At 51.6% G+C, this 141,413-nt stretch overlaps 3 protein-coding genes across 7 annotated transcripts; all 3 read left to right on the forward strand.

The window, feature by feature from the left end:
* The first annotated feature begins 16,204 nt into the window (after window positions 1-16,204).
* Window positions 16,205-88,099, forward strand: PLEKHM2 (pleckstrin homology and RUN domain containing M2). 5 transcript variants are annotated; one of them, XR_013348353.1, is made up of 21 exons: window positions 16,205-16,379; window positions 51,256-51,362; window positions 51,968-52,077; window positions 53,589-53,688; window positions 55,112-55,199; window positions 59,132-59,318; window positions 60,385-60,444; window positions 66,206-66,440; window positions 69,805-70,569; window positions 71,338-71,407; window positions 74,026-74,116; window positions 74,581-74,645; window positions 75,090-75,178; window positions 76,250-76,382; window positions 76,950-77,140; window positions 77,982-78,047; window positions 79,957-80,116; window positions 85,028-85,207; window positions 85,299-85,415; window positions 86,321-86,951; window positions 88,025-88,099. XR_013348353.1 is itself a non-coding variant. In XM_077837204.1 (20 exons), exons 1-20 carry the CDS (start codon window positions 16,320-16,322, stop codon window positions 86,456-86,458), a joined length of 3,012 nt encoding a protein of 1,003 aa, XP_077693330.1. In that variant the 5' UTR covers window positions 16,205-16,319; the 3' UTR covers window positions 86,459-88,099. The 5 variants fall into 5 exon arrangements, 3 of the variants coding, with proteins under 3 accessions (XP_077693330.1, XP_077693333.1, XP_077693332.1); XR_013348354.1 differs by having other exon boundaries at window positions 86,321-86,765; XM_077837204.1 differs by having other exon boundaries at window positions 86,321-88,099.
* An 8,477-nt stretch (window positions 88,100-96,576) lies between these two features.
* Window positions 96,577-109,721, forward strand: SLC25A34 (solute carrier family 25 member 34). The gene is made up of 5 exons (XM_077837468.1): window positions 96,577-96,978; window positions 101,432-101,497; window positions 103,487-103,639; window positions 106,418-106,552; window positions 109,539-109,721. Exons 1-5 carry the CDS (start codon window positions 96,577-96,579, stop codon window positions 109,719-109,721), a joined length of 939 nt encoding a protein of 312 aa, XP_077693594.1.
* A 7,944-nt stretch (window positions 109,722-117,665) lies between these two features.
* TMEM82 (transmembrane protein 82) lies at window positions 117,666-128,896 on the forward strand. Its single transcript, XM_077837510.1, has 6 exons — window positions 117,666-117,744; window positions 117,828-117,900; window positions 120,460-120,634; window positions 122,455-122,863; window positions 127,602-127,789; window positions 128,768-128,896. The coding sequence occupies exons 1-6, from the start codon at window positions 117,666-117,668 to the stop codon at window positions 128,894-128,896; spliced, it is 1,053 nt and encodes a 350-aa protein (XP_077693636.1).
* The last annotated feature ends 12,517 nt before the right edge of the window (window positions 128,897-141,413 follow it).

Here is a 141,413-nt window from a genome sequence, read left to right on the forward strand (position 1 = left end):
ACGCAGTCCCATGAATGTGGCTTTCCTCCTCCGAAAATTCTGAAGCCACTGCTCATCATCCCAGACGTGCATGACGATGTGATCCCACCACTCAGTGCTTGTTTCCCGAGCCCAAAAGAGGCGTTCCACTGTGGTCAGCACCTCCATGAATGCCACAAGCAATCTCATGTCATAGCTACGATGCGTGGCGAGATCGATGTCACACTCCTCTTGCCTTTGTAGTTCAAGGAATAACTCCACTGGCACTCGTGACGTGTTCGTGAGAGTGAGCAGCATACTGGTCAGCAGTGCGGGATCCATTCCTGCAGGCCGAAGAGGCAGGACGCGCAGTACACAAACCGTTGAAAGATGGCGCCAAATGCAGACGGAAGCACGGATTGCTGGGATGCGAAGCAATGCATCACGGGGCATTGGGACAGGACCCAGGATGCCCCACAACCCCCTCCGCCTTCCCACAACTCTTAGTGGCAGAAGAGGAAGAGATGCTCTGTGGGATAGCTGCCCAGAGTGCACTGCTCCGAATGCTGCTGCAAGTGTGAACTCGCTATTGCACAGGCAGCTGACAGTGTGAACACACAACTGCGGTTTCCCTTCAGTGCTCTGAGCGGCGCTGTAACTGCCGGCATAGACATACCCTAACTTTCGTTGGCTGTTTTGGGGGGTTTGCTGCCCTATGACATGACAAGCTCCTATTTGATTTGCCATCCGCTCTCATCTCTAGGTTACTGTTTTCCTGTTGGGCAATATAATATTTTGTATTGTAGTAGTGTGTAGCAGCCGCAGTTAGGGGTCAGGACCCCATTGTGCTAGGCACTGACAAACCCAGAACAAACACAATCCCTGACGTAAACAACTTATAGTCTGAATATAAAACAAGACAGTAGCTGGCTACAGATGGGGGAGCACAAGAAAACGATGAGATAATATCATCCCCGGAGCTGCTTTACCGAGTGACAACTGCCTCTGAATTCTAGGAGAAGGTGTCTTTCTGTAAATGTATAATTGTGTGTGTATTGTACATTGTCACTTCTTTGTATCTTAATGGTTATGGCTTACTCAGGTTGTGCCACTTCACCTGGAGACCTGCTAATGCTACATCTGCCAGTCGCATTGTAAGGGGCTTCAAGAGACGTGGATTGAAGGGGGTGACAGTCTAACTACGGTCTAGTTCCTGAGTGTATTTTTGATAGGTTGTGCAATGCATTTAGGCTGAGTGCTTGTTCCTAGCCCATGTTACCTTGCCGATGAGGCACGCCTGTTCCTATTACTCTACATTCCCGCCCACCCACTTTTTTTTAAACTAGGTAAGAGCCATCTGCAACATGTAGCGTTGACGAGACCTCCCCTATATGCCTGCAGCCCAGGGGTGCAATGCAGGGGCCGGAGGGCCTGACCATCGATGGCAGAGGCAGCCTGTTGGTATGTGTGGGGTGCAAGGTAGGGAGTCTCCCCTGGGGTGCTGGAGCTGCTGTGAGGCCCACCCTCCTCCACCCAGGCTGCCAGAGACTGGGCCCCCCACACCCTACTCCAGGAATCATGGCCTTGGGCTTAAGAGCTCCTGAGCAGCATGGGGCAGGGGTAGCTCAGCCTCCCCCTGGGGCTGTGATTCAGGGAGCTGGGCTGCTTGGGTCCCGGCGGGTCCTGCAGCAGATGCAGCCAGGCTTGCAGTCCTGGGGGAGACCCCCTGCCCTGCACCCTGGCACCCAGGCCCACTCCTCGTGTTGTGCTTGGCTGTGATGTGCCAAGGGGCCACCATTTCCAGGGATGGCAGAACCAGTCAGGATGGGGTCTAGTGCCCCCACAATGGAAATTTAGTTATGGGGGTGATCTCATTTCCACCCCAATGTGCTGTTCTCTGTGAATGGTGCACGAATGGGACAGAAGCAAAAGGAGGACCTGGAGGGGCAACAGCAACACCTGGGCCCCCAAAGGAACATGGCACTTTAGTAAAATTCTGGTTCAGTCCCTGCTGCATCCCCACCCGCATCTTTGCAGCAGCGGGCTGATCAATTTAATGGACACGCTGCCTGGGAGAAGGCGATGGGCAAAGAAGCCTCAGCTTATAACCTCTCCCTATCAACGTGCTGGGGGCAAAGGAGAATGAAAGACATAAGGCAGCCTTAACAAAAGGGGTGGGGGCTAAAGTAGAAACCTAGAGAGATCAAGGGACAGATGCGAGGAGCCCAAAGGGCTGAGGGCAAAATATGAGGGAACACACTCTGGTGCTAAGGAGTATGTAGCTGGAGCAGGCTCCAGGCTTGAAGCAAATTCGTGGTTGTATACTGTCTACGTGCAGTTGGGGATCAAACTAGAAAGAATGCAAGCGGATGCATTTAGTGTTGGCCAGTGGTGCAGAACCTTCATTTGCTATGCAGTTTAATCCCAAAATACATCGTTAAACAAGACCAGTGTTCTACATGTGACCTGTCAAATCCCTTGAAAGGGAATATTTCAATGTTCAACGTTCAAATTACGATCACTGTTCTGTCATTTCCTAACTCCTCCTTCCTGAGGTCATAGGGGCTAGTGGATAGGGCACTGGACGTGGACCTAGGGCAGCTAGGTTCTAATCCTGCCTCTGTCAGTGATGTTCTATGTGCCTTGGGTAAGTCCCGTCCCCCGTCTGTGCCCCAGATTCCCTTCCCACCGGTTGTCTTTCTTGGCTAGTTAGACTGGAAGTGTTTAGGGAGATACAGTGCCAAGCCCGGGGGCCCTTATCTTCAGTGGGGTCTCTGGATAGAACAATAATAACATTTCTGATATTTCTACTGCAGTAGTAGTTGGGAACGAAAATGACTGTATTTTTTGGCTCCAGCCCTGTTCTACCCAGTGTGCTTATAAGCTTCTTTCCCAACACACTTGCTCCCCAAGAGGTTCTCCCACAGTCTCAGCAAAGTTGCAAAACTGGCTTGGCTAACTCTGCAATTGCATTACGCTGGTGGAGTTTACCACAAAAAGCTGGCAAGCGCTCAGTGCTCCATGCTGGAGCATCAGCCAGCTCACTGCAGAGCCCTGCCAGGGAATTATGTACCAGGTTCGGGAAACAGTGCAAATTAAACACATTTTTCTTGTTACTTAATGTGGAGGTGAAACTAAAATCAGCCATCAGTCCCCACAATCGTTTGAACATTGTGTTCAGTAGCGTCAGCTCCTGGAGTTCAGAAATCCTGACTCAAAACCCCCCAAAATCGTGAGACTGGCCTGAAAATTGAGATTTTAAACCAAGAATAAATCTAGTTTGTCTTGGAGTTTATGAACTCCCCTGCCCCACCCCAATATGGGATAATTACAGCTTGAAAATCCAACCTTAAATATACACAATGTGCAAATATAGAGACACCACCTCTCCGATTCCTCTCCCTCTCCTGGCTCCCCTGGTTCAATTCCGGCAGGCCTCCAAATCCCCAAGCAGGCAGGGTCCTGCAGCTGTCCCTAGTTCCAGCTTGCAAAGGAAGAGGCTTCCCTGAGGCTCTTACACCCAGTCTTTTCATTCCTCCAGTCACTGTGTATGGGGAGGGCTGTCAGGCAGCTGCTGTCAAGGCTGGAGTGGGGCAGTTGCGCTCCAAAGCTCTGTCTGGCACAGGGGTGCCTGGCTCTGCGGACAGCAGCTACGTCTGCCCTCTGCACAGAAGCCTTTAGTGGCTGGATAGGGGAACTGCTGGTGGCTCAGGCCAAATTCCTGAGCTGCCTGTTTTATATCATGGTATTTCCCCACCCCCACCAAAAGGGGCCAAAATCATTTTAAAAGATTTTCCTGCCCTATATCAAATGAGTTTTGGTCCCTATTATTTTCCAAAACAAACTTCAATTATATTTTTCTTTATAAGAACAACTAGCACTAGCCCAGAAGTTCCTAAGCAGCCCCCTCCCTGATCTCTCGTGTGTGTCATTGCATTTTACTGTGTTTTAAGGAAATTACTTCTGGGTTTGAACAGGTCATTATTATACAAGCAGAATGGGGGAAATCGACTTGCTGCAGATTGGTAATGGGATCCCGTCATTTTTACCTCCCGGTCCATAGTTCAGAATCTCCGCAGGTCTGTAAGAGCTTGGTCCCATGAGGTACTGAGTGCTTCTGACTCCCATCAGAGTAGATAAAAGTTGAGGGTGTCCAGAACCTAGCAGGATTGGACCCTAACTGACAGAAAAGTGGTTGGTTGGCTCAGGCCAATTGTTAGTGGACAAGAATCCGTGTCTCTCAAATGACTGTGACAGATGGCACCAAGTGGCTCCCCTGTTTACAGTCCTAGCAGAGAGGCTACAAGTTAAACAGACAGAACTCCTTTCTCCCTCTCAGAGGTAGCTCTAAGGTGGGTTGAGGCATGACAGCTGGGGAGGAAGCCAGCCCTGCCATTAACTTGCACCATCCCTGCTCTGAGAATAAGAGGGCATTGGTCATCTAGTAGCACGTCCTGCGTAGCGCAGGCCAGAGAACCTCACCCAGTAATTTCTGCGTAAAGCCTCTAATTTCTGTTTGAGTTACAGCATATTGTTTGCAAAGACATCCTAATCTTGATTTAAAGACTGCAAGTGACAGAGAAGCCATCAGAGCTGCAGGTAGATTGTCACAATGGTTAATTACCCTCACTTCATTTATTTCTAGTCTGGATATGTCTAGCTTCAGCTTCCTACCACTGGATCTCATGCTGCCTTCTGCTAGTGAAAACGTCATCTTAGATTCATAGATCCCAAGGCCAGAAGGGACCTTTGTGATCATCTAGCCTGACCCCTTGTATAACACAGGCCAGGGAACTGCCCCAAGATAATTCCTAAAGCAGCTCTAGTAGAAAAACATCAAATCTCGAGTTAAAAATGGTCAGTGATGGAGAATCCACCACAATCTTGGGTAAATTGTTCCAGTACTTAATTATGTTCACTGTTAAAAATGTATGCCTTATTTCCAGTCTGAATTTGTATAGCTTCAACTTCTAGCCATTTGGTCGTGTTACAGCTTTCTCTGCTTGATTGAAGAGCCCATTATTAAATATTTTCCCCCATGTAGGTACTTATAGACTGAGCTGCCGTAGTTCAATATGCTAGAAGTCTCAAGCTGTGAGTACTAAAACATCCCCTGGAATTTTTTAAACATTATAGATTACAATTTCCTAACTCTAAAAGTGTTTTAAACCAGGATGGGAGAATTCTAAATTAGATTTAGTCTTGACAGATAAAGAGGAATTGATCACAGAGTTAAAGATTAATGGTAGCCAAGGTACAAGTGATCATGACTTGATCACATTTGTAATGTGCAAACAGAATAAAGTCCAAACCAGTAATATGTATACTTTGTAAATATGTACTTTGTATATATGTTGTGACAAAGTTCCTCCTCTACCTTGGTGGGTCCTGCTCTTATTGGCAGATTTGCTCGCCTTGGAGCTTCACAGCAGCCCTTAGTATGGCCGTTTTCATGAACCCACAGTCCAGATCAACTCCTCCTGTGTCTGAGCAGGAGTTGGGAGGTTTGGGGGGAACCCGGGCCCACCCTCTACTCCGGGTTCCAGCCCAGGGCCCTGTGGAATGCAGCTGTCTAGAGTGCCTCCTGGAACAGCTGTGCAACAGCTACAACTCCCTGGGCTACTTCCCCATGGCCTCCTCCCCGCCCCTTCTTTATCTTCACCACAGGACCTTCCTCCTGGTGTCTGATAATGCTTGTACTCCTCAGTCCGCCAACAGTCCACACTCTCACTCCTAGCACCTCTTGCTCCCAGCTCCTTGCACACACTGAAATGAGCTCCTTTTTAAACCCAGGTGCCCTGATTAGCCTGCCTTAATTGATTCTAGCAGCTTCTTGATTGGCTGCAGGTGTTCTAATCAGCCTGTCTGTCTTAATTGTCTCCAGAAGGTTCCTGATTGTTCTGAAACCTTCCCTGTTACCTTCCCCGGGGAAAAAGGACCTATTTAGCCTACTCTCCTGCTGCTGCCCTCTGGCCTGGGCTTTCCTTGCTTTTGCCCCTGCTTTCGGCTTCCCCCTTGACTGGGCCAGATGCTCTCCCCCCTTTCTTTTCTTTTCTTTCTGTTGTTGTTGTGTTTTTTTCTTTCGCCGCTGTTGCTAGAGTGCCGGCCAGCTGTTAGGCGCCCCCCCCCCCCCCCCCCGCCCACCCTTGGACGCTGCTGCCGCTCCAGCTGAAACCCCCGCCCTCTGAGAGAGGGGGGATCTGCCGGCCTGCTTCCCCGGGCGGGGGAGTGGAAGGACCCAGACCCCAGACCCAGCCGCTTGCTGTTTGTCTGCGGACCTGTCTCCAGCTGAGAGAATTTCTTACCATCCGCTCCGGCATCCCTGGAATGTGAAAAAGAAAGCCCGGAACAGACAAAGAAACAGCCGTCTATTGGAGGAACACCGCACAGGAAATCTACAAATCGCCATGGAGGGGGCCCAAGACTGAGTAACTTTCGAACTGTGCTCTTGTGTGGGGGGAGGCCTTGACTGTGTCGTGACTGTGTTTGTAGGGACACAGGGGGTGTGGCACAGAGCTGCCCCCCGATTCATCTGTGTCCTCCCAACCCACAAACTACTATCCTCATCACTGCCCCCTCCATCGTCATTGCTGGCTGTTTAACATCTGCCTCTGGACTTAGCTGCTCGCCCTGATTCCACTGTGTGGGCCAGAAGCACCAGCCAACCAAACAGGACTCTCTGGACAAGCGTACGGTGGTTCATGGCCTCCCCCCCCGAACTGCCCATCCCAGGGCCTGTCCCTTTTTACCTGACCCCAACTCCTGTTAACCACCTGTCACCACTCCCGCTGGGGCATTGGCAGTGGAGGGCACCGGGGTGACCTCCGCCGCTACCATGCCCACTGCTTCCCCAGACTCTAGGGGAGCCCCCCCAGCTGGCAGGAAAGGCCAGGGCAAGAAGAAAGGGAAGGGCCCCGCTAAAATCACCAGGCCCTCCGTGGCAGGGGCTACCCCCACTGCTGCGGCCCCACCACCGACCACGGCATCCCTCCCCGCTGCCCCCTCCATCGGCTCTGCGGGTGTCCCTCCCTCACCCCCCAGGATGTATGCCCGGGCGGTGGCAGCCCCCCCCGCCTGTCGCTTCATCATCTCTCCCGCCCACCGCCTCTGCCACCATCAACACCGGCTGGGGCCCCTTCCCCACCATGACCAGGAAGCACGGTGTCCAATGCCTCCTGGTGCCCGCCTTGCCCCACATGGAGACCTACGTGCGGGCGTTGGCGAGGGTCGTGGGGCCCTCGGCCATTGTGGCAGCCTCCAAAATGTATGGGAAGGTCGTCTTCTTCTTAGCATCGGAGGCTGCTGCTCAGGAGGCGGTGGAGAGGGGCCTGGCAGTGGGGGGGTGTTTGTCCCCCTAGAGCCGCTGGAGGACCTGGGCGTCCGCCTGGTCCTGACCTCTGTCCCTCGTTTTCTTCCCAATGCTGCCCTCTTACCCGCCCTTTCCACGCTGGGGAAACCTGTTTCTGTTATCAGCCCTCTCCTGTTGGGCTGCAAGGACCCCACCCTCCGTCACATCTTTTCCTTCCGCCAGCAAATGCAGCTCCTACTGGCATCGGCGGCACGTGACGGAGAGACGCTCGAGGGGTCCTTCCTAGTCCCCCACCAGGGGGCCTGTTACCGGGTGTATTTCTCCACGGGGGAAGTCTGGTGCTACCTCTGCCGGGCGTCAGGGCATGTCCGGAGGGACTGCCCCTTAGCCTGGCAAGGAGAGGCACCTGGGATCCCCGAGACCCGGCAGGACATCGGCCCCATCATTGCCGACGCCCCTGGCTGCCCGATACCCGAACCCGCCCCCCCTCCTCTTCGGACCACCACTTCTCCCACTCAGGCCCAAGGGGCACCTCCCCTACAACGCCCAGACGAGTGGGAGAGCCCCGCCCTTGCTGCTGACAATCTGGCAGGGCCTATGGAGGAGGGTGTGGCAGAGATACCACCAGGCCTGCCCCAGGAAGAATCCTCCCTCCCTTATGCCACCCCCACCGTCCCAAGTCCCGGAGCCATCGCCTTTACCCCCTGACACGACCCCTGCTAACCAGCCCCCAGATGATGCCATGGAGGGCTGGGCCCTAGTCCAGGGGAAGCGAGGCAAGCGGAAGGCTCGAGCTCCACCTCATCTACCCGAGGCGGAGGCCCCCCGGAAGACCAGGAAGGGGGGCACCGATGCCGAACCTTCCGCTTTGCCCATGAGAGCGTCCCATCCACCGGTGTCAGTCGGGAAAGACGTGGTAGCACCGGAAGGTAGTGTCTCCCCTCCACGGGAGACCCTCCCCTCCGAGACCCTCGAGGAAGCCCCTTCTGTCCTGACACTACCCGAAGCCCCCGTGAAGCCCGAGGCAACCGTCATGGCGGGTGCCAGCGGGGAGAACCCCGGGGTGATGGAAAGTGACCTCTCCTCCACGTTCAAGGAGATCGAGGCCCTAGATCTGACCCTGGTCGCCCAGGGGGAGGACGACCTTCTGCCAGCAAACCTCGATTTGGGCAACCTCACTCCACCCCTCTTTTCCCCATGCTCCCTCCCCCTAACTGCTGCTTCTGCTCCCACCTCTGAGGAGCCCCTGGACTCCTCCATCGACCCGGCCACTGACGGCAACCCCGCTGACGACCACTGAGCCTGCTCAGATGACAGCCGGCGCCACGCGGCTGGGACACGAGCCGCCAGGGGCACCCCCTGTTGGTGCGGAGCAATCGACTTCCTTCCCGGGCGGGGGCCCTACAGAAGATAATCCACCTCCTGATACTGTAGCCGCTAAATCCACCAAAGAGCCCGTGCCCGGTATCACTGAGAGCTCCCTCCCCACCCCATTAACCCTTGAGCCTGATCGGGAGGCGCCACCATCCAGCTGCTTGCCTCCCGAAACCCAGAACCTCGCCTCTGCCCCTGCCCCTGCCTCTACCCCTATCCAGTCTACCTCCTGCGATGTTATCGCCGCCCCCGGGGCAGTCTCCTTCCCTTTTCCAACCAATGACCCCCAGGGAGCGGCCTTTGCATTCTCCTGCCCCGACCCATTAGGGGCTGTTATTTTCCCTCCACCGTCCCCTATCGCCCCAGGGCTTGAGGCGGGCCTAGAAGCTCCAGCCCATCAGGCACCTTGTCGGGGGTCCGCACCCTGCTTGCCCGTTTTAGTGGGCCACGGGGCTGCACCAAGGGCCCCGCCAGGGAACAACCGGGAAACCGTAACCCCACCCCCCCATGAGCTGCGAGGAGAGCTGCGGAAGTTTTTAGAGGATGTCCGTGGCTCCCGCAACAAGGTACAGCTTGCTCTCCAGCGATGGGGGGATTTTTTTCAAATCCTCCAGGCCACAAGGGCCCTCATGGGGGAAGGTAAAGGGACGGGGAAGCAGGATGCCACGGCCTACTGGTGGGTCCGCATCTTCCGTGACCAATTACCTACGGGATGGGTCAAGGACTGTTGTGCGGCCCGCTGGGGGATGCGAGCGTCCCTGCCAGGGAGGAACCCCCAGCCCTCCCCATGACACCTCTCACCATCGCAACGTTAAACACCTGGGGCTGTAGGATGGCTCTCCGCAGGTCCCAGGTGCTCTCCTTCCTTTGGGAGGGAGGGTACTCTGTGATTTTCCTGCAGAAGACCCATACGGATCCAACCGCCGAAGACAGCTGGCGGCTGGAGTGGGGGGACAGGGTCTACTTTAGCCATTCCACGGTTCGACAGGCTAGAGTGGCGACCCTGTTTTCCCCCGACCTACGGCCCGAGGTGCTAAGAGTCGCCGAGGCTGTGCCGGGTCGCCTGCTGCGTCTCCGGGTCCGTATAGAGGGGCTCGTGGTTAACCTCATTAACGTCTATGCCCCGACATCTGGCCTGGAGCAGCTGCAATTCTATCAGCAGGCGTCCGCCTTCCTCGGCACCTTAGATTCGCACGAGTGCCTGGTCCTGGGAGGGGATTTTAATACCACCCTCGAGGAGCGAGACTGCTCGGAGACCGAGCAGTGCCCAGCCGCCGCGGACACCCTCCGGGAGATAGTTAAACATCACTCCCTAGTGGACATCTGGCGTGACCACTACCTGGATGACACTTCCACCTTCACCTTTGTCCGGGTGGAAGCCCATCGGTCGAGCCACTCCCGGTTGGACTGCATTTATTTATCACACTTCCATCTCTCACGAGCCCACTCCTCCAGCATTCGGCTGGCCCCATTTTCTGACCATCACCTAGCCACCATGACAGCCTCCCTCTGTGTGGAAAGGCTGGAGCCGGCCTATTGGCATTTTAACAACAGCTTGTTGGAGGATGAGGGCTTTGTGACGTCCTTCCGGGAGTTCTGGCTGGCCTGGTGAGGGCAGCGGCGTGCCCTTCCCTCGGTGCGGCGATGGTGGGACCTGGGGAAGGTGTGCGCCCGGCTTTTCTGCCGTGACTACACCCGGGGCGCCAGCCGACGGAGAAATGCGGCGATAGAGCAATTGGAACGGGAGGTCTTAGAGCTGGAGAGGCATCTGGCCGCCAGCCCTGAAGACCCGCTCCTCTGCGGAGCGTGCCAGGAGAAGCAGGCGGAGCTCCGGGCCCTCAAGGACCATGGGGCCCGGGGCGCCTTTGTTCGATCCCGCATCCGCCTCCTTCGGGAGATGGATCGTGGCTCCTGCTTCTTCTAGGCCCTGGAGAAAATGAGGGGGGCCAAGAAACACATCACCTGCCTCCTGGCAGAAGACTGCACCCCCCTCACGGAACTGGTGGAGATGTGTGGGAGGGCCCGAGCCTTCTACGCAAGTCTTTTCTCCCTGGATCCGACTGACCCTAGCGCTTGCAGAGTGCTTAGGGAGGAGCTCCCTACAGTCAGCGCGAGCAACCGAGACCGGCTAGAGTTGCCTCTCACTCTGGCCGAGTTCTCGGAAGCCCTCTGTCGTATGCCCACTAATAAGTCTCCAGGCATGGACGGGCTGACCGTGGAGTTCTACCACGTGTTTTGGGATGTCCTCAGCCCAGACTTAGTCACCGTCTGGGCCGAGTCCCTGCAGAGCAGGGTCCTCCCTCTTTCGTGCAGGCGAGCTGTGCTCGCCTTATTGCCGAAGAAGGGGGACCTCCGCGATTTACAAAATTGGTGTCCCGTCTCGCTCCTCAGCACGGACTACAAAATCCGTTGCAAGAGCAATCTCGCTGCGGCTAGGGTCTGTGCTGGCGGATGTGATCCACCCAGACCAGACCTACACCATCCTGGACCGCAGTATCTTTGATAACCTATTTATGGTTCAGGTCCTTTTGGAACTTGGGCGTAGAGACGGTCTGTTGTTCGCCCTCCTGTTCCTAGATCAGGAGAAGGCGTTCGATAGGATGGACCACGGGTACCTCCTGAGCACTCTGCAGGCATTTGGCTTCGGACCCCAGTTTGTGGGTTTTCTCTGGGTGCTGTACGCTTCCGCAGAGTGCCTGGTTAAGCTCAACTGGACCCTGACCGAACCGGTCAGCTTCGGGCGAGGAATACGGCAGGGGTGCCCCCTCTTGGGCCAGCTGTACGCTCTGGCGATCAAGCCCTTCCTCTGTCTCCTCCGCAGGAGGTTGACGGGGTTGTTGCTGTGGGAGCCGGAGTTGCAGCTGGTCCTGTTGGTGTATGCTGATGATGTGCTCCTCGTGATCCAGGACCCCAGCAACTTGGCGAGGGTGGAGGCTTGCCAGGCCATCTATTCGGCAGCCTCCTCCACCCGGGTCAACTGGGTCAAGAGCTCTGGCTTGGTGGTAGGAGGCTGGCAGCAGACAAGCTCCCTCCCACCCGCGCTTCAGACCATCCGGTGGAGCGTGGGTCCGCTGCTCTACCTCGGCGTTTACCTTTCTGCCACGTATCCCTCTCCGCCGGAGAACTGGGAAAACTTAGAGGGCGGGGTGATAGAGCGGCTCCGGAAATGGATGGGACTACTCTGATGTCTCTCCCTCCGAGGGAGAGCGCTGGTGCTTAATCAACTAGTCCTATCCATGCTCTGGTACCGGCTCAACACCCTCGTCCCGGCCCCAGGTTTCCTGACCAACCTCTGGACATCGATTCTGGGGTTCTTTTGGTCAGGAACGCACTGGGCCCCTGTTGGGGTTCTTCATCTACCCCTGAAGGAAGGAGGACAGGGTCTGAAGTGTCTGCACACTCAGATCTGCGTCTTCTGCCTCCAGGCCCTACAGAGGCTCCTCTATGGTGCAGGCAGTTCGGCGTGGAGCACACTGGCGCACGCCATCCTGCGCCGCATCCGAGGGCTCCGATATGACCGGCAGCTCTTTTATCTCCGTCCGGGAGGTCTTCCGCGAGACCTCTCCGGGCTGCCAGTCTTCTACCAGGACCTCCTCCAGACTTGGAAACTGTTTTTAATGACCAGGTCTGTGGTGGCTACCGAGGGGGCAGATCTCCTCGCGGAGCGCCTGCTACACAACCCCCAGCTCCATGTGCAGGTGGCGGAGTCCCGCTCGGTGCGCCAGAGCTTGATCCTGGCAGAAGTCACGAGAGTCGGAGACCTCCTGGACTACGACCGGGGAGACTGGCTGGATCCCCTGACAGTCGCCCGGCGCATGGGGCTCTCCAGACCTTGCACCCCCCGGCCCGTACTTCAGGAGGTGAAGGCTGCTTTGCCGCCTGCTGCTCGAGCTTACCTCGACCGGGTCCTGCTCGAGGGCATGCCCTGCCCACCCTCTACCCCAGGCCCGCCGGACCTTTTAATTGGACCTCTGCCCCACAGACCCACTCGACCCCCTCACCCCTTTACTGCGAGCCGGCTGCATGAACTGCAGCTGGTATGCTTCTAAACTGCACCAAGGAAACATCTATACATGCTCATGCTCCACACCCTTCACGCCCTCACCCTGGTGTCCTGCCCCGACACAAGTGGCAAGACCTTCTGCCACCTTTGGAGGGTGAGCAGCCCCGGTGGGCCAGCCTATATTCCACCTTGGTTCTGGGGCCCGTTGGGGACATCAGTTGGCGGCTCCTTCATGGAGCTGTGAGCACGGGCACGTACTTGGCGCGGTTCACCCCCGTCCCAGATACTTGTCCCTTTTGTGGTGTGAGGGAAAACCCTGGTGCACGTATATTTGGAGTGTGCCAGGCTGCAGCCCCTGTTCCAGCTCCTCACAAATCTCCTATTACGTTTTTGGTTGCATTTTTTCCCCTCACCTTTTTATTTATGCACTCCCCATCCGTGGCGTCACAAAGTCGCGGGATCTCCTAGTTAACCTCCTCCTGGCCCTGGCTAAAACGGCCATCTATAAAACCAGAGAGAGGAGGTTGGCCGATGGAGTTTCCTGTGACTGTGGGGCCGTTTTCCAATCCTCGGTCCGTTCACGTAGCCGGGCGGAGTTCCTCTGGGCGGCATCCACCAACTCCCTTGATGCTTTTGAGGAGCGGTGGACGCTGTCCGAGGTTCTCTGCTCGGTATCCCCGTCCGGGTCCCTTTGTCTGACCCTTTGATTGGGGGAGAGAGTAAGGGACCCCAACCCCAGCTGCTGCGGACACCACCACCTTAGAGGGGTCCTTTCACACGTGGTTGCATGTTCCCCCCCCCCCCCAGACTGTCCACCCCACAGCCTGCCCCTCTTGTTGGGTGCTTTCAGAGGATGGAATTGTTGGTGACACTCGGGCGTGGCGCCAGGTAACTCGAAGGGGTGGAAGACCGTGAGAGTCGAGGAAGCCCCCCGCTCTGGGCCCGTGCAAGCTTGAACACTTCCCTCCCCTGAAGCTAATGAGAAAACAATTGTGATTGGTTGCTGTGTTACACATTGCATATGCTGCTGTTTTTACTTCATAAGCGTGTTATGCAAATAAAAATAGCTTTTGCTTCCAAAAAAAAAAAAAAAATTACTCTCCTGTCGCCATCTGGCCCGACCCTGTCACAATGTATACTTTGTGCTTTCAAAAAGCTGAAAACAGATATCAGCCAAATCAGCTGGGAGGAAAAAAGTAATCAGAAAAATGTGAATGATAATTCGGAATTGTTTTTAAGAACATTTTACTAAATGCCTCAAAAGCCACAATCAAGGAAGAAGGCCTTATTGGTTTAGAGGGGAGTGAAAGCATATATAAAAAAATTAAAAAATAACAAATGGAAGAAAGGGGAAGTTGAAAGTAATAAATATATTTCAGAAGCTAGAAGTTGTAGAAAATTGATAAGGGAAGCAAAGGAACACAACGAGAAATCTATGGTCGGCACAGTTAAAGACAATAAGAAGGAGTTTTTAAAGTATATTAGGAACAAAAAAGAATCCTGGCAATGGTGTTGGTCCATTACCAGATGGAAATGGTAGATTTATCAATAACAATGCAGAAAAGGCAGAGGTGTCCAATAAATCGTAATGTTCTGTATTTTGGGAGGAAATGGATTATGTAGTCTATCATATAATGATAATAACGCTCTTTGCATTCCACTGGTATCTCAGGAGGTTGTTAAACAGCAACCACTAAAGTTAAACATTTAAAATCTGCAGGTCCAGATAACTTGCATCTAAGAGTTTTAAAAGAGCTGTCTGAGGCGCCCACTGAGCCATTACTGTTGATTTTAAATAAGTCTTGGAACACGGGGGAAGTTCCAGAAGACTAGATGAAAGCAAATGCTGTGTCCATATTTAAAAATGATAAATGGGATGACCCATATAGGCCTATCAGTCTTACAAGGCTCCTGCTCAAGATAATGTAGCGGCTAATATGGGACTCAATTAATAAAGAATTAGAGGAGGGTAATTAATTAATGCCCCATCAACATGGGTTTATGGAAAATAGAACCTGCCAAACTAACTTGATTTTTTTATGAGATTACAAATTTGGTAACGCGTTTGCCTTGGTACTGCATGACATTTTTATTTAAAAAAACCAGAATGATATAAAATTAACATTAAATGGATTGAAAGGTAACTACCTGAAACGTCTCAAAATGTAACTGACAATTGGGAATCATCAGCAAGCAGGTGGGTTTCTCAAAGAGTCCAGCAAGGATCTATTCTTGGCTCTATGCTATTTAACATTCAATGTCCTGGATGAAAACACAAAATCATCACTAATAAAATTTGTAACTGACCCAAAAATTGGGGAATAGTAAATAATGAAGAGCACAGATCACTAAAACAATAATAAACTGGGTGCAAGCAAACAATATGCATTTTAATATAGCTAAATGTAAATGTATACAACTAGGGAGCAAGAATGTCAGCCACACTTACAGGATGGGGGACTCTGGGAAGCCATGATTCTGAAAGAGTTGGGGATCATGGTAGATAATCAGCTGAACATGAGCTCCCAGTGCCCAAAAGGGCTAAGGTTACCCTTGGATATATAAACAAGGGAATCTGAAGTAGAGGTAGAGAAGTTATTTTACCTCTGCATTTGGCACTGGTGCGACCACTGCTGGAATATTGTGTCCCGTTCTGGTGTCCGCAATTCAAGGAGGATGTTGATAAATGGGAAAAGTTTCAGAGACGAGCCACAATAATTATTGAAGGGTTAGAACATATGCCTCATAGTTAAGGCTAAGATTTTTCACGGTTCTTTTTAATAAAAGTCACAAACAGGTCATGCGCAATAAACAAAAATTCAGGGAGCCCCTGACTTGTCTGTTACGTTACTAAAAACGCGGCCCCCCACCGATCCCGGGACCACACCGGCCCGGGGTGCGCGGCCCCCACCAAGCCCGGGGTGCAGCGGGGACGGGTCGCACGGCCCCGGCTGCAGCCCCCGGGGAAGCCGAAAGGCCTGGTTCTGCCCCCCAGTTGCAGGGCAGGGGGGCACAGTCCTGCCTCCTGCTGAAGCCCTAGAAATCAGGAAATCTGCGAGCCCCGTGACTAAACCGCAGCCATCCGGCGGCTGAGCTCCCGGAGTCGCTCTCTTTAGAGAGCAAAGGCGGGCAGGCCCCGCGCACTGCAGGCCCCCTGACCCTAGCGGGGGTTCGCGGCTAGGTGTGTGAGGAGCCGGCCCGGGCCCCCCGGGGCGCGATCGGGTGGCCGGGGGGAACATGGGCCTCGCCAGGCGGAGGATAACGCCAAGCGCAGGCCCGCCGGGCCAGGGAAGCGGGGCCCGTCCCGGGGGGGACGCCCGGAGCCCGGGGGCAGCAGGGGGCTGAGGCCAGGCCGGGGGCTCCCAGCTCCTCGGCAGGGGGCTGGCTCCGGCTCTGGCTAGGAGAAGCCGCCGCCTCCCGCGCCGCGTCTCCCCGCCCGCCTGCCCGCCCCCGTCACGAGTGCGGCCGCGGCGCTGCGCCGCCTCCCCTGCGCCGGCCGGGCTCCCGGCACAGGGCGGCGGGGCCGGGGCGCAGCGGAGGGCCGGGCGGGGAGCGGGGCAGGGCCCCCGAGCCAGCAGGACGGAGCCCCCGGGCGCCTGGCGGGCGGGCGGCGGCGATCGGCTGAGGCCGCCGGGCCGGCGCGGGAGGAAGCGAGCGGCCGCCGGAGGCAGCGCCATGGAGCCCGGGGAGGTGAAGGACCGGATCCTGGAGAACATCTCCCTGTCCGTCAAAAAGGTGAGAGCAGCCGGGCCGGGCCTCGTCTCCCCCGGCACCCCGGGCCGCTGGCCCCCGGCCTGCGCCGCCCTGCCCGGGGTCCCTGTCCCCGCCCTGCCTGGCGTCCCCGGGGCCCTGCCCCCTGCCAGTGCCGTCTGCAGGCCCAGCTGGGCTACAGCACAGAGTCTGGTGGGTCAGCTTCGCCCACCCATGGCTGCCCCTCACCATCCCCAAGCCGTTTTCTCCATATCTAGCTGTTGTTTACATTGGGGCTGGGTTGGTCTTTTCCAGATTTCCCCAGTGTGCAGCTGCATCATTGGTACCCGCTGTGGGCAAGCTGGTGTAGGCATGACTTCCCCAGTCATCCGTGGTGGTAACGTCCTGCTCTGCGCAGGTGGAGATGTTGTTAAACGCAGACAAGCGCACTAGGACTCCCGCCTGTGGTGTTGACCACAGTGGAAATAATTTCCAAACCAACACCCCGTGTCAACCCAGCCTTGACGTGTGCAAGTTCTAACAAACCAGCCACAATCAAATAGCAAAAGTCCCAACTTGGGCTACAACTCAGCCCTCTAGCCACTGCATATGGAGCTCTAGTTCCTCCAAGGCATCACTCTCCTCTAGTTACTGGGTAGCTATTTTTACAGAGCTTCCTGAATTCACTGGTGTCTGACTTGGGCCCTCAGTCTCCAGCCTCCTTATTTACTCCACAGTGTACATTAGTGCGAGATCAGAACAGCTAATTAATTCCCTGCCTGCTGGAAATCAGGTAGCACCCTTCTAGACCCTGACAAAGCCCACACAGAGATCTGAAAATTCACCTTAAGCCTGACCTCCATCATCCTCTGCTCTTCCAGTCCTGGTCTTTCCTGAACAAGGCTGCTAATCATTCTGAATTGTCATGCTGTGTAGAATGGGTTTTAATATCTGTAAGAGAGTATTGGATCTCTGGTTTCAAAACCACTCTGAGCCCTCTAGCCGCACAGAAAGCTTATTTTAATATTTGCCACCAGTTTGATTTACACAAAATAGCCAGGACTACACCAAACACGCAAAGGCTGAAACAAATGATGAGTAGGAGGGAGGGAAAGCACCAGTGAAGTCTAGGGCCAATAGCGCCAATGCCTGTTGCTGCTGCTCCTCATAATTTCCTAAGCAACAACTGGAAATTGACCTGATGCGTCTTAGTTTTACTGCTTCCTACAGATTCTGAATAGCAACAATGAATCGTGACCAGATTTTTGTCAGCTTCATGTTGCTTCACATTGGGAAACCATGGGACAAGGGCAGAGACACTGGAGATCCTGTGCTGCTGACTGGGACATCCTGCATCAGGGCACATTCAGTGTGTTACCTTCACAACCATAAGGGCTAGAAAAATAGGGCTTGATTCAGATTTAATACTAGTGTTACTTCCTTGCCTTCAATGGACTTTTGAGTTTCTCTGGTATGAGATCAGAACCAGCCCCTCGGGCTTTTTCAGGATGAAAGTAGCCAGTAAATTGTACAGAAATTGGTATTGGAGGCCTGTTCATTTACCTGGGAGAGTATCCCACTGGCAAGTGGATTTGTCAAGCCCTGGAAAGGAGGCAAGGATACTTCCTTATTCCCCGCCCTCTCAATGAAGTAATTAATGATCATGTGCCAGAGTATAATCAGTAGGTGAAAAATGTAAGGGAGTCAGCTTGACTGGAAAGAATGATTTAAAAAGTTACAGATCATTTAAGAAAAGTGACAGAAAATAGACCAGTGGATCACAAGAAGGACCTTGTTAAACTACCTTTTGAAAATCCTGGTGGAAGAAGGTTAATTTTCCAAGAGTTGTTGTGTATTTTAGGTATGTAAAATGAGGGGGGAAATACCACAATGACACAATACCACACTTGTTTGAATAATCAAGCATGGCAATTGTTGGAGTATTTCGCCTGCCAATTCTGCATCATTAAAGGCCATGAGAGTTTTACTGTTGACTGCAATGGCACAGGCTCGAGCCCCAAACGTACAGAAGGATGGGCAGAAATTCAGAGTTAAAGAAATCTAAATTGTCGGCTTCATCCTGAGGGGTGCCAAGTGCCATTAACTCCCACTGACTGCATTAAGAGTTGAGAGGGCTCAGCACTGGCAGAATAGGCCCCCACTTGCTGTAACTGGAGCAAAACTGCTGTATGTATGACCTTTCTCCTTAATCAGCTCTGTACAGGTATTGCCTTTGGGAGTATAGAATTGTCTGCTGTTTCAAATCAAATATCGGGGGGAATTGTGAGTGATGGGTTGATTTACTGTCTGTAGTTTGTCAGCTCTGTCTTCCCTATTAGATACCAGTTCATTCAAAGGAAGATAGGTTAGCTTTTCTGGAGATTATTTGCACAGCTTAGTGATATGGATTTCATTATTTCTCTTTAGCTGCTCCTGCTTCTCTCCCTAACACCTGGCCAGAAGGCATGTGCACCCCACTTCCAGCTTAGAGGGCCGTGCTCAAAAAAGGAATTATGTTAATTGTGGCAATTTATGGATGATTGTTTTTTAAAATGAATATAAGGCTTGCCAAAGGCACAAGACCGTCACTGCTGGGATCTGAAGATCTCTGCACAGCCATGTGCAGTCAGTGACACCATAAGCTTCCACACTAGGTTCATTAACCCTGGGATAAGTGGGGCACTTTTAAAGGTGACAGAGCAGATCAGTCTTTGGTTTCTCTGTAGAAATTACCACTCTGCCATGGTAATCATATGTACCGCTGTTGGCTGGGGGCACTAGATGGAGATCACCAATTAGGTACACACAGTACAGTAACAAATGAACACAGTATAAATGCATAGATTTCATATATGCTCCTGACCAATCCTCAGCTGGTAGCACGTGCAATCAGTGATGGCCTTGGTCACATTCAAACTAGTGACCCAAATGTGTCCCATTATCAGACTTCTGTGCCATCCGGGTAGCTGCAGGCTCCATTGCAAAGGAGGAATTTGTTATCTGCCTGGCTCAAACTCGGTGCCAGGATGTGGATTCCCAGTGCTGCCAATTTCAAAAGTTAAAAAATCCTGAGCAAGGCCCCAAATCGTGGTTTTTGTTCATCTCCAGGCGTGTGTGACAATGGCAGGGTTGCCTACTCTTGCCAATTCATAACGTGGCTCTGGCCTCTGCTGCAGGAGCTCTCACTGAAAGACCCACCTGAGATCAGATCACACCACTTTATACAAAGTGCTGCCTGATGGTGCAGGGGGCTTCCCGCTGCTCTCCAAGCTCCCAAACTGCCCATTTTTAATTCTGTCCCCTCCAGCCCTCTGTCAATTCTCTGCCCCTCAGCCCCACATCAGTTGAGTCTCTGCCACACATCTGCCCCAGACCTACATTGACTCAGCACCCCCTCCAAGCCTCACATCTACCCCTTCCCCCCAGCAGTCCTGCTCCTCCTGCAGCTGTGGAGGCTTTTCACCCTCAGGGCTTGGGAGAAGGGTGAGCGGGGAGGAAGAAGAGCAGCTTCAGTGGTTCTTCACCCCTCCACCAGGCTTTGGGACCAGCTCCCGTGTGTTGTTCTCCTTCTCCCAGACCTGGTGTTCTTCGGTGTGTTGTTCTCCTTCTCCCAGGTCTGGTGTTGAAGGGACAGAGAGGAGGAGGAAAGATCAGCTGACTCATTTTTCACAAGAGGGGAGTGGGGAGGTGGTAGCAGATCTTCCTTCCTCTGCTGGAATCTCCCCCGACCCCCATCCTGTGGACATGGTATCTGCTGCTCCCTCTCCTTCCTCTGCCCCTACAGGGTGAGCTTTGCCTGGCTCCTGCAGCTGCTCTGATTGCCTGTTCTTCCCCAGGAGAGAAGTGGTGAAGGCAGCTGTTCAGAGTGGATTTCCCCCTTGGCAGGCTGATACTGCAGCTTCTGGCTTCACTGGGAGGCTGCCTGCAGCAGCAGCCCAAGTCCGGTTACGCTCAGTGATATCATGAGAACTGGAAGGGAGGGCAGCGGAGTGAGATGGCTTGGCGTGCCAGCCTCCATTGCTTATGCTCTCCTTTCTGCAGGGCCCGTTCTAGCACAGACTGATTCCTCCCGGTTATATGACGGATGATTGATTTCACTGACCAAATGTCCCATACCATTTAAAGGTTAATGACTGTCTGGAATCTGCCTAGAATTGACATTGTTCATCACCTGTATTTTGACAAATGCTGTCTCAGGAGCGGGTGGGGGAGGTTCTGTGGCCTGCAGGGTGCAGGAGGTCAGACTAGGCCAGTGGTTTTCAAAGTGCGGGTCGCAACCCAGTACCGGGTTGCAGAATGGAAGGCCCTGAGTCACGGCAGCTCTGGTCAGCACTGCTGACCAGGCCGTTAAAAGGCCCATCGGCGGTGGTGCCTGGCTAAGGCAGGCTAGTCCCTACCTGTTCTGACACTGCACTGCGCCCTGGAAGCAGCCAGCAGCAGGTCCGGTTCCTAGGCTGGGGGGCCATGGGGCCAGCTAATGGGAGCTGGGGGGCGGTGCCTGCAGGCAAGAGCCGCACGGAGCCGCTTGCGTGCCTTGGTCTAGGAGCCAGACCAGCTGCTGGCTGCTTCTGTGGCACAGCGCAGTCTGCGGTGCCAGGACAGGCAGGAAGCCTGCCTTAGCACCATCGCTGTGTGCCACTGACCGGGAGCCACCTGAGGTAAGCCTGCACCCCAATCCCCGGCCCCAGCCCAAAGCCTGCACGCAGAGCCCTGACCCCCTCCCGCGCCCCAGCAGAGAGCCCCCTGCACCCCCACCCTCTGCCACACCCCAGACCCCTCATCCCCAGCTCCATTGCGTCACGGACATCAACACTTTTCTTCAACTGGGTCGCCAGCAAAACAGTTTGAAAATCCCTGGACTCGATGATTGTGATGGTCCCTTCTGACCTTAAAGTCTGTGAGTCTATGAATCCTCAGCACTTGCTATGCATTTGCCTTTGTACTGGCCACAGTGCAACTTTGCTGTGGCTTTTACTAGCCCTGCATATGCCGAACAGCCTCGGCAGCCCCATGTGTGATTCGTGCCTCTGACAGGCCAGCTCAAAAAGAGCTGGGGCTTTTTAAAACCTCTTCAGTTGATACATTTTGTTGTCTTACGGTAATGATCTACGGATAGCAAAGCAAATGTCACAAACCAAGCGCTCTGATCCCTTCCGCTCATGCTGTTGACCTTGGGAACTAGTATTTTTCTGTATTATACCAAGAATCCTCTACAATACTAACAAGAGTCATTGAGAGTGATTTACACCTCGTTATGATGCAAATGCTTTCTTCAGCCATTTTTGTGTTCCCCTGATCCTGCACCAGCTGTGTGTTGGCCCAGTCCCCTTAGTGAGAACACCTGGAGGGGTTGCTAATTGTGCCGTCTGAAGGGAGTGTAAATAGGACCACATCCCCTCTCCTCCGGTACTGTCCCCTATGCTGGCTGCTAAACCAGCTATATGTCACCAGAGGATCCTGCTGCACTGGGGTGATACTCTCATGGCAAGATACACAGCCATTTTGTGCCAGTGGAGTGGTGTGCAACAGCTGAAACACAGCTAAGGAATGGGGCCTCTGAGTCCTTCATCAAGGATAACTTCTGATGTATATAGTCATTAATGTTATTAACGTGTCTATCCAGCTAACCGTGATTAATGTTGGAAAACAAATAAAAAATAACACGTGGTTCCCATCATTCTCAATAGGTGTTGTGGAAGGAGAAATATTCCAGGAGAACCTCTTAGTACAAGTATAACCCAGGGGTTCTCAAGCTTTCTGAAGCCAAAGGCAGCTTGTTAAAAAAAAAGTTGGACAATAATTGATGACAAATGCGCTTACAAATTAGCCATGAATATATGGGGACGGTTCAGGTACTTTATGTACTCCTTCTAGAAAGTCTCACTGATCCCTAGGGGTGGGAACATGCTCCCCAAAGCTTGAGAACTTCTCTTCCAGTCATCCTCCAAGGGCATTTACAGGCTTCTAGTATTTGTTTGAAGGTTCAGTCAGGAAGACTATCTGCTAATAATAATAATATAATTCAACACAGATTGCTAAAAGCAAAACTTATCAAAGTATCGCCGTTTATTTCTTCCAAGTATATTTGTCATTTCAGGCGTTCTCTTTTGAAATATCTACTGCCGTGTCCTGATGCAGAGGTGAAGTTGTAATCAGGCTGAACTTTCAGTCACAAGTGGGTTAAATTATACAGGCATCTTAAATGAAGCCTACTCACTGTATCTGCTAGAGACTGTTTGGAAGCTCATGTGAACATCTGCTAGTGGAGAAAGCAGCAATGGTATTTTGAACCTTTACACTAGTTCTCCAGACTGCTGGTGCAAACCCTTTCACATGGTGAGAATGGCTTGTAAGGTGGAATTGTAACTGTGATGCTGTGAATCTGATACAGTGACCGGTAATTGACATCCTTTGGTCTCACTGCCTCTGATCTACCATGGCTCCTAAGCATTATGCTGCTGGTCAGAGTAATGGAGAATGGAAACCCGTTGTCTGGGATAAAGAAATAACAGTTGAACAGCAAGCTCTTGGCATTCCTTAGCCGTTTCTTATTCATTTTAGATTCAGTCCAGGATATATCACCAGGCAGATTCAGACAAACTGGAGGGAATTCAGAGAAGAGCAACAAAAATAATCAAGGTTACAGAGTAGCAGCTGTGTTAGTCTGTATCCGTAAAAAGAACAGGAGGACTTGTGGCACCTTAGAGACTAACAAACTTATTAGAGCATAAGCTTTCGTGAGCTACAGCTCACTTCATCGGATGCATGCAGTGGAAAATATAGTGGGGAGATTTTATATACACAGAGAACATGAAACAATGGGTGTTACCATACAGACTATAACAAGAGTGATCAGGAAAGGTGAGCTATTACTATCAGGAGAGCGGGGGGAGGGGGGACCTTCAAGGTGGGCCATTTCCAGCAGTTTAGTGTCTTTCTCCCCCCGCACCTCCACCCCGCTCTCCTGTTGGTAATAGCTCACCTTTCCTGATCACTCTTGTTACAGTCTGTATGGTAACACCCATTGTTTCATGTTATCTGTGTATATAAAATCTCCCCACTATATTTTCCACTGCGTGCATCCGATGAAGTGAGCTGTAGCTCACGAAAGCTTATGCTCTAATAAATTTGTTAGTCTCTAAGGTGCCACAAGTCCTCCTTTTCTTTTTAAAAATAATCAAGAGGTCTGTAGAGATTGACCTGTGAGGTGATGTTAAAAGTGCTTAATCTGTATTGTTTGGCTAAGTGATGGCTAATGAGGGGAACTTTGAAGGAAGCAGACACCAAGATGTAGAAGAATTACTACTTGGTGTGACAGACAGGGGCGTGACTAGGAATAGTGGAATTAAATTGAGAGAGAAAAACCATATCTAGCTGCTGGGATTCTATGAAAGATTGACGAAAAATCAAAGGCTGCTTCTTTCTGTAAAGAGAGAGACATGTTAGTACCTACATGATTTGCAGAAGCCGGATTTTTAGCCATCTTGATGTTGATCAGATTTCTTTGTTCCAGAGTTTTCCTAGATAGCAGACTCCTGAAAACCAGTTAGCTTGCTCTTCCTGTAGTGATTTTGAACCTTGCTTGTTTTTCTCTCCCGTGGAATCTGTGCCTCTGTTGTGCTGACGAACTCGTGACCTGTAGTGCCTTTTTCTGTAACATCGGGAACACTCTCCCTTGCAGTCATGTGCCACCCCTAAGTCTTGATCATCTGTGTCTGACAAGCTGTACCAATAGCAGGCTATTCAGACCTGGCTGTCAAGACTAGGGTGTGTTTCAGGTCTTAATTAAGATGCCAACCGTGTGTGCAATGACCAGTTAAGAGGCTGCTGTCTATTACAGGGGTTGGCAACCTATGGCCAAAGACAGCCCGAGAGCCAATTTTTAATGGCATGCTGCTGTCGGCCGGGGACAGCAGTGTGCAACTCAAAATCCGGCCTGGCGCACTCTTCTCTGCCCACCTCTCTCTCCTTGCAGGGCAGGCAAGCTTCCCCCTCCCCCTGCCTCTTCCCCCAGCGTGCAGGGTTCCTGCCCTCCTTCTCTCCCTCCCTGCGCCGATCAGCTGACGGCCCTTGCTACAGAGGGGAAGAGGGAAAAGCAAAGCCGCAACGCGCTCTGTGCTCCGGGGACGTTGGGGAAGGGGGTGGAATCGGCATATCCCCTCCAGCCCCCTGCCATGAGCCGCGCAGGGCAGGGGGCTGGGAGCACCCCCACGACCCCAGCCCACACCCCCAGCCCTCTGCCCTGACCCCTGCACCTCCCTCACACACCCTCAGCTCTCTTCCCTGACCCATGAACCCTCCTCACACACCCCCAGCCCTCTGCCCTCACCCCTGTGCCCCCCATACACCCCAGCCCCGTGCCCTGACTCCGGCACCCCCTACACATACCCAGCCACCCCATGCCCTGACTCTTGCACCCCCACATCCACACCCCCACCCCACCCCCACCCTGAGCACCGAACGGGAGCTCCTGCACACACACACCTACATTCCCACCTGCGCCCCTCGCACCAAATGGGAGCTGCCCAGGTAAGCGCTTCACACCCAAACCTCCTGCCCCAACCCTGAGCCCCCTCCCTCATTCTAGCTCCTGGCCACACCCTGCACCCCAACCCCCAGCCTGCTCCTTCACCCCCAGCCCTGTTCTCAGTATACTCCCACCCTCATCTCAGGTCAGAGAGAGGGAGAGAATGGGCCAGAACCAGGGAGAAAGTAGATACCTACTCTATGTGGGCAGGGCCGGGACCCCAGACTGGCAGCGGGCTGAGCGGGGCCGGCAGCCGGGACCCTGGGTGGCAGGAGCTGGCGGATGGAACCCCAGACCGGCAGCGGGCTGAGTGGCAGCGGGCTGAGCCACTCAGCCCACTGCTGGTCTGGGGTTCCGGCCGCCGCCCCTGCTCAGCCCACTGCCAGTCTGGGGTTCTGGCTGCCGGCCCCTTGCCAGCTGGGGTCCCAGCCACAGGCCCCTTTCAGCCCGCTACCGGCCTAGGTGAACAGAACCCCAGGCCGGCAGCAGGCTGAGCGGGCCGACAGTGTAAGATCAGCATCTTAATTTAATTTTAAATGACGCTTCTTAAACATTTTGAAAACCTTGTTTACATACAACAATAGTTTAGTTATATAATATATAGACTTATAGAGAGAGACCTTCTAAAAAACATTAAAATGCATTACTGGCACGCAAAATCTTAAATTAAAGTGAATAAATGAAGACTCGGCTCACCACCTCTGAAAGGTTTCCGACCCCTGATCTAGTACATGCCAACAGGTGTCACCAGCACAAGTTAAAACCAATCTCCAGTTCCTGTCTGGCTGCAACAGGGCTGTTTGTATAGATACAGTGCAAACGATTGGTGCCTGGAGTCGAATCTCTCTGTTGGAAATAGCATACCTAACCTAAATGAAGTCCCTTGGGTTTGAAAATACACAAGTGTAGGACACCCTGGAACAGGACAGTTCTAACGGAAGAAAATGACATGGGGTGCCCAAGAGAGCTCATGAGTAGAGAGAACCTGGACATGAGTAATGAGACAGAGAAGCTGTAAGCCTCAGATTCCAGTCTGTTGCTTGACTGCTTAAAAGTGTCGGGGCTGAGAGTTCTGTTCCAAGCTGTACAACTTCTGCCCTCTATGGATTCAGCACCCTGTAATCAAGGCTCCTGTTCTGGTGCACCATGAACATGCATCTCTCTCTCTCCAGGCTATTTTGACATCAGTGAAAATTGTTTCTCAGGTGGTAATATGCTATTCAGGGAAAGCCACTGGATCTGCTAATATGAGAGCAGATATCTGGATTATAGCACAAGTTGTGTTGGTTACCTCTACGTTTCTGGGGTGAGAAATAGAATGCCGGGATCGCTGCTTTGTCACATGCTTGTTCTAAGAAACGTTGGGTCAGATCAGGTGACCCGGAAGCGTGCACCTGGACCCGGATACCCCAACGTCTCCTGCCTATGCAAAAGTGAAGGGACTTCAAGTTTTGCACATTTTTCATTTCACAGTTGTCTCTGGGACTCTTGCTGGGAGAAGCGAATTTGGTTAGAACCCAGAAGATAAGAGTATTGATTGGCTAATGTGTTGATCTTCAAGAGCAAAATGAGATTCTCCATCTCCTTATTCAATTGAGTCTACCTCAGGAAATGAGATCCAATAAACCAGACCTGGAATAAGTAATAATGACGGAGAGGGCGTTCGCTGGCAGAAATACCTTCTAGTCTCTTTGCTGCGGAGCTGACCAGAGTCGCATTGCTGCCCTTCGAAATTCACTTCATTTACTATAAAGCTTATTAAGGGACATAAGACTGCAAAGAGTTACAAAGGGATCTCACAAAAGTAGGTGACTGGGCAACGAAATGGCAACTGAAATTCAATGTTGTCATTGAATTTGGTGGTGTCAGGGTCTGAATTAGCTGTTACCACTCAGGAAAGAGATCTTGGAGTCATTGTGGAAAGTTCTCTGAAAACATCCACTCAATGTGCAGCAGCAGTCAAAAAAGCAAACAGAATATTAGGCACCATTAGGAAAAGGGATAGATAACAAGACAGAAAATATCATCATGCCTCTGTATAAACCTATGGTGCACCCACATCTTGAATATTGCATACAGTTCTGGTCACCCCATCTCAAAAAAGATAGATGGGAATTGGAAAAGGTACAGAAAAGGGCAACAAAAATTATTAGGGGTATGAAACAGCTTCCGTATGAGGAGAGATTAATGAGACTGGGACTTTTCAGCTTGGAAAAGAGATGACTAAGGGGGGATATGATAGAAGTCTATAAAATCTTGACTGGTGTGGAGAACGTGAATAAAGAAATGTTATTTACTCCTTCACATAACACAAGAACTAGGGGTCACCCAATGAAATTAATAGGCAGAAGTTTAAAACAAACAAAAGGAAGTACTTCTTCGCATAATGCGCAGTCGATCTGTGGAAATCTTTGCCGGGGGATGTTGTCAAGGCCAAAACTATAATGGAATTCTAAAAAGAACTAGATAAGTTCCTGGAGAATAGGTACATCAATGGCTATTAGCAGCCCCGTGCTCTGACTGTCCATAGGCTCTGTTTGCCAGAAGCTGGGAGTGGATGACGGGATGGATCCCTTGATGATTCCTGTTCTGTTCATTCCCTCTGAGACACCTGGCATTGGCCGCTGTTGGAAGACAGGATACTAGTCTAGATGGACCTTTCGTCTGACCCAGGCTGGCTGCTCTCACGTTCTTAAGTTCTAAGGCAGGCTGAGCCCACCCCCATTGTTCTAGTTCACCTTCATTCTTTACCTCAACCCCCCACCCCTCCCTCAGAGCTGCAATTACTGTGCTTGGCCAATGGCTGGGCAACCAACACGAGACAAGAACTCTGGATCCCGTGCTTCATAGAATCATAGAATATCAGGGGTGGAAGGGACCTCAGGAGGTCATCTAGTCCAACCCCCTGCTCAAAGCAGGACCATAGAATATGATTCCCACATGGAGATCCAGGGTCACTCCTAAACCTCGTTCTACTGCATTTTCACCGCAGGGCCAGATTAAGGCAGGGGCTTTAGGGGCTGCAGCCCAGGGCCCCGGCTCAAGGGGGCCCCACAAAAAATAAATCACAGGCAGCGATCTCCAACTCTGGGCCACTAAAAGTCCTGCAGTGCAGTGGGGCGCTCAAGCAGGCTGCCTGCCGTGGCCCTGCGCCGGTCCTGGAAGTGGCTGGCTGCTAACATGTCTCTGCGGCCCCTGCCCATGCCCCCAACACCGTCCTCACAGCTTCCCATTGGCCGGAGCTATGGGGGTGGCACTTGCCGCTGTCCCCCTCCCCCCAGGGGCCGCAGAGACGTGCTAGGAGCCAGTCACTTCCGGGAGCGGCGTGGGCTATGGCAGGCAGCCTGCCTGAGCCCTGCTGCTGCACCGCCAGCCAGGAGCCGCCTGTGGTAAGCACCTCCTGGCCAGAGCCTGCACCTCGCACCCCCTCCTCCCCCCCAACTCCCAGCCCCAGATCAGAATCCCCCCCCTGGCTCCCAAACTCCCTCCCAGACCCCACACCCCAATCTCCTGCCCCCACCCCCTCCTGCACCAAACTCCCTCCCAGGAAAAAGGCTTGTATACAGAGGCCCCACAAAATCTAATAGCCCCAGGTCCACAGGAGAGTTAATCTGGCTCACTGCCAAGCCCCTAGGCCAGTTGTTAATTGTCATTTTGATCACATTGCTAGACTTGATCACATTGCTAGACACATGAGCTTTTCAAACTGTGTTCACAGCAAACTACAGGCTTTAAAAACACACGGTTTCACTTTCAATGCAAAGGCTCCATACCTGTGCAGCAGGAAACCTCCAGTGACCCAGCTCATTGCCAGCCCTGCACGGGCACAGTACATCTGTCATGGTGCTGGGTGAAAGAGCAGGCCGTAGCAGCAAACTTGTGGATATGGTGCATCTTACCAATGGCTCACGTGTCCCACCAACCTAATTCCCCGGTCATGATTTTGCTAGCAGTTGGAGTATTGTCTGTTCAGAGAAAGCTGCTTGCTCCTGATGGAAGATGTTATCAGCCCCTCTGGAAGGGGTTGAGAGGTTGGAAATGGAGACAGAAAGAAGCCCAGTGTAATTAAAGTTAGGTGATCAGCCTCCACTTCCACTCACTGCACTGATATAAGCGCTTGTTTTGCAATCCTGTTGCAATAGAATAATGATTGCTATTCAAGCACGTACTCAGGGAAGGGGCTTTACAGTTCTGCACTTCAGATCAATGGCCGTGCAAGAACACAGTGGTTAGGAATAAGAGCTGGCCCACAGGTGTGTATTGAGTAGCCCTGTCTAGCTGTTTATTTTGCTTTTTCAGAGTGTTTGTCTCATCAGGGGATATCTCTGAAGCAGTACTCAAGAATTTCAAAGCCAGGTGAGCTGAGCATTCAGTAACCAGTCAGAGCTGGAGACCACAGTTGAGTCATGAAGGTCAGTTCTAGGTGTGGAAGAAATTTCCAAATTCTAGTATGGTTCTGTTGCTTCCGGTGAGAGCTTTGCTGGGAGAGCTTGTGCAAGTTGTTTAACTTCTCTGAACCTCAGTTAATACGTGTGTGAAATGGGGATAGTATTTACCTATCTCACGGGGGTTCCTGGAACTTTTTAACCCCTTAAACTCCTTCCAGGCTTGACCAAAGCTGCAGTGCCATCTGTGACTGTCCCAAGACCTGGCATTTATTCATCATCTGTTTTCTCCTGGGAGAGGTACAAAACCTTCCCTCATAAGCATCAGTGGTTTATATGTCAGTCTGTCTCAGGAACAGATGGCACTGATGCTAAGGACAGGTACATGCCTTTTGTGGAGTACTTTGGTACCAATATTTCAGAAATTAGGAAAGCAAAAAATATCCATTGATCCTTGCCTGCTTCTGTATTATCCATTCTCAGTACCAGAGGTGGGCAAACTACAGCCCATGGGACCGTCCTGCCTGGCCCCTGAGCTCCTGGCCCGGGAGGCTCACCCCTGGCCCTTCCCCTGCTGTTCCCTCTCCCCCGCAGCTACGCGGCTGATCAGTCCTCAGAAGGGCTTTAGTTACTTTTCGTTACAGCAGTTTCTGTGTCTCCCAGTCCTGACGGGACTTTCTACAAACTTGCCATTGTGTTCTTGAAGTAGTGAGCACAGCCCACAATCTTTTCTTACTTCTCCATTTGAGCAAAGGCTTGCTGCACTGCATCCAGCTTTCGATGCCGTGAGTCCATGTTCTGTGTTGCAGTCTTTAACATCTACATTCCAGACTTCGGAGATGAGGGCAGCACCGAAGCTAACCTTGTAGCCAAGGCCAGAAGTTGCAGAGGAGGAGCAATCTTTATAGCTGGACATCCAGCATTTCAACTCCCTCTGATCTCACCACATGGCCCATTTGGTTTTTCCATAGGCCTTTAAAACTTTCTCCAGCGTGCTCTAGGATGTGATCTCTCTTGAGGAGCCTGTCCTCCAGAGACATCGAAATGAACTGACACATCAAAACCAGTCCTCAGCATGGAGTAAACAGAAATGCTATGCTTTATCCACGAGTTATCCTGCCAAAGGAGTGGGGGTAGTGGGAAGAGGGCCTCTTCCATTCTACTCAATTTTTGCTCTGTAGTAGAAGAGCAGTAAAAAAGTGGATTGAAAAGGTTCCCACCCACCAAGACTTGAGTTCAAAAGTCAATTTGTTTTTCAAGAGTTGGTGAAGTTACTATAAAGCGGTGTAAGGAATGTCCCATCCTGCCCTGTTCTAGGTGTCGTGTTGAATCTGGCATTGGTGATTGCAGAAGGAATGCACAAGCCTCAGCTCAATTCTTGGCTGGTAAATGAAAAATGATTTTCAGTGACATTAGCTCCCCTCTTCTCTGAAATTGGGTTATGTATGTCCCATCTCTTCTGCAACCCTGTTTATTCAAAAAAGTCCCCTATTCCCCATTGGACAAACATTTCTACTGTTCTTTGTTTACAGACAGATCTAAATTTACATCCCTATAATTATTTGGAATCTTGAGGAGTTTTATTTAGAGTTTCTGTCCGCCTCCTTGCCTGGCTGGCAGGTGGAATTGTTTTTGTTTGTAAGTGTCACAATGACATCGATCCGACTCTGTTCAGATCACTCTGTATCCCGTCGCTTGTGAAACTTAGAAACACCCAGCTGGTAATTGCAGGGATGCTTTTTGGATGTGGACACATTTACTTTGTCCAGCAGAAGGTCTATAGATAGCTTTGGCTCAGAGCTCATTTGAGCCACATTCTGAATGGAGTGACGTCCTGCTCCATCTCCTGCATTGGCTTTGCTTATCATGCTATCAGAGCTGAAGTTACCGGGTTAATCCCAGCATCTGCAGTTGAGTGAACCCAGGGAATGATGAACTGAACTGACGAGAGCGTGTGAGGAGGAGAGAGGTGGCTAAGTGGAAAGGCCATAGAATAATATCGTTGAAGGAAATGCTACCACATTGTCAAAGCTTCCCGGCCTTCCTCCTTGTCCAACTGCTAGTGTCTATATTTAAGTTACCAGCTCAGCCCACAGCCACAGGCAGGAAATTACTTCACAGGAGAGTCACGTGTGAAGGAGTATTTGATCACCACACTCCAAACAGTTTCTTTTGGCCAAATGACTAATTAGACTGAGAGAGGTTTGTTTTCAGTTGTTCATTTGTGCTTTATAACGATATTTGCAGGAGGCAGCTCAACAGGACATATAAAATGCACAGAGCTCTTTAAAGCAAGGGTGAGCAATACTATGCATCTTGTACAGAACTGAGCACATTGCTGAAGACCTGCAAGCAATAAGTGTACAGGTTACAGGTGTGGTATTGTTAACTGCAAATACTTGGGGCTGGATTGCTGTAGTGTGGTTACACAGGGATGGTACAGAGTTGTTGGGGTTGTTCTGTTTGTGTTTTTACCAGGTATATGGGCAGGTGTTTGGAGACACCTTGATGATCATTTTGTTAGCGCAGTTACAGAACCAGGGATTGGTGCTTATAATGAAAATTTTCCACCCCAGGCTGTCTCTGGATAATTTTCAGCTAGTCTTGAGCCATGCCCAACCATTTCATTATCTGATTAGAGCATCCACGTTTCAACCTGTGTTAGCCAAAACTAGCTTTAAAGGTTTGTCACTAGCTTGGTTTCCCCTAGTCAGTGTGGCCATGAGCTATATAATAACTAGATCACAATCCCAAACTAGAGATGACCTCCAGAGGTTAGTCTGTACTACCATGGGTTGGGTACCATGAGTTTCAGCTAAAATCCTGTCCCACCCCACCTTCCTTGATCCTACCACATCCTTTCCCTCAACGGGCTCCCCCATGCTTTCCAAATTAAATCCAAGCTTCCCATCCTCCCCTTCAAGGTTCTGCTAAATTCCACCTTTGGCTATGCCTTTGGTTTCCTTTCTTACTACCCTTCGGTGCCTTCATTCATTCAAACTTGCAGCCAAACAGCTTCCTTCTCATCCTTTTCCCACTCCCCTTTTCAGGCCACTTTCCATGGTGTCTCTGACTCTGGGTGCTTCCTCCTCTAACCCACTGCCCCTAGTGCCCCCCTTAAAACCCAGTGCTTCTGCCAGGCTCACTAGTATTGACCCACCTGAGCTAGGCATGTACTGTCTTGTGTCTTCATTTAGGCTGGAAGCCCTGTGGAGCCGTGGCCACGTCTGCCTTTGTGCCTTGTGTAGCACCAAGCCCCGTGGCTGTGCTTCACTGATAACTCTGTTTGATGGCTTTTTTGTGTATAATATATGCTGTCTCCCATCCATTGCATAGTGGTAGCACTTTATTCTGCCGTGTGGAGGGCACTAGTTTAGTCACTGGATGCCCACTTCAGCTTGGCGTGGCCTGGAACTGTTGTGGGCTTTGCAATCAGTCCCCAAGGGTGGCAGGATAGTATCGCATCCCTTTGATGATTGGCATAGATAGTTTGTAAACTTTTGGGGAAAGGAATCTGGCATCCCTGGGAAGTGGCATGCACACGATAGCAGGGCTGTCCCCTCAGCCCCATCATCTTTAACCTCACCATGGAGCCGTTGCTGCGAGCGATCTTCGAGGGCGCAGACGGCTTCAACCTCCACGGTGAGAGGGTGAGCGTCCTGGCCTACGCGGATGACCTGGTCCTGACCGCAGACAACCCAGAGAACCTCCAGCGTATCCTAGATGCCACCAGTTGAGTTGCCGATTGGATGGGGCTCCGCTTCAATGCAAAGAAGTGCGCATCCCTCCACATAGATGGCAGCAAAAGGGACTTGGTACAGGCGACAGAATTCCAGATCCAGGGCGAGCCCGTAATCCCCCTGGCAGAGGGGCAGGCCTACCGAAACCTTGGCACACCGACGGGTTTCCGTGTCCGACAGACACCCGAGGACACCATCCCAGAGATCTTGCAGGATGCCACCAAGATCGACACCTCGCTGCTAGCACTGTGGCAAAAGATAAACGCCCTGAACACCTTCCTGATACCCCGCATCTCATTCGTCCTAAGGGGATCCGCCGTGGCAAAGGTACCCCTCAACAAGGCAGACAAGATCATCCAGCAGCTGGTGAAGAAGTGGTTATTCCTTCCCCAGAGAGCCAGCAACGAGCTGGTCTATATCACCCATAGGCATGGCGGTGCCATTGTCCCCCATATGGGTGACCTGTGTGACATCGCGGTGATCACCCACGCCTTCCGCCTGCTGACGTGTCCCGACGCCATGGTAAGGAGCATCGCAGCGAAAGCCCTCCATGACGCAACACAAAAGCGGATCGGTAGAGCCCCCTCCAACCGAGACACGACCAGCTTCCTGAGCGGTTCCCTGGATGGCGAATTTGGCCGAGATGGGGGTGACATCGCTTCACTGTGGTCCCGTGCCCGCAATGCCACGTGCCGCCTGGGGAAGCGCATCGGCTGCCGCTGGGAGTGGTGCAAGGAGCGCCTGGAGCTGGGAGTCCTGGTGCCGCAGATCAGGTCTGAGGGCAACACCATCGTCACCCCGAGTGCCCAGGGGCCTGCTGGAGAGGACCCTGAAGGCAGCCATGCACTCGCTGTACATAGAAGCCCTGAAGCGTAAGCCGGACCAGGGAAAAGCCTTCGAACTGATCAGCAAGTGGGACACCAGCAACCACTTCCTCGCTGGGGGCGGCTTCACGCGCTTTGCCGACTGGTGGTTCATCCACCGCGCCCGGCTCAACTGCGTCCCGCTCAACGGAGCCGTCCGCCACGGGAACCGAGACAAGCATTGCAGGAAGTGCGGCTACTCCAACGAGACCCTGCCCCACGTCCTGTGCAGCTGCAAGCCCCACTCCAGAGCCTGGCAGCTGCGCCACAACGCCATCCAGAACTGCCTGGTGAAAGCCATTGCACCGCGCCTGGGGGGGGTCGCCGTGAACTGCGCCATCTCCGGTACTGACAGCCCGCTGCAACCCGACGTGGTCGTCACCGACGAGGCCCAGAAAAAGATCATCCTTGTCGACATCACGGTCCCCTTCGAGAACAGGACCCCAGCCTTCCGAGAAGCCCGAGCTCGGAAAGTGGAAAAATACACCCCTCTGGCCGACACCCTGAGAGCGAAGGGCTACGAGTTGCAGCTGGACGCCCAGATCATCAGAGCCCTGGGCGCTTGGGACCCCTGCAACGAGCGTGTACTGTGGACCTGCGGGATCGGTAGATGCTACACACGGCTCATGCGGTGCCTCATGGTCTCGGACACCATCCGATGGTCCAGGGACATCTACATCAAGCACATCACCGGCCACCGACAGTACCAGGAGGAGTGAGCCGGTACGACATTGTGCACCCACTGTGGGAAAGAGACTGAGAGGCTTTCCCCATCGGACCGTATGAACTGGAACCATAAACCCACTGAACATTAAATCCCACCAAATGAGGGTAGACCCATCCCCACCATCGTATCCGCTCTCTATACTCCGCACCTGAACATGGCCGTTGTGTGGATATCTTATCTCCATATCTCAATGTCTGTACTCTGACCGGTTAAACTTTTACCTCCAGTCGGGGAGATGGCAGATTATTATGTAATTCTTACTCCACCAGCTCCTAAATCGAATTTCGCACCCCTTGATAATCTGTACCTTATCCCCTGACAACCAGAAACTTCTGTGCTCGAACTCTGTACCGTTTCTTATTTCAACATTATCTTAATAAAATTATTAAATCTGGTGACCATCTCTGCAGCTGCAGCTCTGATGGATTCTGCCCTACGCTGCGCGCTGGAAGAGGTGTCAGGAATGGAGGCCGAGTCCTCAGGTTTTTTGAAAGAGGGGATGTTACACTCTGTTTCTGCAAGATCCAGGTTCCACTAATGTCTAACACCAAACAGGTGTGTTCTTCTTGGGCAGGGGTTCTCAAACTGGGGGTCAGGACCCCTCAGGGGGTCGCGAGGTTATTACATGGGGGGGGTCGCAAGCTGTCAGCCTCCACCCCAAACCCCGCTTTGCCTCCAGCATTTGTAATGGTGTTAAATATATTAAAAAGTGTTTTAAATTTATGGGGGAGGGTCCACTCAGAGGCTTGTTATGTGAAAGAGATCACCAGTACAAAAGTTTGAGAACTACTGTTCTTGGGGGTTGGGCGTGTCACCCATCCCTTGATGTATCCATGTCCCCGTAATTCAGTTGCATAGTTCTGTGTCTATTGATCCACAGCAGTCATGACCACTTCTTGCAGTTCCCCATTATTAATCCCAGAAGCACTCTCTTGAGGGTCTCCTGCTGGCTCTGTTTGGTGTGGAGTTTTGGTGTGCGAAGTTTGGGTTGCATCCCCACTTCTAACAGCCAGCAGATCCTAATTAAAATGGTGTGATTCAGAAACCCTGAGTCAGTCTTCGGAGGAATCACTGTGTGTGCATGTCTGCTGTGTACAGGTGCCCCACATTCACGGGGCTGGGTGCAGTCACATGACCACGAGCCCTTCAGCAAAAACAAGTCACACAAGTGCATCGCCCAGCTCCTGACATTACAGAGGAAAGACTCATTGCATGCACATGTATTTGCACTAGACTAGCCCTGGACATCGCTGCAGATGGGATATAGGTGTGGCAGAACAGTAGCAAAGCAGGGCTTTGCACCATAGGGAATGTGTACAGTGCAGGGCTACACCCCCTGTACCGAGATTTATTTTTCTCAGATAAATATCACATGTATATGTTTGTGACCATTCATTTTGTCACCAATAATAGGATGCAAGGGACCCCTTGGTTGTCTGCCCCTTGTGTGCTGAGTGCAGTTGAGGAGTGCTAGCTTTCAAGGCAGTCTGACAGATAAGGAAGGGAAGGCTGCATTAGGAATCCTGCTCATCAAAGACTCTTCAGGCACCCAGTGTCAGGGCTCAAATAGAGACTGTCTTGCTTACTGCACGCTGCCCATAGGAGCAGCAGAATGCCCAACACTGTTTTGAGGTGATGCCAGTGGACCATGCCCTGGCACCTCTGGCACTGTGGTTCAGAAGACAGGTTCCTCCTCAGTGCTGCTAAAGAAAATGCCGATGCCCTGTGTCAGAGGATCCTTAAAGAATGCAGGCAGCATGTGGTGAAGCTTCTGTTTCTGCTGACGTTACTTCCCCTGGTGGGAAGTGCTGCAGACGCTCCTTGGAGATGTGTAGAAATCTGGATGAAAAATGCTTGATGACCATCACAGTTCTGAAGCAGAGGAGGTGATCTAATCCTGGGGTTTGCTGACTGTTTACAAGCAGAAGGACGGTGTGATGCAGTTCCTTACATAACAAAAGGTTGAGCTCTTGGGACTGCTCTCCAGCTCCATAAAAGTAACAATGGTGGAGAGTCTCAAGCAGGCTGTAAGCTACGAATGGCGTTAGCTCGTTTCTAGCTGTGCAAAGGAAGAACAGGGATGGAAATTGAAACAGTCTAAATTGGTTTGGGGAAGGAGGGGAAGAAAATGAGGAAATGCTTAAAATAGTTTAGCCATTTGCTGTTGAGGCCTGGATTCGTTCCCTGAAATGGGAAATTTCCATAGTCTGGACAGTGAGGTGTTCAGGAGCTTTCAACCAAGGATAATAAACCATCATGACTTTCCAGTGCTGGGTGTGCATGCAGAGGCTCATTGCAAGACGGACAGGTGAGGTGAGATGGGCAAGGGAAGACAAATTCCTGACGAAGGTGAGAGACAGATCATCATTGCCATAGGATAGAACTCTCTGCTGGTGATCTCAAAGCACGTTACAAGCATTGCTAGCTTCATTATACCTTGTGACAGCCCTGGGAGAGAAGTACTAAGTTACATATATAACAAAACAAAAAATCATGAGTAAGATCCTCTGCTGGGGTAAATCAGAAAAGCTTTGTTGATTTCCATCAGCTTGTATGTCCTCTGACTCACCGTTGGCTGCAGAATCATATGATAAGTCAGCAGAGAGCCTGCTTTTCCGGTTTGCTCAGCATCTGCACCTTCTGCTTTCTCCAGTCAATGGCAGAGCTGCGAATAAGCATGTCAGCCCTGGAGGGACATATGTTAGTGTCCAACCTGTTAAACGTCCTGGAAGGAGACCGATCGGGACTCCTTGGATTCTACTCCAGCTCCCCTGTGTTGCACGAATTGTACGTAGTTGGGATGAGCCACGAACTTCTGCTCTCTAATTATGGGTCTGGCACCAACTTACTCTGTGGCAGGCACTTAACCTCCTTGTGTCTCAATTCCTCATCTCTAAAATGGAGAAATGCTTGTACATTGCAGGATGGTATATTCCCTAAAGCCTGTGCAGCAAAAGTCCAATACTCTGTAGGAGTGATGTGTTATTACTATTGTAGTGTACATGGTGAAGGGAAGCCACTTTGGTAAAAGGAGCAAATGTCGATTTAATGGAGCAAATGGAGCAAATGTCCATTCTGTCTGGGCAAAAATCACACTGGGGAAGAAACTACTAGAGCCTGCCCTGGGATAGTGCTTGGGGTGTGCTATAGACCGCTGGGATCCGATCTGGATATGGATAGAGACCTTCTAATGAAGTAAATACTAATGGGAATTGTGTGATCATGGGAGAGTTTAACTTCCCTCATATAGACTGGAGGACAAGTGCTAGTAATAATAATAGGGCTCAGATTTTCCTGGATGCGGTAGCTGATGGATTCCTTCACCAAGTAGTTGCTCAACCGACAAGAGGGGTTGCCATTTTAGATTTGGTTTTGGTGAGTAGTGAGGACCTCATAGAAGAAATAATAATAACAAGGATAACTGCAGGGTTCTGCACTTAGGACGGAAGAACCCAATGCACCGCTACAGACTAGGGACCGAATGGCTAGGCAGCAGTTCTGCGGAAAAGGACCTAGGGGTGACAGTGGAAGAGAAGCTGGATATGAGTCAACAGTGTGCCCTTGTTGCCAAGAAGGCCAATGGCATTTTGGGATGTATAAGTAGGGGCATAGCCAGCAGATCGAGGGACGTGATCGTTCCCCTCTATTCGACATTGGTGAGGCCTCATCTGGAGTACTGTGTCCAGTTTTGGGCCCCACACTACAAGAAGGATGTGGAGAAATTGGAGAGAGTCCAGCGAAGGGCAACAAAAATGATTAGGGGTCTGGAACACAAGACTTATGAGGAGAGGCTGAGGGAACTGGGATTGTTTAGTCTGCAGAAGAGAAGAATGAGGGGGGATTTGATAGCTGCTTTCAACTACCTGAGAGGTGGTTCCAAAGAGGATGGTTCTAGACTATTCTCAGTGGTAGAAGATGACAGGACAAGGAGTAATGGTCTCAAGTTGCAGTGGGGGAGGTTTAGGTTGGATATTAGGAAAATCTTTTTCACTAGGAGGGTGGTGAAACACTGGAATGCGTTACCTAGGGAGGTGGTAGAATCTCCTTCCTTAGAGGTTTTTAAGGTCAGGCTTGACAGAGCTCTGGCTGGGATGATTTAGTTGGGGATTGGTCCTGCTTCGAGCAGGGGGTTGGACTAGATGACCTCCTGAGGTCCCTTCCAACCCTGATATTCTATGATTCTGTGATTCTATGAATTGGATGTAGGGGACAACCTTGGTTCGCACAATCATGAGCTAATTCAGTTCAAACTAAATGGAAGGATAAACAAAAATAGATCTGTGACTAGGGTTTTTGATTTCAAAAAGGCTGACTTTAAAAAATTAAGGAAATTAGTTACGGAAGTGGATTGGACTGAAAAACTTGTGGCTCTAAAGGCAGAGGAGGCCTGGAATTATTTCAAGTCAAAGTTGCAGAAACTATCAAAAGCCTGCATCCCAAGAAAAGGGAAAAAACTCATAGGCAGGAGTTGTAGACCAAGCTGGATGAGCAAGCATCTCAGAGAATCATAGAATCATAGAGTATCAGGGTTGGAAGGGACCTCAGGAGGTCATCTAGTCCAACCCCCTGCTCACAGCAGGACCAATCCCCAATTAAATCATCCCAGCCAGGGATTTGTCAAGTCTGGCCTTAAAAACTTCTAAGGAAGGAGATTCTACTGCCTCCCTAGGTAACGCATTTCAGTGTTTCACCACCCTCTTAGTGAAAAAGTTTTTCTTAATATCCAACCTAAACCTCCCCCATTGCAACTTGAGACCATTACTCCTTGTCCTGTCCTCTTCTACCACTGAGAATAGTCTAGAACCATCCTCTCTGGAACCACCTCTCAGGTAGTTGAAAGCAGCTATCAAATCCCCCCTCATTCTTCTCTTCTGCAGACTAAACAATCCCAGTTCCCTCAGCCTCTCCTCATAAGTCATGTGTTCCAGACCCCTAATCATTTTTGTTGCCCTTCGCTGGACTCTCTCCAATTTTTCCACATCCTTCTTGTAGTGTGGGGCCCAAAACTGGACACAGTACTCCAGATGAGGCCTCACCAATGTCGAATAGAGGGGAACGATCACGTCCCTCGATCTGCTGGCAGTGCCCCTACTTATACATCCCAAAATGCCATTGGCCTTCTTGGCAACAAGGGCACACTGCTGACTCATATCCAGCTTCTCGTCCACTGTCACCCCTAGCTCCTTTTCCGCAGAACTGCTGCCTAGCCAGTCGGTCCCTAGTCTGTAACTGTGCATTGGGTTCTTCTGTCCTAAGTGCAGGATCCTGCACTTATCCTTATTGAACCTCATCAGATTTCTTTTGGCCCAATCCTCCAATTTGTCTAGGTCCCTCTGTATCCTATCCCTGCCCTCCAGCGTATCTACGACTCCTCCCAGTTTAGTATCATCCGCAAATTTGCTGAGAGTGCAATCCACACCATCCTCCAGATCATTTATGAAGATATTGAACAAAACCGGCCCCAGGACCGACCCCTGGGGCACTCCACTTGACACCGGCTGCCAACTAGACATGGAGCCATTGATCACTGCCTGTTGAGCCCGACAATCTAGCCAACTTTCTACCCACCTTATAGTGCATTTATCCAGCCCATACTTCTTTAACTTGCTGACAAGAATACTGTGGGAGACCGTGTCAAAAGCTTTGCAAAAGTCAAGAAACAATACATCCACTGCTTTCCCTTCATCCACAGAACTAGTAATCTCATCATAGAAGGCGATTAGATTAGTCAGGCATGACCTTCCCTCGGTGAATCCATGCTGACTGTTCCTGATCACTTTCCTCTCATGTAAGTGCTTCAGGATTGATTCCTTGAGGACCTGCTCCATGATTTTTCCGGGGACTGAGGTGCGGCTGACTGGCCTGTAGTTCCCAGGATCCTCCTTCTTCCCTTTTTTAAAGATTGGCACTACATTTGCCTTTTTCCAGTCATCTGGGACTTCCCCCGTTCGCCACGAGTTTTCAAAGATAATGGCCAATGGCTCTGCAATCACATCCGCCAATTTCTTTAGCACTCTCGGATGCAACTCGTCCGGCCCCATGGACTTGTGCACGTCCAGCTTTTCTAAATAGTCCCTAACCACTTCTTTCTCCACAGAGGGCTGGCCATCTACTCCCCATGTTGTGATGCCCAGCGCAGCAGTCTGGGAGCTGTCCTTGTTAGTGAAGACAGAGGCAAAAAAAGCATTGAGCACATTAGCTTTTTCCACATCCTCTGTCACTAGGTTGCCTCCCTCATTCAGTAAGGGGCCCACACTTTCCTTGGCTTTCTTCTTGTTGCCAACATACCTGAAGAAACCCTTCTTGTTACTCTTAACATCTCTTGCTAGCTGCAGCTCCAGGTGCGATTTGGCCCTCCTGATTTCATTCCTACATGCCCGAGCAATATTTTTATACTCTTCCCTGGTCATATGTCCAACCTTTCACTTCTTGTAAGCTTCTTTTTTATGTTTAAGATCCGCTAGGATTTCACCGTTAAGCCAAGCTGGTCGCCTACCATATTTACTATTCTTTCGACTCATCGGGATGGTTTGTCCCTGTAACCTCAAGAGGGATTCCTTGAAATACAGCCAGCTTTCCTGGACTCCTTTCCCCTTCATGTTAGTCCCCCAGGGGATCCTACCCATCCGTTCCCTGAGGGAGTCGAAGTCTGCTTTCCTGAAGTCCAGGGTCCATATCCTGCTGCTTACCTTTCTTCCCTGTGTCAGGATCCTGAACTCAACCAACTCATGGTCACTGCCTCCCAGATTCCCATCCACTTTTGCTTCCCCCACTAATTCTTCCCTGTTTGTGAGCAGCAGGTCAAGAAAAGCTCCCCCCCTAGTTGGCTCATCTAGCACTTGCACCAGGAAATTGTCCCCTACGCTTTCCAAAAACTTCCTGGAGAGAGGTGATTAAGAAAAAGCAGAAAGCCTACAAGGAGTGGAAGATGGGAGGGATTAGCAAGGAAAGCTACCTTACTGAGGTCAGAACGTGTAGGGATAAAGTGAGAAAGGCCAAAAGCCATGTAGAGTTAGACCTTGCAAAGGGAATTAAAAGCAATAGTGAAAGGTTCTATAGCCATACAAATAAGAAGAAAACAAAGAAAGAAGAAGTGGGACCGCTTAACACTGAGGATGGAGTGGAGGTTAAGGATAATCTAGGCATGGCCCAATATTTAAACAAATACTTTGCCTCAGTCTTTAATGAGGAGCTTAGGGATAATTGTAGGACGACAAATGGGAATGAGGATATGGAGGTAGATATTACCACATCCGAGGTAGAAGCCAAACTCAAACAGCTTAATGGGACTAAATCAGGGGGCCTGGATAGTCTTCATCCAAGAATATTAAAGGAACTGGCACATGAAATTGCAAGCCCATTGGCAAGAATTTTTAATCAATCTGTAAACTCAGGGGTTGTACCATATGACTGGAGAATTGCCAACATAGTTCCTATTTATAAGAAAGGTAAAAAGAAGTGATCTGAGTAACTACAGGCCTGTTAGTTTGACATCTGTAGTATGCAAGGTCTTGGAAAAAATTTTGAAGGAGAAAGTAGTTAAGGACATTGAGGTTAATGGTAATTGGGACAAAATACAACATGGCTTTACAAAAGGTAGATCGTGCCAAACCAACTTGATCTCCTTCTTTGACAAGGTAACAGATTTTTTAGACAAAGGGAACACAGTGGATCAAGTTTACCTCAATTTCAGTAAGGCATTTGATACGGTTCCACATGGAGAATTATTAGCTAAATTGGAAAAGATAGGGATCAATATGAAAACTGAAAGGTGGATAAGGAACTGGTTAAAGGGGAGACTACAGCGGGTCACGCTGAAAGGTGAACTGTCAGGCTGGAAGGAGGTTACCAGTGGAGTTCCTCAGGGATCGGTTTTGGGACCAATCTTATTTAATCTTTTTATTACTGACCTTAGCACATTCCCGCTTTTTGTGTCAATAAAGTTTTCAGATGACACAAAGCTGGGAGGTATTGCCAATACAGAGAAGGACCGGGATATCATACAGGAAGGTTTGGATGACCTTATAAACTGGAGTAATAGTAATAGGATGAAATTTAATAGAGAAAAGTGCAAGGTCATGCATTTAGGGATTAATAACAAGAATTTCTGTTATAAATTGGGGACGCATCACTTGGAAGTAACAGAGGAGGAGAAGTACTTTGGAGTACTGGTTGATCACAGGATGACTATGAACTGCCAATGTGATAAGGCCGTGAAAAAAGCTAATGTGGTCTTGGGATGCATCAGGTGAGATATTTCCAGTAGTGATAAGGAGGTGTTAGTACCATTATACAAGGCACTGGTGAGACCTCATCTGGATTATTGTGTGCAGTTCTGGTCTCCCATGTTTAAGAAGGATGAATTCAAACTGGAACAGGTACAGAAAAGGGCTCCTAAGATGATCCAAGGAATGGAAAACCTGTCTTTTGACAGCAGACTCAAAAGAACTTGGCCTGTTTAGCCTAACCAAAAGAAGGCTGAGAGGAGATATGATTGCTCTCTATAAATATATCAGAGGGATAAATACCACGGAGGGAGAAGAATTATTTAAGTTCAGTACCAATGTGGACACAAGAACAAATGGCTATAAACTGGCCATTAGGAAGTTTAGACTGGAAATTAGACGAAGGTTTCAAACCATAAGAGGAGTGAAGTTCTGGAACAGCCTTCCAGGTAAGGAATGGGGGCAAAAGACATATCTGGCTTCAAGACTAAGCTTGATAAGTTTGTGGAGGAGATGATATGATGGGATAGCCTAATTTTGGCAAATAATTGGTCTTCGACTATTAGCAGTAGATATGCCCAATGACCCATGATGGGATGTTAGATGGGGTAGGATCTGAGTTACTACAGAGAATTCTTTCCTGGATGTCTGGCTGGTGAGTCTTACCCACATGCTCAGGGTTTAGCTGATCGCCATACTTGGGGTCGAGAAGGAATTTTCCTCCAGGGCAGATTGGCAGAGGCCATGGGGGTTTTTCGCCTTTGTCATAAACATACAGCTAAGGGTAGCATAAAATCCCTTTTTTACCTGTAAAGGATTAATCAGTTCAATTAACCTTGTTGGCACCTGACCAGAAGGACCAACGGGGAAAGAAGATACTTTCAAATCTGGGGGAGGCGGGGGAGGCTTTGTTTTGTGCTCTGTGGGTGTTCTCTCGGGAGACAGGGAGAGACCAAGCAAGTAATCCAGCTCCTACTGAAATGATACATCTAATATTACAGTAATAGTAAGTAATAGCAAGGAAATGCGTTGGATTATCTTTTGTTTTAGCTTGTGAATTTTCCCTGTGCTAAGAGGGAGGTTTATCCCTGTTTTTTGTGACTTTGAAGTTTTGCCAGAGGGGAATCCTCTGTTTTAAATCTTATTACCCTGTAAAATTACCTTCCATCCTGATTTTACAGAGGAGCTTCTTTTACTTTTTTTTTCTTTATAATAAAGTTCTGTTTTTTTAAGAATCTGATTGGTTTTTAGTGTCTAAAAACCCAAGGGTCTGGTCTGTGCTCACCTTGTTACCTATCTGGTTGGTAGATTATTCTCAAGCCTCCCCAGGAAAGGGGGTGAAGGGGCTTAGGGGGAATATTTTGGAGAAACATGAACTCCAAGTGGTCCTTTTCCTGAATCTTTGTCTAACTCACTTGGTGGTGGCAGCAGTACTCATCTAAGGACAGGGAAGGATTTGTGCCTTGGGGAAGTTTTGAACCTAAGCTGGTAGAAATAAGCTTAGGGGGTCTTTCATGCAGGTCCCCACATCTGTACCCCAGAGTCCAGAGTGGGGAGGGAACCCTGACAGCCTTCCTCTGCAGCGTGGGCCACGGGTTACTTGCTGGAGGATTCTCTGCACCTTGAAGTCTTTAAACCACGATTTGAGGACTTCAGTCGCTCAGAGATAAGTTAGGGGTTTGTTACAGGAGTTGGTGGGTGAGATTCTGTGGCCTGCATTGTGCAGGAGGTCAGACTAGATGATCATAATGGTCCCTTCTGACCCTAAAATCTATGATTCTATGGTTTATAAATAAGGAGGAAAAACCCGATGGTGAGGAGTGCGCAGAACCTCCCAGGATGGGGAGAAACAGCAGAGTCTCCTGTATTCTGTTTTCTAGCAATATAATGATGAGTTTCCAGGTGGCTTAGATGCAGACTGGAATGCGTCCATTACACCACTTGTTTGGTCAGGAATCCAACACTTTTATTCCCTACATCAATGAACTCTGTAACATGCTGCTTCTCCCATCCCTGAGCAACCACCTCCCTCAGAGCAAGGAGCTGCCATGGATAAATTTGTAGGGCCTAGCAGATGGCTCTTCCAGAACCCACCCTGCTTTACATCTGTTGCTAAATGGGACTGTGCCTTTAAATGTGACTTCATCCCTGGCCCTTAGGCCTCCTCACTGTGGGAGCATGTTAAAGCGTTGGCTGTAGATAATGGCTGTCATAGATGTGGAATAATTGAATATTATGCCATTCTTCCCCCACCCTGGAACTGCCTATTAATAGCATAATCTTCCAGGGTATTTTCATCCATCAAAAAGCTGAGAAAATATGATTAGCTTTATGCAGAGGGGTGGCGGGAAAGGATTTGGAGGAATAAACTGGGGTAAGGATTGAAGTGGGGTGTGAGTTCCAGGGGGTTGAATGGTCTTTTTTCTAAACCTGAAAGATGATAGCATCTTATCACCTCTGCCCTACTAACACGGACCAGAGCCTCCAGGATGGATCACAGTCACTGGCAGCGCCTCCTGATTCATTTAAAAGGAATTAAAAAGATCCATGTCTTAGCGGCACAGCCTTATACTTGAGTAATTCTGGTGGAGCTGTGGAGCCAGTCCTGCCTGGAGAACTCGCTGTCTTGGAAGGAACAAAGAGAACAACTGCACCAGAAAGCATCTGATTCCACCTGGGATAGAGCCTGGGAATAATCTGAGAACCACACCGGTGGCTTTATGAATGATTGTGGAGAGCTCACACGGTGCCCCGCTCAGTTGAGAGCACAGAGTCCCTGCCTCTCAGAGTTTCCATTTGGGCAGGCGGGCGGGCAGACAGACAGACAGACAGGCGCTGTGCAGTCAGATGATTCAAGCTTCACGTTCCCATCCTTGGTCGGACTGGTGCTCCCAGGCACAGCAGGTCTTTCCCCGGCTTGGGGGCAGGGTACCCTGGGTGGGATCAGTTCTGCACAGGGCCCGTGGGTCTGCAGGGCTTTCTCCTTCTGCTTTGGTTGCTTCTCCTTCTCTCCTTCTGCTTCTCCTTCTGCTCTCTCCTTCTGCTTGGTTAAAAGCCCACCTCCTCCTGAAGTGGGCCTGGGACATGGGCCTGAATTCTCTGATTTGTAAGGGAGTCTATAGCGCAGTGGGGGTTTTCCAATGTCGAGAGTCAAGGCCGCTCCCCCTCTCCCCCACACTACTCTGCTCAGTTACCCCAGCGTCTGTCTGTACTAATTCCCTGGCATTATTTGAGTGAGGCTGGATTTACACCACTCTAACTGAGAGCAGAATTTGGCCCTGAGTGGGAAGCAACTCCTAATTAATCCATAAACCAGTAACTTTTTTAGATCCGACCAGGTTTAAAGCCTCATCTAAAATAACATGCAAAAGAAAAAGCACTTAGAGAGAATCCTGTCCCTTAATCCGTACAACCAAAGGCTTGGCTCTAATGATCTGAGCCTGACACTTCACAGCTACTAGCAACAGCCTGGTGTCTGTCTGTCCAGCTGAGAACAGTGAAGCAGGGGCCTACTTGGCAATGAGGGGACTGAAAATTAGATGGGTCTGTTGCTGGGACTAGATAAAATTTAGTCCTGGGCCAGTGCTGGAAAGGGGCTATGGGCCTGAGGGATCAGATGTGGTTTTATGGTCTGCTGTCTTGTAAGCTGTCCGAGCTAGAAGCAAATGCTTTTCGCCACTGGAAAGCTGTGAACCACAGCTATCGCATAAAGAGCAGGGTCAGCACTTCTAAACTGTCTTCTCTGTTGTGCTCATGTGGCACCGTTAGGATCGTTGGTGTCTGAAATGCAGGGGCTTTGTCCATGTAGAAAATTCTGAGTGCAAACAGGCTGCACTGAGGGCCCCTTAAAACCTTGTCTCTGCATGTCTTCTGAACTGATAGAGAGACTAACGGTTAAAATCACACTGGCATTGAAGCCGGGGGTAGAGAAAAGATGATAATCCAACTGTGGTTTTTAGTGTTCATTATTAACTCAAAACTACTAACATTGGTCTTGAAACAGGGATCAGAGCGGGAAAGAATATCAGTTCAATTCACGATGAATTGTCTGGCCAAAGGCCAGTATGCTCAGAATATGAAAGCTCCTTGTCTTCGGTCAAAGACCGCGTGGGAGGACTCTCTTAATAGATATGACATTAGATAGTCTCCAGTGCTCTTCTGCTTGGGTAGAAGAAACAACACTTGCCATTTGTTGCACTTGATTTTGCAGGCCCAAAGCATGACCAGTCATGCCTTCTTAATTCCAGTTGTCGGCTTCCTAGCCAAGCTAAACAGGGAGACCCCACTTTAATTCTTCAGGGTCCCTCTTCTCTGGCAACACTTCAGGGTCTGGTCTGATATAGCTCAGAGTTGGAAAAGGTGACTACAAACACCTGTAAAGCATGTGATTCCTTCATTTGTTACACAGAAATCACCTGGTGGGAGTCTGAGGTCATAAGAAGTGGAGGTGATCAAGGCCTATTAGATCATTTCCCTCATTCCCTAGAAGCCTAGTTCAGGATCACATTGCGCAAATCACATTGGGCAAATCACATGGTTCCTCACTACCATTCTACCTATATTATATAGGAGTAGTTAATGTGAGGCATATGACTAAGATTAGAAGGTAATCAGTAATCCTACTGAATGAACCCTGAGTATGTGTTAGAGATGGCCCCAAATAGAAGGCTGGCAAGTCAGCGTGTGAGAGAATTAGGATTTAGAGCTAAGGGGATTTCTAGTGTCTCTCAAAAAGAAAAGGAGTACTAGTGGCATCTTAGAGATTAACAAATTTATTTGAGCATAAGCTTTCGTGGGCTACAGCTCAAAAAAAAAAACTTTACACTGTATTGCAAGAAGTAAAAGGTCTGGGCCCTCTGAGCCATCCGCTGGGATTCCCTGGCTGGAGCAGGCCCATTCTGCGGATGTAGCCTCTCTCCTAGTCTCTTCGCTAATAATCTACGTTCCCATCCCAGTGAAAGTGCTGCCTGTGAAATTGCCTTCCTGCCTTTCTTACTGACGTGATGGGCTGAGCATAAGTGCAACGAGAAAAACTAAAGATCCATTTTCAGACCATGAAATCTGATCCTAATGGAACCCTGGGGCTGATGGTGAGGGCTCTTGTTTTATAAGCCCAATTATGCAACACTGTCAGAGGGCAGTCCAGTGAGGTGATATTTATCAGCAACAATCTGTAGTCCTCGCACACCATGGGGGAATGTGTGCAGTTCCGATCCTCCCTACCAGAGCCCTTTGTCAATATCAAAGACAAGTGTCTGACTTAAGCCAATAGTAGTAAGGAAAGCGTGCCTGCCTCTCTCTGTCCTTAATCTCCTCCTGTGATTCTTTCACATTGCTGAGGTCTCTGATCCCTGTCTAATCTTAAAGTACATAATGTGTGTTGCAATATCTAGGAACAGCCCTAGCTTTAATTGTCTTGGCTCTTCCCTGTTTACACTGATATCCTATCTGATCCACTGGTCATTTAGATCCAATATGATTATCCAAATGTAGCTCAACTGGATTTGATGTAGTAAAAAGTGTTGATAGCCAATAGTAATGTTCTTGTCTAGTTCCTTTCATCTGGTAACCTCAAAATGTCTTTTATAACTGTGACTGGAGCCTCACGACACTCCTGATGATACTCCATTTTACACATTGGGAAATTGGGACACAGAGTGGGAAGGGGACTTGTCCAAGGCCAGATAGTGAGTCTGTGGCAGAGCCAGGAATAGCATCCAGAACCCTTGATTTTTGTAAACTGTGAGCCATGCACGAATGATTTGCCCCCTGGAAAACCTGTGTGTCTAATGGAACCCCCAACATACCTTTTAACTCCAGTGCAGAGATGTCCAGCAGCATGACGGTTGAGTAACATATTGAGTTGCATTTCTCTGAAATGAGCATATGCTTCTGTGGATTATTTTGTTCCTCCCAGTGCTGCAGGGTGCTCTTGGAAACAAGTTGCTGCACGTCTCTGAGCTAGATCTAGGTGTGACTTATTAAACTGTGGTTTACTAATGCTTCTCTGTAGTGCTTGCTGAGTTTCAAAGGGCGTATTCTGTTGCCCACATGATTACCAGAGGTGATGGCATTTAATGTATGTGAAGATTGGGGTAGAGATGGGCCAAAAGCAACACCTTAGATCCAGGCACGCGAAAGGACTACAGCTGAGCTTTGCGACTCAGACCTGCTGCTAGGTTTTGGAGAACACACTGAGCAGCCTCCTACGTGTGTTTCAGAGCCATTCTTTAGCGAGATGCTTACATCTGCAAGAACAGCTGCTGTTGCTGAGAAATGACAGGATAATCTTTGCTCTGTTAAAAGCTTACATAGAACCCATCGGACTGTTCATGTGGGCAGACTGAACTGGAGCTGGGCATTTAAACCAGGCCATGGCCGCTGAGTCTCTTTCTTTCCCAAGCCCATGGCAGTTCTGTGACTAACCAGGTTGTCCTGAATGGAGGCATTGTGGGAGCAGTGCAGATGAGCCTGGAAGCTACCCGGAGACACAGCCTGCCTTTTGAAACCTGTCAGTGCAGAGCCAGCCTCAAGAATCCGATTCTGTGCTTTGCCCGTCTAGCACATTCGATGTGGAGGATCTCCGAGCACTTTACAGACCGTAAAAACTGAAGTCTCATTACCGTCCTGGGTGGCAGGACAGTATCGCCATCCTTGTTTTATAGATGGGGAAACTGAGGCAAAATAACTCAGCCAAAGTTGCACAGTGAGTCAGTGACAAAGCTGGGGATAGGACCCAGATCTCCTGGCTCCTGCCAAAGTCACAAGACCATTCTCTAGGCATGTAGGTCAGTCTGAGGCCTAGTACAACGAATTAGTTACACTTTATTTATTACAAAGATGCATGACCATCTCGTTGCATCTGTGTAATAATAGGAATACTCTGCTCTTCTCCGGTGCCTGTAACCTGGGGGGCCCTACTTGCGTCACAAACATTAATGAATTAAATTCCAGCCTCTCTGTGGGTATTACCCCCATTTTATAGATGGGGAAATTGAGGTGGTGATTTGCCAGTGGTCCCCAAGTAAGTCAGTCAGAGCCAGGAACTGAACTCCCTGTCCTGCACCCTAACCAAAAAGCCCAGCTAGAATTGGACTGATGTGTCATTACCCTTTAAAGATGTGCATAGGGAGAGCTCATGTTGCGTTTGAGCAGTTGTCCTATTGAATGATGAACGTTTGTTTTCTAGCACATGCCTGGCTGTGAGAACCATTGCCTACACATCAGTGTTCCTCACGCTGACTTTGGCCAGTGCTGAGCTCTCCTCACACCAGTGATAACCTGGTTTCTGTAGTGACTGCCCGGGCAGAAAAGCAGAGGGGACTTCAGCACTGGCCCACAGAGACATGGCATCCACACCCAGTGAAGTGCCTGTCTCGCCAGTGTCAGTGCAGCTGTTGTGAATCCAGTGAAAATTGTTGCAGTCTCTCGCTCATGCGTGCGTGTGGTGTCTGCAGAGCAGCGTGCTATGGAGGCCACTGTAGGTCCATAAGCCATTTCAAGGCCTCCTTTGTGACATGGTGGTTAACATCCAGTTCACCTTTGAATCCATATTTGAGGCACTGCATGATGATGTGTTTGATGGTTCGGATGTTCTCACCGCAGTCACAGGAAGCGGAGTCTTTGATTTTCAGCTTGTAGCCATGCCATCCTTGGTTTGTTCAGGTGCTGTTCAGTGCAGTCCAAAGACTGCATGGCAGGTCGAAACTGGGGCAGCGGCTGGTTGGGGCAGTAATCATATGCTTGTTTGGCATGGTAGATGAGGTCCAGACAGTTGTGCCCTTCTCTGGCTAGATCCAGAGGCATGGGGAGGGCATAGTGCCATCTCTAAAATCAGGCTGTGTGTTCAGTACTTCCCATTACCAATGGGCCAAGACTGGCCTGTGTTTCCAAGCACTGATGACTCTCAAATCACCGAAGCGAATGGCTCGTATCCAAAGCATAAGGAATAAATATTTAGACACAAATGCATGCTGGAAACATGAAACGATCACAAAGAAACATTAATCCTGCTCAGAAATCTCCTTCCCTTTAAAAGCACAGCCCTGCTGGCTGACCTGTGCCACGTGTCTCTGCTTCTTGGAAAATCACCTGCCAAACCTGTACTCATGGGTGCAAGCTGGCGAGCTTTTCAATGTGCTCAGCAAGCCATGGCGCAGGCCGAAGGACAGGCTTACAGCCCGTTATGTTGTCTGTATGGTAGGGCAATAAGGCTGCGAGGAGATAGGTGGATGCAATCGCAGTGAAGTCTGATGGAATTGCACTTGTTTACCCCAGGACTGAATGTGGCCCTGAAGCTGCATATGGGTGAGTTAAGGGCTTAGGGTTTCCTTACATCAGGGTGGGTCGCTGAAGGAATGTATGAATATGGCCCTAGAGATTGTAATGTAATTGACTGAAACTTGGAGGGCTATTCCCCTGCTCAGTAGCTGACACTGTCTCTTCTATTTTCAGTTGCAGAGTTACTTTGCAGCCTGTGAGGATGAGACCCCAGCAATTAGGAATCATGACAAAGTCCTGCAGCGGCTGTGCGAGCACCTGGACCACGCTCTGCTTTATGGGTAAGATCTACCAGGCTGTGGGACGGTGTGCTCAGCCAGCCTGTGCCCCACCCAAGTTACAGAGCTGGGCTTGAAGAAGGGATGGGGTGTTCAGGAAGGGGAACAAATGATTTCATTGTGCAGTATCCTAGTGGGATCCCCAGATGCATATTTTGGCTACCTGCTTCTAAACTCCGGTGTCAAGGTCATCCTAGCTGGAAAAAAATACTGCAGGGCACCAAGATTAGGGACCCAATTCTTGTTTCCACCTTTTCAATCTCTTCCTTCTTTTGTCTTTCCCTCACCATTTGAAAGGTACTCTCCTCCTCCCACCTCTCTGAATTTCCTCCCCTTCTCCTCTCTGTTTTTTATTCAGAACGAGGTGCTTGGGTTTTGAAAAAGTCGTCCCAGTTAGGAAACCCTCTGTAGCTCATCCTATCCCAGCCTGATGCTGAGACACCATGAGTGGTGCTCTTGTCATGACATTCAAGGATGGGTGGTTTCCAATATGGACTATGGAAAGCGCATCCCTCCCTCCACTCTTTCTAGGCAATAACTTCTTTGCTTCAGGGTCTGAAAGAAATGAATTCTTTCCTTAACTATCCTTGCCATTTCCATTCCCCCAGGCTGCAAGACCTCTCTTCAGGCTACTGGGTGCTGGTCGTTCACTTCACCCGCAGGGAAGCCATCAAGCGGATAGAAGTCCTGCAACATGTGGCCACCAATTTGGGGCGCAGTAAGTATTTTATTCTTCGCCTTCTAGGGCAGCTCTCTCAGCAGGCAAGTCTCAGTTCTAGGAAAGCTGGCATGAGATCTGAGTTGGTTTTAATTGCTGTAAGTTTGAGATTCTGGTCTGTGTTCATACCTGGCATATGCAGGAAGTCAGTGAAGTAGTAGTCACACATGCGATCTCTGAAGCTGGCCCTGTAGTACAGTCAGCAGTCTCCTCCATGTTTGCCTTGTCCAGACCAGGAAGTAGGGAGTCATTGTGTGGTGACCATAGGTAGCACAGGCTGTTTGTCACAGAGGTGCATAGATGACCTGGAATGAGACCATTTTAATAAGAAATGCTGCAAGCCCAGTTACCAGATGTTAGTGGAATGCCCCAATCTCCCATTTGGATGCTCAGATCTGGGCATAAAAGCCCATGGATCACTTGGGCCCTAAGACCTGGTTGAAACATGCAAATACAGATTGAAGTATCCAAATGCAGGATTTGGACAGCACCAGCACTGGAAACCTGTGCTGGGCATGGCAATAAAGTGTATTATCTGATGTCTCCCAGTTGTCCCCTTTTGGGGTTTGCACACAGATCTCATAGCCAGGCTTTTCTGAATCAAAGGTCTGGATGTGATTCTAGTGGATCTATGAAACAAACCAACCAGCCAGGCAGTGGAATTGGCTTGTGGGAAAGATTTTGGCAGGATGGCCCTAGGTGATCTGTATGGGCTCCTCCCGTTCTGTCTGGAAGGTTACTGTGTAACTGCCACAGGTACTGAAATTCCTTTTCCTTTGAGACAGACAGAGGAAATGTGATGTGAAATGTGCAGATGTTCTTTGCCCATTATTAAAAGTGCGTGGGACCTTTTTCACATCAAGGCCAGCTTTGAGCAGGAGTGCTGTCGAGAGCCCCACTGTTCTACCAGCTTATCTCTACTCTCTTCCCCCCGCTTCCTCCCTACCCCGGTGAGATGAGAGCAGAGCTGAGCGCATTCATCACTCTTCAGTGAAATTCACCTCTCTTTCCACTCACACTTTGTCCTCCAGCAGCTCCTGATTGTCTAGTATCCTGCTCATTATTTGAAATGATTTAGGGGGTGATTCTTGGTCTGTTAATCCTGCCTGAGCCATTCATTGTAATTATTCACGATTTGAAATAACAGCTGGTTTAGCTTTTGATTGCACTTGTAGGGCACATGGAATTGTGTCTGTTTTGTGATTGGGTGCGCACAGCTCTTTAGATTGTGGCTTCCGCTGCAAACACTCATGATCATTAATCTGAAATTAATTTCCTGCTACTAGTTTCTTAAAATTCTGGTGTCCAATAACATTCCTGCCAGCGAACTGATTCACTAGACTATTCATGGCATGTGAATGCAGATGGGGCTTGAACAGCCTCAGCAAACTGGTTTAAAAATATGAATGAATATTTGTAGGTCCTTTTTTTTTTTTTTTTCCCCCTCCCAGTATTTGCCCAGCTCTGGAAAGCAGGGTCTGCTGATAAATAACCTTTGATGCTTGTTTCAGGTCGAGCTTGGCTATACCTGGCCCTCAATGAGAACTCGTTGGAGAGCTATTTAAGGCTGTTTCAGGAGAATCTAAGTCTGCTGCATAAGTACTATGTCAAGTGAGTAGCACAGTCCTCTCAGCCCTGCCAGCTGTCTCTTGGGCTCCGCTGCTGGTTACATTTTTCTTTCAGGAAGCTAATCTCCATTTTTCTAGAAACAAACTTGCAGCAAATCAGGGTCCTCCCCCAAGGTCTTTGGAAATGCTGAGTGCTTACAACTGCCTTTCTAGGGAGAGGCTTGGCCAGTTGTGCGGGCGCTGGATTGGCTAGTGCTGCAGACAGCATGCTGGTGCTGTGATGTCCCAGGCAAAGAGGGAGGTGTGACTCCTCTGTGTAAATGTGTCTGTAGCCCTGCCTGGAGCTAGCTGGTGGGCCCACTCACGGAGTTTCAGCTGCATGGAGCCAGTCTCTCACTCATGGATGGTGGCGTGTGGCTGCAGGGCACTTGCTTGTCATGGCCAACTCATTCTTCTAAACATCAACAAGACTATGGAGTCTGCTGGAACATGATTGTCTTTAATAAACTAGACAGAGCCCAGTAAGGCAGCGATAAGGCACATTCTCTTACGTCCTTGATTGACATTTGGTAACATTTTAAAAGATGTATAAGTGACCTTAAGAGGTGAAATCTCATGATTTTCAGTGAGACTCCCAAGGGACTAAATCGCTTTTGAAAATCAGACTTAGGCTCCTAAGTCACTCAGGCCCCTTTGAACATTTTACCCATAGCACTTATCACCTAGTTTATGATCATGGCAGCCTCTCTGTATGTGTTCACAAATGTATTGGCTACTACAGGCACCTCCTGCTTTGTGTTACTGTACTTTGCTTCTCTCTGTCTTGAATGACTTTGACCCGCTCTTCCCCTGCCGCCCCCCCATAGATGTTCAAAGGAGACCATAACTGTTTTTATTTTGCAGTGAGGGGCGCTAGAGGGCCTGCCACTTGACCAATGCTTGCGATGAATTTGGTAAGCATGTGGGCTGTACATTTAAAGAAGAAAGCTCACCAGTTTCCTGGCTAATTTGATGCCCTCACTGCAAGTCTAGTAGATGTCTCTTGATCCTCAGGGTTTTCAAGGAGACTCCCTGTCTGCCTCTTTCATCTGGAGGACAGATGGTTACAGCATGCCCCGAACGCTGATCTTAACTCAGGAAGGGGCAAATGTCTCAAGGAGGTGCAGCCTGCTGGCTCTCCTGAGCCTTGAGCCTGCAAGAGAAGTATGCTGCCTTCACAGCCATTCAACCCTGGTTAGCCTCGAGCACTGATACCAAAGAGAAACCTTGGCGTGCTAAAACCAATGCGATCCCACTTCAGCTGTCTGAGTGTAAGGTTGTTTACTCTGTAGTTCAGGGTCATGTCCTGAAAACCAGATGGGTGGAGAATGTGTTTTGACTTGTAAGGTCATATGCTCGATGAGGGCACTCGCAACTGTTTTGTCTCCATGCCAAAGCTGAACGTTCTTATAATTTATCTGTCACAGGAATGCCCTGGTCTGCAGTCACGATCACCTGACTTTGTTCCTGACGCTGGTATCTGGGCTGGAATTCATTCGCTTTGACTTGGATCTGGTGAGAATTACTGTCTTGTTTCACTGGCTTCACTGCTGGATAGAAAGGCTGTAGAGCAGGAAAACTCCATACACCATTTGAAGCTTGGGCCAGCTTAATATTTAATAAACTCTGCCCCTTGGCTGTCCACGGTGCCTGCCAGAGAGATGCACCCTCAGAGCATCTCTGCTGCAGTAGCTATGGGATAGCCCTTGGTCAGAGGCATCATTCAGTTTCACAAGTCAGCACTTATCATAGAATCATAGAATATCAGGGTTGGAAGGGACCCCAGAAGGTCATCTAGTCCAACCCCCTGCTTGAAGCAGGACCAATTCCCAGTTAAATCATCCCAGCCAGGGCTTTGTCAAGCCTGACCTTAAAAACCTCTAAGGAAGGAGATTCTACCACCTCCCTAGGTAACGCATTCCAGTGTTTCACCACCCTCCTAGTGAAAAAGTTTTTCCTAATATCCAATCTAAACCTCCCCCACTGCAACTTGAGACCATTACTCCTCGTTCTGTCATCTGCTACCATTGAGAACAGTCTAGAGCCATCCTCTTTGGAACCCCCTTTCAGGTAGTTGAAAGCAGCTATCAAATCCCCCCTCATTCTTCTCTTCTGCAGACTAAACAATCCCAGCTCCCTCAGCCTCTCCTCATAAGTCATGTGTTCTAGACCCCTAATCATTTTTGTTGCCCTTCGCTGGACTCTCTCCAATTTCTCCACATCCTTCTTGTAGTGTGGGGCCCAAAACTGGATACAGTACTCCAGATGAGGCCTCACCAATGTCGAATAGAGGGGAACGATCACGTCCCTCGATCTGCTGGCTATGCCCCTACTTATACATCCCAAAATGCCATTGGCCTTCTTGGCAACAAGGGCACACTGCTGACTCATATCCAGCTTCTCATCCACTGTCACCCCTAGGTCCTTTTCCGCAGAACTGCTGCCTAGCCATTCGGCCCCTAGTCTGTAGCGGTGCATTGGATTCTTCCGTCCTAAGTGCAGGACCCTGCACTTATCCTTATTGAACCTCATCAGATTTCTTTTGGCCCAATCCTCCAATTTGTCTAGGTCCTTCTGTATCCTATTCCTCCCCTCCAGCGTATCTACCACTCCTCCCAGTTTAGTATGATCCGCAAATTTGCTGAGAGTGCAATCTACACCATCCTCCAGATCATTTATGAAGATATTGAACAAAACCGGCCCCAGGACCGACCCCTGGGGCACTCCACTTGACACCGGCTGCCAACTAGACATGGAGCCATTGATCACTACCCGTTGAGCCCAACAATCTAGCCAGCTTTCTACCCACCTTATAGTGCATTCATCCAGCCCATACTTCCTCAACTTGCTGACAAGAATACTGTGGGAGACCGTGTCAAAAGCTTTGCTAAAGTCAAGAAACAATACATCCACTGCTTTCCCTTCATCCACAGAACCAGTAATCTCATCATAAAAGGCGTAAAAGGCATAAAACTGCCTTCTCCAGTTCTACAAAAGATGACATTCTCCTCCCTGGTCACGGCCGGGAGAAGGCAGCAGAGGGCTGTCCTGTCGGGAAAGGAAACGGTGCTTCTACTAAGGGAAATTTTTGCCAAGCTCTGGCAAAGACTACTTATAAATCACTTGCCTTGCACCATAATATACACATTGCTTTAGAGCAGAGGTGGGCAAACTACTGCCCTGTGGGCCATATCCAGCCTGCAGGACTGCCCTGCCTGGCCCTTGAGCTTCCGGATGGGGAGGCTCGCCCCCAGCCCCTCCTCTGCTACCCCCCTCCCCTGCAGCCTCAGCTCGCTTTGCCACCAGCACTCTGGCCCGCCACTCCTGCCGGGCAGCGCAGCGGCATGGCTGGCTCCAGCATGGTAAGCGGGCGTGGAGAGAGGGGAGTTGGATAAGGGGCAGGGAGTCCCGGGGGGCAGTCAGGGGACAGGGAGCAGGGGGCGGTTGGATGGGGCGGAGGTTCTGGGGAGAGGCGGGGGGGCAGTCAGGGGATGGGGAACAGGGGGGTTGGATAGGGGGTGGGGCCCCGGGGGGCGGGAGGTCCCGGAGTGAGCAGTTAGGGGACAAGGAGCAGGGGGGTTGGATGGGTAGGAGGTTCTGAGGGGGGCGGTCAGGGGTGGAGAGTGGGAGGGGGCGGATAGGGGGCAGGGGCCAGGCTGTTTGGGGAGACACAGCCTTCCCTACCCAGCCTCCATATAGTTTCGCAACCCTGATGTGACCCTCGGGCCAAAAAGTTTGCCCAACCCTGCTTTAGAGCCTCAGTGAAACACACATTCCCTGCCTACGGAGCTCCCAACCCCAGAGAGGTGGGACAAAATAATTTCAGCCATTCAAGAAAGGGTCACTGGCTAGGAGAAGGTGGGGGAATGATTCCTGGAGGGAGGGCTTTGAAGGCAGAGGTGTGACAGACAAAGACGAGCATGAGGGCAGCGTGGGAGAAGGCACAACGAGTAGGAGAAGGAAACGAAGCGGGGAGGTGGAGATTGAATTCGGGGAGGGAGTGAGAGGAGAGATGCTGATGGGGATGAGTTGACATAGGGCCTTGCAGGCAGTGAAGGTGGATCTCATGTAGTAAAAGACCAATGGAAGTGAGTCCGCAAGGGATTTCCAGGTTGGGGGTTTCTAGGACCCAAACATGTAGGTTCCAAAATCCCTACTTGTGGGGAAAAGTGACTGTAGAACTAGAGAAGTTAGAGCCCGTCATGCACATGGGTGGAGAGGAAAGAATGGAGGGTGTTTCCCATGCGGTGCTGCTACCTAAGCTGCATTGAGCGTCTGCAGCCACTTGACTCCCTGCCCATCCTAAAGCAAAAGGCAGAGAACCCTAGCCCTGAGGACAGGAGATGCGTGAGGGAAGAGAGGAGAGGAAATGGTCATGGTGGCAGATTGTCTGTTGCCTTACTGCTTACGCGTTTAGAATATCGTGGCTACGAAGGGTTCTGTTATGAACTTCAGACATGAAGCTACACTGAAGCTTTCACTGAAGTCCATTTGAGGTGTGACATTTGGTTTGCTTTCTCCATTGGATCCATTTCCATCAGCCACTCTGTGGCTGGCACAGGTTTGCTTCCTGCTGCAGGTTCAATTTCCTGGTGGCGTCCTCTTCCTCCTCCAGTGTCTGGTCAGCGCAAGTGGCCTGCTGCTGGATCAGCAAGTCAGTCTTGTTTCCTCAGCATCTGTGTGCTCCAAGAAAAGAGATTGTGTTAGCCAGTGTCAGTAAATAGAGTCCCATGTATATGTGTGTGGAAATAGAAATGTGATTAAATCTAACTCTGGCACATATTTCCTAGGGCTCCCTTTGTCGCTCCTAAGTTATGAAAACAAAATATTTGATAACAGCCTGAGGGATAATGAAGTCATACAAAGGTTTATTATATCCAGCAAGGCTTCCTTCTCAGTCAGGGGAGAACTTTTCCAAACAGCGGCACCAGTTCAATCCCCAGTAGAAACTTAATCACATCACGAGCTACCATACAACCCTTGTCCCCATGCAGGAGTCAAACATCGGGGTGCTGCAAAGGCAGGACTGAGGCACGCTGACCGAGCTGTGGGAAGGGCCGGGCTAGCAAGGGGGTCAGGATCGAGGGGCGTTGGCAGAGCTGGGTAGGGGAGCCCAGGAGTGGAACAAGAACCGGTCCTACAGGGTCAAGATTGATGTGCAATGGTACATCTGTGTGGTGGAGGCTTGCTTGGTGCCGTACACAATTTGCCTGCTGCTGGCTAGTGCTTTCAGAGCGAAGGAAAAACAAGGCACTGGAATGTTGTCATCTCTGCTCATCCCTTCGTTTACTAAACATGCGCAACCAGGTTGTTTGCACATCTAATGTCCTGTTTGTATTACACACGGCCACCTGGGTTGTTGTTGTATAATGTCAGCACTGGCTGCGTTGTCAGAGGAAAGGCTGCGTCTGATGCAGTGACTCTCTTCTCTGTGGCTCTGCTCTCAGGATGCCCCTTACTTGGACCTGGCGCCCTACATGCCCGATTACTACAAGCCTCAGTATCTGCTGGACTTCGAGGATCGCCTGCCCAGCTCCATCCATGGCTCAGACAGCCTGTCGCTCAACTCCTTCAACTCTGTCACCTCGACCAATCTGGAGTGGGACGACAGTGCCATTGCACCTTCAAGTGAGGGTAAGTGGCCACCGAAGGGAGGGGTGGACGTGCAGCTTCTGTTTGCACAAGAACCTGAATGCTGCAGAAGAATGAGAGAAAAGCTCCCAGGTTCTAGGACAATACCCAGCCCAGCATCTCTTCTCACTGGGAGTATGATAAAAGCTTTGTAGCTGGACAGTACCCAGGCCTTCCCATATATCCAGTATGAGGGTGGCCCAGTCGGCTGTTAAGGCCAGAAGTAAAGTTCGCAGCAATTTTAACTAAATCTTTCCTCAGCTCCCCAGCAGCCTTCCTGACCTCCACAGCACAGCCAGCCTGTTGTTACTGTCGTAAGGCAGTCAGGAGCAATGCTGAAAGCCCCAGCCACACAGATTGGAGGCAGTGCAGGGCAGAGGGTGGACTTAGCAGGCATCAGTCCATTTTGTATTGATCTCCAAGCCCTTATTCGCTGCCATTATACTGGAGACTAGGCCCAAGCTACTGGCTCACAGCCTGTCAGGTCCCCATTGTAGATGTAACCCATCCCCTGCTCTGTCGCCATCCGCAGAACGTGTCTGGGTCCCAGGAATACTCTCTTATGGACTGTCCAGTCGTATGAGATATTGCCAATGTGTTGTCACAGTGGTTAATACGGGTTTCAGAGGAGCAGCTGTGTTATTCTGTATTCGCAAAAAGAAAACAAGCATTTGTGGCACCTTTTAACAAATAATCTTAAGGGTTAAATGCGGGAGATGCAGCTATGAGGTTGAAACTCACAAGAAGCTGGAAGTGTGGTTTAGAAATGGGAACTGGGAGTCCCAGCTGCTAGGTGCAGTTTTTGGCTCTGGCACAGATTCACTTCGTGACCGCTCTGCTCTGTGGCTCAGTTTCCCCATCTGTAGACGGGGATGATACTGACTGTCCCATCCCCCTCCCACAGTGAGATAGGGGACTCGGTAAAATAAAGTGTCCTAAGCAGTTTCTCATTCTTTTCAGATGATTGTTTTGTTTACCCCACCCCCCGCTGTTCACATGCTCCCCATGTCCCCCATCCCTCCCGACGACTTCTGCTTCTAATCCTCCGTTTTATCCCTCGTTTTTGTAGATTATGATTTTGGAGATGTCTTTCCTGCAGTGCCGTCCATGCCCAGCACAGCCTGGGAAGGTGGGACATAGTCACCTATTACCATGTTTTCTCTCTTCTGCGTCCTTTCCATACCAAGCTTGCTGCATGCAAATGATTTTTTTAAAATAAGAATGACCTTCTAATCTTGGTGGAATTCTGTAGCGGCAGAAACAAGCTCTGTGTTGAATGGATCTTCTGAGCTCAGAGTTGGAGCTCTGTGTCACTTACTCTGTTTGCTGGTGGGTGAGGTTTCTTTCCCTCCAGTTACTGAGCACCCACAGAGATTCCGACATTACTATACATCACAGAACGTTGTAACTGTTTCTCCTGATGCTGATTAGTATGTCACGTGCACCGAGCATATGTGTCTGACCAATGGTTGTAAGACTCTGCTCAGGACACTGGTAGCTGAAGTTTCTATCAAGTGAAATTGGATTTGTTTAATCAAATGACTATCTAATATACTGTGGGAGCTGGATTAATAAGGGAATCTTTTTACCAGAATAATAAACCTGTTAAATTAGTCCTGCCATGAAACTGACACACGGTGATCAGGGAACATCCCAAATGTATCAGGTAGTTATAAACTAAAGTACCAAAACGTTCCTTCTCAATACAGCATATGCTATATGTTTCCTGCATGTGGTAAAGAGCAGATGTGTTGATTAGCAGACATGTAGAGATCTACATTCATAAATTAGCCAGCAGGATATTGAAAATGGCTTCTGATGGAATTCTACTTTTAATAGAATTTTTGTTCAGTTTTAGGTGAGTTTTTTCTCCCCTTCACAGGCCTTGACTTAGGCTTCTCTCTTGGGTTAAAATATCTGTCAAAGCCATAACCTTCAGCTAATGACCTTATTTCGTTTGGTCATTGCGCTCCTTTTTAACCCTGGCTGTCAGCAATCTCTATTTCTTAGAGTAAAGGGCACATCTCCATTTTATGGGAGTCTGTTCTACTTTCTCTGCATGGAATACATCATCTCTACTCACATAAAGACATGACTAGACAGGTCTGTGTATTGTTCATATATAATTGGATTAGGAAATCTGTCTTCTTTACCCATGGAGGAAATATACGTATATATTTTCTGTCGTTTCTACCTAAAAGCTTGATAGATTCCTTCAGCTGAAATTGTTTTGTATTATCATCATCAAAACCAATACTTCATACCACATTTTGGTAAGGATCTGCTTGAATTCCATTAGGATGGCTTCTGGTCTCTAATGTTCTCTCCTCTGTAAACTTTCTCTCTCTCTCCAAGCACAAGAGACACACTCTTTTTGGTTTTCAGAGCACACTCTGAGTAGCCGAAAACAAAAAACCACTGAACCTTTTCCTGTTGCAGTCACATGTGGTTAACACACAGTCTCGCCTAGCTCTGGAGTTCTCTGCAGCCAGGGTACTAACAGCGTTTACTATTCTGACCATTCCTGGAACGGCTGGAATGAACTAATCTGTATGTGTTTCCTCACAGCCACTCTTCCCTCCAGGACTTCATACCGAGGGGTCCTGGAACTATGATTCCCCCACAAAAGCCAATGTTCCCCCACCACTACCCACAGCAGCTCTTGCTGGGAGAGGCTGGGAGCTTTTTTTAACCATAATGTTTTGACTGGGCCCTTTGGTTACCCTGGATGGAAGAAATTAGGTTTGATGCAGCTGTGGATTGCTAAACAGGGGATATTGGACAGCACTCATGGTGGCTGGCTTTGGTGTTGGTGTTTACTGGGGGTGTAGTTGGTGGGTATGGTGGTGTGCGTATTATCAGTCGTTGTCATGTCATCCCCCCTTTCCTCCCTGCCCCCAGCCAGGCAGCATCCAGGGTGTCATCTTATGGCAAGCCTGATTGGCTGTTGAGAGGTTGTGATTAATTCTGGTGTTTCATACCATTATAACAATGGTGTTTGTTCCCTAAACTTGTAAATACACTTTGAAAATGCAGAGAGTATTCACTGCATTTTTAAAACAAGAAACAATGGGCTACTTAATAGTATGTGTCGTTGCATGGGCTGTGGTGTAATCCCTCCTTGCTGTGCGAGATCGGTGCTGCTTCTGTGCGCAATTTCTGTTCATGCCACTATAACACAGCCCCAGCTGTGCAGTCTGATCTTTGGGGGCATGGAGCCACCCATGGGGGTCAGATTGCAAGGTTGGGCTCTAAATCATAAGGATCCAATTTTACAGTACTGATCAGACCTCTCTGCAATAACCTTGCTTGCATCAAAAAGACCCTTCTCTCCTACCTTAGCTTACTAAATGGATTTCTAGCCATATACACACAAATCAAGCAGTTAAGAATTTTTACCCCTCCTTTCACCCTTCCCCATTTAAATGGACCCTGTCAGAATAAAACCCTGTATTTTAGATAAAACCGAATAACCTTATTGGTAATAAAGGTAACAAATTAGGTGGCTGAAATTGAAATAGATCTAAAACGTCATTTAATTTTTCTGTTTTACTCAATTTGGATGGTGAAAATAGACCAGTCAGTTTCACTTTTGCGTCTAGTTGTTTTCACTTTCACTGTGGTTTCATATCTGTCACTGATAACTACAGGGCAATGTTTAAATTTAAACAAAAACACTGTTTTGAAATTAATATTCCCAAACCATCTCTTAACGTCGGATTTTATAAAAACCTGTTTGTTTTCCTAACGCAAAACGTACCTTTCAAGTGTAAATTACTGGACAGTCTCTTAATTCTGTTAAGCAAGTAGGCTATTGTTTCTGTTTCTTGATTGACTGAGCCCAATGCTTTAGATTGTTGCTTCCACTGGAAACACTCATGATCATGAATCTGAAATTAATTCCCTGCTAATATTTTCTTAAAATCTCTGGTTGCAGGAACACTGATAGATTCTTATCTGGCCTGAGAATGTCTGTCTAAAGGGTATGGTAATGTTCCTTTACCTGACTTGATTTTGTGGACAGATAACCCTGAGTGAGAACTGCATGTGTCCACAAATCAGAATTGCACTGTATCTTCTGTCCCTTACCACTAATATTGGCCCAGCCGGTTGTACTAAGACTTTTTTGTTCTCTGTTGTTTCTTCTCCCTTGCTGCTGGGTGAGTGATGTACTTCTCTCCCCACACCTCCAGTCTGCTCTGTTTATTGTATATCAGGAGGAAAGTAGCATCCACTGTTATGGGCTATCCGCTGCAATCTCAGAACTTCTCTTTCCAAAGCAGAGAACTCCTGGCAAAGGGAGTCTGAGCATTAATGTACCCTGAGCTCCATAGGGAAAAGGCAGCTAAATCCACCGCTACCCCTTAGTGGAGGACTGGCTGCCTCTGCTCGGGTGGTTTCTCTGAACTATTTCTCTGATTTCTCATCAGAGAATTGGTGAAGTTAATGAAGATCTTCTTTCTAGGGTTCTTTAAATCACCAGGCCTATAAGAACAGAAGGATCATTTCTTTATTGGTTGGCCCTGTGTTGCAGTTACTGTGCTTCCAGCCAGTTAAGGTTGGTCACATCAGTCTTGGACCCAGTCAGTGTCCCTCCTTAAGCAGGGGTGGTAGTTTTGAGCAATGCAAGATACTCCATCCACAACAGCATCTCTGGCCCCTGCCATCCCTAGGCTTTCTGCATGGCAGCTCAGAGAACAGCTGTGGCTTGGTCCTGAAGAAATGAGTTTGATTAATTGATGCTATTCAGATCTCCCTCTCACACACACCCAACTTGTAAGGGAAGCTTTGCACTTCTCCAGCACTGCCTGTGTATGTTTGCATGACCCTCCCCCCACTGCGCACAAGTTCTGAGCCCATTGAGGCTAAAGGCAAATGGCACCTTGGGCAGGCAAAAACATCCTCTGATTCTAGTGTCTGCAGGTTGCTTCCTCCTCCTCCCCCTCCCCCTCCCCCTCCCCCTCCCCCTCCCCCACAGCTGAGGAGCACAATGGAACTGAGGTCTGATTGTCTCTATTGCCCAGCCCAGTGGTCTCCAAACTTTTTGGATCGTGCACCCCATCAGTAAAAAAATTTGAGCACGCACGCCCAATATATGTATGTTTATTTATGTATAAATTATATCCATGTACTACTGTACTGATATAGTGTGTAAATTATAAAACATACCCAAAAAATAGAAATTGAAAAACGATGAGATAAAGATGAAATAAACAATATTTTTAAAATATTTTTTTTATTTATTAACGGTACAAAAAACCTTTTTGCTCTCACTAAAAGAAATTATTATTCATAATAATATTTTTAGTGGGAACAGTGTGATTGAATATGCTTTATTATTTTTGAAACTCTTGGTTTAACACTTTGATACAGCGGGCGCTCTGGGTGGGGTGTGGGGTCTGGGAGGGAGGGAGGTAGGGTGCGGGAGGGCGCTCTGGGTGGGGTGCGGGGTCTGGGAGGGAGGGAGGTAGGGTGCGGGAGGGCGCTCAGGGTGGGGTGCGGGGTCTGGGAGGGAGGTGGGGGGCGGGAGGGCGCTCAGGGTGGGGTGCGGGGTCTGGGAGGGAGGTGGGGGGCGGGAGGGCGCTCAGGGTGGGGTGCGGGGTCTGGGAGGGAGGTAGGGGGCAGGAGGGCGCTCTGGGTGGGGTGTGGGGTCTGGGAGGGAGGGAGGTAGGGTGCGGGAGGGTGCTCAGGGTGGGGTGCGGGGTCTGGGAGGGAGGTGGGGGGCGGGAGGGCGCTCAGGGTGGGGTGCGGGGTCTGGGAGGGAGGTGGGGGGCGGGAGGGCGCTCAGGGTGGGGTGCGGGGTCTGGGAGGGAGTTAGGGGGCGGGAGGGCGCTCAGGGTGGGGGGCGGGGTCTGGGAGGGAGGTAGGGGGCGGGAGGGCGCTCAGGGCAGGGATGCAGGTGGAGGCTCAGGCTGGGGCAGGCAGGGGGTGCAGAGAACTTACCTGGGGCAGCTCCTGTTTGGTGCCAGGGGGTGTGCAGGTGGCTCTGCGCAGCGCAGCACCACCCCCATGGCCACGATTCTGGGAGCTGCCCTCCCCCCCCCCCCCGGCAGGTAGGGCCACCCGGAACGCAGGGGCTTTAGGGGCTTCAGGGTCCTGGGCTAAGGGGGCCCCGGGGCCCTGGCCTGCAGCTCCAAAGCCCCTTTCGGAATGCGGCCCTGCGAGCACGGGCCGGAGGACTCGGGAGGAGCAGGGGCAGCCGTGCAGCCAGTGGCTGGAGAGAAGCGGCGCTTTCCCCTTCAAAGCGTCTCTTCTCTCCGGCCGGCTTTGAAGGGGAAAGCGCCGCTTCTCTCCAGCCACTGGCTGTGCGGCTGCCCCTGCTCCTCCATGGGCCAGAGGACTCAGGGCCGCCTCCCCCCCTTTTTTTTTCCTCTGGCGGTGCTCCTCCTGCTGCGCCCCCCAGTCGATCATCTTGCACACCCGACTTTGGAGACCACTGGCCTAGCCTGTGATGTACCAGTGCTGACAGTCCCTCCTGTACCAGGAGCTCCCATCAGACTGTGATCCTGTTTGATGGCTGCCTGCACAGTCACTGTCTGAACATTAAACTTCTGTTTTCAGGCATTACGTTTCCTTTGCTGGGAAAGGTCGATTGATACTGTCTGTAGCACTGGGATCTCTCCTGCCTCCCCCACATATGCCCTCTCACTACTGAGTGCCCGCTGCCTGCAGGGGACTCCCAAATGCTGATCCTAATGAGCAATTTGATGAGCAAGTCTACTGGATAGTTTATACCCAAGTGGTGCTCCGGGCCAGGACTTTTCAGAGTCCGCATTGAGCACCATGCGTGCAGCCTTGCTCTGTTGAGGTCCAGAAGCTCAGTGAGGAATTCCTGCTCCCATAGTAGCAGCTGACTGGGATCCTGGTTTTTCCCCTCTCCTGTTTCCCAGATGGAGACCTAACGGACACTTTCAGCTGCCCGCACTCCGTGGCCTCTGATCTGAACGGCTGCAAGGCTTCCATGAAGAGTCCCACGCAGCGCTACAACCCCTTCAACGAGGAGAAGGTGGAAGTGCTGTCCTCCACCGAAACCACCCCGGCGCACACCGCCTCCCTGGAGAGGATGGACACCACGATGGAAGGCACAGACCAGCTGGAGAGCGGCACGGAGCTGGAAGTCATCAGGTCAGTGCCATGCCTCCCAAACACAAGGAGAGGGGTCTGCAAGCTAGTTGTGGGCAGGAGCTGACATTTGCCGTGTGCTCTCACTTGTACCACAGGGGGGTTATTGCTGGAAGCAGGAGCCCGGCAGGCAGTGATTCTGGGTTCTTGTTTCATACCTCTGGGGCCAGACTTTCCAACGTGCTCAGCACCCATCAACACCCATTGTTCTCAGTTGGGGGGGCGAGGCAGCGTTTCTCCATCGTTCTCAATGGGAACTGCCAGAGGCAGAGTTCTCTTGAAAATGTGGCCTTTGAATTTTATGAAACTGATACTATAGCATGGGGAACAGAATGAAATATCGTAAAACGAGAGCCACAGTTGTGGTCCCCTGGGACTGACTTTCCGATCCCTGAGCATGCAGGGCTGGCACTAAGAGAACAATCCTTTTCATACTGATTTCATACTAGCCCCTTTTTATTCCCGCTGCACATCTCAGGTATATCTCCTGTATTACCCTCAGCACAGCACCCTGCATTTAGCTCAGTGCATATCAGCTGTTTCCTGGTGCAGGATCTGAACCTTCCAGGTCTCCCCCTCCTCCTACTGCTAATGGCATCAGTTGATTCATTCCTTCACTCAAGGCTGCCAGGCCTCTTCCCTGATGGCCTCGAGAGGCCTGACCAGCCTAGAAACAAACCCCGTGAAGGACGTCAGTCAGTGGAGGCTGGTTATATGCCACCCCCTTGGTAGGCTGATGAAGACGCCGTCTGCAGGGCAGCCTTGGCACAGCCTGACCTGTGGCTAGGAACGTCCATCTGGTGAGAGTTGTATGTTTCTAGGCACAAGCTGATTTGCTGTAGATGTAGCAGATCTTGTTCCTCAGGCCCTGGGGCAGCTGGCTGGCTCTAGATGCACCCATACCTGACAATTTATTATCAGCAGAGAAACCACATATTGTTTTAAACGTTTAAATCTGCACACCTGTATTGATTTCTTGGCCTGTGAATGTGTCTGATAGGGGGAGTTACTGTTTGATAGTGCCTCGCTCCAGAGCAACCCCCACATGATGCTCCTGGCATGCAGCGAGGGCCACGGGCTCTCCAGTGATCACAAGACCTCTGTTTAGTTTCTCATCAGAAAGTCAGTACTTCCAAGAGCCCAGCAAGGGCACTGATTGAGACCAGACTGAAGGGAGGTTGCCCCTACTGAACCACTAACCCCCCCTTGCAGTAATACCCTGGGTTCTCCCCAGAAGTCTCTTACCCCTGCTTAACTTGTGGGATCTCTCAGCCTGCGGTGTTCCAGCCTGGTACATGTCCAGCTCCCTGGTAGCTGGGGGAAAGGGCAGTGGGAACAGCTGCTGCTTCTGACCTGCTGGGCTTTCTCCAATGCTGAGAGATGGGTGAGCAGGAGTGGGATTACATTCTGCTTTCTCTGGGGAACCTCCCTACACTCAGCACCCAACCAATGGGAACAGGATAATAGGTGTTCTGGCCCTTACTAACAGCAACCCTGACTTTGAGCCTGTTCCTGTCTGTGGCATGAGCACCCAGAATGCCACCTTCCACATGCGTATGGAGTGTCTATAACTAGAAAAAGGATCAGTGTGGTGGGTTGACGGCTCCCTCTACTGGCAGCTAGAGGCACTCTACATTGAATTTCCTCCATAAACTGGCACCTTAGAGACTAACACATTTATCTGGGCAAAAGCTTTCATGGGCTAGAACCCACTTCATCAGACGCATGGAGTGGAAAATACAGTAGGCAGGTATAAATATACAGCACATGAAAAGATGGGAGTTGCCTTACCAAGTGGGGAGTTAGTGCTAAGGAGGCCAATTCAATCAGGTGGATGTGGCCCATTCCGAACAGTTGACAAGAAGCCACATCCACCACAATTGAATTGGCCTCATTAGCACTACAAAAAGTAATTTTCCCTCTGTTGATATTCACCCCTTCTTGTCAACTGTTGGAAATCATAGAATCATAGAAGATTAGGGTTGGAAGGGACCTCAGGAGGTATCTAGTCCAACCCCCTGCTCAAAGCAGGACCAACACCAACTAAATCATCCCAGCCAGGGCTTTGTCAAGCTGGGCCTTAAAAACCTCTAAGGATGGAGATTCCAGTTCTTCACCACCCACCTAGTGAAATAGTGTTTCCTAATATCCAAACTAGACCTCTCCCACTGCAACTTGAGACCATTGCTCCTTGTCTGTTGTCTGCCACCATTGAGAACAACTGAGCTCCATCCTCTTTGGAACCCCCCTTCAGGTAGTTGAAGGCTGCTATCAAATCCCCCCTCATTCTTCTCTTCTGCAGACTAAATAACCCCAGTTTCCTCAGCCTCTCCTCATAAGTCATGTGCCCCAGCCCCCTAATAAATTTTGTTGCCCTCCGCTGGATTCTCTCCAGTTTGTCCACATCCCTTCTGTAGTGGGGGGACCAAAACTGGACACAGTACTCCAGATTTGGCCTCACCCAGTGCTGAATAGAGGGGAATAATCACTTCCCTCAATCTGTTGGCAGTGCTCCTACTAATGCAGCCCAATATGCCATTGGCCTTCAGTTAGGATGGATGGGCCACATTAGCGCTGACCCCCCCACACACTTCATAAGGCAACTCCCATCTTTTCATGTGCTGTGTATTTATACCTGCCTCTGTATTTTCCACTCCAGGCATCTGATGAAGTGGGTTCTAGCCCAGGAAAGCTTATGCACAAATAAATGTGTTAGTCTCTAAGGTGCCACAAGGACTCCTTGTTGTTTTTACTGATGCAGACTAACACGGCTGCCCCTGTGAAACCTGCCTTTCTTGAGAGGCCTGGCACGGAGATGGAATATTTTGAACGCAAGTAGAGAGGCTACAACAAGTGAGATGGGTTGGCCAGAGGCAGGGAAGTCCAGTGCTTAGAACAGAGGAACAAGAGTTGAGAGACTTGGATTCTTTCTGCCACTGACTCTCACCTAGTGTCCTTGGGCAAGTCACGTAACCTTTCTACTCTCATTTCCCTATCTGCGGTGGGGACTAATACTTCCAAGCTGACAGGAGTGTTGTGCAGCTTCAGTTAATGGCAGCAAAGGGCAGTGTGGTTCTTGGATGAAAGGCACTGTGCGTGTGCATCTGAACCTGATTAAGTGCTGGGTCTTTGAGTGCCGTCCTGTTCAGCTCTGAAAATACACCCCTGGGCTTTTCTCCTCTAGCCCATTGTTTGTGCATCCGAATCCTCTGATTAGTAGAAACACCACCCTGCGCGTATGAGGAATAACCCAGGGGGTGGTGTAAGTGCACAAGAGGGAGAACCAGAGAGTCCAGGGTTCCCTCCCATGGGCACAGAGGGCAAGGTTAGGCTCTGGTAACATCAGTGCAGGTTTCTCCCCTTGCAGATTAGCTAAAAAGAAGAAAACCGGCAAGAAAAAGAAGGTGAAATTGGAGGAAATGGTGAACCCCCCTGCCCCCAGTGCCACGGAGGCTGGCAGAGACGGTGGCACAAACAGACTGAGTGAAGGAGCTGAGCTGAAGACAGACAGGAGGCTGCCCTCTCCGGAGGGCCAGGAGAGGCCAGGAGAGACCAGCAAGCACTCGGCCCTGAGCCAGCTGGGCCTGCGGATCCCGGAGATGAAGGACACCTCCATGGAGAGCATGGGGCAGCCGCTGAGCAAAGTGATTGACAAACTGAACGGGCAGCTGGACCCCAGTGGCTGGAACTGCCCTGTCGACCCCCCCAATCAGTCCTTTCGGACTGACATGCCAGAGGAGACCCTGGATGGACCGCCCTCTGGCAGCTATATCGAGCGGATTTCGACCCCCATGGACTTCTACCGCTTTACCGTCGAGAGTCCAAACTCTCCTGCGCCAGGTGGTGGCGACCATGACCCTACAGGGGCTGGCCAACCGCCATATGTTCCTGGTAGCCCTGAGGCTGCTGGACAAGATGAAGAAGGAGGAGAGGGAGAAACAGCTGGGGCGGTAGAGGACGCTCAGGAGGAGGCAGATAAAACCCAAGCCAGTGAAACGGAAACTGGCAACATGGAGGCGCTCAGCAGGCTGAAAGGAGACCAGCCCAGTCCCTCTCTGAGCAGCGCTGAGGACTCGGGGGTGGAGGAGGGACAGGGCAGCCCGTCGGAAATGGCCCATCCATCGGAGTTCAGGTAAGGCGAAGGGGGTAAGGGGTGTCTTTGCAGCAGGACAGCTCCGACTCTGAGGATCTTCGGGCAGGACCCGGAAAGCAGCAGTGTGGGGAATGGCTCTCCGGATAAAGTTTCCCCTCCATGGGCGAGAAGAGCGGCTGTGTGAGACCGTTTGCTCCCCTCCTTGGTCTGAAGGAGCTGGGAGTTGGGGGGTGATTTTTGGGCAGGGGGGTCCTGCCTTTTGGAATTGGGGGTTTCTGTAAGAGTGGGCTAGTGCTAGCTGAGATGTGCAGTTGGCTTTGTCTGGGTACTGGGGGTGGGGTGTTAAGTGGTTGACACGGGTGCCAAGGGCAGGGATAGAGGCCATGATATGAACTGAACAGAGCAGTCCATAAAAGAGGGGAGGCACAGCCCACCCATGTCATCCCAGATTTCCCCTCTGCAAAGGCAGGCCCTTCTGAGAAGTGGCGGGGAGCAGGAGGTAGGAGCCGGGGAGGGGCAAGAATAGCCACTTTACCCTGTATATTCACTGCTCCTGCCGGTGACCCCTGGCCACATCCCCTGCCAGCCCTTGGCACAGCTTCCGCAGGAGCAGCTCACAGGTGAGTGGCAAGTTCAGAGCTGAGGCCACCCCAGGACTCGGGAGCTTGCAGTGCTACCTCATAATACCACCGCCTGCTGGGACCCGAAGACGTCCACTACTGCACCTTGGGGTGCGCTTGGGGCCCCTGAGATACTTCTGCAGGGAAGGGTCCCTACATATCAAACCCTCCTTCCCACTTCTCTCAGGGTGGATAACAACCATCTATTGCTGCTGATGATCCATGTCTTCCGGGAAAACGAGGAACAGCTGTTCAGGGTAAGTCTGGCCACGTGAAGGCAAACGCCTTCCTCAGCCTCCCTTACAGCAGTTGTGGTGCTGAATGTGGGTTATTGACTGAAGGCTGGGAAGGAGGCACTAGCATCTGGGAACTGGTGGGTTCCTCTCCGTATGTACTCCTTATCTCCCCGGGCAGCAGGGAATCTTCAGGCAGGTCCCATCTACACTAGGAAAGGTGCTGTGGTGCTGGGGATGGAGTGGAAGTTAAGGATAATCTAGGCATGGCCGAATATCTAAACAAATACTTTGCCTCAGTCTTTAATAAGGTTAATGAGGATCTTTGGGATAACGGTAGCATGACAAATGGGAAGATATGGAGGTAGATATTACCATATCTGAGGTAGAAGCAAAACTCGAACAGCTTAATGGGACTAAATTGGGGGGCCCAGATAATCTTCATCCAAGAATATTAAAGGAATTGGCACATGAAATTACAAGCCCATTAGCAAGAATTTTTAATGAATGTGTAAACTCAGTGGTTGTACCGTATGACTGGAGAATTGCTAAAATAGTTCCTATTTTTAAGGAAGGTAAAAAGAAGCGATCTGGGTAACTACAAGCCTATTAGTTTGACATCTGTAGCATGCAAGGTCTTGGAAAAAAATTTGAAGGAGAAAGTAGTTAAGGACATTGAGGTCAATGATAAATGGGACAAAATACAACATGGTTTTACAAAAGGTAGATGGTGCCAAACCAACCTGATCTCCTTCTTTGACAAGGTTACAGACTTTTTAGACAAAGGGAATGCAGTGGATCTAGATTTACCTAGATTTCAGGAAGGTGTTTGATACCATGCCACGTGGGGAATTATTAGTTAAATTGGAAAAGATGGGGATCAATATGAAAACTGAAAGGTGAGTAAGGAATTGGTTAAAAGGGAGACTACAGCGGGTCACGCTGAAAGGTGAACTGTCAGGCTGGAAGGAAGTTACCAGTGGAGTTCCTCAGGGATCGGTTTTGGGACCAATCTTATTTAATCTTTTTATTACTGACCTCGGCACAAAAAGTGGGAGTGTGCTAATAAAGTTTGCAGATGATACAAAGCTGGGAGGTATTGCCAATACAGAGAAGGACCGGGAAATCATACAGGAGGATCTGGATGACCTTGTAAACTGGAGTAATAGTAATAGGATGAAATTTAATAGTGAGAAGTGCAAGGGCATGTATTTAGGGATTAATAACAAGAATTTTAGTTATAAGCTGGGGACGCATCAATTAGAAGTAATGGAGGAGGAGAAGGACCTTGGAGTATTGGCTGATCACAGGATAACTATGAGCCGCCAATGTGATATGGCTGTGAAAAAAGCTAATGAGGTCTTGGGATGCATCAGGAGAGGTATTTCCAGTAGCGATAAGGAGGTGTTAGTACCGTTATACAAGGCACTGGTGAGACCTTACATTGAATACTGTGTGCAGTTCTGGTCTCCCATGTTTAAGAAGGATGAATTCAAACTGGAACAGGTACAGAGAAGGGCTACTAGGATGATCCAAGGAATGGAAAACCTGTCTTATGAAAGAAGACCAAGGAGCTTGGCTTGTTTAGCCTAACCAAAAGAAGGCTGAGAGGAGATATGATTGCTCTCTATAAATATATCAGAGGGATAAATACCAGGGAGGGAGAAAAATTATTTAAACTCAGTAACAATGTGGACACAAGAACAAATGGCTATAAACTGGCCATCGGGAAGTTTAGACTGGAAATTAGACAAAGGTTTCTGACCATCAGAGGAGTGAAGTTCTGGTATAGCCTTCCAAGGGAAGCAGTGGGGGCAAAAGACCTATCTAGCTTCAAGATTAAACTTGATAAGTTTATGGAGGAGATGGTATGATGGGATAACATGATTTTGGCAATTAATTGATCTTTAAATATTCATGGTAAATAGGCCCAATGGCCTGTGACTGTGATGGGATGTTAGATGGGCTGGGATCTGAGTAACTACAGAGAATTCTTTCCTGGGTATCTGGCTGGTGAATCTTGCCCATATGCTCAGGGTGCAGCTGATTGCCATATTTGGGGTCGGGAAGGAATTTTCCCGCTCCCAAATATGGAGGAGGCCCTGGTGGTTTTTCGCCTTCCTCTGTAGCATGGGACATGGGTCACTTGCTGGAGGATTCTCTGCACCTTGAAGTCTTTAAACCATGATGTGACTTCAATAGCTCAGACATAGGTGAGAGGTTTATCGCAGGAGTGGGTAGGTGAGATTCTGTGGCCTGCACTGTGCAGGAGGTCAGACTAGATGATCATAAGGTCCCTTTTGACCTTAATATCTGTGAATAATATCGTTAGTGCATGGCCTCATTATAGCACGTCTGCCTTGTGGAGTAGGTGAGACCTGAGGGTGCCCTGGAGCCATGCTGCAGACAGGGGCGTTTCGAAGGCTGTGGCGCAGTCTGGGGACACGGTTATTACACGGGCTAGAGAACCCAAGTGCACGTCAGCCATGGAGGAGGCCACCGCATGCTGACTGGATCCCGAAGCTCGTAGCTTTGCACAGTGGAGATGGAATTGTGGCCCTGCTGCACGGGCGCCCATGGTAACTGTGGGCAGCGAGCATGGAAGCTCTGTTCTTTATGTGTCATCTCTCCTCTTCTCGCAGATGATCCGAATGAGCACTGGGCACATGGAGGGGAATCTTCAGCTGCTCTATGTCCTGCTGACGGACTGTTATGTGTACCTGATCCGGAAAGGTAGCCCATCCCAGTGGCCTCTCTAAATTACCTTCCTGGGAGGCACCATGGAGGCCGGCAGGGGTCTTTGGTCTTCAGCAGGGGGTTTACCTGTAGAAGTCTAGATGTATCGTGAGGGTGGCGTGTGGAGTACACACCCCTATGGAAAGGGCCATCTGCCCCATAGGTTCACACCACAACCAGCTGGCTCCAGGGCATTTGTAATGCTACATATCAGCTGTTGGGGGAACCAGAGAGGGGCAGGCCTGCTTAGGTGACAGGCACGGTACCTCACCAGCCAGTTTGCCAGGGACAACCCTTCTGGCCCCTAGAAGTTCAGATCCCCTCCTCCTGCTCCTCAGAATCCCTGGGCTGCTAGTTCTGCAGACTGAGCTCCTGCTGCTAGGCGGTGGGCGAGATCTGGGCAAATCTCTGTACTGCGTCTGGGGAGTCTGCCCATACACCTGTCCTGTGTCCTATGCTAGGAGCCGCAGAAAAGCCGTACTTGGTGGAGGAGACTGTTTCATACAATGAGCTAGACTACATCTCGGTGAGTCCAGGCCTGTCGCTCGCAGGGTGCAGCAATGCGCTGGGGGAAGCGGAGAGGATGTGAAGGAAAACGCCTCTTGCTTTGCCTGGCTTTTCCAGTCCCCGGGGTCTGTCCCTCCTCTTGCCGTTGGAGGACGCTGAAGAACGACTCTTCCATGGCCGGGAGGTTTGCAGGCTCAATGCAGGTGACCTAACTGGGGATGCAGAGGGAAGCGCCTTTGCCTCCTCAGCCCTCTGGTGCCACCTCTACCTGCCAACATCATCCCATCCCAGCTGTTGCTCTGCCACTTGGGCTCTGACACAGCCCCTGCTGCTGGCTCCCCCCGTGGCCTTTAGCCAGCAGTACATCGGCCTTTTCAGGGCACATTTGGGGTGCCTTTCCAAAGCCTTGTCCCCATCCTGCTCCTCAGCCTCCCTAATGAGTGCTTGTGTGTTACCACGACAGGTTGGCCTGGATCAGCAGACAGTGATGTTGGTCTGCACCAACCGTCGGAAGCAGTTCCTGCTGGACACCGCCGACGTGGCCCTTACAGAGTAAGCTCTACTGTTGTGTGCAAATGGGTTGATCTTTCCATGCGCCTGGGGTTATTTGTCGGCCACTCCCCTAAAGCCTCTGGGCTGCCCCTTATATCTGGAAAATTACTTGGGAAGCAAATGCAAGTGATTCTAGTTAAGGGTAGCATTTGGGGAGGGGCTGGATCTCATGATCTCTCTTTCATTGTTGTTTAAAAGTCCCAGGGCTGTTGCTCAGATTTGATGATTGGTTTAATTACAACAATTTAGCCCCACAAATGGTTTGACTTCGATTGCATTAAAAGTTGCAAAATGCTCCCAATAGCTCCCTCTGCTGGTTGACATGCCGTGCTGTCTGTAGGGCCTGCTACTTTCAATACCTCTCTAATTATCCTGACGCTGCTTACATTTGTTTGGTTCCCAAGACCCGCTGGGGTGACCGTGTTTTGCGGTGAATGGCTTTGCCTGTTCTTATTGCAGAAGAAAGGTTTGACATTAGCCTTCCTCCCATGATCGGGCAGTGACTGACTGGCCGCAGACAGAATAGGGATGAGGACAAATTGTCGGGTTTTGAGTTCACTGGCAAATCTGCAGCTCTGCTGTCACCATGTTGGGCAGGGAGAAGGTGGCTTGTGCCCTCTTGGACTCTTTAGGCCCCATGTGACTTCTTAGGCAGCACTCTGGACAGCTCTCTCGTAAGCCAGTTGAAATGTTCTCTGTTTGTTTTCCTTCCCAGTGTGTTACTTCAACGGGGCTTTGTAAGTTCAGGTCCCTGAGAGGAGCGTTCTCAGGCTCCTTCCCAGAGATCAGCAGCTTCAAAGCTTCCATTTCCTTGGACTCTTACTTTATATCAAGACCCTTTAGCACCTTTGGGCCCCTATCCTGCAGTTGGATCCATGTAGGTTGAACCTTGTGAACCCCTTTGCGATATCGGTGGGAGGCATGGGTCTGCCCCTATGGACCTGATTGCAGGATTGAGTAGGCACTATAATTTCTGAGCTGGCATCCCAGCTCTCCTTGTGAACTGTGCTCCAGAGGGGTGTTAGTCCGAGAGGTGACCTCAACGAAGATCTCCATTCTCCCCTCCCCCAGGTTCTTCCTAGTCTCCTTGAAGTCAGCCATGATCAAAGGTTGCCGAGAGCCGCCGTACCCCAGCATCCTCACCGACGCCACTATGGAGAAGCTGGCGCTGGCCAAGTTTGTGGCCCAAGAGTCAAAGTGCGAGGTGAGGTGGGAATTAGGAGTATCGTGAAATATTTTCTTCACTGACGTCTCTTCTTACCAACGCACCTTCTGTGGAGAGGGGCTTCTTACTGGGCTCCTGCACTCTATTCTGTAGTGCCCTCTTCCCACAGGTATTAACTCAACTATGCAGATCAGTCCTCGCCACCTGTCCCTGTTGTGGTCTGTTCGCTGCTCCATACCACCCCAGAGGTGGCTGCAGTTTCAGCAGCGGGGTCCTTCAGTGTCCCATCTGTCCTGCAGAGGGCTGGGCTGAGTTCAGTTGTTAGGAACTGCATGGAGACGCTCCAGTGGAAGGTGCTCTGTACCATGATTACACTGTATTAAGCCTTGTGCCATGTAGTCCCTCACAGGAGCGATTCTCTGACTTGCTGCCCGATCCTTTTCTGTCCAGGCCCTTAAGGCTCTCAGAGATGTGTCCTAGAGATGTGATTCCTGCGGTATGGACCCCCCAGGCCAGGCTGCTGCTGTCCCTGGGATTAGCCCTATTGCTGTTAGGCCTGGGAGATTGGTAACCCTTTTGCTCAGTCTGCTGGTCTGTCTCTCACAGGCTTCCGATGTGGTCGTGCGCTTCTATGGCCTCATTCACTGGGAGGACCCCATGGATGAGACATTGGGACCGGCCCCTTCCCTTTATGCTTCTTCTGAGAACTCGGTCACTAAAGAAGGCATCCTGCATTACAAGTCTGGGACTTCCTACCTGGGGAAGGAGCACTGGAAGACCTGCTTTGTGGTGCTCAGGTGGGAGCTGGGACTGTGTTCACAGGGGCGCTCTGACAGGTCTGGAGTGTGAAGTGCTGAGGGAAGGCAATGCAGTGGGGAAGCCTTGTTGCTTGGTACGAACAGCCTTGTCTGGAGGAGCCTGGACGCCCCTGGGCGAGTTCAGGATGGAAAGACACCAGAAATCCCATCCCGACCGTCAGCCCTTATTGACCTTAGCAGATTGGCACCATAATATAAGGCTAACTTTTATCCAGGAGCAGGAGTGGGCCTTCTCCACACCCCTCATACCTTCAAATCTCCCTCCTGCCCACCCCCATGGCTGCTAGATCGGGCGTTGTTTGGAGCCCATTATTGTTTCTGCTCCAGTAAAGCCAAGTGACCCCTCGGGGCAGAGCCAGAGCTGGGACTTGGGTCCAGTCCTGGTTGCTCATAGCAGCAGCCCAGGGAGCTAAGCCCTGGGCAGCCTGCACTTGATGTAAATGATACTCTTCTTGCTGCCCTTGTTAATGTTGTACCATGATAGCAAGAGATAGAGAATTCCAAAGATCCTGTTGTCCTGAAGCCCAGGATGAAGTCCCCTGATAGAGACTTTATCCAATATCCAAGTGCAGACCTGACCTGTGCTTCTTTAGCTCTCGTTCTGGTGAGGGACACGGGCTCCGGCTACAGCCAGCCTCTCATAGCATCAGTGTGGCTCAGTCCCATCACAGCCTGTGCTGTGCTAGCAGCAGGAATCCACTGTCTAGCAGGGAGGGAAGTTTATATGACAGCTGCTGGGCTAAAGTGAGGGGAGGTTTGTGTTGCTGGTCAGGCGGCACTAGCTGAGTTATCTGCTTTGTCTTGTGTTTCCAATCAGCAGCAATGGGATCTTATACCAGTATCCAGACCGTACTGACATTATCCCTCTGCTCTCCGTGAACATGGGGTAAGCGGGCACTAAGCATGTTAGCTGTGGTGCAGTACTGTAGCAATGTTCCTCTCCCTACTGAAGTTGTACCTGCCATAGGCAGTTGATCATGTCACTGGGTCTCATTAGAACTGGCCTGTGGAGTGAGCTAGGGTGTCTTTGTCTGCTGGAAGGGATGTGTACGCTAAGTACATGTGTTACGTCTCTGCACCTCCCAGTCTCTCACACCAGGAGAAGGCAGCAGCCCACATTTAAGCTGAAGCGGAGAGCGGTGGACAGTCTTGGATGATTGGTAATGCGAGCCGGAGCCTTTCACCTGTATTTCACCAGTTGAGATCTCCCAGCAGCAGGGAGAGAAAGTCAGTGATATCTGAGGGGCATTTGGCCCTATGTGAAATGAGTTGGGGGGAAGACCTCAGGCCAGTCCCTAGTGTGCAGGGGTCTGTGTTCCACATCAGAGACTACCATTACAGACAGCTGACGGTCAAATGAGCCATGGAAACTGGACTCACCCGCCTGCCCCCCAGGTCCCTGCAGGTTGGGACTGAGGTACGGAAGCTGGGCAAGATGAGGCCACTTGCACTGTGCTGGAGATAAGTGCATCCACTTCCCAGGACTGTCGATCCAGCGCTAAGATCATTTGAAGCATACATCTGCTGGGGATAACTACACAGGAATTCCCCAGCGGTTGGCAGGCTATCAGCAGTGATCCCCATGCTAAGGTGCAGAGATCAGTCACTGAAATACAACATGGCAGAAACTCTTCTCTTTCTGTGTTAAGTCAAAATTGGTAGGGATCTGGGAGTCAGGACTCCTGGGTTCCATTCCTGTCTCTGCCACCGACTCCTTGTGTAACCTTGAACAAGAGGCTTAGTCAGTGACTCGGTTTCCCCATTTATAGAAAGTGAGTTATTGTTTGAAGCTTTAGGCCTAAGCATGTGCACAAGTGCCTGTGAAATCCGTGGGAGCCCCAACCTGTATCTGAGAGCAGAGTATTCCCTTTAACAATATGGTGTTCCCTGAGTTTGGACCCTCCCATGTAAATACCTTCCCCACCCCCACCTCTAAGTGCCCCTCTAGGGGCTCTCTGCTAGCCCACCTCACTTGCTCTCCACTCCCGGATGGTGCAGAGGAAGAGAAGCCAGGTTTCTAAGCCATAGTGATTAGAACCAACATGTCAACTTGCACCTGGGGACCCAGTGCTGCTCAGAGGGCCTGGACGTGCTGGACTCACCGGGACTCGTTTCACCGAGCACTGAGTTTGCTTTCTGTGCCAGCTGAAGCTTCAGAGGGCGTTGCGCTTACCCAACGGGAGGTGGCGAAAGTTTGGGGTGATGGTGAAACCAGGAATGCCACAGACTCTGAGCTACCTAGAGACGGCCCAAAGCAGGCCTGAGTCATCGCTGCTAGCTTGGTGTCCGGAGGGGTATAATTACTCTGGGATTGTGAGCTTCTTGGGCAACGAGTGCTGCAGTGGTATATCCACCCCGCTACCCCCACCCAACATTACCTCCATCCACTCCAGTCCGAGCCTCAGCCAGCTTGTCATTGGCCAGGCCCCAGTTTTGGCCAGACATTGAGAAAGCTTGGAATCGACCAGGCCGAGATCAGGAGCTGTACGTCAGAGCTAAGAATCAGCACAGCCCCGAACACCTCCCAGTCACTTCCAGTGGCTTCTCATGTGCATTGGAGTGGGGGAAAGGGCAGAATGAAGCCCGGAATCGCCCCACATGAGGGGTCCTCGGGCTGATGGAAGGTGAGGAGCCTCAGGGCCTGTGAGAGGAACATCTATAACACCTGGTGATGTTGAGGCACGTCCTGCCCTCCCTGGAGCAGTGTGCCCAGACGCATGGTGGATCTGGGCCCTTTGCTCTCCTCCCTTGTGGTCGTCTCTTAGTCTCTGATCTCTGCTTTCTGATCCTTTCAGGGGGGAGCAGTGTGGCGGGTGCCGGCGATCGAACACCACAGATCGCCCCCACTCCTTCCAGGTGATCCTGACCGACCGCCCTTCCCTGGAGCTCAGCGCCGAGAACGAAGAGGAGATGGCAGACTGGATGCAATACTTGTGCCAGGCCGTATCCAAAGGGGTGAGCAGCTCCCTGTGTGCTCGCTGATCTGTGTGCGGCACAGGGCCACTTTGAATAGTGCCAGGCTATGATCCGTTTTCCTGACCCTGAAGGGAAACCTGCCAGCCAATGAAACCGTTGTGTAACACTCTGCAGTTAGCGTGCAAGAGGTGTGGGGGGGTGGAGATGAGGCCTGCGGTCCAGCATCGTCGTCATCTGTAAATTACACATTGTTTTGTCCATCTGCTTCACATCCATCCCATGCATAAAGGAGCCAGGCTCTCCAGCCCCCTCCCAGGGGTTCATTGAAACCTGTTAGAGGGCTTATTCCTTCACCCTTCCACTTCCCTGGTCCTTCTTGCATGAACAGAGAGCAACAATACCCGAAGTCCAAAGGTGCAAACAATTCGATGTTTATTGGGGTGAACTTTCAGCAAACTTAAATCCAAGTTCCTTTTTCCTTATTTTCGAATCCTAACTTACTTCCTGTTTGCCCCTAATTTATATACTAATAGTCTCAGCTATACCTTAACCAATCATTTTACTGAAATTTACCTAACCAATCCTAACACAGGTTTCAGAGTAGCAGCCCTGTGAGTCTGTATTCACAAAAAGAAAAGGAGTACTTGTGGCACCTTAGAGACTAACAAATTTATTTGAGCATAAGCTTTCGTGAGCTACAGCTTACTTCATCGGATGCATTCAGTGGCTAACATATTGTAACATGATTAGCTAACCAATTATATCCCACCACCCTAATTAGTTTACACACAGCAAAATTAATTATACAGCAGACAGAAACAATCAGAACTAGACAGAGACCATGCAAATAAACAATAGCAAAGTGGGAACTATAATGACAAAACAATACAGAAGTGAGGATTTCACAACTACATCTATAAAGACTTAAGGGTTTCCCAGCTGTGTCTATTGATAAGCGAGTTCTTACCAAACAGAAAACTATCAAACTAAATTTCCTTTTACATCTTCTAGGCTCTTCCCTTTCTCTGGAGGTGATAGATCGGATCACCTTGCTAACAGCCCCAGATTGTCTTATTTCAATATGACTGGTTTGAAATGTGTGAGGACGTGGCCTTTCGTTTTCCAGCTTATCCCTGCTCCCACTGCTTAGCCAAAGGCCTTAGCTTAAGAACAGAGCCTCAGACTGTCACATGAGAGAAGGCTCTTACACAGGCAGACAGTGATTTTCATTCTTTCTTTTATACCTCTCTAACTAGCTAAATGATAAACATAGACCTACATTCTTAAAGTCTAGGCCTTTACAGACAGGCCCGAATATCTGTATCCTAACACTCCCCCCCCCTCTTTTTTTTTTTTTTTCTTTTTTTTTCTCTTGGGATTTTTCTGCCCAGGTATTCCTGGAAAAGAGTAGGACATATGGAGACACACTTCCTGATAGGGCCAGGCAATCAAGGTGGAAGGTGTCGATATTTCATCTGTCCCACTGCCCGTTGTGTAGTACTGTGCCCTGCACCTTCTCTCTTACGGGCATACCACACCTATTCCAATTAGTGTTCCAGACTTTCACCTGCCAGCCAATGAAACCTTTGTGTAGCACTCTGCAGTAAGCGTGCGGGGGCGCCTGAGGGCTGCAGTCCAGTATTGTCGTCATCTCTAAATTACACACTGTTTTGTCCATGATCCCATCTGCTCCACATCCATCCCGTGCGTAAAGGAGCCAGGCTTGAACCCCCCTGATTGTAGCTGATCATTCTGAAGCAGAACCCTCTGGGGTCACTTTCCACATTGGGGCAGTACTTGGTCCTCGGTACCAGGTTTGTAAAATGACTCTCTGGCTTTGTAGACTGCAGTCTCTTAGATGTCTGCCGTGCCCATAGCATCAAGTGGTGGGGTCATAGAATCATAGACTCATAGAATATCAGGGCTGGAAGGGACCTCAGGAGGTCATCTAGGCCAACCCCCTGCTCAAAGCAGGACCAATTCCCAGTTAAATCATCCCAGCCAGGGCTTTGTCAAGCCTGACCTTAAAATATCTAAGGAAGGAGATTCCACCACCTCCCTAGGTAACGCATTCCTGTGTTTCACCACCGTCCTAGAGAAAAAGTTTTTCCTGATATCCAACCTAAACCTCCCCCACTGTAACTTGAGACCATTACTCCTTGTTCTGTCATCAGCTACCACTGAGAACAGTCTAGATCCATCCTCTTTGGAACCTCCTTTCAGGTAGTTGAAAGCAGCTATCAGATCCCCCCTCATTTTTCTCTTCCGCAGACTAAACAATCCCGGTTCCCTCAGCCTCTCCTCATAAGTCATGTGTTCTAGTCCCCTAATCATTTTTGTTGCCCTCCGCTGCACTCTTTCCAGTTTTTCCACATCCTTCTTGTAGTGTGGGGCCCAAAACTGGACACAGTACTCCAGATGAGGCCTCACTAATGTCGAATAGAGGGGAACGATCACGTCCCTCGATCTGCTGGCAATGCCCCTACATATACATCCCAAAATTCCATTGGCCTTCTTGGCAACAAGGGCACACTGTTGACTCATATCCAGCTTCTCGTCCACTGTAATCCCTAGGTCCTTTTCTGCAGAACCGCTGCCTAGCCAGTCGGTCCTAGTCTGTAGCGGTGCATGGGATACTTCCGTCCTAAATGCAGAACTCTGCACTTGTCCTTGTTGAACCTCATCAGATTTCTTTAGGCCCAATCCTCTAATTTGTCTAGGTCCCTCTGTATCCTATCCCTACCCTCCAGCGTATCTACCTCTCCTCCCAGTTTAGTGTCATCTGCAAACTTGCTGAGGGTACAATCCACACCATCCTCCAGATCATTAATGAAGATATTGAACAAAACCGGCCCGAGGACTGACCCTTGGGGCACTCCACTTGATACCGGCTGCCAGCTAGATATGGAGCCATTGATCACTACCCTTTGAGCCCGACAATCTAGCCAACTTTCTATCCACCTTATAGTCCATTCAGCCAGCCCATGCTTCTTTAACTTGCTGGCAAGAATACTGTGGGAGACAGTGTCAAAAGCTTTGCTAAAGTCAAGGAACAACACGTCCACCGCTTTCCCCTCATCCACAGAGCCAGTTATCTCGTCATAGAAGACAATTAGATTAGTCAGGCATGACTTGCCCTTGGTGAATCCATGCTGACTGTTTCTGATCACTTTCCTCTCCTCTAAGTGCTTCAGAATTGATTCCTTGAGGACCTGCTCCATGATTTTTCCAGGGACTGAGGTGAGGCTGACTGGCCTGTAGTTCCCAGGATCCTCCTCCTTCCCTTTTTTAAAGATGAGCACTACATTAGCCTTTTCCCAGTCGTCCGGGACTTCCCCGAATCGCCATGAGTTTTCAAAGATAATGGCCAATGGCTCTGCAATCACATCCGCCTACTCCTTTTGTCCTCTCGGATGCAGCGCATCCGGCCCCATGGACTTGTGCTCGTCCAGCTTTTCTAAATAGTCCCGAACCACTTCTTTCTCCACAGAGGGCTGGTCACCTCCTCCCCATGCTGTGCTGCCCAGTGCAGTAGTCTGGGAGCAGAGCTTGTTCGTGAAGACAGGCAAAAAAAGCATTGAGTACATTAGCTTTTTCCACATCCTCTGTCACTAGGTTGCCTCCCTCATTCAGTAAGGGGCCCACACTTTCCTTGACTTTCTTCTTGTTGCTAACATACCTCAAGAAACCCTTCTTGTTACTCTTAACATCTCTTGCTAGCTGCAACTCCAGGTGGGATTTGGCCTTCCTGATTTCACTCCTGCATCCCCAAGCAATATTTTTATACTCCTCCCTGGTCATTTGTCCAATCTTCCACTTCTTGTAAGCTTCTTTTTTGTGGTTAAGAGCAGCAAGGATTTCACTATTAAGCCAAGCTGGTCACCTGCCATATTTACTATTCTTTCTACACATCGGGATGGTTTTTCCCTGTAACCTCAATAAGGATTCTTTAAAATACAGCCAGCTCTCCTGGACTCCTTTCCCCCTCATGTTATTCTCCCAGGGGATCCTGCCCATCAGTTCCCTCAGGGAGTCAAAGTCTGCTTTTCTAAAGTCCAGGGTCCGTATTCTGCTGCTCTCCTTTCTTCTCTGTGTCAGGATCATGAACTCAACCATCTCATGGTCACTGCCTCCCAGGTTCCCATCCACTTTAGCTTCCCCTACTAATTCTTCCTGGTTTATGAGCAGCAGGTCAAGAAGAGCTCTGTCCCTAGTTGGTTCCTCCAGCACTTGCACCAGGAAATTGTCCCCTACCCTTTCCAAAAACTTCCTGGACAGTCTGTGCAATCCTGGGTCCTGACTCAAGGAGCCCCCGCATGCTGAAGGGATCCCCTTTTCCATACTGCCATGGTGTTGATACATAGCGCAGGCCAACAGCCGTGGTGCTCTGGGGCAACGACAGTCCTGCCGGGAAGGAGACCAGGCTCAGGCATGGCTGGGGGGCCCAGTCTCTGGGGCACGGAAGCAGCTGGTGAATCAACCACTGCTTCCCCCTCAGCCAACAGAGAGGCCCTGGCTTCGAAGCACATCTGTCTGTTCAGACACTTGGCCAGCCCCTCCCCAGAGCATCTGAGCACTGTCATTTCTAGGGCCTCTGTGACTGAACCAAAAGGGCAGCTCTCGAGGGATCCTTAAGATAAACAGTGAGGCAGAGTCTCGTGCACAGCCCAGGATTTGAAGCTGCAGAGGCGACCTGGAGTAGGATCTTGGAGAATGGGCCAGTGGAGGGTGGGCAAGATCCTCTGCTGGCGTAGATCAGTGTGGCTCCACTGAAGTCATTTACACCAGTTGTGGCTCTGGGCCTGGGAGTGGCTTCTATCTCAGGCACAGGCAGCAGCGTCCGGAGAGAGACCCCTGCACGTACGCTGGGGCTGGATGAGAAGCAGAGCATTGTGGCCTGCAGCCAGCAGGGTGACTGGTTCTAACAGTTTACCTTTCACACGCCCCCAGGTTATCCCCCAGGGCGTGGTCCCCACGCCTTGCATCCCCTGCTGCCTTGTCATAACCGACGAGAAGGCCTTCACCTGCCACGAGGACTGCCAGACGAGCTTCTTCCGCTCGCTCGCCACCGTGGAGCTGCCGGACGTGGCCACTGTCTCTATGGAAGCCGGCAAGGAGTACTGTATAATAGTGAGTGTGGGCGCGTGTGTGGGTCTGACAGGCATACAGAAGCGGAGCTGGCTCCAGTAAGTAACCGCTGTGCCTCTCTGTTGGCATTTAGGAGTTTGCTCAGGATCGCAACCAGTTCATGCCCCCCTGGGTCCTGTACTTTAGTTGCACTACTGAACTGGAGAGGTTCCTCTTGGCGCTGAGCACTGTGTGGAGAAATATCTACCAGGTAAACAGGCCCAAGGCAGTGCTGGCAGCAGGGTGAGCTGCCTGTTCCTGCATCCCTAACTGGGTTAGGAGGCCCAACTGCGGGGAATGGGTGGGGCTGGCTGGTCTTGCAGAGGTTGGCCTGCATCTGCCTGCAGCTGGGTCGGGTTCAAACTCTTGGCCTCCATGCTTAGGGTAAGAGAGCAGCGAAGATCCACTGAGCCTGCTGGGTCAACACAGCCCCCACTCCTGCCTTCTGCGGGTCAGGTTTGGTGGCCGTGGGGAGAGCTGTGTGCCTGCTGAGGGGGCAGGCACTGAGTGGTGTGGCCGGGGAGCGATGGGCAGTACCCATTGCTGGGGGTGTCACGTGGCTATCCTCACTGGAGGCTGCAGCTCACAGCCTGCATTGGAGATGAGTCAGCTGTGATGTGTGTCCTGGGTCCAGCGGGAGTTGGACGCTAATTTACACCAACTAGTGTCTGCTCAAGGCAGGCTCTGTCCAGGGATAACAGTGGGGGCTGTGGGGCAGGACTAAGGGGTATCAGCAGAGCTGGGGTGTGGGGACCCAGAACCGGATTGGCAGCGAGTGCCATAGGTCAAGAGTGAGGGGCATTGGGGTGAAGACTGGAAGAGCAGGGAGGACTGCAGGGCAGGCGGGAGAGGCATCAGGAGAGCATGGGGGGAGGTGAACGGTGACATAACCCATCCCCCACACTGCCAGCGCTGTTAGTCCTGCTCTTCCACAGACCCTAGTTTGTCTGGAGAGCCAAAGCAGTTTGTGGTGGTGGCAAGGTTCCTCAAATGGCCACGTGCCGCCCACCTCCTGGGCAGTGACCCGCAGGGTTCCTCGGGCCTGACGCAGCCCCACGCTGTGTTACAGTTTGTGCCACTCAGCTGCAGTGACCCGTGGCTCTCTGGGTGTTGCAGGTTGATCTCCAGCACAAGGCAATCCAAGAAGCCTCGGTCAAGAAGAAATGCGAGGATGCCTTGAGCCTGATCCACAGCGCCTGGCAGCGCAGCGACAGCCTGTGCCGTGGCCGGGACTCCCGGGACCCCTGGTGTTAACAGAGGGAAAGACACAACCCCACGTTATAAGAGGCACAAACTAACCTACCCACCCCTGACACTAACTCTGTGGGGCAATCCTGCCCCTGTCCTGGTGGTGGGAGGTGCAGGCGGGCAGACTCTCTTCAGCAAACCAGCTTACGTTCTCCTTGGCAGTGTCTGAACTCGCTGCAGGCGGGGTTCCCAGTGATGTCCCTCTAGCTGGGAGCGTATGTGTGTAAATCCTGGATTGGCCGAGCACTGCCTCTCAGCGCTTGCAATAGCGAAGCTTGGGCTTGTTGAGCGGAAACCTTCACCCTGCACCGTGGTACGTCGCTTCTCTGCTGCGTGGCACCGGGACCATATGGTACCAGGCCCACAGCGTGGGCGTTAGGGGAGCTTCATCTAGGTCAACCACCATGCGTGGACACATGCATCAAGTTCTTTGTGCAGCGGGCCTCGCAGAGACTCTGGCTGGGTCCAGGCTCTCCTCCATCACCCGAGCTGCCTCTGGGCAAGTTATTCTCTCCTTAAAGGAATAATAACCTAACATTAATGAGGGTGGGGTGGGTCTGGGCAGAGCGTTTGCTCATTTCATCGTTGGGCAGCAGACTGGGTCCGAGCGCTGATTAGTACTGATTAGTTGTTCATTTTAGAACACGTTAGGTTGTAAATGTGGTGAGATTGGAACACTAAATGGCTGCTGTGCATGTTTTATCCTTGCTAATACAATCGCAAACTAATGCACTGCTTCACCTCAAGGGGTGCTCATCCCCCCGCCCCAACACCTCTCCTTGACCATTCGTGAGCTGCATGGACTGGGTCTTCTCTGCTCAGGAGATCTCTCTGGTAGTAATAGATCTCTGCCCAGGGCACATAACCTGTCCCATCACAGCCCTGCAAAGCCACAGCGAGAAAGAAAGATGTAGCTCAGGTAGAACAAGTTGCACCCGGGCTAGCTCAGTTTTCGGGCTGTGGTCGTGGGTTCCTGGGTCTGATCTGATGTCTAAAAGGGGAGAGAATGGGAGAAGCTGGAGCGCAGGGTTGTGCTTGATCCAAAATCAACCCCCTTCTGGAAGCACAAGCAGCATGTTCAGCATCAGAGATGTTGGCCATTGGTATGTAGGCCCCTCTCTCTTCCACCCACTTGCCCAGTGGCTGCTGCTGGAGTCGTTGGGAGATTTGACACAGGCAAGGGGAAGTGTGTGAGAAATACTGAAACAAATCCAGGCAACCTAATGTAGGAGGAGCAGAGAGATTTAGACACATGGGGATTGAGAATTTCAGAGTATTCTAGAGGATTTAGACAAACGCCTTCCATTCATTTAACTGGAACATGTGTCTAAATCTCCTGGATTGCTTTCCAAATCTCAGCTTTGAGAGAGGTCGTACAAATATTGGAGGGGGGGCGGGGGGAATATCTATTAATCCTTTGTGTGCAAAAGCAAATCCTTATGAAACTGGGGCCATGTAAGGTAACAGCAATTATCCACTGTGGAGAGTGGTTTGGGGGTTTTATTTGTTTGGGAATTTTTTTAATAAGTTGGAGACCTAATGTAATATATATTCATGGGGCCTTTTTTTCAGGAGGTGAACTTTGTGACTGAATGTACGTGTATATACATCTGCTTCCTCTGCCCCAGAATAAATACTCATTGGTAACTTGGTGCCTGTCCTGCTGACGTCTGGCGAGCTGGAATTCTCTCATTGGCAGCTGGTTTTCCTCTGTGGCTTGCTCTAAACCATCACTGGTAATCTATGGGCCAGGATCATCATCAGTCTGGGGACTGAGGCTGGTCTCATTGCTGGGAGGAATGAAGGACTTTGAGAACCAAGCAGTGGGGTGTTGAAGGTGGAGAGTTTGCCCTGAAGGGCTCTGCCCACAGATTGAAACAGGAGGAGACCCTGAGCCATATAAGGAATCTTTAAAAGAAAAACCCCTGCCCCCTGTTACTGTGCTTAGCTGGACTCCCCTGGGCCTGCCTACGCTTTGTCTGGGCTAGACTGTTGCACAGCTTCCTATACCTAGGTATAGTTAAAGTGCTAGAACTCCCCTGGTGGGCATGCAGTTCTGTCAGTAAGGGTGCTTCCTACTGGTACAATGGTTCCCATACAGAAAGGGGCACCTGCTGACCGGGTAGAAGGCACCTGTGTCCACATGAGGGGTTGTACTGGAAAAACAATCACACTCCTAACCTACTGGGAGAGCAGGCCTTGGACTAGAGCAGGGGTCTCAAAGTCAAATGACCACGAGGGCCACATGAGGACTAGTGCATTGGTTTGAGGGCTGCATCACTGACAAACCCCCATCGCTACCCCCAGCTGTGCCCCCACTCCACCCCTTCCATGAGGCCCCGCCCCTGCCCTACCTCTTCCCACCCCTTCCCTGCCCCCATTCCAACCCCTTCCTTTGATCACCCCCAGCCTGCCTGGTTAAGGGGTGTTTGGAGCTCCCAGAGTTTCCCCGCCCGTCTTTCCAGGAATGCAGGGAACTGGGCCATTGCTCCCCACTGACCACGAGGGGTACTACAGTAACATTGTCACACCGTGTCACTTCATCCCAGATTAACCTTTCCACTCCTGCGTGGGTGGCTATGAAAGGTGGGAGAGTTGAGGGTTTCTGGTGGGAAGGGCCCCCTCTCTGATTTTGGGGATCAGATCCCTGACCCTAGCGCCCAGCCCTGATTCTGGGTTATGCAGTCGCTGACAGTGTCCTTGCAGGGGCTCCATGTTTGTCTGACTGCTCTGTGGGCAGTGTCGAGGATTCACTGGGCGTAGGCATCTGGGAGGGATGGGAGATGATATCAAGTCTGAACGTAAAGTCAGCTGGGTGAGGTAACAAACAAACGTTCTCCTCAGCTGGGAGCTGGTGATTAATTTACCAACTTGTACTATTAGTCAGTTACTTACTTCGACCGGACTCAAATAAGGGACCATATGCACCTGCTGGCTAAGGCAAAGGCCTGGGAATTAGAATATCTACGGGCTCCTCCTGGCTCTGCACTGCTTTTGTGACCCCCTGGGCAGGTCTCTTCCCCTCACTGTGCATCAGTTTCCCCATCAGTAAAATGAGGATGATGCTGACCCTGCAAGCATGCTGAGAGGATCAAAGGGAAGTTCTGCTCTGTAAAGTGACTGCAAAAAAGCGCAGAGCTTCAGCAAGTGCTGTGCATGTGGCTTACTGTGTTTAGAGGGTGGGGAACTAACTGTATCGTTCCACCTGGCTGATCAGCAATCCCCAGAAGATGATGCTCCCGTCCCTGAATTCTCCTCCATCCCTGGACAGCTGGCATTTGAGCAATGATAGAATAAATGTCAGATGGAATCACACGTTGGTTCTAGCCTAGAATTGGCCATAAGGCCGAAGCCCAGTTCCTGTTCTTGGGCATGCTAATCAGGTAACCGCAGCCCAGATCCACAGCAGCAGTTAGGGTCCTAGGTCCCCTTGATTTCAAGGGAAGTTGGGAGCCCCAGAACCTTTGGGGATCTGGGCCCAAGCCTTTTCTCCTTCCAAAACAAGGCTGTTTTGCAGGAGCCCCTCAGCCATGGGACATGCTCCTTCCAAAATCCCCTCAAGTGGTTGCCATCTTTTACTAGCCAATGTTCACCATGTCATAGTCACGGCGGAGGAGCAGCCCAGCACAGGGGGACATCGTGAAAGTTATAAATAGCCTTTAGCAGCCTGCCTCCTATTGACTTTCAGTGAGAATTAGATGCCTAACTTTGATTAGCTTCCCTCCTGGTGTGGGCGTGCTCAGGAGGAGGGACCCCACCAGCCAGCATCTAAAAACAAGTGTGAGTGAGGTGCAGGATGGATACCAACCCCTGCCTCTTCGGAGTTTGGGCCACTTGTCTTCAGAACCCCTCCCTCGTTGGCAGCCCAGCTTCTTCCGTTAAATCGCAGGGAACATTGAATTGCCCCAGAACCCTTCTTGAACTTGCATCAGAGCTCATCCTAAGTCACCAGCTGCAGGTGACTGGAGGCAGGGGCTGCTATTTTCATGGCATTTCTCTGCCCTTTGGAAGGTGCATCTGACTCTGGAATGCTCTGGGTGTGGGCACAAGGGTCTGCCTAGAAACAGCTCAGTGCAAAGCACAATCCAGCCTGCTGCTCCGCAGGAGCCTACAGCTGTAACGCTGCAGGCACTCACCTGGAAGGCAAAGCACCTGGGAGCTGGGTCCAGAGAGAGCTGCTTGTTGCATCAGCCCCAATGAACTAATGCTCCGAGCTCTCCGAAATGGCCGCAGCACCAGGAGAAGGCAGCAACTGAGCCAGTTCAGAGGGGAAACCTTCTCCTCCCGCATCCCCATCTGTGATGAGAGGATTTAAAGCGCAGGTGGTGCCTGGGTGTGGGGTCTGCAAAGTGTGGAATCCAAATTCCCAGCCTGTAAGAGATCCCCTGGGAGCCAGGGATCCTCTGCCCTGCTGCACCCCAGAGCAGTTGGGGTAGCTAATGACTCAAACCAGATTGCTACGAATCCTACAATGTGTTTGGTTCTCTGCTGGTTTTACTGTATTTCAGCTTACTGGGGTGCACCCCGGAAGAAGAGAGTGGCTCTGTGTTTAGCGAACAGTTAAGGGCCAGTCAAAGGGTCACCCAATGAAATGAATAGGCAGCAGGTTTAAAATAAACCAAAGGAAGTATTTCTTCTCACAACGCACGGTCAGCCTGTGGAACTCCTTGCCAGGGGATGTTGTGAAGGCCAAGACTATAACAGGGTTCAAAAAAGAACTAGATAAGTTCCTGGAGGATAAGTCCATCAGTGGCTATTAGCCAAGATACTCATGCTCCAGGACCAGGTGCCCTTAAAACTCCAACTACCAGAAGTATCTGGCACCAGCCACTGTCAGAAGATGGGACACTGGGCCAGATGGACCAGTGATCTGACCCACTATGGTCGTTCCAATGCAAAATGGCTTTCCAGGGACACCCTGATGTGGTCTGAATGATATTCACAACCATCACTGAGGTCTGCACCCACACCAGACTAACTTCACAGATGTCCTTGCATTCACACCTGCGTTACACTGGTGCTTGTGAGAAGAGACTCAGGCCTCAGGAGAGGCAATGTGGCTTAGGGGATAGAGCCTTGGGCTGGGATATGGGGTCTAGTCCCAGCTCTGGCACTGACCTGCTGGGTGACCTTAGGCAAGTCACTTACGTGCTTGGTGCCTCGGTTTCTCCATCTGTGTAGCAGGGACAATGATCCTGACCTCCTTTGTAGAGCACTTTGAGAGCGACTGATGAAAAGCGGTAGATAAGAGTTAGGGGTTATTATTAGGAGCCTGGAAACAGCACCTCCTACAATGGGTCCTGACAGGGGGTCTTTAGGTCAGTGGTTCTCAACCAGGGGTACGCGTGCCCCTGGGCGTATGCAGAGATATATCAGCTCATCTAGAGATTTGCCTAGGGTTACAGCAGGCCACATAAAAAGAGCGAGCAAAGTCAGTACAAACTAAAATTTCATACAGACAATGACTTGTTTTTATTTTATAATTATACAGTTAAAAATGAGACTGTAGGCAATTTTTCAGTCACAGTGTAGCTGTGACACCTGTATTTTTATGTCTGATTTTGTAAGCACGTAGTTTTTAAGTGAGGTGAAACTTGGGGGTACACAAAACAAATCAGACTCAAGAAAGGGGTACAGTTGTCTGGAAAGGTTGAGTCACTGCTTTAGGTGATCGGAACACTGACTGCAGTGACAGGAGCCAGTCTGTGGCGGTAGGGGACACCTGGGGACCACTGGGCTTTAGTCTCACAGAGCTGGGCCTGGCTTCGAGGGGATCAGTCACCCGGGACAACAGGGCAAGCCCAGTAGGACTAGACAGATCCTGACTCTGGCGCTAAGGCCTCGAGCCTGGAAGTCCATAAGGAGGTTGGTGCTCTCTAGTGTTTGCATCTTCTCCCAGGGAGTGCTGTATGTGTGGGGATGTCTTCCCCCCACTGCACATCATGCTCTGTCGGACTTCAGCAAACGGACCTTCATGAAACAAAAGACCCGACTCGGCCTTGTGCGTTCCTGGATGGCAATGGGGAAGGAGCAGCTGCGCCTGTGTGCTTGGAGCAGAGAGGCTGCCCCTCTCCCAGCTCAGGGCTGGGTTTGGGAGCTCAAGTCCGGGCGCAGCTCACGAACTGTGTTGTGCAGAAGACTGTTCTCAGTCGCCCCCCAGCAATAATCGCCGCTGAATCCCTGCATTGCCCACAGGCCACGTGCCGCGAGGGGCTCCGCCAGGACTGGGGCTCAGGCACAGATACAAAAGTTGCCACTAGCAAGGCAACACAATTGCTCAGGAAACCAAGGCTATTTCATGGGTGTGTTGGCTTCTCTGTAGTTTGGCCATTGCTTTCCCATGCCATGTATTTGTGTCAAGGGCATTTGTCTATCAGGTGCTGCAGTCACTGGCTCCTAATAAAGCCCCATCAGCCATTGCCCTCGCAAGGTGGATTGTGTGTGTTCAGTGCTCTGAGTTTATAAGTGCAAAGTCTGATGATGTGTGTTAAAGTGATAGGGGCTCAACACTACAGGGAGTGGGGCTATATAAATTCCTTCGGCAGAGCAAGCTCGAGGCTGCTTGAGGGGAAAGGGGGTAAGCAGACCTTGCCAAAGAAGCGCACGACAAACTGCAATCCATTTCTGACTCCCGCCTAGGGCCATGAGTCACGTGCTGTTTACTTACCCAGTGCATGGTTCCCCCCCACCCCTGACATTGTAAAGCTATTACAGCAGCGCTAGTGCATTGCTCAGCTATGGGGGGCAGAGCCTATTTGCTAACAGCTGGGGCAGGTCTATCCCATGGGACAGACCATAGACCTGCAGGGGACCTCGAGCGGGCATCAAGTCCAGCCCCCTGCACTGGTGCAGCTCTTGTTGTTTTTGCTTTGTTCGCCTCGCTGAGGTTGGGAAGGCTTGTTTGCAATGACAGCAACTTGTGTCTGGCAACTGCAACCAGCAGCTGTTGTGTATGTGCTGGGGGGTGGGAGCCCAGCCAGGGACCTAGATGCTAGCAAATGTTTCTCCAGCTGGGTGCCACACATGGGAAAAGCCTTTAGCCTGATGGAGACCTGCCACACAGAGTTTTCACCCTGTGTCGCTCCATGCAGAGGTTGTGCTAAAGGGCAGACCAGCAGCGAGCTATAAACAGGGCTCACAATAAACACAGCCCCAAATAGAAAGTCCAGCCCGAGACTGAGTTCTGCTTGGGTTACATTACACGGGGCGGAGCTAGGGTGAGAAAGTGCCGAACAACCATTTCCACCACCAGGACATAGCCCTGGGGGCTCTCCAGATTCAAGGCACTTTGCACCCAACCCCACCGTTAATCTAGGGAGAAACTGACAAGCCTCACAGAGGAAACTATGGGTCACGGGCCATGAGAACATCCTCCTAAGCCTGCATTGGATCCCCTTTGGTCTATCTGTTTCAGAGCCCAGCATGGAAGAGAAAATCTTGAAATTAGCCTGGCCCTTCAAGTATCTGCACAGTTTCCTGTAGCTTTCTGTGACCAAATGTTGTCACAAGTGCAATGAGGTGGATGGTCTTAACCTCAGGTCCAGGGCATCTTTGTCTAAACCAGTGGTTCTCAACCTGCAGCTCAATCAACACACAGCTGCAGCCCTTGTGACATCTCAGGGCCATACAGTTAGTATATAGATTGTGTGGATGCTGCCCACACTGGTAAATAGCTTAAGAACCACCTGGATTCTAAAGCAACACACAGGCTGGGACAGCTGGAGGACTGCAGATCAGGGCTGAGATGCAGTACCAGAACTGGGGTGCTGACACAGGATGGGGGCGGCTGGGCTGCGGGTCAAGTTTAAGAGGTACTGTATTGGCATCATTGTGTTGGTGGGACACCAGACTAATGCGAGGGGGTTGCAGGTCAGGACTGAGGGGCAGCAGCTGAGCTGTGCGTGGGGAAACTTGCACTGAGTTGACCTGACTGTAGTTAGGGCTATTAGTTCTTTGCTTTCGTGAGCTGCTACATGTCACCTGGTATCTTACATAATCCTTAATTAGTTAACTGCAGGACAGTCAAACAGCTCGTTTTCCTCTCAAGGTGAGGTAGAAAGCCACCAGCCAGCTGTGTGCCATGTTACATCACCTTATTCTGCAGGTTTATTCTTGAAGCCACAAACAGCTCATTCACTCCCCAAGCCAGAGGCTTCCCCACTGCAGCTCAGTATGCCTAGAACAACGTCCCTCACTCTGTCACTCAGGGCACCAGCTCGGGGTTTCTGCCTTGCGAGGCATACCAGGCTTCAGCTGTGGGACCTCATGGACTCTGAAACCAGCTCACAACCCCACCAAGGGGTTTGAAAATATTTACCAGATCTCAGCTCCGGACAGCTCCAGCTGAATTGAATCCCTGCCGTCGCTACTCTCCTCCCACCGCCCTTTGATTCTCCACGTAGTACGGCCAGGCTCGGTGAGAGATCCTTCTTCTTTGCAGTCCCTATTGGCTGGATCAGCCTTGCCATGGGTCTCTGCCTGAGTAACAGTCCAGCTCCTTTTGTATTTCATTTGAAATGTTCTCCTGGGCCAACAGCTCATCCTCTCTCCAATGGCCTGGGGGAGCATTAGCAGGAAGTAGGCTCTGGTGAGGGAATGGCTCCCAGGAGCAACAATCCCGCTGCGGCCCATCTGAGTACCTAGGAGGTGGCCAGGCAATTCCTCAGGCCAGTCATAGCACGAAGGCAGCATGCACAGCTAGCGTGAACAGTGAGGGTCAAAAATACCTGGCCAGGCAGCAGCTTTCTGTGAGCAGCTCAGATCCTCTTACTCAGGGTCAGTTTATACCAGGGATGCCAAGAATCAAGCCAGTGCTTTCTAAGGCAGCCTGCTTCTTGAATCATCGTATGTCAACAGTGCTGGGCGGGCTTGCCCAGTATACGGACTCACCTGAGTACCCCACCTCAGCTGTGCCCATCATAGCAGGTTCACCCCCAGGCAACCTGTACCCCCATCATGCCCCAATACACTGTGTCACCCCAGGGGAGCCTGAACTCTGAGTATCTCCCACACACCAGGTCACCTCAGAGGACCCCACACGCCGACTGTGCCCTGTTCAATGGGTCACCCTGTACTTTGCACCAGGTATGCCAGGTCACCTCAGGGGATGCCCTACCCCAACTATCCCCGTTCACTGCGTCACCCTGTACCTCCACTGCCCTGTACACCAGGTCACCTCAGGGGATCCCCTACCCCAACTATCCCCGTTCTCTGTGTCACCCTGTACCTCCACTGCCCTGTACACCAGGTCACCTCAGGGGATCCCCTACCGCAACTATCCCCGTTCTCTGTGTCACCCTGTACCTCCACTGCCCTGTACACCAGGTCACCTCAGGGGATCCCCTACCCCAACTATCCCTGTTCTCTGTGTCACCCTGTACCTCCACTGCCCTGTACACCAGGTCACCTCAGGGGATCCCCTACCCCAACTATCCCCGTTCTCTGTGTCACCCTGTACCTCCACTGCCCTGTACACCAGGTCACCTCAGGGGATCCCCTACCCCAACTATCCCCATTCACTGTGTCACCCTGTACCTCCACTGCCCTGTACACCAGGTCACCTCAGGGGATCCCCTACAGCAACTATCCCCGTTCAGTGGGTCACCCCATTTCCCCCACGCCCTGTCTGTGCCCCACCCATCCCCGCTCAATGGGTCACCCTGTACCCCCCCCCGAGCTGTGCCCCTGCCCACGGGGTAACCCCTGGCCGCTCACACCCTGACTGCGCCCCGCACGTTTGTGTGTCAGCCTGGACCCCCACCCCGGCTCTGGCCCCCTCCCTGGCGGCTCCCTCCAGGGGGCTGCGCGCTCCCACCCTGGTGATCCGGGCTGCGCGGGCGGCAGGTGCGGGGGGGGTCGCTGGGGGCCCCGGGCCGGCCGCGGGGGGTGTGCGGGGCAGGGCCGGCGCTGATTGGCCGGGGGCGGGGCCCGGCTGCAGCTTGCGGGGCTCCGCGGTGCGGGGAAGGAGCGGGCAGTGCCAGGAGCGAGGCGGCAGCGCTGCCCCGAGCCGCTCGCTCTGCGCCCTCGCGTCCTGCCGATGCGCGCCCGGGGCAGCCCCTCGGGGGCCGCGCTGCCGGGGCCGGGCTCGTAGCGGGGCCCCGGGTCTCCGTCCTCGGGGCGCCGCGATGGAGCGCGCCCGCCCGCCGGGCCCGGGCTCGGTCTCGCCGCACGTGGACCTGGTGCTGGGCGCCACGGCCTGCTGCCTGGCCTGCGTCCTCACCAACCCGCTGGAGGTGATCAAGACGCGGCTGCAGCTGCAGGGCGAGCTGCGCCCGCGGGGCACCTACCGCCGGCACTACCGCGGGGTGCTGCAGGCGCTGGGGGCGGTGAGCCGCGCCGACGGGCTGCGGGGGCTGCAGAAGGGGCTGACGGCCGGGCTGCTCTACCAGGGGCTGATGAACGGGGTCCGCTTCTACTGCTACTCCCACGCCGAGGACCGCGGGCTCACGCAGCGGCCCGGCGGCACCGTGGCGGCCGGGGCCATCGCTGGGGCGCTGGGGGCGTTTGTGGGCAGCCCGGCGTATCTGGTGAGTACCCGCCGCGGCGCTGCCTAGGCCCCCTCCGTGCCCCCGTCGTCTGGTGCCTTCCCTCCTCAGCCCCTGCGGACACCCTCTGCCTCCTGAACCATCCTCCTGCACGGTCACGGTCACTCGGAGGCAGGGTTCTTCTCCGCTTTCCCTCCCGAACCGCGGCTGGGCTGTGAAAACTGGGCAGCTGCCGCGGCCGGCTCCAGAGGGGGCTGCATTTCCGTGCTGGGGGAAGTGATCCGCCTGCTGGAGTGTTGGGAGACCTGGCCCTCTGGGCAGATGCAATGGAAACCTCCCCTGCTGCTGTGTTTGCTGGAGGAATTCCCTGTGCGGTCAGCCTGAGTTAGGGGGAAAGCAGGTGTCTGGTGGGGGCAAGGAAGGGACAAGACTCCGGGTCTCTGCAGTGGTGGCTCCATGGATTGTCCCCTCAAAGTGGTGTGAGTCTCCAGAAGGGCTGAGGTGGGGGCAGCGCTGCGAGAGGTGGGTCTTGTGGGGCGGCTGGCACGCTGTGGTCACACAGTACCAGGCTAGTAGCAATCTGTTATCCCAGGAGACCCCTCCTGGGGGAGCAAACGAGATATTGGGCCACATCTCTTCAGGGAGCCCTGTCACGGGTGGCCATACAGCCTGCAAGCTGGTAGCTCTGTCCCCTCCCGTGGCTCTGGGTGGAGAATCACCCCCATAATAGAGACTCTGGGTCAGGAACGTATCAGCCCCAGTTGCATTTTGCATGGAGATTAGGGGTTGTTTGAACCCCAGGTGCAACCCACATGGGTGAAACTGATGCAAATGCTGGCGCGAACCCCGCCATGCTAAAGCCCCCAGGGCCCTGCAGGTGCAGCAGTAACAGTATGTGAGCTGATAACAACCTCCCGGTCACACCGAGCCGGCTGTCAACACTGGTGAGGGGCAGGAATCTATCCAACAGGTCTGGAAACCAAACGAACCCCTCTGAGACCGCAGAACAGAGCAGAAATAAAAGCAGGAGGGGAGGTTAACATTTGAGCCAGACCCAGTACCTCAGCGCGATGTTCTCAGCACCACCCTGCCCCATAGATACAAGGGAGGGCTAGAATATCACAAGAGCTAGCTGGCCCCGTTCTCCTGCAAAAAGGTTTTAACTGTATCCTCGTCTCTGCTGCTTAAGGTGGAAAAGCTCAGATGGTTCCCAAGAGGAGCGTGGGGTTCAATTCCCCCCCCCCCCCCCGAGGCTTATGATTTCCCTTTGGTAGAAGTGACAGCTCCCATCCGGATAGCACCAGGGTCTCTAATGAGAGAAAATGGGTCAAACAGAAGGGGGTGGGAGGAGACGAGGGCTCCTGCCACCTGTAAAAGTTGTCATGAATGTGCATCGTGTTTATGCTGCATCGTGTGTCAGTGTCACTCAGTTGCCTCCAACGACATTTCTGGGTCATTAAGGATCCTGTTCCCAGACTGGCCTGGGTTTGCATCTGGAGTCCCTGTGAAGTACCTGATTTATGGCCCCCTTGCCACCTCTGCCTGTATGAAGAATTCCCAAATCGTCCCCCACAGCAGTGCCAGAGTGATGGCTCACAGGGGCCCTGCAGGGAACTTGATCTGGGAGAGCAGCTGGCTGACTCTTCTGGCCCACAGCCATTGCCCCCACCTGCCCATCTCTGTGCTGCTGGAGGGGCTGGAGTATTTACAGAGCAGTCTGGGTGGGGTGGGTTCCAAGGGGCAATGAGTTCTGGAGGAGACTTTCAGCGCCCCGGACTCCTGGCTTCAATCTTCAATAAGGTCGTGAGAGAGAGAGGGTTTGGTCTTGGCAAGTCCCTATCCGTGCACCTCGCAAGGGTACCACCAGATCTGGTATGTCTCTGCCGGGCAGACCTGGGAGTGAGCTCGGCTGAATCACTGCAGGTCACGGCTGAGGGGCCCCTCTAGGAGTGGGGGCAGACTAAGGATTGAGGGGGTCAGGATTGAGGGGCATTAGTAGAACTGTAGGGGAGAACCCAAGACAAAAGCAGAGGGGCTGTGGTGAGGACTGAGGGGCTTGGAGTGGGCTGTTCAGGACTGGACCAGCCTGGGTTCTGTGGGGCTGCCACAGCCATAGAATCCTAGAGGATCAGGGTTGGAAGGGACCTCAGGAGGTATCTAGTCAAACCCCCTGCTCAAAAGCAGGACCAATCCCCAATTTTTGCCCAGGAATCCCTAAATGGCCCCCTCAAGGATTGAGCTCACAACCCTGGGTTTAGCGGGCCAATGCTCAAACCACTGAGCTATCCCTCCCCTGGTAAAGCCTGAGCTGAGGTGGTGATGACCTTTATCAAGTCCTCTGTAGTGGATGTTAGCTGGGCTCTGGAGAGGAGGTTGGCAGCTGCAAGAGAAGAAAACAACAGGGCTCAAAGTCTGAAAGGGAGCCAGGCAGAGACTCATGCAACCCACCCCCAGCTCCTCTCTGCTGGGGGGACAGGCAGACTTACAAAGAGGCAAATTGTTCATTTTCCCCAGATGCCTGAGCTCCCATGGGACCCTTTCCCCCTAGCTCTGTAGCAGGAGTGGGAAAACTTTTTGGCCCAAGGGCCACATTGGGGTTGCAAAACTATATGGAGGGCCGGGTAGGGAAGGCTGTGCCTCCCCAAACAGCCTGGCCCCTGCCCCCTATCTGCCCCCTCCCACTTCCTGCCCCCTGATTGCCCCCCAGAACCCCCAACCCATCCAACCCCCCCCCCCCCACTGCTCCCTGACTGGCCCCGCCCAGAACCCCCGACTCATTCAACTGCTCCCTGTCCCCTGACTGCTGTCCCGGGACCCCCCGCTCCCTACCCCCTTACCATGCCAGAGCCAGAGCCAGCCATGCCGCCACGTTGCCCGGCAAGAGCAGCGGGCCAGAGCACTGGCGGCGTGGCACGCTCAGGCTGCGGGGGAAGGGGGACAGCAGTGGAGGGGCCAGAGGCGAGCCTCCCCAGCTGGGAGCTCAGGGTCTGGGCAGGACAGTCCCGCAGGCCGTAGTTTGGCCACCTCTGCTCTATAGGATGCACTGCAGCCGCAAATCAGTCTCATTAGACACAAACCCAGCCAGGTGGATGAAGGGTGAATGCGGATGGCGGAGTTATACTTTTCCCCCTCAGCTCTGATTTCAGAATCAAGTCTGCTGAGCTCACAGTCATTGTGAGGAAATCAAATGCGATCTGCTTCTGCCAAAAGAAACAAAACAGGGGATGGACAGAGCCACACTCGTTGGCTTAGGAGAGGGAATTTGTGCTCTCCGGTGAGTCTGGGGAAGTAAATTCCTTCCTTGGTAATAAATCCACATGAGCCATTGGAGGTGCCAGTTGGTCACCAGTCAACTAGATCACAAGCTCTTGATTGACTTCTAGCGTGTCAAGAAAGGGGGCAGCTGAATGGGCATAAGGATTTTTCCAGTGCTTTTCATCCTGAAGGATCCTAGGGGCATGTACAGGAATCGCTTCACCCACTACTGTAAATGCAGCCATCTCTGGGGTGGGACGTGGTAGCTGTTCAGCAGCGCTCAGCAACATGATACAGCTGCTGAGGAGAGAAAGTGAATGAGAATATCATTTTCCATGTAAAGCGCAGGGGTATTCAGGGAGGCAAAATGTACTTAACCAAAGCAGAATTTGGCCACAACACTGGGGCTCATGCCTCTAGGCTAACAGGTATATGCCTAAAGTTAGGCTCCTAAATCCATGTTTAGGTGCCAACTTAAGTGACCTGATTTTTAAAAGTGCTGATCCCCCAGCACCTCCCATTGATGCTGCTGGGTGCTCAGTACTCCACAAGCACCATGCTGGGGCTTAAAGACTCTGAGGGAACAGCGCCGCCTACGGGAAGCCCAACACCACTTCCAGCAGCTCCCCTGCTCCTCCTCAGAGGTCTCCCATGTGAAGGTCTGACCCTGCTCAGCATCGGAGCAGAGGAATTGAGACATGGATCAGACCAGCGGTCCAGCTACTCTAGGGTCATGTCCCAGCACCAGCTGCTTCAGAGGACAATGCAGTAAACCCCGTAGTGGACCCGTGGGGGGTAAATTAGAGAAGAAACTTCCCGTCAATCAAGTTATGCCCTTGTGAGGGGGCAGCCCAAGGCGGGGAGGATGCTGGCTCTCAATGTGGGTCACAGCAGTGATGGATCATTAGCAGCAGCACCTGGTGGGAGGGTTTGGAAAAGGACCTCCTGGACTTGGGCTCTTTGTGGGTGAGTCTGGAGAGCAGGGTGGGTCCCATGGGCGGTGGGTGCCCTGTTGTTTCCCACATCACTAGGACAGGTTGCAAGTTGGTGCCTGGATCTTCACTCCCTTGCACTAGAAGAGACTAAGAGGAGTGGGAGTGGTTCAGTGGGGTGACTCCTGCTGTCCACGAGGGCCTGAGCCAGCTCCACCACATGGGTGTCTAACTTGCTATGGGGGGCTGGGTGTAGCCTGGCAGCCTGCTCCTTTCTAACCTGGCCAATTCCCTTTAAATTGTGACAGGTCAAAACGCATCTGCAAGCCCAGACTGTGGCAGCCATGGCTGTGGGGCATCAGCACAACCACCAGGTGAGCAGAGGGTTCTGGGATCTGCCCAGTCTTCCCTGGTTTGTGCGTGTGACCTGGAGCAGTTGTTAACGCTGGTGGTGGGATGAGGAGTGTTGTGTGCACAGGATGCTGAGGGGACTGCGTGGCTGTGCTGGGTGTAGAGTGTGCATTGTGTGTATGTTGGTGTTGGGGTTCCAGGGTGAGCTGCAGCTGGATCTCTGTCTCTCTTTGGGCCCCTCTTTTAAATGGAACCTCAGGGGTCACTTGGCTACAACACCCCCTCTTTACACATCATATTACTGCCTCTGACCCCTCTGGCTCTGGGTATAGAATTCTCTCCGGAGCTTGTGACCAGTGTGAACTTGTGGTGCCTCTGGGCAGCTTGATCAAAGCCAAGTTTGGTTTACTGGTTCACAGAAATTTAACAAGCAGAGAGAAATGGGGTTAAAACAATAAAAGCCTAAACGCATTCTGTCTCACCTAACCTGAGCCCCTCCTTGCCAGTAGGTTCCAGGTAAGGCACCCAGCTGCGGGAGACAAGTTGCATCTTGTAATGGCTGCATCTTGGATAGTCTGTCACCCCATCAGTATCTCTGCCCCCTGAAATCACAGGTTCTCTTTTGATCCTTTCCACATTCCTGTCCCACCTGGTGATCTCCTGTGGTTTTGTGCTGAGCATCTGAACCTGGCCAGACTAGTTTCTGCATTTCTCCAAACGGTCTGCTCTTTGCACAGTGGCTTCTTGGTGTTCTCCCACTGAGCACCAGGGGATTGATTCTGTCTTCAGCCGTTGTCCATGGGTTCTGCAGGAACCTTTTAGCCAGCAACACCTCAGCATCCAAACCCACAGAGATTATGTACAGTTATATTAGTCATAAAAATAAATAGAGAGAATTCCTATGTTCTCCACAGTAGGACGATGTGCAAAGGGGGTCTGAATGTATAGCACTATGGGGGTCGTGTGTGTGCTTGCGTGTGGATTTTGTGTAGTAAATGGGCCTGCATGGATGTGTAAGTGTGACATGCATTGCATGCTGGGTCCATGTGTGCAAATCTAGTGGAAATGCCTGGGTGCCCATGAGAACGGCGTGTGCGGTAGATGTGTGTGCCTGAGTGTGGTGTGTGCAGATGGATGTGACATGAATGGTGGATGTGTGTGCATGTGTCCATGACACACGTGGCGCATGTGCGACATGTAGCAACACGTGCTGTCTGTGTGTGCTGGATGTTCTGTCCGGCCTGTGGAGTGCAAGACCCTTGCACCTGAATGGCACAGGGAACCACTGAGTTTTCATGCCTGTTTCCCTGGAACGCACTGGTCCTGTTCCCTCCGGGGGCCCCCTTTGTTGAGGCTCCCGCAGCTGCCTTGCTCTGTACACACTCCCATGAATGCTCCTGCAGATGACGACACAGAGTGTTTTTCAAGAAGAAAGTTGCTGAATGGGAGGAACGGGCCTGGGCGGACGAGGTGTGGGGGGACGAATTGTTGTCATGGGCCATTTGCTGCTGGGGACTCTGGTGACGTTGACCCCACCAGGCTGTTTGTGTTTCTCTGCGTGGCAGCCGCAGGAAGCAGGTTCCAAAGTCCTCGGCACTTTTATTGGCTCCACTCCTAGGGGCGGAGGAAGCAAAGGCCTCCTCATGGGCTGGAGGTACAGTTTGGCCAGGACACACCGTACAGACAGCAGTCTGTCCCAGGCTGCTGGGTGTAGCCACAAAGTTGCCTGTAAGGGGATTATGTAAGTGGAATCCTGCCAGCTATTGGGTCTAGTGCAGCCCCGCTTCTCTCAGATACTAACTTACAGGCAGACCCTCTGCCAGGCTGCATCCTTGGCACAGGCTCACTCAGGTGGCCCTGAGCCCCATCAAAGCCACTGACTGGGTGCAGCATGCCCTGCCCACTGCAGTACTGGATTGACCCAGAGATTCCCCCCTTCCTCCCAGAGATCCCTAAATCCTCCTGTTTTCTGCCACTTTAATATCTCATCATCTGTCTGATTCTCTGCATAGGGTGTCTCCAGCGCCTTTGAGACCATCTACAGGAAGCAGGGGCTTGTGGGCCTGTGGCGGGGTGTGAACGGCGCTGTGCCCCGTGTCATGGTGGGCTCTGCAGTGCAGTTGGCCACCTTTGCGTCAGCCAAAGAGTGGGTCGAGAAGCTCAAGGTGAGCAGTGGTGGGAGGGGCTGCTTGGCCCCTAAGGGGTGAGAGATGGGCAGGGTCATGGGGCCTGGCTCTGGAGTAGTGTTGCCAACTTTCTAATTGCAGAAAACCGAACACCCTTGCCACACCACGCCCTTCTCCGAGGCCCAGCCCCTCCCTTCTCCGAGGCCCCTTCTCCACCCCACCACTTCTTCAGGCCCCGCCCCTGCTCACTCTATCCCCCCTCCCTCTGTTGCTTGCTCTCCCCCACCCTTGCTCACTTGCTCATTTTCACCGGGCTGGGGCAGGGAGTTGGGGTGCGGGAGGGAGTGAGGGCTCCACCTGTGGGTGCAGACTCTGGGGTAGGGCTAGAAATGAGGGGTTCAGGGTGTAGGAGGGGGCTCGGGCAGGGGGTTGGGGTGAGGGAGGGAGGGAAGGCTGGGCGTGTGGGCTCCAGGCTGGGGCTGAGGGGTTCAGAGTGTGGGAGGGGTCTCAGGGCTGGGGCAGGGGGTTGGGGTGCAGAAGGGGGTTTGCGATGTGGGCTCAAGGCGGCACTGACCTCAGGTGGCCCTGGCATTTCCCGGGGATGGAGGAAGTCTGCGCAGCTCCTTCGGCAGCATGTTGCTCCGGCTCCTAGGCAGAGGGGCAGCCAGGGGGCTCTGTGCCGCCCCTGCTCGCAGGCATCACCCCTGGAGCTCCCACTGGCCACGCGGTTCCTGGCTAATGGGAGCTAAGGAGCTGGAACTGCGCACAGAGCCACCTGGCTGCCTCTCCACCTGGGAGCTGGAGGGACATGCTGCCACTTCCCAGGAGCCACGTAGAGCCGAGCATGTAGTCTGCCTTAGCCTCGCTGTGGCAAACCAGACTTTTAGCAGCCCTGTCAGCGGTGCTGATGGGAGCTGCCAGGGTCCCTTTTCGACCGGACGTCTGATCGAAAACCGGACGCCTGACAGCCCTGCTCTGGAGTGTGGGACGGGAGGTATCCAGGGGTTAGGTTTGGTCTATCCCCTTCTCATGGGCCAGTCTCCAAGGCCATCCCTGCCCCAGCCTTTAAATTTGCACCCCAGCAGACGGGACGCTTAGCACAACACCCACTTCTCGGGCACAAAAGATTCCAGGCTCCATCTGTGGTATTGTGGGCCTCTAAGGCCTGTCATGTTAAACAAGCAGCCACAAAGCCCTGGCCTGGTTTCTGAGGCCATCTGTGTCCCAAGGCCCCTGGTCTAGTCGCTTGCAGCATCTCTTCAGAGATGATGCTCATGCCGCGGCTCCCCACCCAGGGCTCCTTGCCTTCATTTCCCCCTGCTTTCGATCCCCAAGGAGGAATCCGTCCTTTGTGCGTGGATGCAGCTGCCCCCATGGAGTGACCCCACTCCTGGGAAGCAAACCCAGGGCTCCAATGGGGCAGTGCAGGGTGCCAACTGCTGAGCCAGGCAGCTTCTTATTCATTCATCCAGGCTCTGTAGACGTGGGGATCAGGGAAGGAAGGGCAGCCACCGGCAGGGGAAATCTCTGTTGCACCTCCCTCTGTTGTAGGAACGCCGCAGCTATCTTCCTTGCCACAGATTCATTCACATGATCTACCGAAATAGCCCACGACGCCAGCTCCCCTGCCGTACACCCTCCAGGGTGGACTGGAGGGAGCAGGGACTGGTGTCAATTTCACATGGGTCTTTGTTCCCTTAGAGACAGTGGTGCCTATTCCCCTAATCAGGTCTGACTCAGGCCTTCATGATCAGCAAAGCAAGCAGCTGCTGGGCTGCCAGATTTAACCCCCCACCTCTGCTCCAACTCCCCAGAAGTGGGGGTGGGCGGGGGGAAGTGAGGTGGTCTCATAGCCTGCCCTCCCCCCCACTGGCCACTCAGATTGACAGGCTGGCTCTGCTCCTAACTTAACTCAGAAAAACACAGCATCGCTGCCCTCAAGTGGATCCCTCCCTGGCCCCCAGCGCTGACTCGGTGCTTTCCCACCACGAGATCAACAGGGCTCCGGTGCGTGCGAACATGCAGGAAGGCGAGCGGAACTGACGCACTGCTTAAAACACACTTTATCCTGGCTTTTCGCCTGGATCATCAAAGCTAAAAATAACAGCGGGGCGGGTGAGCTGGCGGGGGCGCCCCGGCTGCTCCCAGCCCACGGGAAAATAAACAGCTGCCTGAAGAGGACACGCAGAGGGCAGAGCCACCTCCCCTCATGCTGTCGGGGCCAGTTGCTGCTCCGACAGGCCCATCTGTTGCCCCCTAGGGGCTGGGAATTAATTGCACCTCTGTGTCTCGAGAGACGGGTTCTTGGCCCACGTGAATCGACATTTCATCATCCTGGTGGTTCAGGATCCAGGGCCCCAGTTCGGCCCATTAGAGAGATGGAGGGAACCAGCCATGTTTGGAGCGGATCTGGCTCAGCTTTTGAACACTTCCAAGGTTCAGGGGTGGGTGGGGCGTCAGATTCAAGGGTTTGGTTCGACCCATGACGCAGAAGGGAGCATTTGTGAAATTTGGAGCCAGCCTCATGTTTCTGGCCCTGCCCAGGAGCTCAGGGGTGTCTGGATTTGGGTTTGGGCCTGGGGCTTTCCCCACCCTCAGTGGGCATGGTGGGTCACCTCGAGGAGTATTGGATCCCTATACAGCCTCATCTCTCTCACCCCCCCCCCCCATTTACCTTGCCTGCTCCCTGCATGCGCCTGTCATGTCTGTTGCTCTGGCGATGGTGGCGTTCTCGTGCTCATGGCAACGCGTGGCCGCTGCATCACGAGCAGCAGGATCTGGTGCAGGGTTGAGTGTAACTGGTCCCCTGTCTGGCAGTGGTTCAAGGAGGGCAGCTGGATGGTGGCCTTGGCGGGAGGCATGATCAGCAGCGTGGCGGTGGCCGTGGCGATGACTCCCTTCGACGTGGTCAGCACCAGGCTCTATAACCAGCCCGTGGATGAGCGGGGCATGGTAAGTCTGTCCCGCAGGTGGAACGCCAGGATCCCCATTTACTGATAGCTGAGCTGTACGAGCAGGCTGCCGAATTGTGGGGCTTGGATCCCAGAGGTTCCTGGCTCGCCTCCCTGTGCTCAGCCTACTAGGCTATGCTACCTGGAGCGTCTTCACGTACACCAGTCTGCTGAATGCACTCAACTTCACAGCATTTAAAAGCAAAATCCACACCATGCTGCTCAAGGCCGGGCGTAGGTGGTCAGGCCCGGACTAAACCGACACCACCCACCTTCTAGCCGCTATGTGCCAGCCTCACAGTGAGTGACCAGCTGAGCCATGCACCCTCCTGAGCCTGGCTGGACTATGGGGCAGTGAATCCCAGAACAGTGGGGCCTCTTGGAGAGCTGACAACTCCCAGGGCTTCCAGTGCAGGGCTGCTCATTTGAGCATCTCTGCTCAGCTGACCTTTGCTGAGGTGGGGCCTGGCTGCTGGGAGACCCAACCCATAGAAGGGCTCCACGGATCAGAGTCGACAGTTTTCCACCCAGACGCCGGTATAGGCTGAGGAGAATAGGTGGGAAAGCCCCCTGAAGCTGGCTGCACCCATGTTCTGCACAAGCTGAGGAGCGTGTGTTGGTGTCTGTTGCAATAGTCCAGCCTGAGAGCTCACAAAGACATGAGAATGCTCACGAGGTCCAGATACAGGGTGAATGGCTCCCAATGGAGATGGAGGAGACCTGGTGGCATTAGGCCTCGTCTTGTCCACAAAACTGCAACATCTTGCAGGTTTTCATTTGAAAAGAAAAGACCCAGATTCTGCCCTCAGTTACTCTGGCGCAGGCTGATCAATCTCACTTTGGGGTAACTGGCAACACAGTCTGGCTCATTAATGGCTCTGTTACTGAACTGTGGATTTTCAGTACTTTACCTCTTTCAATGAAAAACCCACCCTTTTGTGAAAATGATCCAAAAGGTGTGTCAAGCTGCCCTGGTGGCTCAAGAGTGTGAGTGCCAACCTCAGAGCAGACTGTTTAGAATCAGGACACAAACCGCAAACTGGTTGTGAGTCCTATACTTAAATTTCACTAACCAATTATCAAGCATCAACTGCTCAGACACTGTAACAGCCTCCATGGAGTCACAGACAGTCCCCTTGGGTACGCCAATCTATCTTGCCACCCAAGTAAGCCTGCCTTTGTGATAGATGGTCCCTTATACCAAAATCACTACAAGATTCAGGTTATTTCCATTCCCAAAGGACCAGTCACTTACTTCAGGTCAATTGCACCTTAGGTCTCATACCAAATACAATGTTTGTAGGCAATCCTATAATAAATGATCTGAGGATTTACTAACTAGGAAAAGGAAATAGGAGAGTTACAAGGTTAAAGCAGGTAAACAGACACGTACAAATGAGTTAGTCTTAAGTTTCAAAAGGTAATAGAAGCTTCTCTAATAAGCAGGCTCTATGTGACCGTCAGGGCTAACCCACACCAAACACTGGGCTTGTGCTTAGAATTCCTTGCCCCTTAGAGTCCAAGCAGGCATAAAAGACACAAATTCCTCCTCATTAGGGCTTGTTATTCCTTCCCTGCTTCTGCTTCAAGTTGCAAATTCAGCTGTTGGAAGGAATTCAGTATCCTCTTCATGGGGGGGAGGGGGGAAAAGGGGAGCAATCAACAAAGTCTTTTGTCCTCTGATGTTCCACAATGCTTTGCCTGGCGTTGATGGGCCTCTTTCGTTGGGCAGGAGCCAATACCTGTTGGAAACGAGTATTTCACATTTGTTAATGCTTCTCTCCTGCCTGATGACTTACAGTTAGACAGCAAACACTTTAAATATTACTTTCTAACAGGGGATTCAGATATTGTGAGATGAATGCAGGCAACTACGTACCAGCATTTCATAAAGTCTAAAGACATTTATATAACTCTAGTTCCTATTTTAACAATGATGAACCAGACTGGTATGTGTTTGTCACTGGTCCGTTGAGACCTAGGGGCCATGCACTGCAAACGTCACAAGCTGTAATTTGGGAGTGGGAAGGTGGGGGGACTATAAAATAGTCAGAACTGCTTGTGCCTCAATTTTTCGATCAATAAAATGGGGCTTAGTAGTGTTGACTTCCCCCAAACAGACGAGTGTGAGAGCTAACTAACCACTGTCTGCAGCATGTAGAGATCCTCACATAAGGGGCTCAGAGCATTGTGAATTATTCTGTTTACTGAGCTCAGGGAGGGCAGGGGGCAGAGTTTTCAGTAGTGCTCAGCACTAACCGTGCACGGCTCTTTTGAAAATCTGGCCTGGCTTGGATGTTAAAGCGGGAGAATATCAAGCAGGAGTAGAGAGGCAGAGTTAACTCTGTGTACAGCATTCAACCATTCCTGGAGCCTCTGGCCAGTTCTGGTGTCCACACATCGAAAGGGATGTTGACAATTTTCCAAGAGTCAGAAAGATGCCACAGGAATGCTCTGAAGTCTGGGAGACTAGTGAAAGATTAGAGAAGCTCTGGCAATTTCGTTTCATAAGAGAAGGTGAAGAGGTGACTTGATCACAGTCTACGTGAATATGTGGGGAAGGGATTTCTGGTGGTAGGTGGTTCTTTTAATCTAGCAGAAAAAGACAATGAGATCCAGTGGCTGGAAGCTGAAGCTAGACAGTCAGACTAGAAATAATGTGCTTGTTACTAACAGGGAGGAATTAATCCTTGGGAGTGGTGGAGTCTCCAGCAATTGGAGTCTGTAACTCAGGACTGGGATGTCTTTTTAAATGAGACGCTGTAGCTCAGCCAGAAGTTATGGGCTTGCTGCAGAAATTATTGGCTGAGGTTCTCTGGCCTGTCTCAGACGGGAGGCCTGGCTAGATGGTCCTCGTGGTCCTTGCTGGCCTTACAATGAGTGAGTTACAATAGCACGTAGACCAGATCCATGTATATTAAATGTGAGGAGTGTCCTGTGTGTGCTGGGGCAGGTTTCTGATACCTCTCTGTGTCTCCTGTCCCCAGGGGAAGCACTACCAAGGGTTCCTCGACTGCTTTGTGCAGATCTCCAGGAAAGAGGGCATCCTGGCTCTGTACAAAGGGATCGGTCCTGCCTACCTCCGTCTGGGGCCTCACACCATCCTCAGCCTGCTCTTCTGGGACGAACTCCGGAAGCTCACCTACCGCCACCAGCAACATGGAGTTTAAGCCCCTGCGGCCATGTGGGCTGATCCTGCCACGAGATCATCTGCACATGGATTCTGGAATCTCTCTGCCAGCCTGATGGGACCAGAAGTGAGGGACGGGGGATACGGCAGTATAGGAGCCCAGACAGTCAGCTTGAGACTTTCGGGGGGTGCTGAAATCCCCCAGATTTGTAGGGTTTCAGGAGAGAGGAGCTCTGTATCCAACTCCACTGCCTACAAGAAGCTCCCACCTGCAGACACTGCTCCGAGCGAGAATGGGCTTCCGTCCAGGAGCGCTGGCCAGCTGCTGTGGAGCAAGAGGGAGCTGTCCTCTATGTATGTGCCTGGAAGCCAGGAGGTCTGAGTTCTGATCCCAGCTCTGACACAGACTCCCTTCTGGGGCCTTGGGCAAGCCCATGTCCCTGCTCCGTCCCTCAGTTTCCCCATCTGTGACATGGGGATCAGAGGGCAGTTGTGAGGATTAAATGACCTGATGTTTTGAAAAGTTCTTTGATGCTGTAAAGAGCTGAGTAGATACATGTGCCAGGTGGATTCTTGCCAGGTTAACTTGGCCTTTGAAGGACATAAAGGACCCAGTGCCGTTCCTAATGAATGAGGTTGTTCAAGGAGAAGTTCCCCGGTGCAGGCCTTGGACTTCTTCCCTGAGTAAATCGCATTTAACCCTAATGGGAGCTGCTGCAGGGAAGAGTGGACTGTCATGGACAGGGTACAAAGATTTCAGTCTGGAGGCAAATCCTGCAGCAGTCTGTCCTAAAGAGCACGTAACCGGCAATGCCTGAGTCCCAGCATGGTCCCAGCCTGGGTTGCCCATGAACCTCGCTGTGCCCATCCCTGTCCCGGGAGAAGTTCCAGGCGCTCAGACACCAGGCACGGCACAGAAACCAAAATCAACCGGGAAGCAAATTGGTGAGGGGCTGCCCTTAGATGAGGCCGTGGAGCCCCACAGCTGCGGGGCAAGGAGGGCAGCGCAGGCGTGGGTTTCACAGTGAATTTGATTTGCTAGTTTGGGGTTAACTTTCGACACTTGCTTCCCCTGGCCTTGTAAGGCAGGAACGCCCCACATCACCACCTCCCCACATTCCTGCTCAGTCTGATTCCAGGGACGAGTTCAGCTCCTCTGCTCAGCCAGGCGGCACCCGGAGGTGCAGGCTGTGCTCAGTGTTCCAAGGTCCTTGCATGCAGCCTGGGGCATGTGAGGGAGGCAGGTGCGGGGGTGGATGCTGTGCCACAGGCCGGGTCAGTGGGGCCTGCTCCTGCCCTCCCAGGGGGCAAGCAGGAGAACAGCTTACTGAGCAAGGGAGACGTCTAGGTCCTGGGCTCTGCCACGTCTCTAAGCCTTAATCTCACCCTGCCCTAGTGCCTGGCAGGCGCTGGGTGCGCCTAAGCCAGTGCTGCCCACTCTGTGCAGGGCGTTCACTTCTACTCAGCAGATGCTGGAATCTGAGCCCCAGCTCCGGGCCGCTTGCGGCAATCAAATAAAAGATTTTTTTCTACTTTTTTATTTTTACATCTCTCCAGCAGGTTTTTATTTTGCTGCTGAACCAGGTTCCTTTCCCTCTTCCCCGCACCAACCACCTGCTTCTGCTGGGAGTACAGTGCCCAAATCACACCTGTATCACACCCAGCTCAGCATGTTGCCAGTGAACGCTGCTGGGGGGAGATCTGGGGACTGGCCTCCTGGCTGGGAATTTCAGGCACCAGCAAGTTTGAACCGATGCAGGGGCATCTCTGGTATTGCCAAGGGAACGTGGCAGCAGTGGGCTCTCCCTGTACCCTCACACCCAGAAAAGGAGATGAGATCACTGCGTCAGTGCGGAGCTGGGCACTCTCGTGACAGATTTCAATTCCCCCCACCCTTGGGCCAGCACCGCCACGGGAGCGTTTGGCTTTCAGGCTCGCCGTGCGCTGCTGATTTGGAGGAATTCCCCCGGGGTTGTTCAGGGCAGCAGGGCTGCCCTCGCGCCAGGCATTCAGCGGGGCACTAGGATGGAGGGCAGGCTAGGAGCTGAGCTTTTGAGAATCTGGCCCTTAGCAGAGCCAACTTTAACAATCACCCTTAGACTTGCTCTGAGCAGGGGGAGCTGAGGGGCCGATAAACTGCTGTCAGCCTTTGTGTCCTGCCTGCGCGGCTTCCCCGGCCTTTGTAGCTGCCCGGGGTGGGGCTACTGTGCCTCCCCATGAACACGGTATGGCTCTTGGTCCCCCTCTGGTGGCTAGACATGCATAGAGATTTGTGGGGGTGGTACTGCCTGGAAACAAACAGCTCAGGCCGTAAAGCTGTAGGCATTGGCTCAGGAGGTCCCAGGCTCAACCCCCGCTGGCAAAGCAAAGCCACGGGAGATGGTTAGAAATACACCAGTGCATACGAGGCTTAAAGACTGGGGGGAGAGATAGCTCAGTGGTTTGAGCATTGGCCTGCTAAACTCAGGGTTGTGAGTTCAATCCTTGAAGGGGCCATTTAGGGATCTGGGGCAAAAATTGGGGATTGGCCCTGCTTTGAGCAGGGGGTTGGACTAGATGATCTCCTGAGGTCCCTTCCAACCCTGAGTTTCTATGACTGCACCTGCACTAGAGAACTGAGCCATTAGTGACTGCAGCAGGGCAACGCCCTGCAGCGTAGTGTTGACAGTTAGCCATGCAGGTTTGGGGAGGCTTTTGCTCCACCCAGATACTTGCCCTGTATGGGAGCAGCAGGCACCCTGCCCTGTGGTCTGAGAGCACACCTCATTCATTCTGGCACCTTGAACAGGGATTCTGCAACTGGAATTTAGTGATCAGGTCCCCTGTATGAGCCAGAATTGAATCCAGCTCCCCAGTGTCGGGGTAAACAGCAGTAATGACTTATGTCTGGCTCTTGATGTCTGGGGATCCAGGCCACAGTGTAAGAAGGGACCAATGTGTGCTCTTCCCTCGCTGACTGTTGGTGTATTTTGTGGGGGGAAAGGAGGTGATCAAATCCAGAGGGGTGCTCCAAGGGAAAGTGCAAAGAAAAACCTGTGCAGCTAACCGGGCCCATCAGAGCAAGGCCAGGCTCTGAGCCCCTTGCTGAGGAAGTGGAAGGGCAGCACCATGCAGACAGCCTGGGAGTGCAATGCCAGAGAGCAGCAGAATTGGGCAGGGAGTAGCCATCTGGGGGGCACAGAGATCGGCGCTGGTAGCATGGTGCCTGCCAGGGGCCGCTTAAGATGCTGTGCTGCACACACCTTTAGAGATTTGCAGTGGACCCCCCGGCACTTCCCCTGCTGCCCCCAGACCTGGTGCTGCTGGGTTGGAGGCTTCCCCACTCTGGCACTGCGAGTGCAGAAGGTGGGGGCCCACAAAGATTCTAAAAATTAACACTGGCCACTCCAGGCTTGTATTAAACTCCCAAGGTCACAGCTTCTCTCTGACCTTGGATGGGTAGCTGCTGCCACCACCCAAATGAAAAGAAACCCTTTGAAACCAGGAAGGCACACGGGAATTCCTTCCTGTAGGGCACCCTCAAGCCCTTTCACGCCCCCTCCCAGGAAGGTCTGAGAAAGAAAAACAAAGGAAATCAGCTGTTGCCACCAGCTAATTAAAACAACACCTGCACAAACCTCTTAGGACCCCAAAACCCCAATCCTGTTCTTAAAAAAGGTAAATTTTATTAAAAACAAAAAGAAAATACACCTAGAACGTAGGCTATTGCTAGATTTAAAAAAACCACTTACAACATTTAAACATCAAGAATAACCTTCTTGAGGTCCAGCTTAAAGGTTACAAGTAAAGCAAAAAGCATTTGGGGTTTAGCACAGAGGAGTCCACAAGCCAATAAAAAATAAAAGGAATAATCCTGATCGCGGCTTCCTAGACATTCCCTGATTTACTTGCATTTTGCAGGGTTTTGATAAGCAATCTTTAGGTATGATCTGATGGTTTTTCATACCTGGCTTTCAGCTTCTCACAGCATAACTGCTCCCTGTTCTCCTCTTTCTAGGAGAAAAACAACACACAGACAAAGAAGTTTTTTCCCAATTTTAAAAAGTTCTAGCCCTCCCATTGGCTCTTTTGGTCAGGTGCCCACTCCTTTTCTTTTATCTGTGAGCTTGTTAACCCTTTACAGGTAAAGCAAGTAGAGAACAGCTACTAATGGGTTTTATAGCTAGCTAACTGGCTGGCTGGGTGTCCATAAAAGGGAGCTCCCCCCTTCATTTATCACACCCCAGCCTGGGGCTGCAGAGGCTACTGGGCCCCAGTGACAGATCCTGGGATGAACTGGACCAGCCCGGGATGAACTGGGCCACACCAGGATGAAAGACCCCCTCGGCCTTAGCCCTGCAAGTGACTGAGACCTGCTCCCTGGGTAGGCAATACCCTCAGCCAAGAGGGAAGCAAGCTCAGGCTTGAGTGGCTCAGCTCAACCACAAACAGACCCATTGTCTCAGCAGTGGGCAGCTCGCAGCCTGTAGGGCTCCAGTTAATGGGGAGCACGTGGTCCCCCTCCCTTCCCCAGCCCCAGCAACCCAGGACTGGGCACACTGATCTTCCATACGCAGGGGGTGGGGCGAGGGGGGGTCCCCATGCCCCAGCACTGCCAGTGCCCCACACTCTGCCCCTCCAGCTTGGGCCCCCCCCCTTCCAGATGAGCACCTCGCTGTCTGGTTCGTGGCCGGGACACGGTGGCCGCACCACACTTCCATAACGTCAGTTGTTACCTCGAAGCTGAAGGATTCCCAAACAGTCTGTGGGCTGCGCTAAAATTCCTTTCCCTGAAGCAAACCTACTTTTGTATTAATATTAACCTTGCATAAAGCAGTTCAAGTATTTATACCAATTCACATGCAGTCATAAGAATGAGCATTGCATCATGCTGTGAAAAACACTAGACTTGCAATGCTTACTCTAAGTAGCATTCAGATATTATCTAGCTATATATTACAATAATACTCTGTAAGCGTTGTGAGTTTACAGACTGAGTTGAAATGGATACAAAAATATAATAAGGCGGAATTACCAGTAACTTTAAATTACGATAGGGATACGAAGATTCAGGGTGCATAAATTCAGTTATATAGCACTGATTTAGGGTATCTCAGCAGACACCACAGAGCTGAAGCAGCAGCTGGGCAGCAGAGCCCGTGGGTGCTGGGCACTAACATGGAGCCAGGTGGAGACCCAGCCACGCTCAGCGCCTGAGCCCCGGCCTTACCTGTGCTGGGGGCGGGGAGCACCTGGGCAAGGGGCAGGGGGCCACTTCCTGCTCCTCAGAGCCCCGTCTGGCAGCTGCCCCCGCCCTCAGGTTGTCCCACCAGCTTCATCCCTTGCCACCAATCTGCCACCCTAGGCACCTGCTGGTCGGTCTTTGGTGCTGATGCCAGGACTGGCAGCAGGACAGACACTGCCAGGCATTTGTAACCCACGGGGGGTGTTACGGGCCCCTCGGTGCGGAGCCACAGGCGGTTGTAGGCATCTCTCTCAGCCCCCAGCTGTGGCTCAAGCTGTAGATGCTTGTGCTTTCAGCTCTGGAGATCCCTAGTTCAATCCCAGACACATCAGCCATAGTGCGTGCACACGGGGGCTGGGATCCCTGTCCTGTGCACCAGCAACTAAACCTGGCATCACCTTGAGCAGGCCTGGTTCACCTGGTTCACCTGTGAACTCCTGCTGCCACCTACTGGGGCCATGCAAGAAATGCGACCAATTATACTTCACTGGCATCATACCGCCATGTGCCCAGCTCCCCTCATGTGTGCCCCTGGAGCAAAGGGCATACAGCACTGCAGAAAGGGGCACAGCCCCATAGAATCACCCCCTGGTGCCCTGCCCTGATGCCACCAGCGAGTGGTGCAGAAACTCAACAATATACAGAACCCACCACCACCATCAATTCAGTGCTGGGTCCCCCCTCTGAATTGGCCCTGGGGCTAGCCCTAGACGGTTTGCTGCTCTAGTCAGTTCCCCTCCCCTCTGAAAGTTGGGGTGGGAGGGGGACCCCGTTGGTGCTGGGGGTAGGGGGCACTCTGAAAAGGCCAGGACTGTCACTGATTGGCCTCCAGCTGGTGGGCGGTGGCTGGGCTAGAGGTGCTTAAAAGGATGATGCTTTAGGTGTCTGCTTATGTGGCCAACACCTATATCAAGCCATGAGTAGCCCCATCCACCCTCTGCCCCTTCTGTCAAGCACTCAGCTTGTCCCTGCTAACTCCCCCAACCCCCAAATCACAGTCCCTCCCCAGCCCCCTGAATTTATCCCCCTGCACCAGCAGAAACTCTTGCAGGACAGACACCCCTCAAACATTCCAGGGGCAGCTGGGCTGTAAGGCCATGGATGTGGGCTGGAGCAGACCCACCCAGCGCCAAGAATAACTGACACAAACAATTAACCCTCCTGCCCCAAACAGCTCCTTGTGCCATAGGGGATGGGGGCCGCTACCCAAGCTACATTGAGCAGTCAGAAGCTGGCCAGGTCGCAAAGAGATGACACCTGGCTTCAAGCTTTAGCTGCTCTCGAGGGTTTGCAGGCAGGGCTGCAACTCTGAGCACTGGGGAGGGTTTCCAGTAGCAGGGAGCGAGGTGGGGCAGATTTGGGCTCATGCCCCAGAAGGTGCCCTGCTCTCCTAAAATCCTGGCTGACTATGATTTGAAGTACAGTCCACTCAGATGCTCTACAATTAGGCTTAGCGAGCAATGAGCCCTGCAGGGTGCATGGCTGTTAGCATTGACCCACACAGAGCTGATCACAGGAGTGGGGCCTTCAGATTGCAGCTCTGAAGGGGTTAAAGTATCAGGACATCATAGTAATCATTGGTTACTTTAATCATCACTAAGTACCAACAGGTCCCTCTCCCTCAGTGTCTGACCACACTGCTAGAGAAAAAGGGGGGGTGTAATTCAAACACAAATACCACCGTGTTGAGAAACTGGCTGAGAAATGTTATATTGGACCATTCGCACCTTCCACCCTGTGGCAGGGACATGTAAATGGAGGCTGGTCCTTTGCCATCGTCTTCTCCACATAGATCCCACCAGGCTCGTTAGAAATACCCAGACAGAAGAGAGCTGAGGAAAGGGGGTGAGCGGGACAAAGACCAGCTTTTCCTCTAGTTTCTCTCCCATATATCGTCTCCCGCCCCTGTGTTTACACTCATTAACTACACAGATGCAGGGCGGGGTCAGGCTTAAAATCACTTTAAGAAAAGAACCAGTTTTCTTCCCCTAGGTGAGCACCAAAACCTGAGAGAATACAACCCACAAAGGTTTTTTTAAAAAAACTGGTACTTTTCCATGTTTTGGCTGTTTCTGTTTCATGCTCAGAGGCTAGTGGAGAAGCTGGGGTGGGCAAGTTCACTTTTGTTTCTGGTCAGTTTTCATGCACTAAAAACAATATCCAGTACTTAAGGAGAGTCTTAATCAGAAGGGTTGGAAGCTCTTTAGAAAGAGGGCGAGCATCATTTGCTGCATTTTACACATGGGGAAACTGAGGCACAAGCCACAAACTAACTTGCCCAATATCACAGGCTTTGAGTTAGTAGCAGAACCAAGCACAGAACCCAGCTTTTCCCCTCCACGTTGCTACTGGGCCAGGCTGCCTTAGGCTAGCAAAACATTGCAGTGTTGGGGTTGCGAAATTGGCAGGGCGAATGATTTGTGCCCAACGGAAATCTGTTCCTTGGCCGTGAACGGGGCGATGAGTGGAACTATTTCTTTAAGTGAACCCTTGTTCTGAGAACTAACTTGCCTGGCTGGGTCCCTTTAACACAGGAATTCCAGGCAACCTTGTGAAGAGCCCTTCCCACTGCTGCTGGCCTGCCCACTCCCCTGGCCCTCTCTGGCCAGCTGATTGCAGGCAAGGCTCATGGAGAATGATTTACCAGCACCCTAGCCTCCTCCTGGCGCCTCTTATCAAAAGTCTCTCTGCAGACCTTTGAGACCGTGCAGAGACCAGCTCCTCACACCTGATTCTAAGCTCCCTCAGTGCTGGTGAAAAATGCTCTCCTTTGAGTTCCTGGCCTCCTGGCTCCCTGGCTTCGCCTGGGGTTCCTCCCTGATGGACTCTCTCTTGCAAGGTGAGGCTAAAGCCCTTTACTGGGTTTCCTCTCTGGTCTTCTTGGCTTCCCCACGACCCACCCGGCTCTTTTCTCCCCTGCAGGGCTAATAGGAGCTTGTGCCGTGTCTGTCCTCTGCAGCCTGGTGAAGATTTATCTCTACATCCAGTGTCTGAAGTAAGTGGGGGAGGAATCGCTTGTCCCAACAAAAATGATTCCCTGAGCAGCTTTGATTTCCTCCAAGCACTTTCTCCCTGCCCCCAGGTCCCACCGCCCTGTGGGTTCACTTGAGATGCGCACCCAAGCTGCTTGAGTGCTACGTGGTGAAGAACGGACTCTGACGCCTGGCATTAAAACTCAGGCGGGTCGCAGCATCCTGGCCTGTAGCGTGACCATACCGGGCTGTCTGGAATGGCTGGTTCTGTCCCCTGCTGGGCTCCTGCCAGTCCCCTGGTATCGGAGCTGCCCCTGGGCCTGGTGGAGGAAAATCTGTTTGAGTCTCTAGCTCTTTTTCCTTGGGCAGAGCCTTGGATCTGATTGCAAAGATTTACTGGCATCTGGGGCTAGACTGCCTCCTGCCTCCCACTCCCCCCCCCCGCCCCACACACGCACGCTGTTTACTAGCCTATAACACAAGGGCGTGATATACTTCATGCCTTGTGTAGGCCCAGCTCACTGCACACTTCCCTCCATTCTCTTCCCCCCTCCCCCCAACCCCCAAGATCCCTGTGTGCTGCCCCCTCATCCCCTTCTACTACAGGGACTCCCTGCAATCCCCCCACTCCTCCCTCATGCCAGGGGCACAGGGTGTCCCTCTCCCCCATAAAATTGTCTCTCTTTCTGCCCTGCATGCCAGGGGCTCTCTGTACCTACATTCCCTCTCCCCCATACCCATGGCTTTGTGGGCTTCCCTTCCGTCCCCCTCCAGCCCATTATTAATTCTGGGGGTCGGCACATCACCCTCTATGGGGAGGATGGGCAGAGCTGGGTTGGGGTGGTGTGACGCTGGATGGTATTAAGGGCTGCCCCCAATCAGCTCTTTGATCTGCAGAGGATTGCAGGCCTGGCTGAAACTGCTGGCTCAGCAAACCACGTGCCAGGGTCTCCATGTGCCCCGCCCCCTTCCCCCTTTTGGTTTTTCTGACCCCTCCCCCGCCCATCAGTAGGATTCTGCCCAGTGATGCCTAGAACATTCCCTGGCTTTTTGGAATTGATCAGACAGGGCGTTCCAAAGTTATCGCGTTAAAGACATGCATTCAGGGCCCCTCTTGGCTTGGCCAACGTGTCAGATCAGGCGAATCCCAAAGGATCGGCTCCCTGGCTGGCCCCACAGTCCTCAGGCTGGCTCTGGGGGCCAGCAGGGCCAGATACTAATTACACTTGGGGAAGGGGGGGAAGATGGCAAAAAAGAAGTCTTTGTGCCCCACCCAGCAATGCACAGGCCACTCTTAAGGTTGCCAATTTTGGCTGGCTTTTTTCCTGGAGGTTTCATCGCATGAAATGAATCCTGCAGGGTGGGCAACCTCTGCTGGTCGAGCTGCTCAGCCCTCTCTGCGAGGACACACTAGCGCCCCTGTGGCTGGGAATTGGGTGTCTCTAGGTGGCTGTGGGGGTGCGCCCCAGAGCCCTTGCCTGCAGCACAGGGAGGGGAAAGCACCAAGCTACCCCTGCACGAAGGGGCTTTTCTATAGCAGCTGCAGCCTATTCAGCACAGCCCCAGCTGCTTCTGGAAGGAGTCTCTTCCCTTTCGCCTTGCTCCAGCCTAGGGACACCTGCCCCCTCCCACCCCCAATGCTGCTCAGGGCAGGCCTGCCACCTCAAAAGCCAAAGGGGAACACCCCCTTCCCTGGCCCTGAACCCACCACCAGAGTGGATCCGCTCTCTCCCCTGGCCAGAGCCCAGGAGATGACCTGTGAGGAACAGCTGCCGGGGAGGGGGGCTGAGACAGGGGACCTGGCGTAGGTTAAAGAGCGTTGGGCTGGACAGTGAAGAGATGGGTGGGTAGTTTTGGTGGGGGAAGCGTCTGGAACTGGGTTTCTTCAGGGTTATTATTTACTTTGCGGCTGAGGGGGCCTCTTGTGTGGCCAGAATTCGAGAGTCGCTGCCCGTGAGGTGGAGCCAACTTTGGGCAGCTTCATGTGCCTGGATCTCTTGGGTCAGTCCCGAAGACCCACAAGCCCAGCTGCTCTGTGAAAATCCCCTGCTCCTCGTTCATAAGTGTATGGCTGAGGCCTGGTGTCTTTGACTTGAGCTCCTCCCCCCAACCCGAACCGGCTGCATCTCGCTGGGGCAGGATGCTCATAGCTGGCCTTTATGCATAAACTAGAGCAGACACGTGACACTTCGGGATCCTGAGCTGCTATGGTAGTTATTATTGGCTGCCTTGGATGGAGGACTTGGGGAGCAGGGGGAAGCCTCCAGGCAGGAGAGGGGCCTGGATGGACTGAAGGAGAAAGCAAGAAAAGCTGCTCTTGGTTGGAGTGATGGGGGGGAGTCGGACAGCCCCTTGGGGCTTGATCCTGCAGATGCTTTGTTTCCACTGAAGCCAATGGATGTTCCCACGCTCTGGCACTGCACGGAGGGGTGAGTTACAAGAACCTGGTTACAGGGGGTGAAGGTGGTTGAAGGTTAGCATCCTGGGACCTGGACTTCCCCTAATGCAGCAGGAGGGAGGAATTTCCCCACGGACTGATCCTGAGCCAGCAGTGTCCTGAGCCTGTCTCTCTCTGTTCCCAGTGACCCGGACAGGCAGAAGGAGGAGGAGACCATCCGCTCCCAGTGGTCTGTACTGGATCACATCCACTTCTTTCTACTGACGTTGATCTTCACGGTGGTTGGGTATCGCGTGGCTGCTTTGGTGGTGCTGGAGTTTTCCCTCAGGGCTGTGTCTATGCTGCTGTCCCTGAATAAGGTGAGGAGTCATCTCTGAGTAAGGGCCTCTGTAATAATCGCCTGATTCTCTCTGTAGTCGTGTATGAGCCATCGTTGGGACTGGACCAGGAGGGTGGATTCCTGATGTATAGTCTAGTGCACTGTAGTAATAACTCCCAGCTCTTACAGGGCACTTTTCTTCAGTAGATCTCAAAATGCTTAATAAAGGAGATTTGTGTCATTTATTCCCATTTTACAGAAGGGGAAACCAAGGCACAGAGAGGGTAGGGACTTGCCCAAGGTCACACAGAGCCAGGAATAGAACCCAGGTCTCATGAGTCCCAGTTTAGTTCTCTATTCACTAGGCCACACTGTGCGTGGTTCTCCAACTTCCATTTGCCTGTAATATTCCTGCCTTAGGAAGTGTCCAGCCCTAGCTGATGACCTGATTACGGGTGGAGTCTATGAACACCCTGCCACTGGCCTGAGGGAGTTGCTGCAGAGCAGTCCCTTCCAGAGCTGACTCTGATTCCTTCTCCAGACCTTGCTGCTCTGAGGACCAAGAGACTAGAGCCAGGAGTCAAACGTTGATCAGCTGAGTGGCAGCCTAGGACAGTGCTTTTCAAACTGCAGGTCTCGACCCAGGAATGGAAGACGCTGGGTCGCGGCGGCTCTGGTCAGCACCGTCAACCGGGCCGTTAAAAGTCCCATCGGCAGTGCTGCCTGGCTAAGGGAGGCTAGTCCCTACTTGTTCTGACACCGCGCTGCACCCCGGAAGCGGCCAGCAGCAGGTCCGGCTCCTAGGCGGGGGGGCATGGGGCTCTGTGCGCTGCCCCTGCCTCGAGCACTGGCTCCAACTGGCCAATGGTAGCTGGCGGGGGCGGTGCCTGCTGCTGGCTGCTTCCAGGGCACAGTGAGGTCCGCAGTGCCAGGGCAGGCAGGAAGCCTGCCTCTGCACCCCAGATGCGCCACTGACCGGGAGCTGTCAGAGGTAAGCCTGTGCCCCAACCCCCTGCCCCATCCCTGAGCCCACACTCAAACCTGGAGCCCCCTCCTGCACACCAATGCCCTCATCCCTGGCCCCAGCCCAGAGCCCTAACCCCCTCCCACACCCCGACCCCCAGCCCTGAGCCCCTCCAAACCTAGAGACCCCCTCCTGCACCCCAAACCCCTCATCCTTGGCCCCAGCCCAGAGCCCTGACCCCCTCCCACACCCAAAACCCCTCATCCCCAGCTCCAATTTTCTTCAACTGGGTTGACAGAAAAAAAGTTTGAAAACCACTGGCCTAGGGTACCAGCCACTGGCCCACCCTTCCTGGGCAGAGTCAGATGACACATGATTAGAAGCAAGTGTAGGCTCAGAGGTTTTGCACACCAGACCGTCCCTTGTCTGGGCTGCTGTGGGATGGGAGAACCTACCAGGGTCTGCAGCTCACGAAACCTCAAGGCATGTGTGTAATGTATGGCCCCAGGCCACAAGGGGGTGGGGGTGGAGGGCAGGCGAGGGGATGTTGTGCCGGACATTAGAAGGCAACAGAGAACAAAGGCGCCGCCTGCATTGGGGCAGTCCCTTAGATAAGGCGGGGGGGAGGTGGAGCTGAAGGAGCAGGGTTCTAGTCCCCGTGCTGCACCATGTGCACCATACTGGGCCGTCTCGTTACACCACCATTATCTTGGCTGTGCTGTAACATTACCTGCCCCATGTTGGCGGCTGCTCTCTGATGTCTTGAGTGGTTTCCATTTGCTGTGCTGGGGAATTAGACCAGCCACTGAATCCTAGCCTCCGTCTCGAGGAACACGACCCGCTGCCCTACGGGCATGTAGCGAGCGTGCTGCATCTCCAGTGCTCCGCTTCCGCAGGGGGCGCACAGCAGCCAGCTGTACCTGCTGTGCCAGTACTCCCTGGGGTGCGGCATCTCCTGCAGCCTCAGCTACCTCCTGGAGGGGGCTTCCCACCGCAGCTGCAACCTGACCCTCGGCTTGGGCCTGGCCGGCCTGATCACCTGCTACGTCTGGAGGCTGGCCCGGCACGTCTGCACCATGTACGAGCTCCACAGCAAGGAGCGCTACTGCGGAGTCTGCATCTTCCTGCTGACCACCTGGCACGGCATCCCCACTCTGCTCTGCAACGCCCTCAAGATCACCTTCGTGGTGGCTGACCTGGCCGCTGTCGCGCTGATCAACAGGGATTTCCTCACCACCTCGGAGGCCATACGCTTCTGGACGCCGCTCACCATCTGCTACACCCTGCTGGTCATCTACATGCAAGGTGAGGTCCCCGTGGCCACTAAGAAACCAGCTGAGCTCCTTCCTGGCCAGAAGGCTCCCAAGGGCCCTTGGGTTTTTTGGCAAGGGGATTTGTTTTGCACACTTCCAGGCATCACGGAGGAACCACCTGGTCTTATTCATGAGAACTAACTGTTCATAATGGGACCTTTAAAACGGAGAGCTCCCAATGAGCAAGTCATAGAATCATAGAATATCAGGGTTGGAAGGGACCTCAGGAGGTCATCTAGTCCAACCCCCTGCTCAAAGCAGGACCGATCCCCAATTAAATCATCCCAGACAGGGCTTTGTCAAGCCTGACCTTAAATCTTCTAGGGAAGGAGATTCCACCACCTCCCTAGGTAACGCATTCCAGTGTTTCACCACCCTCCTCGTGAAAAAGTTTTTCCTAATATCCAACCTAAATCTCCCCCACTGCAACTTGAGACCATTACTCCTTGTTCTGTCATCTGCTACCACTGAGAACAGTCTAGAGCCATCCTCTTTGGAACCCCCTTTCAGGTAGTTGAAAGCACCTATCAAATCCCCCCTCATTCTTCTCTTCTGCAGACTAAACAATCCCAGTTCCCTCAGCCTCTCCTCATAACTCATGTGTTCCAGTCCCCTAATCATTTTTGTTGCCCTCTGCTGGACTCTTTCCAGTTTTTCCACATCCTTCTTGTAGTGTGGGGCCCAAAACTGGACACAGTACTCCAGATGAGGCCTCACCAATGTTGAATAGAGGGGAACGATCACGTCCCTCGATCTGCTGGCAATGCCCCTACTTATACATCCCAAAATGCCATTGGCCTTCTTGGCAACAAGGGCACACTGTTGACTCATATCCAGCTTCTCGTCCACTGTAACCCCTAGGTCCTTTTCCGCAGAACTGCTGCCGAGCCATTCGGTCCCTAGTCTGTAGCGGTGCATTGGATTCTTCTGTCCTAAATGCAGGACTCTGCACTTGTCCTTGTTGAACCTCATCAGATTTCTTTTGGCCCAATCCTCCAATTTGTCTAGGTCCCTCTGTATCCTATCCCTACCCTCCAGCATATCTACCACTCCTCCCAGTTTAGTGTCATCTGCAAACTTGCTGAGGGTGCAATCCACACCATCCTCCAGATCATTTATGAAGATATTGAACAAAACCGGCCCCAGGACCGACCCCTGGGGCACTCCACTTGATACCGGCTGCCAACTAGACATGGAGCCATTGATCACTACCCATTGAGCCCAACAATCTAGCCAGCTTTCTATCCACCTTATAGTCCATTCATCCAGCCCATACTTCTTTAACTTGCTGGCAAGAATACTGTGGGAGGCCGTGTCAAAAGCTTTGCTAAAGTCAAGGAACAACACGTCCACTGCTTTCCCCTCATCCACAGAGCCAGTTATCTCGTCATAGAAGGCAATTAGATTAGTCAGGCATGACTTGCCCTTGGTGAATCCATGCTGACTGTTCCTGATCACTTTCCTCTCCTCTAAGTGCTTCAGAATTGATTCCTTGAGGACCTGCTCCATGATTTTTCCAGGGACTGAGGTGAGGCTGACTGGCCTGTAGTACCCAGGATCCTCCTCCTTCCCTTTTTTAAAGATGGGCACTACATTAGCCTTTTCCCAGTCGTCCAGGACTTCCCCGGATCACCATGAGTTTTCAAAGGTAATGGCCCCTGGCTCTGCAATCACATCCACCAACTTCTTTAGCACTCTCGGATGCAGCGCATCCGACCCCATGGACTTGTGCTTGTCCAGCTTTTCTAAATAGTCCCGAATCACTTCTTTCTCCACAGAGGGCTGGTCACCTTCTCCCCATGCTGTGCTGCCCAGTGCAGTAGTCTGGGAGCAGAGCTTGTTCGTGAAGACAGAGGCAAAAAAAGCATTGAGTACATTAGCTTTTTCCACATCCTCTGTCACTAGGTTGCCTCCCTCATTCCCTCACACTTTCCTTGACTTTCTTCTTGTTGCTAACATACCTCAAGAAACCCTTCTTGTTACTCTTAACATCTCTTGCTAGCTGCAACTCCAGGTGGGATTTGGCCTTCCTGATTTCACTCCTGCATCCCCGAGCAATATTTTTATACTCCTCCCTGGTCATTTGTCCAATCTTCCACTTCTTGTAAGCTTCTTTTTTGTGGTTAAGAGCAGCAAGGATTTCACTATTAAGCCAAGCTGGTCACCTGCCATATTTACTATTCTTTCTATACAACGGGATGTTTTTTCCCTGTAACCTCAATAAGGATTCTTTAAAATACAGCCAGCTCTCCTGGACTCCTTTCCCCCTCATGTTATTCTCCCAGGGGATCTTGCCCATCAGTTCCCTGAGGGAGTCAAAGTCTGCTTTTCTGAAGTCCAGGGTCTGTATTCTGCTGCTCTCCTTTCTTCCTTGTTAGGATCCTGAACTCGACCATTTCATGGTCACTGCCTCCCAGGTTCCCATCCACTTTTGCTTCCTCTACTAATTCTTCCCGGTTTGTGAGCAGCAGGTCAAGAAGAGCTCCGACCCTAGTTGGTTCCTCCAGCACTTGCACCAGGAAATTGTCCCCTACATTTTCCAAAATCTTCTTGGATTGCCTGTGCACCGCTGTATTGCTCTCCCAGCAGATATCAGGGTGATTGAAGTCTCCCATGAGAACCAGGGCCTGCGATCTAGTAACTTCTGTGAGTTGCCGGAAGAAAGCCTTGTCCACCTCATCCCCCTGGTCCGGTAGTCTATAGTAGACTCCTACCACGGCATCACCCTTGTTGCTCGCACTTCTAAACTTAATCCAGAGACTCTCAGGTTTTTCTGCAGTTTCATACTTGAGCTCTGAGCAGTCATACTGCTCCCTTATATACAGAGCAACTCCCCCACCTTTTCTGCCCTTCCTGTCCTTCCTGAACAGCTTATATCCATCCATGACAGTGTTCCAGTCATGTGAGTTATCCCACCAAGTCTCTGTTATTCCAATCACATCATAATTCCTTGACTGTGTCAGGACTTCCAGTTCTCCCTGCTTGTTTCCCATAGAATCATAGAATATCAGGGTTGGAAGGGACCTCAGGAGGTCATCTAGTCCAACCCCCTGCTCAAACCAGGACCAATCCCCAATTAAATCATTCCAACCAGGGCTTTGTCAAGCCTGACCTTAAAAACTTCTAAGGAAGGAGATTCCACCACCTCCCTAGGTAACGCATTCCAGTGTTTCACCACCCTCCTAGTGAAAAAGTTTTTCCTAATATCCAACCTAAACCTCCCCCACTGCAACTTGAGACCATTACTCCTTGTCCTGTCCTCTTCCACCACTGAGAATAGTCTAGAACCATCCTCTCTGGAACCACCTCTCAGGTAGTTGAAAGCAGCTATCAAATCCCCCCTCATTCTTCTCTTCTGCAGACTAAACAATCCCAGTTCCCTCAGCCTCTCCTCATAAGTCATGTGTTCCAGACCCCTAATCATTTTTGTTGCCCTTCGCTGGACTCTCTCCAATTTATCCATATCCTTCCTGTAGTGTGGGGCCCAAAACTGGACACAGTACTCCAGATGAGGCCTCACCAATGTCGAATAGAGGGGGACGATCACGTCCCTCGATCTGCTCGCTATGGCCCTACTTATACATCCCAGGCTTCGTGCATTTGTATATAGGCACTTGAGGTAACCTGCTGATTGCCCCTCTTTCTCAGTAGGAGGCAGGAGCCCTCCCCTCTCACGCGCTCCTGCTCATGCCTCCTCCCGGTATCCCACTTGCCCACTTACCTCAGGGCTTTGGTCTCCTTCCCCCGGTGAACCTAGTTTAAAGCCCTCTTCACTAGTCCAGCTGTTGGATGCAGGACAAGGGGTCAAGCTGCCCACAAGGGTATGATCAGCCAATGGGAGCTTGTTCTGTTGATGTGGCGCTTCTGTTTTGCCCTTTGTTGGTGGAGCGAGTGTGGTGGGCGTGAATGTCTGGAACCAGAATGGGACCGAATTCTCTCCTGCTGCTTGTGTAGTTTCGGTAGCGCTCAGGCATGTTTCTCTCTCATTCTTAACCTCAGCATTTAGCTTTGCCTTTGCAATGAAGCACAGTCCCGGGAACTGTTCCCACCACCTTGATCCACAGATTATAAATCCAGAAGGGACCACTGTGATCCTCTCTTCTGACCTCCTGCATAGCACAGGTCTTAGAAATCCAATGCCTACAGTCCATTCTCCAATTTCTGCCAAGGGCAGAGATCTGGACTGTCCTGGGCAGCAGCTCAGGAGCATGGCTTCCTGCAGCCCCTCCCTGGGGACAGAACAGATGCCAGTTTTTCTCTCCCATGGCTGCAATGTGGCTGCAAAGCTCCTGGTGTCACAAAGGGTGTGTCTATGCTGGAGCCACAGGGGCAGTTTCCACCTTAGGTAGAGAGACTGGCATGAGATGTGGCCGAGCTTGCATACAAAACTAGCAGCGGAGCTGTGGCGGTGATGGGCTAGTCACCCTGAGAACCTTCCTGCCTGGGACCCTTGGTACATACTTCAGGTGTCTAGCCCACCACTCATGCTGCTGCAGCTACTCTTCTGTTCTTAGCACGCTAGTTTGACCAAAGCTAGTGCAGATGTGTCTGCCCGAGCTGGGAGTTACACCTCCAGCGTAGCTGTACCCAGTGTCTTTGGAAGGGACCATTTCTAAGCCATTTTCCTGGCCATAGCAGCCCCATGGCGTGGCTGAAGCTGCTGCCCAAGCCCAAAGGGAGGGTAGGAAATGGTTCATGCCATGACTGTGGGATGGCTTTGTTCCTGGCAGAGGAGCAGAGGCATAACCCCAGCGAGCAGATGGTCTATCAGACGGTGTTTGTGAGGATGGGAGGCCTTCTCATCCTCCTAATGACAGTCGGCCGGTGGATGGACATCATGAACATCTTCATCTCGCTGGTGGGTGAGATCTGGTGCCTGGTTCGGGCAGGGATCATGCTGGACATCTGCCGGGCTCAGGTGAGACTGCCCACTGTGACAGGATCAGGCCAGATGGCTACAGGAAAGTGATAGAAGGCAGATATATTAGCCCCAGGTTAAGTAGGTCCCTTTTCCCTGGTTAAGGTAACAGGGAAGGTTCCAGAACAATCGGGAAGCTTCTGGAAACAAGACAGGCTGATTAGAACACCTGCAGAGAATCAATTAAGACAGGCTAATCAGGGCGCCTGGGTTTAAAAAGGAGCTCACTTCAGTTTGTGGCACGCGTGTGAGGAGCTGGGAGCAAGAGGCACTAGGAGCTGAAAGTGAGAATGTGGACTGTTGGAGGACTGAGGAGTACAAGCATCATCAGACACCAGGAGGAAGGTCCTGTGGTGAGGATAAAGAAGGTGTTGGGAGGAGGCCATGGGGAAGTAGCCCAGGGAGTTGTAGCTGTCGCATAGGGCCCTGGGCTGGAACCCGGAGTAGAGGGCGGGCCCGGGTTCCCCCCAAACCTCCCAACTCCTGGTCAGACACAGGAGGAGTTGACCTGGGTGGGGGAGGAATTGTGGGAGTGCGGGGAGAGGAGAAGTATGTTAAGCACAGCGGGTCAACAGGAACGCGGATGGGTAGCTAAGGAGTTGCCACAGAGGCAGGAGGATGAAGCCAGCCACCAGTTGCAATGGAGCAAATGAGAACATCCTGTGCACAGCGCAAGGGCCCAGTTCTCTGTGGTGGAATGACTCTGACGCCAGCAGAGACCTGGGCCCCAAGTGTCGGAGGGAGACAGGTAGCAGCTCCTCAGGGCACTCCTGTCTGGGGAGTGGGCCAAGGCTGTGCAGCCCAGTGAGAGCCCAAGAGAGCTCCTGTGTCCTCTTGGCTATGGGACCCAGGTAGCTGCCCGTTAGCTTATCCCTGATGCTCCTCGGGCAGGCTGCGGGTGCAGGTTCTTGGCCGGAGAGGCTGTTCACTGTCTAATATTTGTGTGGTGGTCGGGGATGGGGTTTTCCTTCTCTGCAGGATTTTTCTCAAAGGTTCCCAGAACCTGGTTCCAGTTCCAGGCAGCCCCAGCCTAGGCCTGAGGCCCTTGGCAGAAAATCCAGCTCAGTGACCAAGTCCTCAAGTGGAGGGGCCGGAGCCGAGAGATGAGGAAGGGGCTGCCGTGTTCCAGCGATGGCAAGAAAGGCAAAGCCCCAGCAACCAGGACTGAAATGTGACATTTTAAGCTTCAGGCCGTGCCAACTGAAGCGGCTTAATTCACATGCCATATGTGCTCCAGATACTAACCAGATTCGGGGGCGATCTGCTGAGGACATGATCAAATGGACGGTTGTTAACCTGGGACGGTGCAAACTACCTAGATGACTCTTTGCTCCCCGCACCCCAAACACACTGTGGTTGGTCGATGTGCCCCAGTCCCTGGAAATGGGGAGGCCCCCAGTCGCCCTCCGCATCGCATGCTGGCGAATGGGAAACCATTCCCCCACCACCCCTGGTGTTTAAAGGTTTCACTTTCCCTGCTGGCTCTTTCCAGATCGTCTCTAGCCTGCCCCACCCAGAACCTCTCGTCCGCTAGCGATCCCAGCCTCTCCAGGTGCCTGAGCTTGCTGCGCTCGTCTCAGGAGCCAGCTGTCCCTGGATCAACCCCAAAGCCAAGTTTCTTGCCCATTGAACCAGTGCATGAGGCCAGTGATGGAGGTGGGTGGAGGGCAAGAGGCCATCGTGGACAGGAGGGCTAGGAGGAGCTTGGTCCAAACCAGACCCGGCTGCTGCCATCTGCTTTTTTGGTGGCCAGCTGGATCTAGGCACAGGTGTCCCTATTGCCTGACACACAATCCCCATCGGCCCCCTGCTCAGCCTCTGCTAGCGAGTGAATGGGCATGGACCTTGCTCTCCTCCTGGAGGCTGTCCCTTCAAGTCAAGGCTGAGGCCCCTCGGCAGGGTAGCAGGGGAGACAAGTTGGGGGATGGAGGTCCAGGTCCAGGCCTGTTAATTCAGCACCTACACACTCATTGTAAAGAATTCACTCCTAATTCATTGCCAAGGGAATACCCCTCCACACTGGGTGTTGATGCAGGTGGGGGCTCCCTCTCATCTCACAGCAGCAGGCCAGCCCTCCCCACCATGTGTATCTCCTCAGCGTCCCTCTGCACCAGGGGCTGGGGTGTCACTCAGTACCCCTAAGCATCTAACTGTCCTGGGGGTGCAGAGCCATTCCTCTGTAGCCCATTCCACAGGGGCTCTGCCTGCAGCTGGGCTGGATGTTTGGATAGCACGGGCTGGCTCAGCTGGACTGGATCTCTGAATTCTGCTTTTGGGTGAGACTGGAGCTGACCTTGAAATTCAGCAGCCCATGAGGGGACTGTCCGGACCCTGCTGCTCCAGGCTTGTCTCATCCCCCTTGGCCCTGTGTTTGCTCTGTCCCATTCAGGCTCTGTCTGACCTTGCACTAGCCTCTCCTTCACAACCCTTGGTCCATCTCCTCCGGCACGGTGATTGCAATGAGCGACTGGGCTGGGCTCCAGACACGTCCCATCATGAGACACGAGGAGCCGTGCGCATCCACTTCCGGTCTAGTGAGTTAAGCGGAAGAGGGGAATCCGTGGACGCTTGTGCTGTCAGTCGTATGACCATACGAGAGAATAAAGTGTATAAAATCTGAGCTGGAGGGTGGGTGGCAAGAGCCCCTTCACCTTTCATTACTGCGCTTCTGACTGTTTATTATTGTCCTCTGTGGGTCCTGACCTGATCAGTGACAAGCGAGGTGCCAGGAAATGTTTGGAGCTATGTGGCCTGATGTGCTTCAATCTTCTTTTCCCCTCCCCTCCCCCCCACGTCAGCCTGCCCCCGCCGTGCCCTCCTCTGATGGGCATTTGTATCTTTGCTTTGGCCTATCCAGCCAAGTAAGATCATGGGTGAAGGTAATATCATAGGCCAGTCCAACCTGCCAGTTCTTCCACATCAGTCATGGGTCCTGCAGAACCATTTCCACTCCTACCATGGACCCTGCTGCCACCTGGTATAAACCAGGACCAGAGAGGGGAACGGACTCTTGTAGCAGGCAGCTGAGTAGCCAGTGCTAGCAAGCCTGGCCTGACTGATGGGTCTCATGGTCCACTGCCTGCCTTGGTGAGATGGGGGGTTGTGAAATTTTGTGGGTGCTGAAGGGCTCCTGCTCCTTGGCTGAAAGGGCTATGGTGATTTTATTTTAACCCAAGCCAGCATGATTTGCTCATTTTACACACACATGCCCCGCCCCAGTTCAAAGCCTGGCCGCATCATGTTTCTCCAGCAGAGACCAAGTAACAGGGAGATTTTGGCCCTAAAACCTTCCGGCTGGGATCTCAGTGCTCTTCACCAGCCCACGGGAGGGGATGGTACTGGCCTCGTTGCAGGCGGGAACACTGAGGCGCACAGAGTGTGTGGCCTTACCAAGAGTCGGGGGCAGAGCTTGGAACTGGGCTCTGGGCTCCTGCCTCCTAAGATTGTACCTTAGCCCCGTGCCCCCCTTCCTGTCCCCGGAAGGGTACAGTCACAATGCCTAAGGAAGCATGCGTCAATTCAAGGGCCTGAGCTGCAAGGCATAGCCCCACTCAGCCTCCCGAGCCTGTAAAATCCAGGGTAAAAACTTACCTCCCCCTCTGTTCAATGCACCATTCACAGTTGCTAAGTTAGGCTGCGTGCAGGGCCAGCCACGGCGGGGTCGCATGATGCATGGCCCATGTACCCGCAGAATCACAACTCGCATTTTACAGCTGGAGCAGCAACTTGCCCCAGGCCACACAAGGCAAAGGCAGCAGTGAAACCCAGAGGCCTGTTACAGGCTTTAGCTGCAGGACCATCTTCCCTTTCAAAGCCCCCTTCTCCTGGAACAACTTGCCCTGATGTGGATCCATGCCCTGCCGACGGCTCTGCACCCCCAGTGCCCCCCTCCCCCTTTGTGCTCGTGGCCAGGTAGAAGAAGGAGAGGGAGGATGACCATGGGCAGAGGCAGATGTGCCCAGCAGGGGGTAGCAGAAAAGACTGAGTGGAGCTGAGGAGGGGGCGCAGTAGCCAGGGGGCTTGTAACAGGGAGGGGAGCTTGTGGATTGTAAAGTGCTATCACCCCATGGTATCAGCACCTCCCCAGTCACTACTGCATCCCCCTGGCCCACTTCCTGTAGCCACCCAGCTACTGAGGTCCCCATCAGTGACTGCATCTCTGATGGGCATCCCACTTCCAGTGGGGTTCTGAGCACAGGCTGGCCAGGAGGCAGCCCCTGGCTCTGATTGCTGGGATCAGCTGGTTCTCCAGCAAATGCAGAGTAGGGATATAGGCCAACCGGCCGGCCACAGGGTGTCACTGTTTGCTATCCCAGCAAAGGGCTGAGTCAGCAGCTGCTGGCTGGGAATGAACCTGGGCGCGACCAGAACTGAGCTGGATTTGCTGTCAAGTGTCCTTCGGCACCAAGGTGCCTGATGCCAATGCAGAGTGGCAGTGCAGGCCCTGGGGGGCTCTCAGACAGGTCTATGGTGCTGTCAGCCCAGCCCACCTCTGCTGCTGATCCCCCTCGGCCTGCGTCAGCTTGTCGCATCAGCCCCTCTGACAGCAGCATCTGGCCAGCTGCAGAGGGGGTGGGCTGAGGATCCTCCTCATCATGATGAAGAGCAGCATTTGCAGCGATGCCCACTCAGCCTCCGAAAGCCATTGGGAGAGGGGGCCGCCTTGGGAAATTCAGGAATCGTGCCCAGCTCTCTTCCTGGGCACTGACAGCTCTCCCCATGTCCCCCGGGGGCTGGCAGGAATCCCTGCTCAAACACCGAAGAGCAGGCATCCCAGGCTCTCCTCCAGGGCCTGTACCTACCTGCTGCAGAACAGTGCCCTGCCAGCGTAATGCTGATGGCAACATTCCTTCACCAGCCCGCACCCTGCCTGGACTTGTGCCTGCACACGAAGGCGCAGGCTGGTGGATGAAAGGCCTTAAAGGAGGCTACTGTCATTATGACGGAAAGGGCTTTGCTTTTATGTTCTTGTCAACATTTGACTTTATATCCCCTGCCAGCTCACAGGGCAATACTAGTCCAGTGCACATGCACGGCATCTCACATCTTTATCCCTGTCTTACTGATGGGGAAATTGAGGCACAAAGCAATGACATGACTTGCCCAAGTTCACACAAGGAGCCTGTGGCATAGCTGGGGAAAGAATCCAGGTCTCCTATATGCCAGTCTGCTGTTCTGACTCCTAGACTGACTGGTAACATGCAATGTCTTTTTTCTAACATACCTGGACTGAGGAGGTATGACTGGATCTGGACCAGACTCCAGGAGCAATCTAACACTGAATCAGGGTGAGGGGGTTGCATTTGGATCCAAAGAAGCCAAAAATCTTCCAAGCTCATCTCATGAAATTTCAGCCCAGACAGGCAGAAAATGTCATAAGAGACACTGAAGTCAATATTGCAAGATTTGTGCCACCCTGACTGGTGGGGCTCTTGGGAGATACACAGTCCTACTGGGATTTCTGCCATCTTGGGACAAAGGCACTGAGAACGACAGCACCTGACCTGTAGCTGTAAAACAGACCCCTCCTGCTTCTGGGTCAAACCTGAATGCAATGCCATAGGGTCAGAGCCAGGGACTTGATTCCATAAGCTCCAGCATACCCTGACACACCAAGTGGTTTGGCATGAAGTTTCCAGTCCATTACGGCTTTTTTAAAGGCAAGATTAGAGATGTTTGGTAACCCATTGTCCCTTTAAGAATTGCAAGGGTCATGTGATTGCCAGGAGTAGTCACATGACCCTTTGAGGCCCATAAAAATGAGACCCTGAGTTACTTTAAGAGGCCTGGTGGGTCCTGCAGTGTAGAAAAGACTGCAATTGCGCTGGTGCAGAGGGGTGAGAAATGTTGCTTTACTTATCAGCATGGTTAGTGGAGCTGGATGAAAAATGGGGGATGGATAAGTTTGCTTTGTGGTAGGAAGTTGAATACCAAAAATTATGGCCAAAATCCAAAATATTTTGGTTTTTAGAAATGTTGCCCCATGGCTGTTGTAGGTCAAGTGCCTAATGCTCCTATTTGCCTCTATACACTAGGTTCCCTGGTTGGACTTTGTTTCCCATGATACACCCTTGCCTCCCCTCTTGGAGAGGTCATCTAGTGTGTCATGGGGAGTCCCTGGTGCATCATGGGAGATGTAGTTCATCCAGGAGCCTGGCCCATAGTGGAGAATAGAGATATGAGACAACAGAACTACAAGTCCCATGAGGCACTAGCACTGCCCAATTGAAATGTTTCTGGGTTTGTCCAAAATATTTTGGTAGTGGGGTGGTCAGTTTTTATTTTTTTCCAAAAACATCATTTTTTTTTCTGTGGAAAACAGACACCTTTTGTGAAAAATTTGTTTGTTGAAATAACCATTTTGGTGGTGTAATTTTCAAAAAGCCCGAATGGTTGGTTCTCGATATACATTCCCCATAAGCAAAAGTGATATACCTGCTGTTTAGTAGGTAAGTAGCTATTGTCCAAACTGTCTGGTTGAGCCAATCTCTGTTTTAATATAGTACCAGATGGGAGGATTAAACAGAATCAGACTTGAAAGCTATTCATGTCTAAAACCAGAGATGGACCCCAAACCAAAACATCAGTTCACAACAGTGACAGAGCTCAGTGGGCAAGGGTTTGTTCTTTGCAAACAACTCTCACCTCAGACCTGACCAACGCACTACACCAAACACATGTCCTGCAGGGTATTTATCCAAAGGGTAACATGTAAGGTGTCTACAGAAAGCTTGTAATTTAGCAAGACTCAGGATGTTGAGAAATGTGTGTATGGGTAACACTCAAGAAATAATGTAACAATGTTGAAAGTCTGCTTTATGGTCTTGGATGTAAAAGTTAGTCACCAAGGGTTAATGTGTCTTGATGATGGCCCATTCAAGCAGGAGGGAGCTCCACCCTTGCTGGTTAGCTGGTGATGTAATGCAAAGCTCTGATGTCTATAATTGCTCCATCCCAAGGCCATCCAAGAACTGCAAACAATCACAACCACTTGGAGCCACTCCCACAGGACCGGTTTCAGAGTAGCAGCTGTGTTAGTCTGTATTCGCAAAAAGAAAAGGAGTACTTGTGGCACCTTCGAGACTAACCAATTTATTTGAGCATAAGCTTTTGTGAGCTACAGCTGACTTCATCAGATGCATTCAGTGGAAAATACAGTGGGGAGATTACAACAGGCAGGGGATCGCCCAGTCTCGGAAAGAACCAAAAGACTTAACCCAAAGTTGGGAGAGGTCCTCTGTCTCCGGTCACTGAGGAGACATCTGGAGGAGAGTGGGTTTGGATTCTGGGTCCTGTAAAGCCAACCAGCTGGTTCAGCAACAGACTGAACTTTGGGGTTTGGGAGGAACCTACTTTATTGGTGAGCGTTGGCCCTAGTTTGTGTCTTCTGACTTTGTTTTGTATCGTAACCACTTGTTTCCAGGTGAATCTCTTGTCACTTTTAAATAAAACTACTTCAGTTTTATTGGAAGTCCTCGCAAGTCCTGGGTGTTATACAGGAGCGGTGGTTTAAAGTAAAACCGTGGTATGCTGCTCCTTGGGGGCAGAGGATCTGGGAGTTCTGTCAGTAGCCAGTGTCAGGGGCTGGCTCTCACAGGGGAATGTTTCAAAGGAACTTGGAGACTAGGCTGAACCCATCGTTAACCTGCAAGGCAAAGACAGGGCTGGTTTAGCCCAGAGGGGAGTGCGTGAGTGGTTAACAGCTAGCCACCAAGAACAAGGCTACCTCTCTTGCAGTTCTGGGGACCCTGAGAACCGTCACAGGCTCGGTACGCTGGAAGGATGGCCCTTGTGGGTCAGGAACTAGCCTGGGACTTAAGACGTGGTGTGACAGTGCCCCCCATAAGGATTTATGGAAATATACTTAAGAATGTATATATAACATAACTAGAATGTGTTTTATGCTACATATGCCATGTAACATATCTCTGTAAAGGTTATGATCTACTGAGTCTATTAATCCTATTTGTGTGTATGTATCATTTTTGTATTCAAAATTATGGATATTGGCTGCTCACTTGTTTGATTCTGAGTAGGTTTTAGTGAAGCTGTTGGTCAGCTTCCTGAGAAAAGGCTATTCTCAGTAAGTGCCCATCAAGAAGCGCTTAAACCAACAATAAACTTGGAGATGCCAATCCACATCTGGGCTTTCCCAGGAATGTGGCTTGGCTGGTAAGGAACTCAGTCACACATGGACATGTGACTTGCCCAAGTGACTCCAAAACTCCATTTTGCAGCTGGACTTTGCATAGGAGAGAGGAGGGGGTCTCCACCCACAAGAGAAAGTCTATTTAAACCCCTAGGAGACCCCTCCGTTTTGTCTTCAGCTGGCTAAAGAGAGAGCCTCTCCACCCCCAAAGATACCTGAAAGAAACTGGAACAAAGGACAGTAACTACAGGGGGTGTGAGTGAGTGCTGGACCCAGACTAGAAGGAGACTAGTCTGTAAAAGAAAACTGACTGGAACTGGTTTCAGAGGAACAGCCGTGTTAGTCTGTATTCGCAAAAAGAAAAGGAGTACTTGTGGCACCTTAGAGACTAACCAATTTATTTGAGCATGAGCTTTCGTGAGCTACAGCTCACTTCATCAGATGCATACCGTGGAAACTGCAGCAGACTTTATATATACACAGAGAATATGAAACAATACCTCCTCCCACCCCACTGTCCTGCTGGTAATAGCTTATCTAAAAGCCATTTCCAGCACAAATCCAGGTTTTCTCACCCTCCACCCCCCCCACACAAATTCACTCTCCTGCTGGTGATAGCCCATCCAAAGTGACAACTCTTTACACAATGTGCATGATAATGAAGTTAGGCCTAACTTCATTATCATGCACATTGTGTAAAGAGTTGTCACTTTGGATGGGCTATCACCAGCAGGAGAGTGAATTTGTGTGGGGGGGTGGAGGGTGAGAAAACCTGGATTTGTGCTGGAAATGGCTTTTAGATAAGCTATTACCAGCAGGACAGTGGGGTGGGAGGAGGTATTGTTTCATATTCTCTGTGTATATATAAAGTCTGCTGCAGTTTCCACGGTATGCATCTGATGAAGTGAGCTGTAGCTCACGAAAGCTCATGCTCAAATAAATTGGTTAGTCTCTAAGGTGCCACAAGTACTCCTTTTCTTTTTGACTGGAACTGGTGAGGTTTTTATCTGTATTCAGTATGATTACTGTACTAGACATAGACTGGTGTGTTTTATTTTATTTTACTTGTTAATTCACTTTGTTCTGTCCGTTACTACTTGGAACCACTTAAATCCTACTTTCTGTATTTAATAAAATCACTTTTTACTTATTAATTAACCCAGAGTATGTATTAATACTGGGGGGGGGGACAAACAGCTGTGCATACCTTTCTATCAGTGTTATAGAGGGCGAACAATTAATGTGTTTACCTTGTATAAGCTTTATACGGGGTAAAACGGATTTATTTAGGGTTTGGACCCCATTGGGAGTTGGGCATCTGAGTGTCAAGGACAGGAATACTTCCTACGTTTCTTTCAATTACGCCTACAGCTGTTAAGGGATGTGGTTCAGACCTGGGTCTGAGTTTGCAGCAGGCTAGTGGGTCTGGCTCAAACCAGGCAGGGCACTGAAGTCCTAAGCTGATAGGACAGGAAAGCAGGAGCAGAAGTAGTCTTGGCACATCAGTTGGCAGCCTTCAAGGGGGTTTCTGTGATCCAACCTGTCACACATAGGTTAAAGTCTCTGCTCTGCCACAGACTTCCTGTGTGAGGAAGTCACATAGCCTCCCTGTGCCTCAGTTTCCCATCTGTACAATGGGGGTAATAGCTTTGCCCTGCCTCTCAGGGGGTGTGAGAATAAACCCATTAAATATTGTCAGTGGCTCCTCCTAAGTACTGGAGATAGACAGGGTGGGGATGCTTCAGGAGCCTCCCCTTTGGCTTTGGTGTTAGGACAGGCCTGTTTTCTGGTTCTAGTTCTGGTTTGGGTGTGGCCAAAATGTCACCTGGTCCTTCCTAGCAGCTGGAGATTCTCCCTAGATCACCCAGCAGCCTCCCCCAGTACTGGAAGGTGGCCAGGCTCAGTGGCTGATGCTAGCTGGCCAGAGCCTATCCAGTGTGTTACCTTGGCCCCAGTGTCCCTGGGGCTGAACAGGACCCCCTCTGGGAAGGGCTTGGACAGTTTCTCGGGAGCTTCACTCTGACCCAAACACAAACAAGGTGGCCTGCAGGATGGAACAATGTCCAGCGCTGTTCTAACCCCTTTCCCCTCCCCGCCAGCTCCGCTTCCTGCCTAGATGGGGGTGAGCAGCTGCTGTGTGCGGTTCGCCCAACCACTTCCTAACGGGTCTCTCTTGAACCCCATGTGGCATTGGCATCGGTCCCATCACAGCCCAGGGCCACCCAGCTCAGCAAAACGAACCACTTGATCGGTCTGCACTCAAACCCAGAGAGCTGCTTGTGAGAGCGGACAGCCAAGGGGACCCCAGGGGTGCAGACGAGGGATGGACATTACACACAGGAAGCAAAGAGCTCTAACGACTGCCTTCTATTAAAGGGAACATGACTAACTCCACCCAGCAGCTGTGCAGGGCTAAGGAATACAACCTTCTGCAGCACCCCTTCCCCTCCCTTTTCACCCTGGGTCTGCAGAGGCCCTGCCAGGCAAGAGGCTGCCAGCTCACAAATGTGGCCTAGCTCTTAGGCGTAGGGATTTCTGGGTTCAACATCCAGTTCTGCTGTGTGATTTCACCTCTCTTCTTCCCCTCCTGCCCTCTCTCTATGTAGACGATGAGGGCTCTGGGGAGCCAGCCTCTTGCTATGTGTCAGGGCGGTGCCTGGCACAATGGAGTCCCAGTCTCAGATAGGGATGCTCTATTTGTAATACAAATTAATAATAAGAGTCTCTCTGTCTATCACGGACTCTGCCACTAACCTCTTCTGTGGCCTCTGGGTAAGTTCATTTAGCCTCTTTGCCTCAGTTTTCCCATCTGAAAAACAGTGATAGGTCTTGTCTCGCAGGTCTACTGAGGACTTTGTCATTTGTGTTTTCCAGAGAGTTTTAAGGATGAAAAGCATTATGTGCACCACTACTGCAGTGCAGCCAGCTCTGGAGCGGGGGGAACAGGGTGGCTAACAGAGCACAGTAACACTACAAACATGTAAGACAGGAAGTTGCCCTTCATGTAAGCTCTAACGCATGACAAGAAGGCATGGGTCATCATCTGTCCATAGGAGCTGAGGGCCTCACAATCTTTAGTGCATTTATCCTCTCACATCCCTGTGAGGCCGGGCAGGGCTATTATCTACGCAGTGGGGATGAGGACCTGAAGCCCAGACCGGCTCCATGACTTGCCCAAGGGCACACAGGATGTCTGTGTCAGAACAGGAGCACTACCACAGCCTAGGACCATCCTTCCTCCCAGTTAACTCATTCTCCCCAAAACCACAGAGGCCAGCAATCTTTTTGGTGGTGACTTTTACCCCAAAAAAGCCCAAGGCAAGTTAGTCAAACTCTTTTGAAACACCAAAGAAGGCAGCGAAGGTGCAGGGTTAGGCCTCAGGACTCCTGGGTTCTCTTTGTGGGTCTGCCATTGACTCTCTGTGTGACCTTGAGCAAATCATTTAACAGCTGGGGGCCTCAGCTGCTGCATTCGTAGGGAGGCGATAATACTTGTCCTCCTGTGAGATCCGTAGCTGGATTGCGCTGGAGAAGTGCTAAGGACTTGACTCTGGCTGGAGCCCTAGACAGCAGGTCAGGTTAGCTCCTGTTTTTTGGGGCCCACGTGTTTCCTTTGCCCCTGAGCATGACCTCTCGGCTTCCCAAGCCAAGAGCAGGAAGCGGATGCAGACACCACAGCCCTTTCCTCTGGTGCAGTGAAAGCTTTGGCATGGGTGCAAGTAAACGCCACTCCCGTAGCGGCAGTGCAGGAAGCACCTGCTCTTGTAGCCACTTACCAGACGTGCCACTGAGTTCATTTGCAGAAGGCTCTGAAATGGAAACATAGTAAACCACCAGCACGGTGACTGGTGCTGTGGAAACAGATTTATGCCTGGGATGGCTTGGGCTCCTGGAGTCAGTTTTATTATTAATAATAATAAACCCTTCCCCTCATATAGATCTCAAAGCACTTTACAAAGGAGGTCAGGATCCTTATCCCATTATACAGATGGGGAAACTGAGGCACAGGGGCAGTGACTTGCCCAAGGTCACCCAGCAGGCCAGTGGCAGAGGTGGGACTAAAACCCAGCTCTTCTGAGTCCCAAGGCAGTGCTCAAACCACTAGCACACACAGTCATGGTCTAAAAAGTTTTAAATCTAGAGAGCACTTTTTTAAATGTAAGATGAGCTTCGCAGCTAATAACCTGATTCCAGCAGTCAGAGCTTTACAAAAACCACTATGTACCAGGAGAGCTGGCTCTGCTGTGTTTTCATCCCTCGTGGTGTTGGCATAACTGTTAAATAAAAGCCTCCTGCAGAAACCCAAGACAACCTGACTCCTCAACAGTACAACACTTCACACCAAGACCACAAGAAGGGAGATCTTAAAGATTGCTTGATTTGGGATCAAGGCATCGAGAGGATGAGACATAAAGCCTGGGCTAGGAATAGCAGTTGAGAGAGAAGGAATTGAGCTGTGCCTGCAGTATCCTCAAAAGGCTCGATACAGAGACACGCTTCACTCGGGAAATGTCAGCTTGCCCTGGGCAATCCGAGAGTGCAGACTCATTCACGTGCAATTGGATGGTGCACGTAGCCATAGCAGATTTATTCAGGATAGTTGGAAATAGCAGCTTTGGGTCACACAGAGTCCATCCTAGCACACCTCATCATGCAATGTGATGTTGGTGAACACAGGCCTCCTCTGATGTAAGGGGCGTTGGGACTGTGAAATGCACATGGTGTGATCACGACACCTGCTGGTGGAGGCCCATTGGTGTAGAAAGATGGTGGGAGAAGCCTACAATCTGGCAAGTTACTGCATAAAAAAAGTAGTTCTTACTCCAGTGATGTGTTCCTTGCATACATTCGAGTGCATAACTCCCTGTTTTATTTCTGTGAGCCTTGCAGAAGCCAACACCCCCATACTGTTACTCACACCTTCTTGTCAACTGTCTGAAATGGGCCACTCTCATTACTACTTCAAAAGTTATTTTTCCTCCCTTGGTATCCTGCTGTCAATTGAATTGTCTCATTAGACTGAGCTCACACTTGGTAAGGCAACTCACATCTTTTCATGTATTTATACCTGCTCCCGTATTTTTCCACTCCATGCATCTGATGAAGTGGGTTCTAGCCCATGAAAGCTCATGCCCAAATAAATTTGTTAGTCTCTAAGGCACCACAAAGACTCCTCGTTGTTTTTGCTGATACAGACTAACGCAGCTGCCCCTCTGAAACCTGTCAGTGCTGGGAAAGTGGCGTTTCTGTGCACCAGCCAATTGTTTATTCAGTTCCTATAACTTACACCTGTGCTAACATGGTGTTAATGGGATTGCAGGGGTGTCACTGTTGTAGATTACACCCTCATGCATCCACTGTGTCCTGTGTTTGTTGATTAGCATCCTCGGCTGCAGCCAGTCCACTCACTGCAATGGTTAGTCTCAAAGCTACTGTACACCAGAAATCAGGGATCAAAGACCTGGGAAAATTCTA

The sequence above is a fragment of the Eretmochelys imbricata genome, chromosome 18 (genome assembly GCF_965152235.1).
Source record: "Eretmochelys imbricata isolate rEreImb1 chromosome 18, rEreImb1.hap1, whole genome shotgun sequence".
NCBI lineage: Eukaryota > Metazoa > Chordata > Testudines > Cheloniidae > Eretmochelys > Eretmochelys imbricata.

What these genes read in the sequence shown, in the direction of transcription:
- SLC25A34 (XM_077837468.1), top strand. Translation starts at nt 96,577, where the DNA reads ATGGAGCGCGCCCGCCCGCCGGGCCCGGGCTCGGTCTCGCCGCACGTG. An exon ending in TGGGCAGCCCGGCGTATCTG is followed by an intron (nt 96,979 to 101,431) that starts GTGAGTACCCGC and finishes AAATTGTGACAG; the next exon opens with GTCAAAACGCATCTGCAAGC. An exon ending in GGCATCAGCACAACCACCAG is followed by an intron (nt 101,498 to 103,486) that starts GTGAGCAGAGGG and finishes TTCTCTGCATAG; the next exon opens with GGTGTCTCCAGCGCCTTTGA.
- PLEKHM2 (XM_077837204.1), top strand. Translation starts at nt 16,320, where the DNA reads ATGGAGCCCGGGGAGGTGAAGGACCGGATCCTGGAGAACATCTCCCTG. An exon ending in ATGAGCTAGACTACATCTCG is followed by an intron (nt 74,646 to 75,089) that starts GTGAGTCCAGGC and finishes TTACCACGACAG; the next exon opens with GTTGGCCTGGATCAGCAGAC. An exon ending in ACCTGCTTTGTGGTGCTCAG is followed by an intron (nt 77,141 to 77,981) that starts GTGGGAGCTGGG and finishes TCCAATCAGCAG; the next exon opens with CAATGGGATCTTATACCAGT.
- TMEM82 (XM_077837510.1), top strand. Translation starts at nt 117,666, where the DNA reads ATGCTCTCCTTTGAGTTCCTGGCCTCCTGGCTCCCTGGCTTCGCCTGG. An exon ending in GATGGACTCTCTCTTGCAAG is followed by an intron (nt 117,745 to 117,827) that starts GTGAGGCTAAAG and finishes TCTCCCCTGCAG; the next exon opens with GGCTAATAGGAGCTTGTGCC. An exon ending in GCTGGTCATCTACATGCAAG is followed by an intron (nt 122,864 to 127,601) that starts GTGAGGTCCCCG and finishes TGTTCCTGGCAG; the next exon opens with AGGAGCAGAGGCATAACCCC.